Source organism: Marmota flaviventris, chromosome 19 (assembly GCF_047511675.1).
Source record: "Marmota flaviventris isolate mMarFla1 chromosome 19, mMarFla1.hap1, whole genome shotgun sequence".
NCBI classification, from domain to species: domain Eukaryota; kingdom Metazoa; phylum Chordata; class Mammalia; order Rodentia; family Sciuridae; genus Marmota; species Marmota flaviventris.
Genome location: NC_092516.1, coordinates 13,121,905 through 13,263,897, shown reverse-complemented (window position 1 = coordinate 13,263,897; position 141,993 = coordinate 13,121,905). Strand labels below are relative to the sequence as shown.

The 141,993-nt window shown below is 50.5% G+C and overlaps 3 protein-coding genes across 5 annotated transcripts; all 3 read left to right on the top strand.

Moving 5' to 3' along the window:
* Nucleotides 1–15,962: 15,962 nt before the first annotated feature.
* Nucleotides 15,963–22,656, top strand: Itpripl2 (ITPRIP like 2). Its single transcript, XM_027940895.2, has one exon. It carries the CDS (start codon nt 16,410–16,412, stop codon nt 18,015–18,017), a length of 1,608 nt encoding a protein of 535 aa, XP_027796696.2. The 5' UTR covers nt 15,963–16,409; the 3' UTR covers nt 18,018–22,656.
* A 32,990-nt stretch (nt 22,657–55,646) lies between these two features.
* Syt17 (synaptotagmin 17) lies at nt 55,647–115,751 on the top strand. 3 transcript variants are annotated; one of them, XM_071605269.1, is made up of 8 exons: nt 55,647–55,874; nt 59,413–59,430; nt 60,115–60,225; nt 65,989–66,137; nt 69,687–70,306; nt 89,721–89,841; nt 91,344–91,499; nt 114,396–115,751. In XM_071605269.1, exons 4-8 carry the CDS (start codon nt 65,990–65,992, stop codon nt 114,590–114,592), a joined length of 1,242 nt encoding a protein of 413 aa, XP_071461370.1. In that variant the 5' UTR covers nt 55,647–55,874; nt 59,413–59,430; nt 60,115–60,225; nt 65,989; the 3' UTR covers nt 114,593–115,751. The 3 variants fall into 3 exon arrangements, with proteins under 3 accessions (XP_071461370.1, XP_027796684.1, XP_071461369.1); XM_027940883.2 differs by having other exon boundaries at nt 60,077–60,225; XM_071605268.1 differs by lacking the exon at nt 55,647–55,874 and having other exon boundaries at nt 59,034–59,430; nt 60,077–60,225.
* Nucleotides 115,752–123,186: 7,435 nt separating this feature from the next.
* Nucleotides 123,187–141,793, top strand: Clec19a (C-type lectin domain containing 19A). The gene is made up of 5 exons (XM_027940494.2): nt 123,187–123,274; nt 133,648–133,813; nt 137,966–138,059; nt 140,402–140,534; nt 141,714–141,793. The coding sequence occupies exons 1-5, from the start codon at nt 123,187–123,189 to the stop codon at nt 141,791–141,793; spliced, it is 561 nt and encodes a 186-aa protein (XP_027796295.2).
* The last annotated feature ends 200 nt before the right edge of the window (nt 141,794–141,993 follow it).

Here is a 141,993-nt window from a genome sequence, read left to right as displayed (position 1 = left end):
ATAGAAAAATTCTGAGTCCCTCGTGACCATGGCACCAGTCCACCAGTCTCTGACTTGTTTAAGGTGCTGTTTGTCTGGTCTCTCTTACTAGCAGCCAACGGTATCAGTCCAGGTTTATATATTTGATTACATGATGTCAAATCTCAGGGTAGACTTCATTTTCTCTAAGAGGCTTTCTCCCATCTCAACTCCGTGATGCCCAGATATTCCATATCACAAACCTGATCACATTGCACAGCAATGACCTGCCCCCTGCCTCCATACCCTGGGGACACACAGCCTCCCTGGGAGGTCAGACCTGTCTGACCTGTTTATCAGCCTAGCCCCTTCCGGGCACTTAATAAACATCTGCTGGATGAAGGAATGAATGAATCAATGCTAACGAAGACACTTTCTGCCCCCAGGAAGCTCCCCGTTTGGATCTCTGCTACAGAGGGGTAAGTATGGAGAAATGACTCCAAGACCCAGAAGGCAGAAATGACCCCAATATCCCAGCTCATTCCTGTCCTGCCACAGGCTCCTCCCCTTGGAGATTCACCACGTGGGCGCGGTGTCCACCTGCGCAGAGGACCAGGGTGCAGCATGGACAAAGGAAGGGTCTGCAGGTCTCCCTAAGTGGCTGGGGCTGGCCTTGAACTTGCGAACCTCCTGCCTCAGCCTCCCAAGCTCCTGGGATGACAGGCGTGAGGCCCGCAGGTTAAATCCAGGTGGCCTGCTTTTATAAATAAAGTGTTGTTGGAACCTGGCTGAGCCCATTTCTTCACACACGTATGGAAGCTTTCCTGCTGCAACGGCAGAGTCCCATGACTGTGGCCCATGGGGCCTAAAATATTCGCTCTCTGCCCTTCACACAAAACACGGACACCCCTGGTCTAAGCCTTGCCCTCCTTATCTCTACAATGGGCCATAAAAACACGACTTGCTTTGTAGCAAACCTAAGCAGGACCAAACCCTCCAGAAACATCAAAATTATTATGATTTTCCTCACGAATCTCATTCCCCTTTTCCTCCACTAGAAACTTTCCTGAGTCCTGCTAGCCACTGCGAGTCTTCTGCAAACCAAGTAAATTGCTTCAGATACTGAAGATTGGCTCCAAATCTAAGTAAATCGACAGGGTGGGGGGGCACATTAATATTCATTAAGCGCCTACTAGGTGCCAAGTATGGGGACAGATGTCTTTCATATATTATCTCCTCACTTAATCCTTATTACCAGGGGAGCTGAAGACTGGAGAGAAGGCATGAGTAGCTCTCGGCCCCCGTTAGCCCGCAGCGGAGCTGGAATTCAGGCCCAGCTCTGCTCAACTCCAAAACGTGTGCTCATTCCACTCCACAAGCGCCCACCGGCCTGCGTCCACTACACAGCGAGCTCTCGGACCTGGCATGTGCACCCACCCTGTGGTTTGCCCAGATGGTCCTGGTCTACGCCTGTTGTCCCCACTCGACTCTCCCAGGCATCTCTCGCTCTCGGTGTCTGCGTTTGGGCGAGATGGTAGGATTCCCACCTGTCACTCAAAGGCTGCACCTGAGAGCTGAGAGCGTTCTGTGTCTCCCAAGTGTATTCCAAGTGTCCAGAGCAGAGCATGGCGTGTAGTAGGTGGGCATGCCAGATGAACGCTAGGGTGGGCATCTTTTAAGGTTTGGGTAGGTGTCCCCAAAGTCCATGTGTTAGACTGAGTCTCCAGCCTGTGACACTTTGGAAAGTTCTGGAACATTTAGAAGGTGAGGCCTAATGGGAAGTCTTTCAGTAGTCGAGGCCGTGCCCTTGCAAACAATATTGGAACCACATTCCCTTCCTCCTGCTCTCTTTGGCTTCTTGGCCCTGAGGTAAATGGTTTCATTCCATACTCCCTGTCCCCACCCCACTCTTCATCATGCTTTACTGACTCACCACAGGGCCAAAAGGAATGGGGCCACTGACCAAGAACTCAAACCTCAAAACTGTGAGCCAAAATTAACCTTTTGACTTTATAAGTTTATTATCTCAGGTATTTTGTTACAGTAATTGAAAGCTGACTAACATTGCCTCTGAAAGGAGGCTGGGTATTGCAGCTGTCCTTCACACAGGGTCAGAAATGAAACCCATCAAATCAAACCCCAGGTGGCTTTGCCCAAGAAAAAGGAGATACATTATGTGCCTGGCGCAGCTCTGATGCAAGAGCAGGGCTGCTAATCTATCCCTTTTATGCACACAGTGTGTCATGGGCCACTTACAGCTGCAAAAGAAAGCCTGACCTTTGGTGAGGGCTTTCAAAGGAGAGCCAAATTCACTTCTTCTTTCCTCACAATGTGCCGTCAACAAAGGAGGAAAACTGAAGGACTTTTGTGTTCAAGTGCAAACTATACAAAGGAGACTTGGCATTTGTCAGGCTGATGGTCAGAGCACAGAGAGACAAATCAGATGCTTAGACCCGGGGCAGGTAAGAAGCTGACAGTGTGGCTGTCAGCAGAGGGTCACCTTGTTCACACTGACCCTGCAGGATCATCAGGGAGGTGGTCTCTAAAGCCCAAGGGCTCTGGGAGTGAGGAGTCCAGGATCATGGGTGACTTTAGCTTTGGAGGATTAGGAAATCACATCTAGATCTGTGAAAGGCCCCCGTGGTTAAAGGGTGTTACACTCTGCAACAGGAGCCTTCGAAATTCTGTTTGACTCAAAGGAAACTGGAGGCTTCAGAGTGAGAGAGAGACCTGCTCATTCTGTCCATGTCTCTCAGTGTGGGCATGGGGTAGAGCACACCTGTCATCCCAGCCGCTTGGGAGGCTGAGGCAGGAGGATCACGAGTTCAAAGCCAGCCTCAGTAAAATCGAGGTACTAAGCAACTCAGTGAGACCCTGTCTCTAAATAAAATACAAAATAGGGCTGGGGATGGGGCTCAGTGGTTGAGTGCCCCTGTTTCAATCCCCAGTACCCCAACCAGAAAAAAGAGAGGGAGACTCGAAGTTGGCAAGTATGGTAAAAACCACATATTGTCAAAGATGTGCTTCAAATGACCCCTTAAGTTCCCTAGGAAGTCCCCAGCTGTGCTGCCTCTCAGGAGCACCTAGCTTGCTTACTCCCAGGGCTGGAACACATCACTAAATTTCTCTAGTTGAGCTCTGAGGACCCTGTTGAAGGAAAATAGAAATCTCTAAACAGTAGTCACTGCATTGGTCAGCTTTCCATTACATAACCAAATGCCTGAGATAATCAGCTTAGAAAGACAAAAGGTTTATTTAGCTCATAGCTTTCTCTCCATGATTGATTGGCCCCGTTGCTTTGGGCCTATGATGGCATATCATGACCAGAGCAGGCCAGGAAGCGAAAAATTAATTCATTAGTTATTAAAAGAGAGGGAGAGAATGAGACAGACGCTCTCTGACTTAACAATGGTCTGACTTATCACGGTTTAACATTATAATGGTGTAAAAGCAACACGCCTTCAGTGGAAACAGTACTCAGAGTTTTGAATGCTGATCTTTTCCTGGACTTTTAATAGGAGACAACGACCAAGACTCTACCGTGTGCGGTGCAGAATCAATAAATTACCCGAGAGCATCAACACTTCGTTATAAAATACGATTTGCCGTAGAGGATTTGGCCCAACTGAAGGCCGACGTAATGCTAAGCACTTTTAAGGTAGGCAAGGCCATGCTCTGGTGTTGGTAGGTTAGGTGGATCAAATGTGTTTTTGGCTTATAATATTTTCCATTTTTCAGGACATACCCCACTGTAAGCTGCGGAACATCTGTATCCCAGACCCTCACAGCTTCCTCCCGTTTCCATATGCTCTGTTTTCCTTTCTAACACTTTCTCCTGAAAGGTGTGGGAGGTACACATACTTGCAAACTTTGCGGCTAGAATTGGGGCCGAGGCATCTCTGTTTGATCCTAACAGGAAAACTGCAAATGGCCGAGACCTGGAGAGATTAAGACAACCCCCTCCCCCCCAATAAATGATGAATATTCCTACCCCAGGCACCCTTTCCAGGCCAGAGGATTCCAATAGACCTATTTCTTCTTCTTCTTTATTCTCATTATTTTGTAGTGCTGGGATCAAGTCCAGGCCCTTGAACATACGAGGCAAGCGTTCTACCCACTAGCCTCGCCCAGCCCAATCCGTTCATTATTAACTCTGCAGGTTCCTGGTGTCTTTTCTGAGTTGCTGCAGCCTTAGTCCATCTCTGTCCAGGTCAAAGCGGACGCTCTTGTGAAGCTGGGCATGAGTGCTGTCTTCCTCACCAACCCACTCCTCACTCTCCTCTCCCACTTATTTCTGTGGGACAGTAAGAGGTAGGCCCAAGAGTTCAATGACATTCCAAGGACATTGTCCAGTTATGGAGATCAGCTGTTGCAACTAATCCAGGGCTGGGTTTGGGGTGCTCTGGGAATCTGATGAAGGGGCCCCAAAAGAAGAGGGGCCCCAGTCTTCTGAAGGCTCAGCTGGGGTGGAGCAGCTGTTTCAGGTGGCTCACCACACCCCAGGCAGCTGAGCACTGGCCACTGGCAGGAGGCCTCAGATCCTCACCTGGGTCTCTCCTCGGGCTGCTTGAGTGTCCTTCCAACATGGCCGCTGGCTGCTCCCAGAGTGATTTCCTAATGACTGTGGTAAAATCACATCAGATGCTAATTTATTTATCTTTTTATTTATTTATTTACTTTTTTTTTTTTTTTTTTTTTTTTGGTGATGCTGGGACTGAACCCAGGGCTCACGTCTGTTAGGCAAGTGCTCTACCACTGAGTCCCAACTCCAGCCCCATAGATTTAAGTCATAGTCATGCATAGCTTAATGACGGAGATATATTTTGAAAAATGCAAAGTCAGATGACAATGTCATTGTGTGAATCTCACAGAATGTACTTACACAAACTGAGACAGCTATGATGCCACCAGGTGATGTGAACTTACAGGACCACTGTCAGGTATGCAGTTCCTCATTTACCAAGACCTCATCACTTGGCCCATACCGTGTTGGAATTCAGCCTTGGGGTGAGGAGAGAGTGCTATGAACAGGCTGGGTGGTCTCATTCGTCCCTTAATTCAATGAGGTGGCCTGCATTGTCACACACGGTGAGCATCTTGATATAGATATAATTTTCATCTGTATTGTGTTGCTGTCATAAAACACCTGATGCTGGAAAATATATAAAGATAATAGGTTTATTTAGCTCCCAGTTGTGGAAATCTAAGAGCATGGTGACAGCATCTGCTTGGCCTCAGTGAGGGCCTGATGACCGATGGACTCATAAGCTGGAAGCGCATGCAGAAGAGAGGGGACAGGTCACACAGGAAGACAGGAAGCCAGAGCCGGGGAAGGGGCAGGCTTGCTCTCTTTTTATAGCAGTCTCCTCTCAAGGGAAGTAATCCTCTCCTACCACACCGACCCATCCCGAGAGACAAGCACTCATCCATTCCCAAGGCTGGAGCCGGGACTTAATTATCATCCTCTAGGCCCCGCCTTTTAAAGGTCCCACCACCTCACAATGCTGCAGTAGAGGCCCAGCCTCTGGCACATAACCCGTGGGGCCCACAGTCAAACTGGACCTAACCCCCACAGGTCGGTGCCAACCCCACAGCTTGGCTCCTGGGCTTCACCAGATGCCCAAACAATGAAACTTGGGTTTTAATGCTGGGGAAAAACATGCCTGCCACAGTCCGTGAGACAGAATCCCAGTTTCCAGCACCTTTCTTGGAGCAGGTTAGGTGTATTTGTTTTTCCCTTCTGACATCACATTTAAATCCCCCCCAAACATATAGAGAAATTGAAAATATCGTAAAGGAAGCACAGGTTACCCACTGCCTAGGTTTCACCACTCGGGTTTCACTTAACTGACTTCATCTTATATCACCCTGTCTCTCTCTCTCTCTCTCCACTCTTCATCCATCTATTTTTTTTTTTTTTTTTACTGTAATTCAAAACCGACTGCCGAGGTCAGGGCGCTTCACCCCTAAACACTTCAGCAAGCGCATCGCTCACTAGAATTCAATATGTGTTTATGGGTTTTTGAGGTATAATTCAGACACAGCAAAGTGCACAATCTGAAGTCAAAAGGTTTGAAGAATGTGTGATCCAGACTCCCGGGACGACACAGTGAGGGTCACTGGAGCCGAATATGATTTTCTTTTTTACTAAGCGCTGGCTTTGAGATGTCCCTACCCTATAAGATGAGACGGTGAATTGAGCTTTATGAAAAATTATTTCCGTGTGTCTTATGTTTCCTTTTATTTTATTTATTTATTTATTTTTTGCCCCAGACAGTAGAATACACCATCACACAGGAGCCCAGAAATTTGGAAAACTGACCTGAAGCAGAGCCAGGGGTGGTTGAAGTGATCAGCCTGCGAGGCAGGGGTTCGAATCCCAGCTCGGCAACCATCTGGTTATTTGATCTCAGGCAAAAACAGAGCCCGTCGGCCTCAGTTTCCCTATCTGTAAAATAGGAACAAAGCCAGGATGTTCTTCAGAAGTCGGTCTGTGCTGTGAGGGTTGAACCAGTTAAATTATATGAAGCGCCTAATTAGAACATCGCCCGTCCCTGAGTAAGTGCTCAGGATGACTGGCCCTTGTGTCCCCCCACGAGGCCACCAGGGGACACAGAAGAGGGGTCCTGGTATCTGACACACCAACTCTGTAGACCTGGTTTTCTGGACTCTGTGATTTTAGGTCCCACTCACTCCCGAGCCTCTTTGGCCCTATCCAGCTTCTAGCTAGAAACTTAATGTCGGTCAGAATTCTCCCCATGACATCACCAGACAATGTCAGCAGGAAGTCAGCGTCCAGAAAATGACTCAAACTAGCAGGACCAGAGCAGGTGGGGGATTGGGTCCTTCGTCTCTAATTGCACTGAGGTTTGTACTGTAGCTCTCACGGCCTTGCACTGAAGATCACACCATCCTCTTGGCACTCGATTTCATTACAGCCTCATGACCTCTCTCCGGGTCCTTCATCTTTGCCAGAACAAAGCCTGCCTTTGACTGATGTTGGTTTCATTTTTCACGACTCTTATAAAGACAGTGTCCCCTAAGAGTGAAGCATTTTCCAGGGAAAGACTCTTTAATCAACCCGGGGACGCTTCGGGGGAATTCTGAAATAAGGTTGATTCATTCTTTCACTCAGTCGATCACTTGAGGATTAGCAATTCAGTGTCTATAAGACAGACATGGTCCCGACTCTCAAAAAAACCTTACAGTATCTTTGGAAAGACAAGCATTTAATTAGTAATTGCACAAATAGTTACAACTAGTATAAGACTGGTCTGATAACAGCCCACAGAGCAGATACGGTTGGTCACTTGCTATGGTCAAGGTTGATAATTGTTTCTCAATATTCATTCTCTTTCCTTTTAATGATAATAAAGCCCATTATCATTATACTTGGAATGTAGGGTGATTACTAATTTCCCAACCTCCTTTTCTGTTACTTGTAGCCATGTGACTACATGATGGGATTTATGAAAAGATTTCCTTGCTCTGAAATAGAGACCCAAAGGACAGACAGCCACAGCTCTACAGTACCAAGTCTGGTGCCAGGTACATATTCTGATGGATTTTTCGGTGCCTGGATGCAATGCCTGGAACCATGGCAGCCATTGTACAACCAGGTGGATGGTAGAGCAGAAAGATGGAAGGAACCAGATGCCACGCTTGAGCCATTAGATCAAGCAAGCCTGGGACCAAATGGACCTGCAGGCTTCCTTTCATGTGAAGTTGTAACACTCCCTCGTTGTTTAAATTAGGTGATCCCAGGTGTTCCGAGACTTGCAGTCAAGAACATCTAACCAAACAGCGTGGTGCATCTGTCGGTGGTGACCTGGCTCGTGATTAGCTCTCTAGCCTCATCTCTCAACATTTCTCCAGGAAATTTCTCTCTTTAATTTCTCCAGGATCTACCCATGAAGGGACTTCTGCATAGGGTGCCCTTCTCCATCCCCTTTTATCTGGAAAATATCAGTTTATCCTCCAAGATCAGCGTAGGGGACACCTCCTCCAGGAAACTTTGGGTTTCAGACCAGCTTAGAGGTTACCCTGAGTCCATTTGGCTCCACGTTTGTCCTGGGCCTTGGTTACTTGCCTGCTCCTCCACCAGACTACCCCTGGTGACAGCTCACTCTTGTTTGCACATTGAAAAGATCCCGCTCCAACCATCCCTGCCACAGACCAAGAAGGAGTTCCCCTGCAAGGTGCCAACTGGTCAGGAGTCTCCCCACACGTGTGCAGACTGGGCTGGACGTGCAGGAACTCTGGTTTCTCCACAGTGCCCTGTGGGCAAATCAGAACTATGAATGACAGGAGATGGAAAGGGGCCATCAGTTAAATGGGCATATCAGACCTATGAATGACAAGAGATGGGAAGGAGCCATCAGTTAAATTGTGGGTCCCTTTTCTTCTTTGTTTAGAATTTCAGCCTCTTGGAGACAGAGGAACCAGCCCTGTTTGCTGCAAAACTTCTTTGGCTTGTCCCGTAGTCCAAGTTGACACTGGGGTTCTGTTTCCTAGGGAACCAGACAGGCCTGCCTACCTCGTGCCACTCGCCACTCCCACCCCTGAGTCTGAGTTGCAAGGAAGAGACAGATTCATATGACCTCAGACCCAGCAGGAGGATCACGGGAACACAGGCAGCAGCTGCTCACTCGGCCCGGGAGACTGGGAAGGGCGACAGGCACCACAGGAGCTTTGGTGCCTGCACATCGCGCGGAGGACTTGTTCTTCTTCCTTCTTCCTCCTCTCCCCTGCCCTGTCTCCATTTCTCTTGTCTCAGAGCTTTTGCCCACTCCAGAAATTTCTCCCTATTCATGACCTCGGCTTCATTCCAAATTCTGCTTCCTCGGGTCTCCTGGATCCCATTCAGATTCCCCAGGAGAGAAGATTGGCCTGGGTCACTTAGTTGTCACCCACTGTTGGGTGGCACGGGGGGGGGTAGAGTGACATGCAGGCAATTTTGTAACTGGCTTCTCTGGCCCGGCCACTCGAGAGTGTTTAGAAACCTCTGCATCAGCGTTGACATTGCTGTGACATCCATAAAAATGTGATGGATGGGTTTGTCTCTCTGAATAGAGGAGAGACCCATGTGGGCAGCGGGAGCCCATGAGACACGAACTGAATAATCATCTCACAAAAACCAAAGTCCAGCACCAGGCCACTTATCGCAGAGAGTTTGAGAATCTCTGGGGAGTCTGGAGGAAAGGACACCAGGGGACCTTCTGCACAACGGAGCCCGGCCACCAGGAGAGCTGCTGCCTCAGTCCCCACCGTGGGGCTGCTGTGGCCTCAGAGGCACCCCTGCATCTGTCGCCAGCCACACTAGCAAAGCGGGTCCCCCGGCGGCTCCTGTCCCTGGAACAGGAAACGGGCGACTGCGCGTCTTGCTCTCCAGCCCCAGAGGCAGAGAAGGGCTCCTGGGACAAGGCTGGAATGAAGGGCCAGGGAGTGGGCCACCGTGTCCTGTCACAGACTCAAGACTTCTGCGGTCCGGTCCCAGGGCCAGCATCCTCTTGCCCCCGCTGGTCACATGGTCCTGGGCCACAGCATCGTGCATATTTAGTTTCCATCCCCCGGAATGGCCTGCCTGGGTCTCTGCTGGTCACACTCCCCTTTGTTTATTCACCCTCTGGACCAACCTCTAGCAAGGACCAGGCAGGGCACAGGCTGCTGGGGACACCAAGATGCCTTTGAGCCCCTCGCCCCATGGCAGGCAAGAGGGACAGGAACAGAAAGTCCCCTGCCCTCCCAGAAAGCTCCCTCGCTGTCCTCTGGAAGTCCTCCAAGGTGAAGGAAGGGGGGTGGGGCCCAGGGGCTCAGGGCCTAGCTCTGGAGTCGGGCTCACCAGTCGCGGGACTTTGAATTTGCTTCTTAACTTCTCTCCGTGAACTGGCATCAATGACAGCACCTCCTTCTTGGGCTGGTCCTGAGCATCCCATGCTGCGTGGGAAGACCCGTCTCCAGGACGGTCCATGACATATGCAAACACAGTGTCATTTCAGCCCCGATCCTAAGTCACCTCCCGTGAGCCTCCTCTGGCTGCCCAGCGGGAAATGAGTCACTTCTCTCTCTCTCTTCCCCTCCCCAGTGTTCCAATTCTCCTTCCACGGGACACGCCTCCGGGATATCAGAAATGCTGGGAGGGGTGGGTGGATCTGTGTGCATGTAGTTGCTGAGCGATTAAAACCTAGGAGAGGCCCTGGCAAATATTAGACAGTAAAGATTTTTCATTCTTTCTTTCTTTCTTTTGAACTGGGCAGTGAACCCAGGGGTCTTGCTGAGTTGCTTAGGGCCTCGCTAAGTTGCTGAGGCTGGCTTTGAACTTGTGATCCTCCTGCCTCAGCCTCCCGAGCCACTGGGGATTACAGGCGAGCGGCCCCGCGCCTGGCCAGTAGTTTTCAATGAAATAATGATTAGAAGTGGGAGAAGCAGTGGCTGCCTTCCGCATCCACCCACACGCCCTGAACCTTTCTACTCTATAAACTCAGGGCGCCCTATTTTCTTTTCCCTTCCCCTCTGCCTGGGACACAGTAAGAACCCACAGATGTGGGGAGTAAAGGAATTTCTGTTTGCTCCGGCGCATTCAGTAGATGCTTCCAGCCCAAAGTTCTAAGCTTGTACCTTGAGCCCTTTGGAGGAGGAAGTGAGCTATGGAAACCGATGACAGGAGGCAAAATCAGTAACACATCCGTCACTCAGTGGAGGGACATGAATTGTGTCCCCTTAGGAAAGAAGTGTCCACATCCTGTGAGCGGGCCCTGAGCATAACCTTGTTTGGAAAGGGGTCTTTGCAGACGTAATTAAATGAAGGATCTTTGAGTTAAGAATTCTTACATTACAGATCTCTAGATGAGACCCCTGGGATTACCCAAGGGGACCCCAAATCTGATCCTTATAAGGGACAGCAAAAGAGACCTAGTCTCAGGAGAAGGCTTGTGTGGACCCAAGCAGAGACAGGAGCGAGACAGCTCCAAGGCAGGGACACTGGGGCCACCAGACCACGGTAGAGGCCAGGAAGGATCCTCCCCTGGAACCTTCAGGGGGGCTCAGCCCTGTAGAGCTCTGGACTTCAGATTTCTGTTCTTGAGACTGTGAATGAAGACACTCCTGCTGTGTCAAGCCCCCGGGGTGTGGCCACTGATCACTCCCTCCACAGGCAACCGATTCACTCAGCAAGTACAGCCACGGGCTGCCTCAGTTATTGTCCCCAGTGGGCTGCATACACCGTGGTGGTCCTGTGAGATTATCTCGCCTAGTGCTGCGGTAGCCCTCTGCTGGGTAAGTACCACCTCCCACGATGCGCTCCCAACAGTGAAATTGCTTAACGAGGCATCTCTGAGAGCGTAACCCTGTCATTCAGCAAATGCACGGCTCTGGTTACCAAGAATGACTACGTCCCGGGTGCTGTTTCAGGAGCTGTGGGTGCGCTGGAGACTAGGAAAATAGATAACCAACAGCTTTCATGCACTTATATTCCAGAGAAGGATAACAAAGAAGTAAATGTACAGATCGCAGATACACAGTCGTCCCAGGATTCCAAGGGGGATTGGCTCAAGGATCCCTGCGGATGCTGATATTGGAGGATGTTCAGGCCCCTGCCGTGGAGACCCTCCACTCCCCTCCCACACCTCGAGGTCACTCCTAATTCCTAACACAATGTAAACTCTGTGCCCATGGTTGGTCTGCACTATTCTGGGAACAATAGCAAGAAGAGCTTGCATGTGTTCAGTACAGGGGCAGCTGCTTATTTTTCGACCGATTTTCAGCGCAAGGTTGTTGAACTTGTGGATAAGGAGGGACAACGGTACCATGTAGCAGAAGGTGAAAGACGCAAGAAAAATAAAGCAGGGCGAAGGAGCAGGGTATCGGGATGCTGTTTTATGGCAGAGAAGGGCTGTTGGATAAGCTGCTTTTGTGGAGAGACATGAGGAAGTAAAGGGGTGGACCATGAGTCCATGGGGGTCGGGGCTATGGGCAAAGGGTCCAGCAAGGGGACAGGCAGTTGAGAGCATGGGGTCCTGAGGTCACAGGGAGGCTGTGGCAGAGAGGGAGGGGGGAGGGCGTAGGAGAAGAGGGCCATTTTATGCAGGGCCTTAAGCAGCCACGGGGAGACCCGTGGATTTTGCTCAGAGCTAATGGCAAGTGTGGCAGGTTTTTGAACAGAGAAGCTGCACAATTCCATGTAGGTTTTACAAAGACCCCTCTGGCTGCTGTGTAAAGAAGAGGCTAGCCCAGTGTGGTGGTGCACGCCTGTAATCCCAGTGGCTGGGGAGGCTGAGGCAGGAGGATCACAAGCTCGAGGCCAACCTCAGCAATTTAGAGAGGCCCTAATCAACTCAGTGAGGCCCTGACTTAAAAAAATAAAAAGGGCTGGGGATGTAGCTCAGTGGTAAAGTAAATCTGGGTTTAATCCCTAGTACAAAAGAAAAAAAAAATGAAGAAGAGACTCTGGGGGTCAAGAGTGAGCAGAGAGATCACAGAGAAGACTGTTGTAACAGGCAGGTGAGGGATGAGGTTGGCTTGCACTGCAGGCGTGGGAAATGGCCCCATTGAAAGGTGTAACCAAGATTCCCTAAAGTGGCAACTTGGAAGCTGCTAAGACTAGCTCATTTGATCTTCCCACACATTGATTCTTCTAACAAGAATTACTTGATTTTAGATGCATTATTGTTTTCCTTATTTATTTATTATTTTAGCCTGAACAAAGGAGAAGTCTATTTCTCACATCTGGGTTTGGGCTGGTGGTCCACTGTGATCTGTCAGCTCGAAGGTGCTGGGGGTTCAAGTTCCCGCTATACCGCTCTTGTCCCCTGTTCTAGGGCAGGAGTTGGAATCTATGGACGACAGGCAAAAATCTGGTGTCTGTGTTTGTACGACTCTTAATCTGAAAATGGTTTTTATACTTTGTATTATTTATTTGCTTGTTTGTTTATTCTAACTAGGTCTATGTGACAGTTGAATGCATTTTGATTCATTGCACACAAACAGAGCACAAGTTTTCTTTTCTCTGGTGTACACGATGTGGAGTCGCGCAGTATGTGCAGTCCTACATGTACCTAGGGTAACGATGTTCGTCTCATTCCACCATCTTTCCTGCCCCCTGCCCCCTCCCCTCCTGTTTGCCCAATCAAAGCTCCCCCATTCTTCCCATGCCACCCCCCATTATGGATCAGCACCCACTTATCAGAGAACATTCAGCCTTTGGTTTGGGGGGATTGGCTTACTCTGCTGAGCATGATAAAAGAAGTATATTCCATGACACATGAAAATGTTATGGAATTCAAATTGCAATGTCCGTGAATTTTATCGGAACAGCCCTGACGCTCATTTATGTATTATCTGTAGTCACGATAATGGGTTGAATTGTGTCCCCCCCCCAAAATATGCTCAAGTTCTGACTCCTGGTGTTCATGCCTGTGACCTTATTTGGAAATAGGGTCTTTGCAGAGGTGACCAAGTTAAGGTGAAGTCATATTGGATTAGGGTGGGCCCTAAATTTAATGACTGGAGTTATGGATTAGATATGAGGTATCCCCCCCAAAACTCATGCGTGAGGCAGTGCAAGAACGTTGGGAGGTGAGATGATTAGATTATGAGAGCTGTCACAATCCGTGGATTAATCCACCAAGTAGGCAGGTAGGGTGTGGCTAGAGGAGGTGGGTCACTGGAAGTGTGACTTTGTGGGCCACCCAAGCAGACGGGAGGATTCGTAATGAGCGCATCTGTCCCATAAACCTAAAATATTTATCCTGTGGCTCTTTATAAAAAAGTGTCTACCGGCCTCTGATCTAGAGTCTTGCCCTTATTTGTACAGTTGGAGGTGGCCTGCCACCTTATCTGCAAAGGAAAAAAATTAATCACTGCTAGTGTCACACCCACTTTATAGATGGGGGGATCAGAGCAAAGAAAGGTTAGGGCTTAACCAAATGAGGTGGTCCTGTTCTCTTCACAATGCCCCCAAATCCTACCCTCCTCCTCCCAACCTCAGCACCACGACTCTCTTTGGGGGACACCCTTCTCCAAAGTCCCCACCCACAGTGTAGGCAGGGCTGACCCCATGTCCTGGTTCCAGGGTTTGGTACCCAACTGCATTAGTTAGCTCAGGTTGTCATAACAAATATCACAGACCGAGTGGCTTACACATCAGAAACTTATCTCCTCACAGCTCTTGGAGGCTGGGAAATCCAAGGTCAAGGTCTGGTTCGGTTTGGCTTGGGGGAAAGTTCATTTCCTGGTCTGTAGGTGACCAGGTCTTGCTATGCCCTCTCACCTTTCCTTGGTGAGTGAATATGCAGAGAGATCAGTCCCTCCTTATTCTTTTAAGGCCACCAATCTTAGCAGATTTGGAATCTGTTTAACCTCATTTAAACAAAATTAACTCCTAAAAGCCCTGTCTCCAAATACAGTCACCTTGGGGGTTAGGGCTTCTGCATAGAATTTGAAAGGGCAGAGACACAAGGCAGGCAAGGGAAATCAGTGCATTTTCTTGCTTGGTTGCTTTTCACATGATCTGAGGCGATTATGCTAAGGCATGGCACTTGCTATAATTTTCAGGAAAGCATAGGTCTGGTTTCCTCTGCACTAAGAAGAATGTGAGAGTAGAGTAGCAGAGCATCTGGAGAGGAACTGCCAGAGAGTACAATCCACGTAGAAGAAACAGAGCTAAGTGGTGGAGAGAAAACAAGAACTTAGAACATTGCAGCAACTAGATCAACCTATACCTGAAAGAGATTCCCTGTGGACTTATCCATTAGCATGATGCTTTTTCCCCCCACTTAAGCCAGTTCTGTTTCTGTACTTGCAACCTCATGAATTCTGGCTAATGAACAATGGTCTCATAGCTAAGAGTAGTGAAGAAGAAATTTGAAAGCAGATCTGCTCAGCATTAAGTGGCTCAACACAGAATTTCTTGGGCTTAATCCCAGAGCCACCCTTCCAGATCATGGCTGGGTTCTGGTATTCTTTAATGCATTTACCCTCACTCTCCTTGGGGCGGGGTTAGGAAGGCACAATGAATATGATTAAATAAAGATGATTATTCAAATAAATCCGAGTTACTGCTGGGAGTACCCCCTGCAGTGAAGTAACACAGGCTTCCCAGAAGTCAGGTTGCAGTGTAGGCCCTCACAAAGGTCTCAGATGAAGTCCCAGCAGATGGAGAAGGGACATTCCCTGCTGGAACCAAATTGCTTGGGTTCCAGACACAGCTCTGCAAAGGCTGTGTGACCTTGGGCAAGCAGCTGAATCAGGCTGAGCCCAGTTTCCTCATCTGAAACATGGGAAGAATAATAATACCCATTTCTTAGCATTATAGGGAGCTGGGTGAACGCGACTATAGCACACAGTAAGCCCTTTGCATAAACTATGATTATTATTCCAGACTCTTTACTGTCTCAGACCCAACGCCAGCCTCGGGTTTCTTAAAGGATCATCACCACCTCCTCCCCCTCTCTTACACTTTTCTTTCTTTGAGAGCATTTTCTGGCTGTAGGAGCCTGTCTTTTCTGATCCCCTCTTTTAGCAGGGGAAGGGCAGAAGCCTCCTCTGTCAACCGCTCTTTCCCCAGGACCTCCTCTCCGCCTGGCACACAGTAGGTGTTCAGTGAATACCAGTTTGAAAAAAAGGGCAGCCGCACAAGGCAGGGACCACTTCCGTCCCCGGGCCTGCCACGCCACCACTGGGAGAGCTGGGGGTGGGGTGCTGGTGGGAGGACCCGCAGTCTGGCTGCGAGCGCTTCTCTCCCTTTCAACTTCCCGGTCCCAGAGCCTGACAGCACGACTCCGGAGGCTCCTCGGGCGAGGCCACCGCCCCGGAATCAGGGCCTTCCCAGTCCTGCCTTCGCGGAGGGAGGACCGGGTTGGCCCGCGGGAGGCCAGTTCCCAGCGCGTCCAGAAGTCCCTCCCGCCGCCCGGCGTCGCTCGAAGGCGGAGGCCCGGGAGGGGGCCGACCCCGCCCGCCGCGCGCTCGGCTGGCTGCCCACTTCGGCATTTCCTCCCGCCCCTGGCGCGGCCTGGCCTCGCTCCCCTCGGAAGAGGAAGCTCCCGCGGCCCGAGTAACGGGCGCCGGCGCCGAGGGCAGCGGCCGGAGAACCCGGAGGGCCACCCGCGGTAGGACCGAGCCAGGCCGGGCCAGAAGCTGGCCGAGGGCGGCGCGCCGGGGCGCCGGGCGGGCAGGGCCGCCGGGCCGGACGCAGCGCGCAGGGCGCGGCCGGGAGCCGGGGCGTGCAGGGCGGGCCGCAGCTGGAAGGAAAACTTGAGCTGGGAGAGGAGGCCGAGCTGCAGGGCGGCGGCCCCCCGCCGGCGGACGGGGGAGCCGCCGCGGAAGCCGAGGAGACGGGCGCCGCGGGGCCGCCGGGTGGCCGCGCGCATGCTGGGCCCGGGGCGCCGGCTGGGCTCGGGGCGCCTCCTGGGCGCGCGCCCTGGGCTGCTCGGCCGCCGCGGCCCCGCGCGCCCGGCATGTCGGTGCACTACACCCTCAACCTGCGCGTCTTCTGGCCGCTGGTGACCGGCCTGTGCACCGCCCTCGTGTGCCTCTACCATGTCCTGCGGGGAAGCGCGGGCGCCCCGGCCGAGCCCCCCGACGGCACGGACAGCGGCTTCCCGCTGCTCAAAGTGGCCATCCTGCTCCTGCTCGGCTACGTCCTCCTGCGCTGTCGCCACTTGGTGCGGCAGCGCTTCCTGCCCGGCTCTTCTCGCCTGGCGGGCCACTCGCCTTTCTCTCCTAGACACTTGCGAGAGCCCGGCCTGAGCATCCTGCTGGAGAGTTACTACGAGCATGAGGTGCGCCTGTCCCCGCATGTGCTGGGCCACAGCAAGGCGCACGTGAGCCGGATCGTGGGCGAGCTGGTGAGGGCTGGCCGTGCGCGGGGCTCCCCGGGTCCCATCCCTGGAGGAGCGCTGGCCTTGGCCTTCCGCGGAGACTTCATCCAAGTGGGCAGCTCCTACGAGCAGCATAAAATCCGCCGCCCTGACAGCTTCGACGTGCTGGTGCCCCTGCGCCTCCCTCCACCGGTGGCGCTGGAGCCGCGGAGCCTGGGCACGGAGCCCGCGCTGGCCCCTGCTTTCGGCAGCTGCTTCGTGTGCGCCCTCAAGGCGCCGCCCTCGCTGTCGGGGACCTCCGGGGGCCAGTGGCTTCGGGACTGCAAACCCTTCGCGGACGGCTTCTGCGTGGATGTGCGCGGGCGGCGCCATCTCTCTGCCGCGTCGGTGCTGCGTTGGTTCCAGTCGCACCTGCAGCGCTCCCTGGCTACCGTGCGCTACAGCTTGGAGGGGCGCTGTCGGGTCAGCCTGACCCCCGGCGGCCTGGAGCAGCCTCCCACCCTCCACATCCTGCCCTGCCGCACCGACTACGGTTGCTGCCGCCTTTCCATGGCTGTGCGTCTCATCCCCGCCGTCCATCTGGGCGACGGTGTCTTCCTTGTGGCACCGCCACCGCCACCTTCGCCCGTCGGGCCCCTGTTGGAGCTCCCCGGAGGCCTGCGCACTGAGGCGCTGTGGGGTGTGAACACAGCTCGTCAGGAGCAGAAGCTCCTGGGGTGGCTGCAGGAACGGGCCCCTCCAGGTGCCTGCTACCTCAAGTGCCTGCAGTTGCTTAAGGCTCTGCGAGACCTGGGCGCCCGCGGGCTGGACCCGGTGGCTGCCACCCAGTGGGGACGCATCCTGTCGTCGTATGTGCTCAAGACGGTGCTGCTGACGGTGCTGCTGCGCGATGGGGTCCCTGCCCACGGCTGGGAGGAGGCGCACCTGAGCGAGTGCTTGGAAGAGTTGGTGCAGTTCCTTCGGGGCTGTCTGCTGAGACGGCACACGCTCTTCCACTGTGTACTGGGCCCCGGAGGGGCGGCCACCGAAGTGGGCCCGCTGCCCAAGGTACTGCGTGAAGCCGCCCCGGTTGACCTTCTGGCCGCCTTCGACCCACACGCCCGCGAACTCACAGCGGCGAGGCTGCTGTCCACGTGGCGAAGGCTGCCGCAGCTTCTCCAGGCCTACGGGGGTCCCCGCTACCTTGCCAGGTGCCCCCCACCCAGGAGTCAGCGCACACAGGGGTTCCCTGAAGATGAACCCTAAACCTTGACAGCAGTTGCACCTGACCAAATGCTCCTAAAACCTTTCCCTTCGGGTGACTGTAGGGATGAAGCCAAAGGCAAGATGACTGTGTTGGACAATTTGGAGGATGCCACAGGCTTTGGTGGCTTAGATGTCACCCCTGGCTCCACAACCGAATATATAGTTACTGCATCTTCTTAACATCCACAGGACGGTTCTGAACAAACTGGCATAATGCCCAGCTGCAGCTGTTGAGATTTGGCCACAAGGGTGATCTGTGTGGAATCTTGCAGAGAGATCTGTTCCCAGGGAAATCTAAAAGAGAAAGCAAAAACTAGCTACAAAGCAAGTTCCCTCGGTCAGTTTCTAGACACAGACCTCAGTGCACCCAGATTTTTTAAAATTAACGAATGTTTATGACAGACCTATTTGCTAGAAAGTAGGTTCCCAACTGAATTGAAAAAAAAAAAAAGAAAGAAAGAAAAAGGAAGAAAACTCTCTGAATCTTTAGGGACAATTGAAGTTCTAGTGCAGCATTTAGTATTCCGAGGAACATTGTTTCTCTATTCAAATTAATATCAATGTATTTTATGGTGCAATCACAGATGTTTGATAGGATGCTCAAGAGCAAGTAGCACTTTATGCTGATCACTTTTCTTGTTTTGTGGTGGGAGCACCAAGCCTTGCAGCTGAAAGGAAGGCCGGTTACTTTTATTATGAAGACATGTGCAGCTTTGAAAAGCAGCCAGGAGTTGCTTCACATGCCCCCAGGCTACGAGCTGCACTGGGTACCAGTCAGTCAACACCAGTTTGTTGAGCGCCTACTGTGAGCCAGCACAAGGCAGAGCAGCAACAAAATACATAATTGACACTGGTGCAGGCATGAAACATGTTGGATCTTGAGAAAGAGACTGTTCGGTCTTTTGCCTATAAAGATGTCTGGCCAGCCTTTGCTTCTGGCTGAACACAGAACCCTTTTTGGTTTTAAGGCTTTTGAAGCAAACTCCTCCGCAAGGGTGTCTTTCTGAGTAGCTAGAGGCTGAAAGTTTCTTCTTGCTTGCCCGGGGAAGCCCAAATGGTCCCAAAGGGCCAGCTTTGAGAGGCTCTTGATTCAGCTTGGGTTTTGCAAAACAGTCACATACAGATCAGTACCTCGGGATCTGTCCTAGAGATCAGTGACTCCGGATCCCAGGGCAGAGCCCTAAGTTAGAGGAAGAGCAGGAGAGACAGCAGCAGTCTGCTCTTTTTTTCTCTTTGGGTGCAGATATCACAGGGTTGGGTGAATGGTGCAGCTAGGGATTTGAGAGCTGGGTTTGAGATTTTCCTTTTTCTCCCAAATGCAGTTCAAGCTTAGAGTGGTGTAAGAAGCACTGATTGGAAATGCAGCCAGTCTCAGCCTTATAGTTGGGATTTAAAAAAAAAAAAAAAAAAAGACATGTACTTCCTTAGATTCTTAAAGGCAAAAGTTTGCAAGACAGAAATAGTTACATGAATAGGATCATTGTTTAATTTCTGAGCTATTTTGGGGGAGTTGCATAAGCTGCCTTTCTTTAGGGGATCCACTTGACCTCCGTGGGAAATCCTTGTGGATAAATGATTTACAGGGCATCCTTCTCAGACCTACATAGGGTTCTTTTATCCTTTTCAACCTTGGACTGAAAGAGAAACAGCCTCAAATAGTGCGCTGTCTCTTCAAGGTTGTTCTGGGGACCACTCTCTTTGATACCCCAAGGGTTCTTTCTAGCTTTTGAGGCGAATGTCAATTCATGAGGTACTACATTGAGCAAAGAAATGAATTACAGCTTTCTGCAAAGATATAAACTGCACAGTGTTTTTTAAAAAATTTACTTTTTAAAATAAATGCCAAGAGTAGATCTTATCTATATATCTATGTATTTATATAAACATAATTTCCATACTCAGCCCGAACTTCCCCTGTAGTCATTAAGTCTACTGGAGTGGGGAAAAATGGGCTATTGGGTGGATTATAAACCTTTAAAAACTAAATTTTCCAGATATTTCTAGCTGAGTCGGTAGCTTTTTTTTTTTTTTTTTAATCTTAATAGTATTTTAAAGTATAAACCTGGTAATGTAGTATTATTGTAGTTTTTTATATTATTATTATTATTATTTCAGGTAAATTACCCCAAACCTCATCCATCCTCAAGGTTTTTAAATTTTAGTTTTTTAAATTAATGGGCATTGTATTTGTGACTTTAAAAATATTAATGTTTTATTTAAATGCCATATGCTGAGCAATTATTCTCTGTACATGGTAACCAAAACTTAAAGAGATTTCGATCAATTTTGATCAATTTTAGTGATCCAAAACATGTACTGTGTACAAATGAAATAAGATGGCATATTAGCTAGGTGTGATGGTGGCCCAAGGCATTTACATTAAATTCAATTCTGGATTTTATTAGGGCTCCATCATATCCCTCATCTGAAATATACACATTTTTGGTGTATGCTTGGTACTGGAGATTTATATATCAATATTCTCATACAAGAAGGCTCTACAGAAATAGGGAGAAAACTGTTTAGCCAGTGCCCCAAGAAAATGTTTTGGGGTAATCCCAGTGGCTCGGGAGGCTGAGGCAGGAGGATTACGAGTTCAAAGCCAGCCTCAGTGACTTAGTGAGGCCCTAAGCAACTCAGTGAGACCTTGTCTCTAAATAAAATATTAAAAAGGGCTGGGATGTGGCTCCGTGGTCGAGCACCCGAGTTCAATCCCTGGTACTACCCAAAAAAAAAAAAAAAAGTTTTGGGGAAGATCTCTGGGCCATTTTGTGAGACACCCTTCAGTAACTCCCACTGACCCGGCGCAGAGCCTTCCTGGAATATTTGTGGACCAAGAAAAGATGGTTTTTGCAAGAAAAGAATCTGGAGCTGCAGGATGGGAGAATGTGAGTGAGCAGAGAGAAATCTGGAGAATTCAGGAAGGCAGGCTCAAGGTGGAAGTGAGAGAGAGAGCGGGCAGAAGGGAGAAGAGGACCACCAGAGGGTGCGGGAGAGGTTTGGGTTAGGTAGGAAACACATTTTTAGGGGTATGCTCTTTCCAACTGGGGTTCGCAAACTCAGCAGCCTGCGGGAACAAGGGAGGGAAGTAAATAAGGAAGGGCAGGGGCTGTGCCCACCTTCGAAGGGGGCAGCCGTGGCTCAGCTCTATGCTGGAAAAGGGAGGGAGAAATCGGGAGGATTTTTTTTGGCTAAGTTTTTTTTTTTAACTTATGATTATTTAAATCAATGTTTTTAAATGTCCAAAACATTTAGTTGAGCCTGAGGGCCATCAGTTTGCGACCCTTGTCTTAACACAGTCACTCCCCCCAAGTATGTATAAGTTTCTATTCTTTGTTATGGACATGGTAGTATTATATATAGTTGGGGGTCCGATATTTCAGTTCTTCTCTATCTCTCAGAGTTAAGCTTTATTGTAAAAAAAAAAAAAAAATTAACATGGCCACAGATAACACTTAACTTTCAGTTTCCTGAAGGAACTTTGAAGTAAAGCCATTTTTTTTTTTTTTAAACCAGATCCTCTGTCAAACCACTTGGCACTTTTTTCCTGAGGACTTGTGGTAAACCTCTTTTGCCCCTGGAGTTTACAGATGAGTAATCAGGAAGGATTGCAGAAGAACTTGTTTTCTTGTATCTGGTTGTTGGATTAAAATTATTCTTAATATTTTTGTTTGTGGGATCCTAGCCTGTCCCTTTAGAGTCGTGGTCGGTGACCATGAACAGTGCTGGGTCTCAGGGCCAGACATCTTAGGCTTGTACCATTCCCACTGCGGAGGATGCTGGTCTGGTCAGTCTTGACTCCAGGGCTCCCACCAAAGTTAACATTTTTTTGCACTTGGAGGGGATGAACATGCTTCCAAAGCATCTCCTGGCACCTCTCAGAAGAGGTTCTTTGGTAACATGTGACTTTGATCTTGATGAAAATGCTTCCTCATCTCTAGCCACTTGGATAACAATTTTCTCCGGTGGTGGAGCGAATGAACCTCATCCACATTCCCAGTGTCCCTCAGGAGGAAACCAAGTTCAATGTTATCATTGTGGTGTTAGTTTTTTTTTTTTTTTTTTAATCACTTGTCTGTGACTTAGACATGTCTGTTTATAATTTTATATCTACATAGCAAATGAGTGGGTGGGAAATGCAAATATAGGTTGGGAGAAGGTAGAGAGGATGCTATCATATTACAGAGAAAATAGACTCAAATGTGCAGCTAAATTATATATATATAATCTGTTTTTTTGAAGTATCAGGTATTCAGGAATATTTTAGCACCTTTTGCTTTAATTAAAAAGAAAAGTGCCTTGATTCAGTCACCTGACTTAAAACATTCCTCTGTTCTATTGTTAATTAATTACGCGTCTTCTGATGCCAAACTGTATTATGATGCGGTCTTGGGGCTGCAGAAGTTGTGTTCCAATAACAGAGACCAAAGAGTTAACCAGATCTCTCTCGGCTGCTATTATTGTGTGATTAGAAAGCATTTTAATCACGCCAAATTTCCATGGCCCAAATGGCTCATGCCTGGCCTGTTATTTGTTTTTGAGTTCAAGTTGGAGTAAATTTGCACTTTCCATCATCTAGGTCATTCGAGGACCTTGTTCTTTTCCGTCTTGCTGTATTAATAAAGAAATTTGTAGAAACCTCTAGACTGCGTGTCACCTTCGGGGTGGGCTTTCCTCTTCCTGGCTCACGGTTCTTGGCAGAAGCCTCAGCGACCTTTATGAAAAGCTTTTCCACGCAGGGAAGTTGGAGAGAATTATTTGTACAGAATAGGCTCCGTGTACAGGTGGGGAAAGACGCCTCTGTTCATAACCCAGCAGGGGTGTTACCTGGGATTCTCTCTTCAAGTCTTGAATTTTTTTTTTCATTTTTTTGTAGGAGGGATTGAACCGACGGGTGCCTAACCACTGGGCAACACCGCCAGCCCTCTCCCTCCAAGTCTTTCCCTACCTAGAACTCTCTGCCCTTCCCCCATCCCTCTTCCTTACCCCCCACCCACTAACCTCACACATGGTTCAAGTCTTAGCCTGTGGCTAATTCAGAGCTCAAGAATTTTGTCCAGAAATCTCTCGGGCCCTGGTAATCTCTCGGGCACCCAAATGGTAAACACGGGCTGATAGAAAAGAAAAAAAAAATCACCAGGTTTAGCCTGAGATGGAATCTTGGAGGCTCTGTGGACAGTTCAGAGCCTGAGAGGGAAACCTGTCACCGCAGGCTGAGTAGCGGGTAGGGGGAACTCGGTGGGTGTGCTTTGTAATACTGTCCCAGGGTGTTGAGGACACACACACACACACACACACACACACACACACACACACGGGCCTACACAGACCAGCCTCTCCCAAGTCTTTGCAAACAGGGAGGCAGGCCATTAAAGGAGTCATTTTTGTACAGTGTGTGGGGGGTGCTGGGCAGAGGACAGTCATGGAAATAGAAGGGAGGCACTTTTTCTGGTGGGGGTTCTAGGGTCAGATCCTCTGAGTCGAGATCCAAGGATGGACAGGAATGGACCAAGCAGAGGGAGCTGGGCTGGAGAAGAAGAGGTCAAACGCCCAGGTGCTTTCTAGTTCACCTGGCAGTGGTGGGTGGGGGAGGGGTGGAGAAGGATTCATGAGCAAAGGACATGATGGGAAGGCAGAGGGGAGAAGGGACCAGGACATGGGGGTGTGGACACCTAGCTGCTCAGGCTGCAGTGTGAATCCAAGAGTTCAAGTCCGATTTAGCAGGTCTGGGCTGGATCTGGGCTCTACCTTTCTAGCAAGCTCCCAGATGATGGTGACCCCACTGGTCCAGGGACCTCACACACCTCCAGGGCTGCAGACCACAGTCAGATCCTGGGGGCGCTGCAGAGTCTCTTTAGGCCAGGAAGGTCACATTGGAGCCAGTTTCCCTCTGGCTGGTCCTGGAAGATGAATGAAGCAGGAGCCAGCAGGCTGAGGCCTCCGTATTTACGGGTGTCAATAAGGTCTGATGGGCACATAGCCTCGCCCCTTTATCAGTCTGCTCCTTGGGCCTGCTCTTACACCACCCCCATAGAGTTGAGTAATTGTCACGGAGGTCAAATGGCCTGAAAAGCTGAAACCATTTACTCTCTGGCCCTTTATAGAAAAAGTGGCCAGTCCCTGGGGTAAGGCTAGAAGTAATCAGATGCCGCAGTGGTTCAAGCCTGGGCAGAGGGGCCAGAGGTGGAAGAGAGACATGGTAGAACATGGCACGCCGCCAAGACCTGTCTTCCAATCTTTCATCCTATGCTTCCTGTCCGTAAGGAACTTTCTCTGCCAGTTCCCAAATTCTCTTTGAACCTCAGTTGATCTGTCTGTAAAATAGGCTTAATGATGGAACCTTGCTCATAGGAGTCATTGAGGATGACGGGAGATTTTTGCAGTCACATCCATAGACACCTAGTTCGACTCAATATAGAAGTAGTTACTTGGGGCTGGGAGTGGAGCTGTAGCCGTGGAGGGCTTGTCTGGCGTGCGTGAGGCCCTGGGTTCCATCCCCAGCTCTGCAAGGGCTTTCCTCCGTGTTTACAGGAATCATCTAATTCTCCCTCTACCCAAGTGACTCTGCAATCTCTCCCATCAGGATTTCTCCTCCCCTTGGAAACCGGAATGGCACTGTGACCTTCCTTTAGTCGGTACGATGTGGCTGAAGGGACCTGAGGACTGACCAATGGAAATACTTGAGCAAGCCCAGCTAAGATTAGCCAAGCCTGACCCAGACCAGCAGAACCACCCATCTGCCCACAGATGGAGCAATCCTGGATATTTTCTGTTTTAAGCCATGGAATTAGGGGACGTTTGTTGCTTGACAAAAACTGGCTTGAATGTGCTATGGTCTGAGTGTGTCCTCCAAGTTCATCCCAAGGCAACAGTGTTGTGTGACGGTACCTTTAAGATGTGGGCAGGTCAGGAGCTCTCTGCCTTCATGGACGGGTTAGTGATGCTGGGTGGAGGCAGGAGCTAGTTATCACAGAAGTGGGGCTCTGATGAAAGGATGGGTTCAGCCCCCTCGCCGCTCTCTCTCTTGCCTGTTCTTTAGCCCTTCTGCCTTTGACCTTGGGGCAATGCAGCAAGAAGGCTCTTGGCAGAGGTGGATCCCTTAACCTTGAACTTTCCAGCCTCCAGAACAGTAAGAAGTAAATCTCCAGTTTCTCAAATAAATTCCTCTGCTGACAGTGTGCTCAGCTGCAAAAGGAAAAAAAAAAAAACAAAAAACTATGAGGGTGTATTAGACAGGTTTCTATTGCTGTCACAAAATACCTGAGAAAAATCAACTTAAAAGGAGAAAGGATTATTTGGACTCCTGGTTTCAGTCTGTGGTCACTTGGCTGAGTTTCTTTGGGCTTGTGGTGGGACAGGACTTCATGGCAGAAGCACGTGATGGAGGAGGACTGTTCACCTAATGGTATCCAGAAAGGAGAGAGAGAGAGAGAGAGAGAGAGAGAGAGAGAGAGGAGCCAGGGTCCCAGTATCCCTGAAGGCATGCCCTCCGTGTCCTGATTTCCTTCCACTAGGCCTTGCCTCCTGAAGGGTCTTACCACCTCCCAGTAACCCCAGAGACTGATGACCAAGCCTTTTTCCAAAGAAGTGAGAACTAATTATGGAACTTCTCATTCCATGATTATAATTCATACTTGCCTAAGTCCTAGATATAGTAAGTGTTCTATGTTAGGAGTGAAGCCTCCGGTGGATCCTCACTGGATGTATTCTTTTAATCAGTTAATATATCTGAACATCAATCCCCTCATTTGTAAAATGGGAGTGATACTCCCTCCTTCACTGGGAGAGTGCAAGAGTAATACATAGAGAAAAACATCACCGCTAAGCAAGTGGAGGCTTCTTTTTTACTTAATATTTAATTGTTTATGTATTCTAATTTGTTATACATGACAGCAGAAGGCATTTCAATTCACAGTGCATATAGAGCACAATTTTTTATGGCTCTGGTTGTTCACAAAGTAGATTCACACCATTGGTGTCTTCACACATGTACTTAGGGTAATGATGTCCATCTCCTTCCACCATGTTTCCTACCCCCATGCCCCCTCCCTTCACCTCCCTCCCCTTTGCTCTATCTAAATTTTCTCCATTCCTCCCATGCTCCTCCCTATCCCCAATATGGATGAGCACCCACATATCAGAGAAAACATTCGGCATTTGGTTTTTTGGGATTGGCTTATTTCACTTAGCATTATTTTCTCCAATTCCATCCATGTACCTGAAAATGCCATGATTTTATTCTCTTTTAATGCTGAGTAATATTCCATTGTGTATATATACCACGTTTTCTTTATCCATCCATCTACTGAAAGGCACCTAGGTTGGTTCCACAACTTAGCTGTTGTGAATTGTGCTGCTATAAACATTGATATGGCTGTGTCCCTGTAATATGCTGTTTTTAAGTCCTCTGGGTATAAATTGAGGAGTGGGATAGTTAGGTCAAATGGTGGTTCCATTCCAAGTTTTCCAAGGAATCTCCGTACTGCTTTCCAGATCGGTTGCACCAATCTGCAGTCCCACCAGCCATGTATGAATGTGCCTTTCCCCCCACATCCTCGCCAACACTTATTGTTGTTTGAATTCTTAATAGTTGCCATTCTGACTGGGGTGTGATGAAATCTTAGAGTGATTTTGATTTGCATTTCTCTAATTGATAGAGATGTTGAACATTTTTTCATATATTTGTTGATTGATTATATATTATCTTCTGAGAAGTGTCTGTTCAGTTCCTTGACCCATTTATTGATTGGGTTATTTGGGTTTTTTTTTTGGGGGGGGTTAGATTTTTTTAGTTCTTTACATATTCTAGAGATTAGTGCTCTATCTGGTGTACATGTGGTAAAAAATTTTCTCCCACTCTGTAGGCTCTCTATTTACCTCCTTGATTTTTTCTTTTGCTGAGAAGAAGCTTTATAGTTTGAATCCATCCTATTTATTGATTCTTGATTTTATTTCTTGCGCTATAGGAGTCTTATTAAGGAAGTCAGGGCCTAATCCTGCACAAGGCAGATTTGGGCCCATTTTTTTCTCCTATTAGGTGCAGGATCTCTGGTTTAATTCCTGGGAGCTTGATCCACTTTGCGTTGAGTTTTAGCACATGGAGGCTTTGATTCCACTGGCCAGGCCTCATTTCTCCAATGCCAGGAAGCTTATATACTATTAAGAATAGAATCATCAAGGTCCTTATCAAACTTCTTCACAAAGAAAAGCCTCTAGATCCAGAGGGACACTGCCCTCCTTCTTTATGTCTTCTAGCCTGGAAAGAGCATCCATCAGACGCTGTGTCTGTCAGCTTTCCCTCACTGTGACAAAGTACCTGAGATAATCAGCTTGTAAGGAGGAAAGGTTTCTTTTGTCTCATGATTTTAGAAACTTCAGGCCATCATCAGATGGCTTTGTTGCTTTGGGGCCTGTGGCAGGGCAGCACGTCATGGTGGAGAGGATGCGGTAGAGGAACGCTGTTCACCTCATGGCGGCAGGAAGTGAAGACAGAGGAAGAGGTGGAGTCAGGACCCCAATGTCCCCTTCAAGGGCATGCCCCAGTGACCTAACTTCCTTCCAGGAAGCCCCACTTCCTACAGGTTCCTCCATCTCCCCAGGGCACCACAGATTGGGGACAAAACCTTCAACACAAAGAGCGTTGAAGGACATTCACGACCTACAGCAGAAACAGCCTGTCTTCCCCCAATTCCAGCTCTTTCCATGAGGATTCAAAGGTTTTGTTCACCTTTTGTCCCAGTGTCCCTCCCCCATTCATCTGTGACTGAGCTGGCACTAAAGACAAGTTCAAGTCCACCTACTCACCCTCCAGAGAAACCAGAAAAACCGACCAACCAACAAAGACCCAGGAGACCCACTGCCTGCCGGCCTCGAGCTAAAAGCTTTTAGGGACTTTCTCTCCCCAAAGATTTTTTTTCTTCATGGTTTATTTATTTTTTTAAAAAAATATTTTTAAAACTGTAGGTGGACACAATACCTTTATTTTACTTATTTCTTTTTATGTGGCACTGAGGATCGAATCCAGTGCCTCACACGTGCTAGGCAAGCACTCCACCACGCACGGAGCCGCGTCGTGGTTTGTTTTTAATCCCTGGTCTCCTTGAATTCCGAGCTGTGCCTCTGGACTGGCGACTGTTGATCTTTATCAAAATGAAAACACATTTTGACCATGGAGACAAACGGCATTTGGAGATGAGGAGCCATCCAGGTCTTGCATGTCAAGAAACGGCAGGTGGAAGGCACTGCTCCGTATTTTAAGCAAAGGCCCGTGATGATTATTTATCTCTGATAAATACAGTCCACGTCCCAAATCTAGGGCTTCCCACCTGTGAATTCACCCAACCGCAGACAGAAAATATTTGAAAAGATCGTGTCTGTACTGAACAGGGACAGACCTTTTTCTTACCACCATTCCCTAAACAACGTGTGTAACAACTGTTTACATGGCTGCATTCGCTATGATCAGTCATCTAGAGATGATTTAAAGCATAATTTAAATGATGTGCATTGGCTATCTGCAAATACCCTGCCCTTTTATATAAAGGACTTGAGCGTCCACCATGTTGGTATCTGTGGGGGGTCTTGGAGCCAGACTCCCATGGATCCTGGAGTATGATTATATCTGGTTTTCAAAAGCGGTCTAATTAGTAGGGATCTTCACTCTCCAACTCTTCAAAGTGCATTCGGGCTTCCTCTTGCTAAACCCAGACACAGGAGACCAACCACAGAGTCTGAGCCCTCCCACACAGGGTGGGAACACTTCTGCATGCTGAGATGCACGATCCTCTGTCTCCCTGCCCCCCTGCAGTTAGGCAGGGTCACATGTTGGGCTCTGATTGATGGGCAAGAAGCCTAAGGGACATGCATGTGATCCCGGAGGGCACTAAAGGCTTTGTATTATGATGGCAGCACCATAAGATGAAACTGTCACTGGGACGAGAATGATGGCCTTTAAGAGTCACTTGATTCATACTGAAATTCACATGCGTTCTTGTTACCACAGCACAACCTTGCTTAATCTAACTAATGCCCCAGGATGCTGAAAAGGGTTCCTGTAACAACTTCGTATAGATCGAGGACCCTCTTGAGAGCCAGGAAATAATCATGGAGTATTTTTGCGGCTGACCTTGTGCTGACGGGGTATATTGAGTGGTTAGCAAAACAAACACCACCTCATTTGCCTGCGGCTGACAGTCGGCTAGAGGAGACAGGTACTGATCAAATCAACACGTGGATGAGTGTGGAATGAGCAGAGGTGAATGGTCTGAGGCACAGAAACCGGTTTCTATGACACTGCAAATGACAAGTGACCTGGCCCAGACTTGGAGATCAGATTGCTGCAATCTGGGAGCCCAGCACACTGTCCAGGGGAGGTCTGCGTAGCCCTGGCCAGAGCTTACTGAGCACAAAGCTCTCTGCCAAATGTTTGCGGGTCCCAAGAGCCCGCCGTAGCAGCCCCATTTTACAGACGCAGGATGAGGTCATGTGGCACAGGGCCCTTTAGTAAGGAAGTGCAAACAGGAGTTTGAACCCATCTCTGGCTCTAAAGGGAACTCTCAGGACACATTGCAATCCCGGCCCTCACCAACCCAGCCAAGGCCATTAGTCATACAGGAAGTGGCCCTCGGAGTCCCAGAGGGAAGATCAAAACGAAACAAGCAAGCAGATGTTTACAAGTGGCCTGGAAAAGCCACCACGCAGGAGGGGGACGATTTCCCCACCCCCACCCCTTCCTAGAAGCTGCAGGGTTCTTCTTTCATTTTTACAGGGTCCCCTCCTCACCCCCTACCCCAGGGGGACTGCGTCCTGCTTCCAACAGACAGGGGCTTAGCCCAGAGGAAACCGGTGACGAGGACACACAGCTCCTTCTCCTCCACTTTTTCTGCTGCTTCCCTTTCTGCAGAACAGACAAGGAAGTGCTGGATGGCCGGGCCACACGTCACCAAGATAAGCTTGTCACCTTGTCTTTGCAGAAGGACCAAAGAGAATCCACACACAGGCACACACTCCTTCACACACACGTGCACAGGGACACACGCACACTGGGGAACCCACACGCATTCACGGTGGCTCACGCTCCCCTCGCTGTTCTAGGCTGTGTTCTAGGTCAGGGCAAACTGTGGCCTGTGAGCCAGATCCAGATGGCCTCTGGTTTGTGTCAATAAAGTTTTATTGGCACATGGCCCCCATTCATTCCTTCACAGAGTCTCTGTGGTAGCTTTTGGGATAGGAGGGCAAAGTCATGTGACAACAGCCTTGGGACCTGCAAAACCTAAAATATTTACTCTCTGGCTCTTTACAGAACACTAAACCCTTTTCTTGCCAACTTCTGTTTATGTGCTTAAAAATTCTCTGAGATACCCATTACCTATTGCTCTGTCACAACTAAAACTTAAGTAACAAGCACTGCCATTGTTATGTTCATGGTTCTGGGCATCGGCCAGGCATGGTGACACAGTTCTGCTCTTCAGGCTAGACTTGAGACCCAGGCACCTCTTTCCTGTTAGATGTGGAGAGAATCACGGGGTCACAAAGGAGTTTCAAGCAGAGCAGCCACTGAGTTGGTGGGGACTGCGACCCCCCAGCCTTTGGGGACCAGGTCCTAGGAACTCCCTGGTGCTCCATCATGAATGATTGGTGTTGCCTCTTCAGGATTCATCCCTATCAGAGGCTATAAAAGCAGGTGGAATAGAAATGTTCTCTAAAGCTCACAAGTCGACCCCTGATGGCATTAGTGGTTTTGTAAGGAAAGGAAGAGACCCACACCGGCCCCCTTGTTCTGTTTACCATTCGGTGCCTTCACCATGTTATGATGCAGCAAGAAGACCCTCACCAGATACCAGCACCATGCTTTTGGACTTCCAGCCTCCAGAACCGTGAACAACGAAACTCGATATTCTTCATAAATTATCGTATCACTGGTATTTTGTTATAGCAACAGAACACAGACTGAGTGTTTTTTTTTTGTTTTTTTCTTAAATGCTGATACCTGAGATCTACCCCTGCAGAGAGTAGGATTCAATAAATCTGGGCGGGGCCTGAGCATCAGGATTTGTTCAAGCTCTAAGATGGTTCTAAGGTACATCTGCGGTGGAGAACCACTGGTTCACAGAGACCCTTCCATAGGAAGATGACCGTGAAGGTGACGTTGGTCTGCTGGAAGTTCAAAACAGGTGGGTCTGCTTTATTTGTTGTTTATTTCAACAGAATCCCAAGATCCCTGACAGGAAATGCACTCTACCTGCCCTTAAACGCCATCTCCCATTGCCTCCCGCCCCCACTCCGCGCAGTTAGTACCACCTGGCACTCAGCATCCAGCTGGAACTGGCTTTGGCCGAGCCTAAGCATCTCAGTCTGCCCAGGATGTTCCAGAGTCCCAGGTCCTTGGAAGGCCCTCAGCGCCCAGCAAGCTGGACACTTGATCACCCCACTTTGGCTATTCTTGTAAGAAGGTTGGGACAGGCTCATAACTAACTCTGACCCTGTTCTCCACCATGGCTGCTCGCTGGAACCCCCTGGGGAGCATTCACAACTAGAACACATTATACCTTCACCACAACCCCAAGTTTCTAGGCCACCCCCAGAGGTTCTGACGTAACTGATTGGGGTGCACCTGGGCATCCAGCATTTTCAAAGCTCCCCAGGGGTCCCAAGGCAAAGTGCCCTCAGCGAGCAAAGAGAGAATGTGAAAAAGGAGGGGGGAGACAGCTCTGGGAAGGAGCAGGTGGGTGACGCTGGTGACAGCAGACCAAGTTTAGGCTGGGGGATCAGGCAGAAGCTGATGTGGCTGGACTTTAGAACCTTGGGAATTTCCTTTACCTCTCTGAGCCTCAGTTTCCCTGTCTGTGAAATGTAAGTGGTAACAGAACCTCCCTCTTGGGTCACCGATGGATTAAAGAAAAGAAAGGATGCGAGGTATCAGGCTGAGAGCAGGATTAGTGCTGGTTAATAATAATAAAGGGATGGTTCAGGGTGGGTGCCCTTCATTCTTGACATTGTCTCGAGTACTTTGTGGTCTGTGGTTTGTTTGGCAGAGGGGGCCGGGTTGCTAGCTCGTCGTCATAGAGTCAGAGGGTCACAGGTGAAGGAACCGCAGGGGAGCCTCCTGGTTCTGCTAGATGATGTTCAGAGATCCAGGGAGAGGAACCAGTGACCCAGAGAAGTATCTAGAAGCACATGAGCCAGCCCTGGATTCACTTTTCAAAATGGAAACAACATTTTCCTTTGAGATCCCCGATGCCATCAGATGCTCACGGCCACAGGTTCAGACAAGGCAGAGTGTCTGGCAAGGATGGAAAGATCTTGGTGCCCAAAGCCTCAGGCCACAGCTTCCCCCTTTGGGGTGGGACTGCCCTTCCCCTCCAGCCCCCCCACTTCAGGACAAAGTCATCAGTTTCCATGACATCATCCCCCAATGTTGGGGACAATGGCAGGATGCAGACTTCCAATTCAGCACACTGACATCAGCCTCGGTGGAAGGACTTGGCCTAGAGCCAGACTGACCCTGATGGAGGAACCTCCATGTCCAGAGCCCAGCGCCCGAGTGGCTGATCACTGTCATGTGGGCGGGGCACGCAGTATCCAGCAGGCAGCACTCCAGAGTCCGGTGGCCTCTGGCTCGCAGGTGCTGCTGTGTCTTGGATCTGGAATGTTCCCCAAACACCCTGTATTAAAGCTCACTCCCCAGGGACATGCAATTGGGGTCGGTAACACTGCTAAGAGGTGGGCCCTCGTGGGAGTCTTGTGGTCACTCCGGACAAGCCCTTGAAGGAGATAGTAGGCTCATCTCTTTCCTCTTCCAACCATGTGCCAGCAGTTTTGCTCTGCCACCCCCTCCCCCACCAAGATGTGCTGCCCCACTACAGACCACAGAGCAATGGGGTCCCCCAATCACGGACTGAAACCTCCACTGTGAACCAAAGCAAACCTTTCCTCGTTATAAGTTGATTAACTCAGATATTTGTTACAGTTCCGGAAAGCTGACTGACACAGATACCATTATGTTTTTCTTATAGAAGAGAGAGTAGGCTCAGAGAGGTGAGTAACTTGTCCAAAGTCACACACCTGGTGAGCAGCAGAGCCAGGACCGGAGCCCTGGTGGTTTGATGCGAGTGCTCTTCATTCATTGCAAGGCTGATATGCTGGTGGATTTAGAATACATAGTTGGGAAAATAAGCTGTTGAGGGGTTGACAAGTCTAGAGACCAGTACAAGAGAGGATCTGGCGTGCTCCACCATGTCCTGAGAATTGAGGAGAGAGGCCTGTGCCCAGGGGATGAGCTGAATGGCCTGGAGAAACCCCTCCTACCCCCCATACCTGGTTGAGGACTCAACCCTGGTGAAGTACAGAGGATGTGGTCTTTGGGGTGCCAGGTTGCTGGCTATTTCATTCCTCACCGTGCCACCCCACCCTGCCACCAGTACATCAGGCCCTGGAGGTAGCAAGCCTACAGTATGGTGGTTACGAGGTCAAGCTTTGGGTTTAAACTGACAGGGATCAGACCTTAGTTTTTCAATTTGCAAGCTGTGTGATCTTCAGCAAGTTTCTTAACCTCTCTGAGCCTCCATCCTTTATTCCCGCAACATATCTCCTTTGGCAACTGGGAGGAGCTTCTCTGGGATACATTTCTGGGGGGGAAGAATGTGCTGAGTCGGACGATCCATGTCACTTCAGTACTGTCCCCGAAGGCCAGTCGTGCTCTGCAGTGATTGACAATTGACACTCCCAACAGCAAGCCGCCCAGATACCCCCACCTGCCAATCTCCTGCGTGTCCTTTTCAAACACCAGCCATCATGATGGGAGCATCCTTCATCCTGCCTCTTCCTCCACTGACGGTATGTATTAGAGACCTTTCCATACCGACCCCTCTAGACAGGCCCCATTTGTAAACATTTTGTTGAATTATAACATAATTGCAGAACAGCGTTCAGGCAGAGCCGAAAAACATTTGAACAGTTGCAACTTTAACCCACAAAAGCCTTAGCCTCATTCCAGAAGCCCCTCCCGCTGCCAAATGGCTTTTTAAATAATGTATCCCCTGTGCGCAGGTGAGGGCGTGGGGGGGGGTCCGTGGGCTAAACGTTGTCTTGGTGAGATTTCTCCATGTCATTGCACTGAGTGACATTGGGCAGTGCCTGGAGGCATGGTGGGTTGATGTAATTTGCAGAGGGGGTGGAGGCTGGGACTCAGAGCTGCATCCTGCCCTGCATAGACGCCACCCCCACCCCCGGCCCAATAAAGAATGGTTTGGTCCTACGCGTCCCCAGTGGCCAGGTTCAGAGAATATTTGGATTTTATTGTGAGAGAGGAGGAGAAACATCAGCCGTCGGGTCTCCTGGACGGCACTGCACGCTGACAAGCCCCTTCCAAGGGGGCTGTGTCCTGGGTCTCAGCTGGGGCCTTGCTCCTTTCCCACTCCATGGGTGTGCCACTGAACCAGCCTCCCTGATGGCCTCTTTCCAGTCTTCCAGTCTTTGGGCCGTGACACCATGGACACCTGCGCATTCTGACACACATTCTTTCTGGAGACCCCAAACGATGGGGACGCGATGGAGGTTTAATTTAAATGTAAATTCCCTGCACTCTCCACGTGTTTAACATCCAGTTGGCTTATGGAAACATCTCCCACTGTTTTGGCCTCTTACACGTGTGGACGCCCAGGCTGGAAAGATAAACAGGAAATCCGGCCCTGCATGGGAAAACGGGGCCGGCCTCTGTCCCTGGGAGAGCTGGGACTCGGAAAAGCCAAGTGTCAGCCTGGAGGGACCCGGGAGAGCCCGGTGCTGACCTCCCCGCCTGCAAACAGGGCCTGCGGCTGGCCTGGGGAGGAATCGCCTTTGATTTCCCCTGAGATGAGTCTCTTGGACTAATTCGTCTTTGAAATTAATCTCGGTCCCTTTGGTCACTGTCTAATATTCAAGTTTGGGGAGTGTTTGGGCTCCAGATATACTTCTTTAAACGGGAGCCGTATGAGATGGCACGGATGGTTTTGATGTCGCTGACTTCTCAGGTGGCTGGATGAAACGATTTCTTTAGAGTGAACGCTGAATGTCACCCAAGCGATCAAATCAATGGAACAGAAACCTAAAGGCACATAACTCATCAAGCCAGGCTAAACCCAGGTGCAGTTACTGTTAATGAGGGTCAGATTCAGCCCTGAACTTGCTGGCAGAACAGTGAGGGAAATACAACGGAGCCCACAGTCTCTTATTCTCTAGTCGAAGAAGACCTGCACGTCTTTAGCCGAGATGGTTATTTCCTTGATCCCCAGTTCTGAGAGGAGCCCGATGTGAACGGCCTAAATGACTTCTCCAGCCTGTGTTACTGTCTGCTGTTCCTGCCCACCTCGGACGGAGTGGAGGTGGCACTGCCGGGGACCAGGCCGCGTGCTTCACAGACACCGTGATCATTGGATCCATTTTACAGACAAGGGAACCAGGGCTCAGAGAGGTTGGGTAACGGCCCCCACTCACATGGGGAGAATGGAGGAGTTGACGGGGCAGGGGTTACTGACCTCCCAGAAGGTAAATAACGGATCCAAGTTCACGCAGCCGGCTGAGGCCAGAGCTGAGGTTTAAGTTAGAGCATTTAGAGCCCCTAAGTGTCTTGAGCGTCTATTAAGTCCCAGGCACACCTTAGGACATTTTAAGGAATCATAAGGTGTAGAGTTCAAGGTGAGGAGAGTAGTTGTCAGACTTGCCTACCCCCCCCCCGCCCCTTTTCAGTGTTGGGGAGCAAATCCAAGGCCTTCTGCACGGTGGGCAAGTGCTCTGCCACCGAGCTCTACCCCAGAGCCCTTCCTGGCTCTTAACTGCCACATGACCCTGGGAAAGTGCTTCATTCCATGGGCCTCAGTTTCTTCACCTGCAAAATGGGCAGATCATAGCCCCAACTTCAAAGTGTTGGGAGAATTCAGTGAGTGGACACCTGGAGAGCTCAGCACAGAGCCTGGAAGGTGGGCGGTCATCAATGTCAGTTCCCATCAAGGACAACGCCAGGCACCCATCGGCGTCTTCAGAGATCCCTGATGAGCCAGGAACGGGCTCTACCACTGAGCTATATCCCCAGTCCTTTTTATTTTATTTTGAGACAGGGCCTCACTAAGCTGTCCAGGCTGGCCTTGAATTTGTGATCCTCCTGCCTCGGCCTCCCAAGTAGCTGGGATTATAGACCTACCTTCTTCTTTTCTATACCTTTCTTCTTGAAACTCTCTGATTGCCCCAGGGCTGAAAGGAATCAATCAGGGCAGTTGCTAGAATGTAATAAACAAGCTCTCTTAGTAATGGCTGGAAGCCCCTAGCCCCCATCTGTCTGCAGTATTTTGCACAGTAACACCTTACGATTTTATTTATATTACATTTCTCTCTTGGCAAAGCCCTCATCTTCTTGCCAATCACCTCACTGAGCTTTTCCAGGAGTTTCGTGAAGGAGCAGAGATTCTCATCTCCATTTTTGCAGATGAAGAAAAGAGAGCTCAGAGAGGTTATGTGACTTCTCCAAGGTCACCCAGCAGAGCAGAACCCAGTTCTTTGGGCTCCAAGCTCAGCCCTCTCTCTACTGCATCCTGTTGCTGGCCGGCAGTTTATAAAACCGTTTCCAGAAATAGTTAAGAGCCAGAGCTGGGAAAACATTTTGAATTGAGCAAGAAAAATTGAAAAACAACACAGATCTGGTTCCGGGCTTTTCTCCTCGTCCCTCATCCCCTGTTCCTTGGGGCCTGCGTTTCTCTGACCGCCTTACCCTCCCTTCCTCTCTCACTCATCCACTGACAGGGACTGAATTCATACGTTGTAGTCCTAACGTCCCCGAGTCTCAGGATGCGACCACATTTGCAAATAAGGCCTTTGAGAGGCCACATGGGTGGGAGCTAGTCCAACAGGACAAGTATCTTCATAGGAAGAGCCCTGACCACCCAGCCCAGGTGAGGCCATGTGGGGACACAGAGGGAAGGCAGCGTCTGCCAGCCGAGGAGAGAGACCACGCCTGCAGGCCCTTGACCTTGGACTTGCAGCCCGGGAACCCTGGGTCCCAGGTTTCTCTTGGTCACTCCGCCCGTCTGTGGCCTTCTGTTAGGAGCCCGAGTGAACTCGGCCACGTCCTTTGGCCACAGGTTTTTCAGGCTTGCTCATGCAGGTTTGTGCCCAGCTGTCTGTCACCCTGGGAGGCTGCCCCGCCCACCCCCTTTAAAATCGCGGCCCACAGGTTTGCTTATGTCCCGTGTCCGTCCCTCTGAGCTCCCACACTGGCGTGTCCCTGTGACGATGGCAGGGCCTGTTTGTTTGTGGTCTGTTTTGCTCACGGCTACACCTGAGGAGCCTGGGACCGATCCTTGCTCACAGTAGGCGCCCCATAAGTGTCTCTTGAATGCTGGTCGTCTCTTGCCCACAGGCATCCAACCCACAAATAGGAGCCAAGTTAGGAGGTCATAGTGTCAGGCCCTGTGCGGGGACCGAGATGTCCCTGGAGACTCAGGGATGGGTCTCTCGTACTGAACAGAGCAGGGCTGGATGTCCAGACCACATCCTGGCCACGCCTGTCCCAGCCCTGGCCTGGGGGGACACCCATGGAGCTTAGTGAATGCCTAGGTGCTAACAGAAGGGACCTGACGGAGCCCGACACCTTGGATTTGGGGACGGGTTGGTCTCACCCCCTGAGTAGGTCATGAAGTGGTGCATAATTGTTATCTACTCAAAGTAGCAAAGCCTTGGGACCTGGGGAGAGAGGAAGTGCGTCTCGTTTCCTTTAAAAATTAATTGTTAACTTTACTGTTCAGTGGATTCACAAACCCTGTTCACATCAACGAGGTGCCACGTGGTGTTTCCTCCCATAAATCCATCGTCGATGTCCACATCAGGGTGACGGATCCGTTCCCTTAAATACTTTTTACTTCCTTATGTTGACAACACTCAGAATGCTTTCTTCTAGCTTTTTCCAAGGGGGCAGTAGGTCACTGTTCTCCGTAGTCACCCTCCTGCGCAGAGGCCCATAGACCTTTGAGCTGCCCTCTGACGGTGGGGTGGTACCCACCCACCAGCCTCTCTCCATCACTTCCTCCCCACCCGCCCCCAGTCCCCAGTAACCACCATTCTGCTCTCAATTTCTGAGATAAGCTTCCTCTCTTTCTCCTGGGCCTTTTCCTCCTGAGGTGAGGATCTGCAGGTCCAGGTGACGACTTTCAGGCAGAGAGCTGCCCCAGGACCTCTGCGGACTGGAACGAGAGACGGAAAAATCGATGAGTGATCACCTTCCTTTTCGCTTGGCCTTAGGCTGCGCTCGCTCTGAGTCATCTTCAATTCCCTTGTTCCCAGGCTGAACTCTTTAAAAGATCCTAATTAGATTCTTAGAAGAAATAATGGCCATCAGACGAGCAGATGACAGGAGGTTGCCTGTGGAGCTCAACTCCAGGCTGGGAAAATGTAATAAGAGGACCTGTCCCTCCAGGGACGAGACAGATAAGGGGGGAAAGGTCACGTCAACTCACGGCGGGCACGCTGCCCAAGAACGGTGTCCTTCAGGGACAGCGCCCTGCTTGCCATTAGTCTGATGAGGGATTGGGGGGGGGATGCTTTTATGCTACTACAGGACTTTGTTGCTGAGGAAACCGAGCCTCCGAATGTTCTAGACTTTTGGTGAGGGTGTGTTATAACCAAAAAAGTTGAATTATGGGGACTATTTTAGAATATTTTAGAACTATATCTGAGTTGCACCTGGGAAAGTAGCAGGATTTCCTTAGGAACCTTGTTTAGGCTCTTGACGATCAATTATTGTCCTGTGAATACACATGGTTTGTCACAGTATTTTATAAGAGCTCTCAAGGCACCTTGGGATCATTCTAGAATAATCAGCTCCATATTCAGATGAGGAGATCAAGGACCAGGCAGGTTAAACTCAATGTGAATCCATATCTATGGGCTGAGCGGGTTGTAAACAAAGGTGATGTATAATCGGTGCCTCAGGAAGTGACACAGCTTGTTGGTCCTGTGTCACATTCTGTTGTGAAGAAGGAATGATCCCACACTGATGTTAAAAAAAAAAAAATGAGCTCTTTCATCTTGAAAAAAGATGTGTGTAGATTTCAAGTATGAGTCAACTGAGATGATTTAGAAAACAGTAGCATAATTTTACTGTGTCATTTTCAAATTCTTTTTTTGCAGTGCTGAGGATCAACCCCAGGGCCTCACACATGCTAGGCGAGTGCTTTACCACTGAGCCACAGCCCCAGCCCCTCAAACTCTTGAAGAGCTCCCCCGTTTGGTCTTCTCTCTGAAAGTCAGGGTGCCTTTGCAGGTAAAGGCTGACTCTGGAATCAAGCAGAGATGTGATGGGACCATTAATTAGCTGTGACCTTGGGCAAATCACTTTAGCTCTCCAACAGCAGTACGTTCATTAGTAATAGGAACATAATATTATCACTGGGTTGGATAATGATACCTAAAGTTACCCACCCCCCACTTCTTTCTCTACTCTGAACTTATCAGACTGTGGATCATGTAAGCCAACCGACCTCAGGATCCTGTTCCTTGCTTTCTCAGTGTCCCCCCCACACACCCAGCCAGGGCTGACCATGCGGTCCTACTTTGACCAATGAGGATGCTGCTTTCATTTCCAGGAGGCTCCATTCCACTGAAGTTCATTTCATCCATTTACAGTTGACTCGACCTTGAAGGCGAGGTCCAAGTGGAAAGAACTTCCATCCACCAAGCTCCAGACCAGAAACCGGAAGCGTGGGTTCTCATTCCTGCTGTGCCAGTGCTCCTACTGGGCGAACACATTTCCATTGTGAATCTTGGCTTTCTCATCGGTGCATTGAGTGGGGACTGGATAGTTATTCACTTGTAAGAGACAGAGAGGACTTGGCAGACTGCATGCCTGGCCACCTCTGCCCATCACCCTTCAGCTCCTCTCCAAGGGGAGGGTACCCACGGGCTCCTCTGGAGTGTTGGACACCCCCTGGGCCATGCGCCCTAGCGGGAGGGATCAGTGTGCAACAAAGTCCACAGCTCCTGCTCGGCCTCATCTAAAGTCCTGCCTGAGTTCTCGAATGTTCCCTCACATAATGGTCATTGGCTTGGTCCTGGATGGAGTTGGATTTTGATTCATGGAAGCTCGTTTTAGAATAGAGCTTAAACTAAGTGCTCTGATCTAATTCTTTTCTTTTCTTTTTTCTTTTTGCAGGAGAGTTCTACATTGGTGATTATTAGGTTCAACTACTAGTAAAGAAGGGTTTCATTCTGAGATAAACGCTACCCCTTTGATATGGCTCCCTAAGGAACTTGGGGATGGGGGGATGGGAAAGGAATGTGTAAAGAGATGGTCCGTCAGGGACAGGATCCAGGTGTTCCTGCACCTCTGGTCTCCACAGCATCAAAAAGATGGACAAAGTTCCAACCCATGCTAATTCCTACTTAACGTTAAACAAATCTTTTGAAAATCTCCATCTTTGTCCATGGGTGGGGCAGCCTGCTCTGATGTTCTAAGATCCTGAAAATCCCCTATCTCGGTTGGAACCAACATTGGGTCCACAATTCCCATCCTCTCCATAGCTCATGGTTTCCTCTCCCGAGATGTGACTACCAGGGGTGGCTCCACGGGGACAGCCCACTGGGGGGACTTCAGCCTCTACCATCTCCCAATTTCCATCAGCTCACCCATTCTTTAATATGGGCACTGGACACAATCATCTCCAAGTCCTCCCTCCTACCAGAGTCCCATCTCCAACTTCCTCCTGGGTGAAAACTCTGGAACTCCCTCTGCTGAGTAGCATGAACACTTCCTAAAATAGCTGAACGGGTTTGATTTGGAGAGAGCCCTTTCCTGAAAAGCACAAGGGCCACTTCCACCCTGGCCCCGGCTCCTGGTTGCTTTTGCAGGGGGTGGGGGTGGGGTAGCTCTGTAATTGGTGCGGTTTATCTCAGGCCCAGGAGCCCCAGGGCACTGTCAGGCCGTGTACTTTTAGAGTGGAACAGGCTATTGTCAGGACACAGGCAGATGTTTGATTTAATCGGCCATCCTTGATGTGCTCTGATTCTCTTCCCAGGCAGGACTGCAAAGAAAAAGAAAAGAAAGGAAGTGGGTGGTTTGCAGAAACTCCAATGGGTGGAGGAGATAAGAAGAACCTGGTGAAAAGACTTGGGCAACTCTGTGCCACACTCTGTCCTAGGTGTTCACGAAACAGGAAAATGTAGACTCCTTGCCCTTGCAGGGCTGGTGAGCTCAGGAGGAAACAGAAACAGACATACAAGCCAGTGCAAGGGCTAGCCCTGGCCAGACTGACGTAATTCAATATTCCCACGAACGTCTGGGATCTTGTTAACACGCAGATTCTGACTCCGCGGACTTGGGATGGAACCTGAGATTCTGCATCTCGCTCATGTTTTCAGGTGATGTTGATGCTGCTCTCCAAGGAGCCCTACTTTGATTAGCCAGGAGTCAGGCATTAACATCAGGGACCCTGGAGCCTGACAACCCCAGGCTCCAACCCTGGCTCCTCCACTTTCTGGCTGAGTGAGCTTGGGGAACCCCTCGGACCTCTCGAAGCCTGTTTCCACCTCTGTATAAGGAGGAGTCTGATTCCGATTTCATTGTGTTGTGCACAAGGTGTCCAATGAGACAATTCAGGTTTAGCCCTGAGCCTAATGCCCAGCACATAGTAAGTGCTCAACAAAAGGCAAAAACGGGTCTTGGTCTGGGCTCTTAAGAATTATTTGAGAATTCTGAAGCTAGTGCTATGGACATTCAAAGAAGGCTTCCCAGAGGTGGTGACCTGTGTGCTGAGCGATGCGGGACAGGAAGCATGCAGGGCAAGAGGACAGCGTGAGCAGATGTCTTACACCTGGCAGCATGCTGGGTATAATTGTTCTTGGGTGAAGCCTTGGCGTGACGTGGGCTTGGCAGAGGCTCAGCTCTAATGCTCCTCCTGTTTCTTACTCTCTCCTGCTGTCACTGTTGCCTGGAAGGGACATGTGCAGGAAAGTGCATGGAGCTGTTCTCTCCGATGTGGTAGCCACAGGTGGCCCACATGTGGAAACAATGATATTTTGGATATACTGGGTTAAAGAAAATACCTGGTAAAATAAAATATGCAAAAAGATTTAGTATTAAAATCGATTTCACTGTTCCTTTTTACTCTAATGGAAAAAATTTTAAAAGGAATATGCAGCTTGCATTATGATTCTGTTGTACAGCTCTTGTTTGGAGCACCTTTCTGCCCCTGATTGATTGCCTTGCTGGAGGTGGGGGCAGGGTCAGTGCTAAGGTCCCTTGAGGGCCCATGTCAGGCTGTGCTACCAGTAGCCAGAGTAGCCTGAGAGCAGCAAAGAGAACTGAGCATTGAGTTTGAGCAAGTACCACCAGATGGCCATTCAGATACTGGGTCAGTTAGCTACTGCTGCATAACAAATGATCCCATCCCCCAACTGCCTAAAATAGTAGCCACTCTTATTACTTATGTGCTTGCAAGATACCTGGATAGTTCTGCTGATCTAGAACTGGTCAGGATGATTTTGTTTTTAAATATATTTTTTGTTGTAGATGGACACACTACCTTTGTTTAATTTCTTTATTTTTATGCAGTGCTGAGAATTCGAACCCAGCGCCTCACACATGCCAGGCAAGTGGTTCACCACTGAGCTACAACCCCAGACCCCAGGCAGAGTTTGACTGGGCCGCTAATTTGATTGGTGTGTGACGGGGGCTTAGAAGTCAGCAATTTTTAAAAGCTCCCCAGGTGTCAGGATGGAGAATCATTGATTCAGGTCCTAGAACAGTGGTTCTCAAACTTGGGCATGTATCAGATCCCCTGAAGGCCTTAGGATGATAATACAGATTCCTGGGCTTCACCACCAGCAATCTGTATTATCATCCTAAGAGTTTCTGATTCAGAAAGATTGGTTTGGGTCCGAGAAATTTGCGGGTTTTTTTTTGTTTTTGTTTTTTTACAAGTTCCAAGGTGATGTTCCTGGCCTGGGGACACCCTTTGAGCCTCTTCTGTTAGTTTTGTTTCCTGGAGAAAGACACCTTTCAGTTGGAGGTGACGGAGTTGACACATTAACGAGGACGTTTCCTAAACCAGGGAGGGAAATTTCAGACCCAGATGAGAAGAATCACAAAGCACTCGGCTGGCTCAGCCCATCCACGTCCTTGATTCCAGCTTGACAGATTCAACCCAAGTCAGATCAAATATGTTGGGGGGAGTGGGATTGCATCTGACCTGAACATGCACAGATTTTTCTCCTTGTCAGTATTCCCCAAACAACACCGTCTAGCAGCGATCTACACAGCATTCCTATTGTATCAGGTGGCATAAGTCACCCAGAGATGATTTAAAATGTCCAGGAGAGTGTGCATAAGTAATGTGTCAACGCTATGGCATTTTAGACGAGGGACTTCATGATTCTTGAATTCTAGTATCTGTGGGAGTCCTGGAGCCAATCCCCCACGGATACTGAGGGACAACTACACATAAGGCCAAGTGGCTGTATAAGTGCTCCTGGAAATTTCACAGTTGTCATAAATTACACTGAACGGTCTTGGGGAACGCAGGTAACCTGTCCGAGCAAGAAAGAGTTTGAGCTCTCTAAGTCTTGGGTGGGGGGCTTGGCCGGAGGCTCAGATCTGGCAGATAAGGATCCCATTTAACGCTACATGGCAGGAAGTCAACTGCGGCTGTCCCTGAGAAGCTGGCTGAAGCTCGAGGAGGCCAGACCCATTCAGTAATGTCATGGGCACTCACTGAAGCAGCTTCTTTGGAGAAGGAGGGGGGCTCAGGGGAAGGGACAGTCTCTCTGTGGGCCATGTCACATCTATGGGAAAAACCTAGTGCCGCAGTCTGGCTGGGCACAATTCCCGAGCGGCTTGTCAAGCAGGAAGGAACTTTTAGAACGCACACCGCACCACAAGAGCTCTCCAGGAATTCCCTCAGAGCCCAGCTACCACCACCGGCTCTTCCAGCGAACACCTCAACCGGCACTCTGTCCGCTCTTGAGGCCGATTGGCTGGGTCGTGTGGGCGGAGCCAAAAGAGTCCCCCAATGAGCAGCTCCATGGTCTGAAAGGGCGGGGAAACAGCCCAATGAGCGTCACCGCAGAGGAGCCAATCCGCTGGAAGTTTGCTGGGGCCTCGGTGAGCCAATCAGCTGGAGGTTTGCTGGGGCCGCTTCCGCGGAGGCTCTTAACCTAGAGTTATTGGTTACACTTTCCCCAGTAGGAGAGGGGTCGAGGGGCCTGTGTTTGACTTCTGGATACCATCCCGTCTGAGATGGTGGTAGGGGGCCAGAACCCTTCTCCAGGGACGTCTGGTGGCCAGGGAAGCAAAACATGGCCTCCTAGTGAAGCCAACCCAGCCCCAGAGAGAACTCACTGTTAACTCAGGGTACCACCAGGAGGTGAGTCAGCTTTATAACAACTTGGAGGAGGAAATGGTCATTGGGGCTCATGGTTTCAGAGGTTCAGTCCATGGTGGGCTGGTCCCGCTCGTGGCAGAAGGCCACGGTGAAGGAAAGCAGCTCAGCTCCTGGTGGCCAGGAGGCAGAGAGAGAGGGAGAAAGGGGCTGCAGGGAAGATGCACCCTTCCAGGGCCCACCCCAGTGACCCATCTCCTCCAGCCATGCCCCACCCACTCACAGTTACCTCCCAACAAGTCTATTCAAACATGGCTGCCAAGGTTCCAGCTCTCACAACCCAATCCTTTCACCTCTGAACATTCCTGCATTGACACAGGAGCTTTGGGGGCAACACCTGGCATCCAAACCATAGCAACAGCTCTTCCCACCTCCCTCTCAGCTCTCTTCCTAACACCTGCTCTCCCTATTGCGATCCATTCCCTTCTCCAGCATTCAATGCATTCCCTGTGAAGTGACGCTGGGTCACCCAAAGCCCCGGCTGCTGGGCCAAGGGATGGGTATGTATCCTGTAGGCTTTGGGAGCCGTGGAAACATCTGCACTGAGCATTGCCATGACATGCATTCCTCGGACCCCAGACCCATAGAAACTTGTGCTCCATGCGCCTCACACAATAATTGATCCAATCAATGTTTTAGAAAGATCTGAAAAGTTTACCTTGTCTTTTCCAGTGCTCCGAAATCATCTCCAGCCTGTCCTATCTCTGCAGAATGGTCGACTCTTACCCTTACGGTTAGTGGCTCAGGTTTCCTTAATCTTAACTTGGAACCCACAGATACCTGTCAAGCAGGATTTGACACTGACTTACCAAAAGTATGTTGATTGGCCTACATTTTTTTTTTCCCGAATGATGACCTTCGAGGTTGATTAATTTAAGAGAATTTGAACATTGCATTGCAAGATACAGCTCAAGATAAAAATGTCTTTATCTGCCCTGTGTCTGGTATCCAGGACTCTGTGGGGTTAGGGATCAAGCATTGCTTCCTGTAGCAGAAACGGGGGACTCTACTCTGTCAGATCCGGATTCAGATCCTAGCCTTGCCACTGATTAGCTGTCTGATGTATTAACATCCCAGTTTTTTTTTTTTTCTTGAAGAATGGGGTAGCAATTCATTCCTGCCCCTGTGCCTCGCTTACAGGGTGCTTGTGAGAACCGGAAGGCATCTGTGCATATAAAACGGTAAGAGTCAAATAGTAAGGATCAATACATGGATATGGTTATTATTAAACTCCATCAAGTGGGGACAATCCTGGTGATGGGGACTCCATCACAGAAGCTACTCTCTTCATGGTCTTCAACCCCAGTCCCAGGAAGAATCCTGGGGCTGTTTCTGGGAAAGAGAAGCATAAATACCCATCATGAAGGAGACACGCTTTATGTATACAACTCTTCAAAAGGGCTTTGCAGAGCCCTCTAGCTGCAGAGATGTTTGGGTTTGAGTCTGTAGAGTGTGTGGGGTGGTGTGTGTGTGGGTGGGTTTTGTACTGTGGGATACTGGGTAACGGGGGCTGAGGGAGTGGAGCAAGAAAGGAGGGGACTGGATTCCACACTCAGAAAAGGACCTTACACTTGGTTTAAGTTGCTGCCTTCATTTTCTCAAAATTCTTAAATTTCATTTTGTACTGAATCCTGAACTTCTCAAGTACCTAGTCTTGTGAAAGGGGTTCAGCTGCTGTTCTGTCCACGTAGACCATAAAGTGACCACTTTTCCTCCCAGAATTCTTAGCACTTGTATGTCCCCTTGAGTTCAGAGAGCATTAAGCTGTGTATGGGGCTGGCTTTAAGAAGGGATCTGAATAAATAGTAGGCATATTCCCATGAGTGCCTGGGAAACGGTCACGTATGACCTGGGCTGCCCTTCCTAAGACATTTGGACTCATAATGGCTTTTCTGCACATGGGAATAATATAAAAAAAAAAAAACCCTGACGTGTCTGTCTCATCACCTTATTTCCTTTATGGGAACTGCCCTTCTCTTGTTCCATATGTTTCTAGTGGGGCTGCAAATCACGGAGCACTGCACCCCCAGCTGTAGGCATGTGACCCAGGCTAGGCCAATCATAGTGCTCCATCCCCCTCCATCCTTGCACCTGCCATTGACTAGAGTGGGGGATTATGTGACCTCTGATCACCTTTGATTGCATCCAAATGGAAATTGCAGGCCACCAAAGAGACAGGCTAATCAGAGAATTTCACTCTGCCTCCATCTGCCGAAGTGACAATATAAGATTTTACCGCCTGCTCCTGTTCCCTCTGTGAGTGTGGCTTTGGTTAGTTGCTCTGTTGGGCGGTGATCCCTAGAGCTGGTGCATTTTTCAGGGACAAGGTCAGACAACAAAGGCTTTGTGGTCTTGACCAAAAAAAACCATCTCAAAGGATCAGAACATCACGATCCCTTTTACTGGCTTACACAGGTCAAAAATCAGACCAATCTAATGTATGAATTCATTTGGTATAAACTTGATTTATATTATTTTGGAACACTGATAGGTGCTTCTTGTTGATCTTTTATAGAAACACCTGTAAAAACAGGAATCATGATTTTCCCAACAGAATTTGATGGCAGAACCTTTAGACATGGAGAAAAAAAAATTAGCAAGGGATTTTAATTTTATTTCTTTTTTAAAACAACTTTGTTGACGTATGATTTACAAATCATCAAAATAATCAATTTTAATTATGCAACTCGATGATTCCTAGTAATTCACTGAGTCATGAAACCCTGGTCACAACACAGCTTCTGGACATGTCTTGTCACTTTCCAAAATCTACATTGATTGCCCATTCCCTCCCCTGGCCCAGGAAACCACTGATCTATTCTGTGTCTCTCTGGCTTTTCCTATTCTGGATGCTTCACATAAATGGAGTCATATAATATGAGTTTTTTCCTTTCTCACTTCTTTCACTTAATGTTTTGGAGGTTATGCATGGTGCAGCTTGTATCAGTGTTTGTTCATTTTTGGTGCAGAGACGTAGTCTATTGTATGGCTGTACTGCATTCGTTTATCCATTCTTCCACTGATGGATATTTGGACTGTATCCACTTTTTGGTAATGATGAATAATGAACATTTGCAAAGAATCTTCCTGCAACTCTTTAGACAGCGCAGACTTCTTCTCGACAACAGAGAAACTGACTCTTTCTTGGACTAAAACTTAGGCCTTGGTGAGCTTACCCTGAAAACAAGAGATAATGTGTTAACACTCAGCTCCATTTCCTGAGAAGGCAAAATGGTTATGGGGAGGTCAGACAGTCTCAGGCTCTACTCTAGACTTCCCAGATTTCCCTTCACAAGGAGCCACGACACCCAAGTGGGGTTAGTGGGTCCTTCCTTGGACGGATGTATATGGATGTCTGGGAAAATCCCTCTTCTCGTTGGGATTACTGTGCTGAGGAGATGTAACATTGACACACTGTGGTGCCACTGTCTACTTCTGTGGAGGGAGACTGTCAGCCCCATTTATTCCTTCTACCCTATTACTGAGGCTTTCTGTAATCTGGGCACTGTCCTAGGAGTTAAGGGACACAGTCTTGACATAAACAGACAAAACACTTGTACACTCACGGAGCTTATCCTAGTTGGGGAGATAGACCATGGATAATACGAAAAAAAAAAGATATATTTCATGGTACTATGTATTATAGAGACAAATTAAGCAAGGAAAGGCAGTAGGGATACCCTGAGAAAGGACAGAATAGGTATTCTAAAGAGAAAGAGAAGAACAGATTGGGAAGGTGACATTTGAGCAAACCAGAAAGACAAATAGTGTATCCCTTATCTGAAATGCTTACAACCAGAAATGTTCTGGGTTCCAGATTGTCCTGGGTTTGGAATATTTGTATATATCTCTGTATATAATGATAGATCTTGGGGATGGGATTCAAGTCCAAATGTGCAATTCATTTGTTTGCTACACACCTTAACCATACAAATAGCCCAAAGATAATTTCATGTATTTTTAGCGCACTTGTGTTTTGATTGTGACCTCTCACAGGGGAGTGTGGATTTTCAGGAGTGGAATTTTCCACTTGTGCTATCACACTGGTGCTCAAAAAGTTTCAGATTTTGGAACATTTCAGATTTTAGATTTTTTTAAAAATAGTTTTTAGTTGTCCATGGACACAATACCTTTATTTATTTATCTTTCCGTGGTGCTGAGGATCGAACTAGTGCCTCCCCCATGCTAGTTGAGTGATCTACCACTGAGAACAGCATCTGTTATCTCATAACTTCTGGGAGTCGAGAATTGGGGTGTGGCTGAGGCAGATCCTCTCTCTGCCCTGATCCTTTGTGTGCTTCCTATGGAAGTGGGATGAGCCCTGTGGTGTGTGTGCAGGGGTAAATGTCTGCATTCTAGATTTTTTTTTTTTTTAATTTTCAAATGGTGGTGACCTGTTTGTGGACCAGCTACATTGGTATCTGGGTTAGTCAGCTATAACTGTAACAAAGTACCTGAGATAATGAACTTAAAAAGACAAAAACTTGGGGCTGGGGTCGTGGCTCACACGTGCCAGGCAAGCACTCTACCACTGAGCCATGACCCCAGCCCCAAGTTTTTGTCTTTTTAAGTTCAGCATAACATGGCAGAAGTACATGTCATGGCCAACGAGGCAAGAAAAGGAAGAGAAAGAGGTCCCATAATCTGCCCAAGGACCTAAGGACCTCCCACTAGAGCAGCCCTCTTAAAGGTCCTACTACATTTCAGTAGCGCCACCCTAGGAACAAAGCCTGGAATGCACAGATCTTTGAGGACATTCAGCATCCAAAGTGGAGCAGCATCGCTTACAGCTTGTTAGAAATTCAGGCTCTCAGGCCCTGCCTGGGAGACCTGCTCAGTCAGAAACTGGCATTGACCAAGATCCCAGGTGAGGAATACACAGTGCTTCTCACACATCAGTTAGCATCAGAATCTTCTGGAGGGCTTGCTGAAACACAGCTTGCTGGTCCCCACCCCCAGAGTTTCTGATTCAGTCAGTGTGGGTGGGATCTGCGACTGCATTTCCAACAAGGTCCCAGAAGTTGCAGCAGCTGCTGGTCCAGGGACCATACTTTGAGAACCACTGGTCCACAGTGCACCAGGTGCTGGGGATCGGCATGAGTAAGATGACATCCCTTCTCAAAGATGCTCCCAGCCTCAGGTCCTCCTCTCTGCCTCTGGGGAAGATGACACATCAGATCCAAAGCTGCTTTTCTTGTCATAAATCCTAGGAAAGCAGATTTTATATGCTACCCCTTGAAACTACATCAGTGCTGTCATGTTTATGCCTAACCTGGCACGGGCTCCTCTTTCTGCAGTAAAACCCATCTCTGTTCCTCTTAGCGATAGCCGAGAGAGGGGGAACAGGTGGTCACCAGCTTCCTGCTAATAACCCTTCATGTTTGCAGCCTGTTATTAAAATCGCCCTCAGATTTTCCTTCTTGAAGACTACATAATTAGCTACCCTTTTCTGAATCATGGGGTGGAGAGGCTTTGGCTGGCTGTAGCTACCAGCCTCAGTCAAGGGCATATGGAGTGGAAATTCCTGAACCAGTGTGGGGGCTGGAGGGAGCATGGGGTGGGGGAGTCAGAGCTAGACTGTCAGCCTTCTGCATCTAAGCAAGAGCCTCAGGAGTGAAGCCAGCAGACAGCATGCAAGATGAACAGCCGTCTGAGAGGATGCAGGCACCAGCTGGAAGTCGAGCCGCACGGGTGAGTGGAGCATCTTCAGGACCCATGGGTACCAATAGGCCCATCCCCACCCCCCCTGCCATTTCCCACCCTGACGCCCTGAAGCCAGTGGAACACCACCATGGGGCAGCCTGGCTGGCAGTGAGCATCCTCCTAGGTAGAAAGTGTGTGAACATCACAGAGATGATATCGAAAAGGCAAAGGTCAAGGTTAAACTTCAGACCACCTGCACGGGCATCTCCTGGGAAGCAGATCCTCAGGCTCCGCCCCTCAATCTGTTGCATCAGAATCTCTGGGTAAGGAATCTGAGAATAGGGAGTTGAACAGGTCATTTGTCTCCTCCCCTCCCCCCTCCCCCTTCTATGCACAATCTTGTCTGTGTGTTTGACGTGGCTCTCTCTTCTCAATCTTATCCATGCACAAAGAAGGAACGGAGCTCAGGGTAAACGAAGAACTTAGCACAGTGACAAGTCATCCTACCAACTTGTCTGTGTCATGCGTACATGTTTTGAAACTAAAAAAAAAATAGTAACAGCTTACATTTATCGAGCATCTCCTTGGTGGTGGTCCCAGTGCTAGGGGCACTAAGTATAGATTGGCTGTATACATTTATCCAGTGGACCCCTCAATTCTACAAAAGAGTGGCTGTTGCCAACCCATTTCCTGGGGAGCAAGGTGAGGCTCATGGAAGGAGAAATACGTCAGAGGTCCCACCGCTGGCAAGTGGCGGGCAGCCAGACTTGGACCCATGTCACCTCCATGTCACCCCTTCTTCCTCCATGACATGCTTTTCCCCTTCCAACTATAAAATAAAGCAGATTAAATGTTATGCATTCGGGGAAAGAGACAGAGAACCACAGAGAAATGCTGGCGTGACAGCATTTCAAAGGCAATCTTCTCATCTGCTGTACCTCCCACCCCAGCCCTGGTAGGAGAACATTAGATCCATTCTGCAGATGAGGAAAACCGAGGCTCACAGAGGTGACCTGGTTTGCTGGAGGTCACAGGTGGGTGGAGGTCACAGGCTAGATCTATTGCTATCCAACCAGGCCACCCCTGGTGAGGATGGAGATGAAAGGCCCTGACACCCACACAGGGCAGCCTGGGCTCCAGGGCTCATACTTAACTGGGGGCCGCCCTTTCTATTTCAGACTAGCTATTTAATTACTCTGGAGCCCTCCTACTTCCCTGACAGCCAGAAACACTGCCCAGGGTTATGGGAACAGCTAAAACAGGACCTGGATGGCACGTTTGGGAATCTTATAATTAAAACTGACTTCAAAGACAAGTGCCGTTAAGCCCGGATGGCAGAAATAGAAAGTCACCTAACCAGAATCTGCGTGACCCAAATGGATGCCAGTGATTGGTTTTTACCAGTTTGGGGCCCTTCTTAATTACAGTAGGTATTCTGAAGTCCGCAGTTTCCATTCCCACCTCTGACCACTTTCTGAAGAGTCTTAAAGAGAAGACCATTATTAGGAGCCGGTGTCTCCCACATCCAGGGCTGGGTGCTCAAGAGGAAAAGCGAGAAGGCGGGTTGGTTTTAGCAGCTGAAGATGGATGAGTCCAGAAGTGCCCACCGGAGGGCACTGGTGGAGAAGCCACCAGTGCAGGTGATTGACAGGGTTAGGGTTCGGGTTCGGGTTGGGGTTAGCTCTGAGTGTCCTTCTGTGCTGGGAAGGGGTGAATTCCAGAACCATCTATTTTGCCCACTGGACACTGCCCAGGTGTTCCACGGTTGCCTCATCGTGGGCACAATGTTTCCATCTCCCAGCATCGTTTCTTAGAGAGCCAGCCGCTCCCGGCCTCTGCACGGTCCTTGCAGGATTGCGGCTTACTGTGCCCACGTATCTCTGGTCACCTGTCTGGGCTCCTGCAGAGTACAGGGTCTTCTGGACACAGCAGGCATGTGACCTGAGCAGGACCAGAAGTTCTCCGTAAGAGATGATGTCAAATCTCTCTTCCTCTGGAGCACAAACTATAAAAATATAAACTTAAGACCATTTTTTTCAGCCATGGGAAGCAAATCTACTCTAGGAAAAAAAAAATTTAACATTTACGAGGAGGCAGTGAAGAGATGAGATCTACCTAGAAAGAGCCTTATGACTTTGACAGCATCCCTAATTCCAGCTGTGCCTGGAGGATTTGCCCTTTGGATTTCCCAGTTAATGAGCCCATAGATTATTATTTTTGCTCAAGCTGGGTCAATTGGGTTTCTCTAAGGAACTCTAGAAAATATCTGAGACTCAAAATATCCAATAGGAAAGCTCTCGTCCCTCTCCCCTCCACCCTGGCCTGCCGTCCACCCCTCCCCAGGTCACCTCATTACTGCCATGGGTTCATGGCCATTGTCTTTGTTCAGCCCACCTCGCTTCTTCTCTGAATTGTTAAAACAGCCTCCCACCGGCCTCCCTGACTCTGGGCTTTTCTCCTGCAGCAAAAAGACAGCCAGGTAGACATGCATACCCCTGCCCCCAATCTTTCCAATCACGTTCCTCCTCTACATACAGTTCCATGGGGTACCGGAACCACCCCAGCCAGAGAAGGACTTGCAGTTCCCAGTCTCCCCTGGAAGATTTTAGGAGCTCTTAACCCTTTCTGTGCCATGGGACCCTTGGCAGATAGTGGAAGCCTGTAAATTGCATCTCCCAATAATTTTTCAAAGCATAGACTACATAGGATGATAATGAAATTAGTTGCACATACAGTTGTCAAAGTATCTAAACAATTTTAAATATGGTACTATATGAGCTTTTTTTTTTTTTTCTTTTTTTGGTATGAGGGATTGAACCCAGAGGCACTTAACCACTGAGCCACATCGCCAGCCCTTTTTATTTCTTATTTTGAGATAGGGTCTTGCTAAGTTGCTGAGGCTGGCTTTGAACTTGCAATCTTCCTCTCTTGGCCTCCCAACTCACTGGGATTACAGGCGTGTGCCACCGCGCCCAGCTATATGTGTTTTTTGTTGTTGTTGTTGTTAACACATTAAATAGAAAGCCCTAGTGGTGAGACTAATAACTATTGTAATTTTCAAACAGGAAAGAAAGCCCTAGTGGTGAGACTAATAACTATTGTAATTTTCAAACAGGAAAGGGTATAAATGAAATTTCAAGTTATTTGTAACAACTTTTAATGTCGATGTGAACATACATGATTTTTGTGGGTGACAAAGTCCCAGCTAAGGGCTCACATTGTTTTAATTTGTTGCTGGCATTTGTAAGGGAAAGAAATATTAAGTTTCAAGTAGAGGTTGGTGGCACTGGAGATATGATTGGGATTCTTTCTAAGTTCAGGGACCCTGAAGAGATATTTCCACAAACCCCCTCCCCCAATTAAGCACCACTAAGCTCTAGAATAATCTCATCTTCAGTTCTTTGGGACTCAATTGAATGCCATCCCTTTAAGAAGCCTTATGACCCTCATCAAACTAGGTTGGGTCCCTCCTATGTAAAAGTCCCCTGGGCCTCTCTTTATCACACCACGTGTTGCGTGTAATTCTGTGCATTTGTCAATACCTGCACTGGGGGCTTCTCCACCAACATTTGCATAGCTCTTCCCTTAGGGGAGGGGAGCTTGGTTTTCCCATTTTCAGATCTTAAGAGATTAAGGTATTAAATTAACTCTAAGTGTTCTCACCCTTCCCCCAAGGTCAGGTGTTATGAGACAGCAGGATGCAGAGAATGGGGGACAAACTCAAGTACACCCTATCTGGATTTGAACCCCAGGCCCTGGACGCTGTTATACACCCTGGGAAGGTCACTTCACCTCTTTGCCCCTCCTTTTTTTTTGCGATCATTTGAAGAGTGGGATGGTAAGGGCACCTACCTCCTGCTAATCAGAGAATTAAGATAGAATTTGTGGGAAAAGCTGGAAACAGTGCCTGGCATTGTTCAAAGGCTAGCTGGCAACTCCTCCACCTCCTTGGTGTCCCCACAAGGCACACCAGTCCCCTAGGCATCCTTCTTTGGCTCAGTCCACCCCCCAAACACTTCATTACCTCCGCGTTCGCTCCATCAGTGCTGGGGAAACATGGCCAGGTGGCTAAGAACAGTGTGAAAGACCAGGGCCTACAACACCAGCTGTCAGGCCCCCGGTGAGCAGCTTTACTTCTCTGTCCCTCAGTCTCCCCCATCTGTAATTTGGGGATCATTGCAGCACCCGTTCCAGAAGCAATGTCAGCAGCAATAGCAAAACTTGGGGCTGGGGAAATAGCTCAGTTGGTAGACTGCTAGAGTGTCTCGCATGCCCAAGGCCCTGGGTTCCATCCAGCAACACCCCCCCCCCCAAAAAAAAAAAAAAAAAAAAAAAAACCAACAACCTCAAAAAACCTCGCTCTCTACTTACTACACTCAGGCTTGTGCTAGAGGAACTCAGGTGAGCAAAGGTGCTCGAGGATGACATAGAAATGCCCAGGAAGCGTTGGCTTTATGCCCGCCGGATTAGGAGCGCACAGCATGTTCCATGTGCTGTGCTACAAACTAAACATATCATGCTCAAAATCCACACCAGCTGGCTTTTTACACAAAATAAATACACATATGTGTATTGCATGCTTCATTACTTCCGCGTTCACTTTCTCACTTACTCCCACAAAACAGTCCTGGAGGACAAGCAGGACAGAGATTTTATCCCCAGAGGCGCTGGGAGATTAAAATTAAAAGGCTGAAAAGCTGGAGACCAGCAACAGGAGACAGCTGGTCCTTTAAAGAGGCGAACCAGCGGAGGGCTATGTTTCGATTCAAATTCCTCGATGCAGAGCCACACCGAGCTCTGTGGCCTTGGGCTGGGGGGGGCACCTTGGGCCGGGAGATTAGCTGAGGCCTTCGGGTCCAGGCGCCTCAGCCACGATCTCGGGCGGTGGACACGCCCCGGGGCGCACGCTGGCGGGCTCGGTTTGCGGGCGGGCTGAAGCGCGCAGGAGCCGGGCACGACGCTGGGTGGCGCTGCTGTGCCGCCCCGCGCTAGACCTGTTGCGTCCAGGGCGCGACTCGGGCAGGTTTAGGTACCGGGGCGCTCCGCTCTCTCCGCGCGCCCCCTGGAGCCCCGGCCACGGCACCGCCCTTGGGGCTCCCTGCGCCCACCTTTAGCTCAGGGCTCCCACTCATTTAGCCTCTGCCTGTTTCGCCGTAACCGTTCTAGGCGCGTCGGGTGGGGAGGGAATAAAGTTTTTCCAAGCGGGTTTGGGGAGAGGGCTGGATGGAGGACCCTCCCAGCTCCGGAACCCAGGGCGGGCTAGGCTGTACACTCCGACCTTCGCGGCCACCCCCGGAGCGCCGCTTACGGGTGGTGCCAACGCTGGGGCCCGCCGGATGGGCTGACCTGGGCGCCGCCCCCGCCACCCCCTTCCCCAGCCCGGTCCCCTCCCCCGCCTCCCGCGAGCTCCGGCCCCGGCGTCTCCGGCCCCGCCCGCGCCGGGGTCGCTGCAGTCCCCGCGGCTGCCCCGGGCTCCCTCCCAGGCGGCCCGGCCTTACTCCAGCCTGGGAGCGCCTCGGGGGGAGCGCGGGACAGCCAGGGAGGCCGCGGCGGGGGCCCCGGGTGCCGAGCTCTGCGATCCGGGGAGGCGGCCCGACTCCGAGAGCCGGAACGCAGGGGAGGCAAGGACGGGGCGGCCGGCGGAGGGGCGGGCGTCGCTCATCAGCCACGCCAGTCACGTCTGGGGCCACCGGCTGCCTTCTCCTTCCTTTCCCCCTTGCTTTCTCCCCCCGCCCCTGTCGGCGAGGGCAAAGTGGCGGTGGCGGCGCCATGCCCGGGCCGGAGTGAGTGCGCGCGGGCGAAGATGGCGTACATCCAGGTAGGGCTGAGGCGGGGGCGCGGGCCGCCGGGGGCAGCGCCCTCCGGCTGGGCGCGCGCCGAGGGGAGGGCACGCGGCCAGGCTCCCACAAACTTGCCTCGAGAAAAAAGGGTGCCCGAGCGCAGGCGACCCGTGCGGCAGCGGCGGTGCGCCCCGGGAAAAGAACAGGGGACCCCGGGACCCCGGGATGGAGGGCCCTCGTGGGCTCTGCCTGCGCGCCCTCGCCTCCCCGGGAGGGAATGGGGGTGGGGCGGACCCCCCCCCGCCCGCCTGTCCTCCCCCTGGCACCCCACCCCAGGGGAGGGGCCGCGGAGAGGGCGGCCCGGGGCGCGCCAGCCACCCGGCCCGCCAGCTGCCGTTGCCGTGGTGACGGCTCCGGCTAATTGGCCGGCGGAGCGAGCTTGAGGCAGCTGTTCCGGCCAGGAGGGACAAGGACGTCGTCTCTCCCGGGCACTGAGTACTGAGGGGTGGGGGACATAGAGGCCAGAGCGCATTGGCGAAGGTGAAGGAGCTGGGCACTTTAGCTCGTTGCATTGGGGTCTGGGAGTTTGGACCCTCCCCCCTTCACCTTGAAGAAGCTCCCCCAGGAGCCCATGGGGTGAAATAATCTCCAAGCACCTTTTTGGCAGGTGGGGTGGGGATGAGCTGGGCTGAGAGACGTTTCTCCTCTGCAAAGAGAGAAGTGGCGACAGGTCAATGCCAAGGTCACACAGTCAGACTGGCTGTCAGACCCATGGAGCTGCTGCCTTCGGGAGCTGGCTCCTCCGCCTGAGCCTGGCAGTAAAGCCAACGCTTACCCCTCCCCGGGCCTCATCTTATCCCCTCAGCCCAGGCTGGGGGCTGCTGGCTCACGCATTCCTTCTTCTTGTCCCCAGACCCAAGGACTCTGTGGTCTGTCACCTGGCAGAGACTCCCCACTCCTTTTTGAGGCTAAGAATCCCTGGATTGGCTTCCTTTTCGTGGAATCCCTAGGTCCTCATTTCAAGTTCAACGAAGGTCATATTTACTATGTGCTGAATGTTGTCCGGAGACTGTTCACTCGTCACTGGACAAATGCTTGGGTGACCACCCCCTGTGCTGAGGACACAGCAGCACAGTCCCTGCCCCTCTGGATGCACAATCTACTGAAAAATGAACCTTAAAACAAGCCTTTGGGGGCTTTTAATGACTACCTGCAGCCCAGAAATTAATGCTTGCCCAAGGCCACCCAGCTGCTCAGGGGTCCAGGTGGGATCTAAAATGCCCATTGGGGATAGTATGGGAGGTAACCTTCAGCATCTCACGTGAGGGCTCCTGATACCGACTTTTCCTTACAGAACAAGTTGGTGAACTTCTGTGAAGTGCCAGAAAGTTAATATTTTTTTTTCTTGGAGGCTCACATGCTCCTTGTCAAAGCTCTTCAAGTCTGTCTGGGTAAAGCAGCCACCGCAGTCCTTGAGTGGGCGTGGCTGTGTTCCAATAAAACTAATTGTTTGGGACATTGAAATTTAAATTTCAGACATTTTGCACAAGTCCATAAGGAGTAACCTACTTTGGACTCCCCCCCCCCCCCAGCCATTTAAAATATACCAATCCATTTTAGCTGGAGGGCTGTAGAGAGAAGCAGGCTCTGTGGCCAGCGCTGACCTTGGAGTCTTACCTGCCCGCCTCTGTTTAGACTAGCTGGGTTCTCCTTCCCTTACCTTCTGGTCTCAATCAGTTCTCCATTGCTGACCACCCATGAGCCCAGGGCCCCCAGTGTGAGGAAGAGTCAGCAATCCAGAGGACCTCTCCTCCCTTGACCCTTTCATGGTTCTTTTTGCTCCACGGCACTCATCTTGCTCCTGGGCTTTGATAAAACTGTGCATCCTCAGCAGGGGCACACAGTGGCCTTGGGTCTGGTCATCATGGTTTTATAGATGGTTCCCTCTTGACCAGCCTATGCCCAGGGAACGAGAGAATGGACATGGGACTTTGTAAATAAACATCACTTTATTCCAAACAAAGTTGAAGCACTTTCACCTGTAAACCCTGCCAGGTGATAGATTCCTGCTGATCCGTGTACTTCTGTGTATGTGCCAGGACAATACCTGGGGCCTGGGCAATCAATCACCTTGTTCTCATAAGACACAGAAAGAGTGCATTTTATTTTGCAGCCAGGCAGTACCCAAGCTTTTTCAAAGTCCATGTCCCATCTCAACAGCACCCCTTTAAGTAGGGAGTGGCCTTTCTACTAAACAAAAGAAGCAACAGGTTCAGAGAGGCTCCCTGCCTTGCTCAAGTCACATGGCCAGTCAGTGGGGCAGGGCCAGGATTGGTACTCCCCCACCCGGCTCCTTTGGGTGCACCTTCAGATATTGTTCTGTGTGTGGTTTGAGTTTGGGGTTTGGGGGAGTATGTTGGAGTCTTTCCCAAGCTGCAGTTCATCTCTGGCAGCTTCAAGGATTCTGAACTTTTCATGAGCCATGTATGACCTATACTGTTATTAATTGTTTTTTCTATAAATGGACTTTTTTTAACTTCAAAAAATCATGTGAAGAGGAAACTTTATGTCAAGTACCCTAATAGGAAACCGGGATCACGTGGTGGTGGATGCAGAAAGTAACTGGAAAGCGACTCTGTATCATTCCCTGCTAGCGGGGTAGGTGGACCTGGGGCTCAGAGCTGGGCTCACCTTCCTTTGTTTCAGAGGGAAGGTGGGTGTGATCCAGGGTCAGAAAGATGTTAATATGTCCATGGGAGAAACGGAGACCTTCTCCCTGCTTGCAAGAGACCCCCCCCAAAAGATGATAACATCTCCCTCTTGATTTCAAAGTTCTGAGCTGGGCACCCCAGTGCATCTCGGGAGGCATCCTGGGCTGGGCTGCAGGCCCCTGAGCTTCCTGGTTTACTCGGCCCATTTGAAAGTCATTAGCAAGAGGGTGGGGGAGTCTGCGCCTTGAGAACCTGTGAGAAGAAGACGGGGTGTGTGTGGGGGGGCCACCCCCACCCCCCGCCTCCTGAGGACCTGATTGCAGCTTCCTGTCCAACTCCCCCAATTAGTGGGTGGTCATATAAAACTCTGCACATCACTATTGGAGCAGAATTGGAAGGTAGGGCCTCCGGCAGGGCGTGGGCTCCAAGTGACATCCATTCGGTGCCTGCCTGCACGCTAGCTCATCATGTCCTTTTGGGGTGGCTTCGTGGCTATTTCTGTATAGGAAGGTTTGCGAGTCCCCTGGAGTCTGGCTGTGCTGGATAGCATGACTCTCTATCCACCCGCTCTGATTCATAACAGCATACGGTGCAAACCCAATCGAAATGCTCAAGTTGCCCATTCATTCGGTGTTGGCTAATCAGGAGGCTACCAGCAGTCCTGAGCATAGCAACACCTTGTTAGAAACTCCTCTCCCTTCCCAGGATGGTAAGTGGAAGATGCAGGGTGCCTTCCAGGTGACGTGCTTCTCTCTCTCTCTCTCTCTTTTTTTTTTGGAATATGGCTAAACTGGTCTCTCTCTCTCTCTTCCAACCCTCACCTCCTCCCGCCCCTGGGCTTCGGTGTGGATCTCTAAAAGGGCAGCTGGAACCACTGAACGAGGTGGGTTAATTCGATGATGTGTTGGGTCTGGTTTTCTCATCAAGAAGGGCTTGTCTCTCGTTTTGGAGTGTCATGTGGGGCTTCGGGGACGTTGACGATTCAGTAATAACTGGCTGTGGACCAGGGGCACCCCGTTTCCCCCGCCTTTTGACTGAAAGGCAATCCCCGTGTCAGAGGAAGCACTAATAGCAAGACAGATGTCCCTCCCTACCCCGGCTCATTCCGCTTGACTCTCCCGGTTCACTTTCGAGATCATTGGGGGAAAAAAAGAAAACAATTTTTTTTGCTTCTTTGCTTTGCAAGAAGAGAGTAAGACTCATCGGTGTTGGGAGAACCTATTGTCTAGCCCTCACGGGGTTCTAGAAAACACTCAAAGGCCAACCAAGAAAGATGCTCCCAGACACTAGGAAAGAAATACCTGCAAATGTGTGTGGCTGGCTGTCAGCGCCTTGGGCGCGCGGATGTTGGCCGTCTCTGTGCCGCGGTGGGTAAACAGAGATGGAAAACATCTTGCTCTCCGGGCTCCGCTTCCGAGTCATGCTCCTGTCTTTGTTTCCCGCCGGGGATCGGCTGCTTGTAATTTTGGGTGTTGTTTCTCCCCTCCCTCTCCCCCCTCGCCCGCTGCCCACCTCCCCCGGGGCCTCAGGGTTTTCTTTCTAGAATCTCTGATCTGCTGATGTGTAGATGGAGCTGCCGGCACTGCTGTCAGAAGTGCTACGAGTCCAGCTGCTGCCAGTCAAGTGAGGATGAAGTGGAAATCCTGGGGCCTTTCCCAGCGCAGACTCCTCCCTGGCTGTAAGTACCACCTGAGAGTCGGGTCCGGGCCACCGGAGAGAGATTGATTCTGGGGTGTGAGGCTCCGTGGGGCATCTCGGCTGCTGGTGGGGATGTGTCCTGAACCCCTTGTTTTGTTTGGCAAGCTGGGTCCCGCCGGCTGGCCCGTGGGGTAGCTGTAGTTCCGCTGGTTTCACACGGGGCTTCTGAGATGGGTGATGGCCTCCCAGTGCTGATGGTGGGGCACTTTGGATCCCGGGGAGTGATATTCCGAGAGGAACAGAGATCTGTGCACGTTGGCATGCTTCAAAGGGTGACCGCAGTCTAAGGGTCTGCATCCCAGACAAGTTGTCCTGACTCTCTGCACTTTAGTACATGCTCAATAAATATTTTTTGCACAAAGGGGTAGATGGATGAATAAGCAATTGCCTTTTTTTTTTCTTTGCTGGTCCAAACCAGAATTTCAGAAACAAGGAAGCAGGAAAGTACCTCCGGCTCCATCCAGTCCTCCAACGCTGTTTATGTTCTCGCTAGCTATCTTTCATTTTATTTCTAATTCGCTTTCCTCCCGCGCCTGCATACAACATCTCCATCTGCCAGTCGCTCAGATATTTTGGGAACGCAGTTTTGAAGCTTCTCAGCCACGTGTCTGGTCCCACCCCTGGGGCTGGGAGAGGGACATGGTCAGAGAGTCTGGGTAAAGGCCAGGAGGAAGGGCCTGCAAATCATCAAGTGCAGCTCCTCGGGCCGGGGAGGAGCCCCAGAAAAGAGAGAGAGGTGGTACCAGTCCCCACAGCCCTGGGGCATGTACCCTGTACTGTCCGAGCTGAGTCCCTGGGCTGAGATTCCAGAAGCTTCTGATGCCCGGCTTTCCCTGCAAGATGGGGATCATGCCTCAGTCTTCTCATTTTCTCTCCTTAGAAGCAAACTTTAGCCAGGTGCAGTGGCCCACACCTGTAATCCCAGAGACTCGGGAGGCTGAGGCAGGAGGATCGCAAGTTTGAGGCCAGCCTCAGCAACTTAGTGAGACCCTGTCTCAAGATTAAAAAAAACAAAAAGGACTGAGGAGGTGGCTCAGTGGTTATGCGCCCCTGAGTTCAATCCTGGGTACCAAAAACAAAAACAGAAAAGCAAGTACCAGATCTTTCCACAGCAGAGTGGCTCTCTGTCAGACTGTGTGAGTTCAAATCCTATTTCTACAGTCATTTTCTAGTACTGTGAATTGGGCAAGTTACTTAAAAAAAAAATCACTCTGTGCCTCAGTTTCCCATCTGTAAAACAGGATGATAAGATAGAGGCATCTCCTAGTGCTGAGATTAATTGCAGGAATAAATGAATTCCCGTATGGAAAAGTACTTGATGCCTGGCCACACCTTGTAGATCAGGAATGGGATTCTTTTTACTGTACTTTGGTCTTGGTTTCCTCCTCTGGAAAGTGGAATAGTAAAAGAATTTACAGGATTGTGACCGAGGGTAAGTGAGAGGTGCATACCGCACGCTCAGCACCGTAGTATGAGCTCTGTAAGAACTGGCTTCTGCCATTACTAGCTGTGGATAGAGAGCCTTGACACTGGGGTCAAGGTGCTGAGGATCTCTTCCATTATCTGTGGGCAGCCCGAGTCCTCTGAGTGTGTCTGAAGTTGAGACGTTGGTGAAAGCAACTCATTCATCGAGAAGTAATTCCCACCTTGCGGCAGCTTCTGTGGCAGACACTGGCTCAGCCCATCTGGTCTCATTAAAACTCTGCTTGCAAGAGGGCGGACACTGGCAAGACAGGGAATTGTGCCTGTCTTGTCCATTTAAAAAAAAAAAAAAAACCAGTTTAACCTACAGGTGGAAAAGGAATCCCGGAAGTGCCAGCCATCCATTTGAAAAGTGACTGTCAGTTTTTTGGTAGTTACTTCCTGAGTACACACAGAGCTGGGGTCCTGTTATCATGCTGGGGGATTTTGGATTTCATAGAGGACCTAAGTCAGGTGGGGAAGTCCAGTTGCCCCCATGCGTTGTGCATTCACACCCTGCACACCGTATGGGACAGCCCCGCAGAGGGTCTTGTTATGGATAGTCTGTGGATGAGGGCTTCAGGCATGGCTGGATCCAGTAGCTCACGTGATATCGTTTCTTTCTTCTGTTTCTTTTTTGAATGGGCCTGCTCTCCCCACATGCTAGCACTAGACTTACCTTCTATTGTCTTTGTAGCAAGAAAAAAAAAATACAAAGAAACCCAAACTAGGAGAGACTCACTGGCCTGGCTTATGTCCTGGGTCAGTCACTTGACCTAGCCCTTCCCTTGGAGGAATGATGCTTTAGAATCATTCTGGGTCGCCTGCCCACCCCAGAGCCACCATCACACAGGAGCTAAGCTGGGGCATCGAGGACTGGCGACTGTTTCCCGTCAGGAGCCGGAGGGTGAATATTTAACCGAGGGGCCATATGGCAACCTCTTCCCTCTCCTGCAGCTGTGTGATAGCAGCCTTGATAAGACAGAACTGAGGGACATGGCTGCAATCCAGTGACACACCATTCCAAGGTCGGGCGGGGGTCTGGCTCTGCGGTTTGCTGACTCCAGAGAGGAGGGAATGGGCCCCGGGTGGGCAGATACCACAAGTAGACCCATGTCCTTTGGTTTTGCCGCAAGCCGAGAGATGGAAGAAGGGGACCGGAACTTTCCCTCTGGGGTCAGCACACCACGCACACTCCAGATGGCATCCTTCACAATGTGGTCTGGCTGAATGGCACCATCTAGAGTTGTGCAGTCTGCAGCGTGAACAGCCATGCATGAGCTTCACGCTTCCCAGGATGAACCAGGTCTCCTCCCCTCGACCCTGAGCAGCGCTTAACCCACTTTTGGGCACTCGACCGAATGCGACAGGGCATGCGAAATCTGTGCCAGGGAGGCAGGGTACGTCGTTCAGAAAGCGAATTTACAGCTTGTGTTCGCCCCAGATTTATTTACCAAGTGGGCAGTTGAATGTTATCGAACAGGCAGGGAGGAGAGATGTCACTAGCGCCGGCTTGGCGGAGCTGCTCCTACAGTGACATGGGAGCTGGGAGCCACTGGGCGCGCCTCTGTGTAGCGGCACGTGGCAGAGGAGCTGGCCCTTTGCCTGTGCTCTGCAGGTGATCTCGGGGGACACCTTATTGTCACTTGCTCATTGTCACCAGCTTTCTTCAGCTGGGTGGGGCTGGGCTGGTAAGGGTCCGAAAAACCATGATCTGATTGGCTGCTGTGGGGTCACGTCAGAGCATCCCTTGTTGAGGAGTAACAATCAAATAATGGTGCTTATTTATTTGTCCTTGGCGCATACCTTAAGTGTCTAGCGTGTGCACAGTGGGGACCGGTCCCACAGGGGATGCCCCACTTGCAGACCTCAACATTATACTGGGCTCAGTTGGGGCCCTGCTCATCACGGTTGTGCCTGTTCCCTATCCCTCTGTCCCCCACGTGTGGCCCTGGGGCTTCGATTTCAGGACCCCTGAGGGAGGGGACGGGGTTCACCCTGACCCCTGGTTGCATGAAAGGTGAAGTGAAGTGGTGCGTTTGTGCACGTCCTGGCACGCCACAGGTGCTTGGCGCCTGGAATCTTTCATTACCATGAGCACAGACCCCCCCCATTCAGCAGCGTAACCCCGTGTGAGAGGGGAGAGAGGGGACAAGGGACATTCACTCAGAGACCTGTGACCTGAGACTCAGATAAGGACCCCGGGAAAGGCGTGTTCATTCATTCATTGAAAAGAGAAATGTGGGGCATCTCAGTGTGCCAGGCACCGCGTGAGGCCAGGTGGGTGGGCACAGTCCCCCACAGGGAGCTGCCGTGTGGTGCCAGAGGCAGAGGAGGAGCCCTCAGGGAGTACAGCAGGGGGGAGAAAAGGAGCAGGGATATGGTGGGCGGGAGGTGACCAGCACAGGATGGGGACCCTCGGCAACCTAAACATTAAGAAGGAACTGGAGCCGGGCGCCATGGCACACACCTGCCATCTCAGCGGTTCGGGAGGCTGAGGCAGGAGGATCTCGAGTTCAGAGCCAGCCTCAGCAATAGCGAGGCCCTAAGCAACTCAGTGAGACCCTGTCTCTAAATAAAATACAAAATAGGGCTGCGGATGGGGCTCAGGGGTCAGGTGCTCCTACGTTCAATCCCTGGTACAAAAAAAAAAAAAAAGAGAGAGAGAGAGAGAGAGAAAAGACGCTGGTCCAGGGGACTTGAAGGACATTCTGGGCAGGGAGAACAGCATGGCTGGGCCTGATGGAGGGACGGCAGGGGCCTGGTGGCGGCAGAGGCCGGCGATTGTGTCTGGGAGGCTTTGGGGTGGTGACATTCAAGTCCTGGCAGGAGGACAGGTGCCCCAGGCGCCCCGGGTGGAGACCCTCAGGTCCTTCCTTCCCTGGAGGAGGAGGCTGCTTCCATTAAAGGAGACAGACAGGGCGGCTTCAGCTTGTCCCCACGCCCCTGCCCCACCCTCATCTGCTATTGCGCCTTTCACTGACCCGCGGCAGGGAGTGAGCACACCCCTCTCGCTCTTCTCTCTCAGCACCCGGGCCTGGGGTCCTGCCTGTCCCCCTCCCCTGCCGTCGGAGGCACCTGGCGCAGTCTCAGCTCTGCCTGTGGAGACTTCCTGGAAATCACCTGGGGGAGTGGCCTGGAGGGTGGACCGCAGCCCTGGTGACTCAGGGCCCTTAGGAGCTGCAGATTCCCCGTCCGCATTGCCAGCTTTCCCTGCCCCCTGCCCTCCCCAGCCTCCCCAGCCTCCTCAGCAGCCTAGTGGGTTTTCAGGAGACCCTGAAACCACACCTGTTGTCATGACATCACTGACGTGCACCGAGCGCCTGCCCACTGCATACCAAACATTGTTCTAGCATCTTCTATGTGTTAATGTGTCCAGCAGGTACGGCAGCCACACAAGGCAGCACTGTGGGGAAATGGAGGCTCAGAAAGGGGCAGGAACTTGCCCCTATCACCCAGCCAGGGCGCAGAGTGACCACCTCCTATCACTTCTTCCCTGCTCGCCCCCCATCTCCTCGTCCCCCCACCCAGAACCTTATGTGTCCCTTCTTGTGGGGGGAGGGCACTTGGAGGCATGGATGTTGGTGCTGCTGCAAATTCATGGCTGTTTCTTCCCATCGAATTTCTGTTCTTAAATCATTGATTCTCCGGGCTGTTTTGCAGCGGATGCCCTGCCACTCAGAGAACCCTTGAGTGACATTGTTATGGGAAATTTTTGAAGGATGTTAAATTATAGACGCAGGGACTGTTGAAATAGTAGGACTCTTGTCACCAGAAGCCACTTGCACAAATTTGGATGCCTATAAACAACCACGAGGTACCCTTTTGGACCCAAGATGGACAGGTCTCCTTGACCAGTCTCTGTCTTCACTTAGCCAAAGTGGCGCCCCCACGTGGCAACAGCCTGAATTTACACATCCCCCTCCCCACCCAACTCCAGCTTTGAAATAATGCAAATCCCTGACAGATTGGTCTACACTGGGGATTATTCCTGGACATCACGTCACATTTTGTACAAAAAACAAGATGCTACGGAGAGTCTAAGGTGACCACACTATAACCTGTGTTATTCCAAGTTGCATCAAGTGCATGGAACGGATCTGAGAGTCACTTCCCTGGGGGTGTCTCTCATCCCGTGCCAGGGTCTGCCCTCAGCCATTGGAGATGCGCTTGCTTCCTGCTCCTGGTGCATAAAAGGTGCAGGCAGCCAATGAAATTGGGGGTCGGGGGGCACATCCCCGGGGATTGCTCGACAACCCGCGGCCCCTCTTCCCCGCCATAGGATGGCCAGCCGGAGCAGCGAGAAGGATGGTGACTCCGTCCACACAGCCAGCGACGTCCCCCTCACTCCCCGGACCAACTCCCCAGATGGGAGACGCTCGTCCTCAGACACATCCAAGTCCACATACAGCCTGACGCGGAGGATTTCCAGTAAGTGTCCCTGCTGGGACCCTTGGGGGTCCTGGCTGGTTTTCCCAGGCACTCAGCAGTGTCCCCAAGGAGAGAGGGGGAAGGGCATCATTGCTGGGGGGAGGAGGTGGAGTGGGTGACAGTCTAAGAGACAAGGTGACACAGATGATGATGTGAAAGAGGAGTAGGTCACACCTCCCTGATTTCTGCTGAGCTCGGTCAAGAGTGATCATTTTGATTGATTTTTGCTCTTATTGATCACCCGTTTGATTGACTCTGCTCAGTTGATTGACATTCTCCCATGTATCATTTTAGATCCTAAAAGGAGAGTGTTGCCCCGTTTGTAGCCCAGGGCTTGCTAATTCAGGTGACTTTGGGGTTGTGCCAGAGGGTTGGTTAGAGACAGACCTTTCCCTCATGTAGAGACGAGTGGCAGCTGATGCTCTGGTGTAGAATTCTAGGGCAGAGTGGGGACTGTGGCCAACTAGAAAGCTCACGTCTCATTGAAAGGGCCCTGGTGGCTGCTGCTCAGGTCTCAAAACTCAAGGCCTTGGTCCCAGTGTGGCCTGATCTTTCTTAAGAGAAGCTGGCCACCTGGGGTTGTGTATGAAATTTTCTTACTTTTGAACCTAAAAAAAAAAAATGCATATTCGGGTCAGTTTGACCACCCATTTTGTCCACTCTGCTGTGTACCTTGTGCATTTGACCAGATGGAAAGATTTGGGTTGAAAAGAGGAGGAAGAAGAAGAAAGTCCAAAGACTCCCACCTCCTATCACTCCCCCAAACTATCTTGATCTTATTTAGTTGATGTCCAAGATTTTCTTTTATGGGTCCAGGAGAACTGGGGATTGAACCTAGGGGTGCTTAGCCACTGAGCCCCATCCTCAGCCCTTTTCTTTTGTATGTTTCTTTAGAGACAGGGTCTCACTGAGTTGCTTAGGGCCTTGCTAAGTTGCTGAGGCTGGCTTTCAACTTAGAATCCTCCTGCCTCAGCCTCCTGAGCTGCTGAGATTACAGGCGCATGCCCCCATGCCTGGCTCCAAGATTCTTTTAATGGAAAGAAAAAATCTTAAAATTCAAAAGTGACAAATCCATTCAGGTGGAGGTAATTGGCTTCTATTGCTGGGAGCAGATGAGAAAGGAAATAGGGGGGAAAAGTTCAGGTCTTGAATCAGGGGGACTGAGGGCATTTTAAGCTTCTTAAGCCTCCTGAGCTCTAGACGTTGCTGTCTGGTGCAACAGCCACCAGCCACACCTTGTTGTTGGGCACAGAAGTGGCACTGGGCCAGGTTGGGAGGGGTAAAAACGTAAAACACACTCTAGACTTTGAAGATGGTATGAAAAAGAGAATTTAAAATATGCTAAACACTTTAAACTAAAATGTTTTTGTATTAATTACATGTCAGAATTTTACACATTTTAAACGGAAATGTTTTTGTATGAGTCACATGTCAGAATGCTATTTTGGATATACAGATTGGGTGTCCCTCATCTGAAATGCTTGGGGTCGGTAGCGTTTCAGATTTCAGATTTTAGAATATTTGCAGAGACATCAGGAAATATCTTGAGGGTAGGACCCACGTCAAAACGTGAAATTCATTTATGCTTCATATACATCTTCCATGCAGAGTCTGAAGGTAATTTCATACTGTATTTTTAGTGTGCCTAGTGTTTTGACAGCCACCTGTCACATGAGGTCAGGCGTGGCATTTTCCACCCTTGGCATCATGTTGGTGCTCAAAAATTTGGATTCTGGCCAGGCAGAGTGACACATGTCTGTAATCCCAGTGGCTTGGGAGGCTGAGGCAGGAGGATTGCAAGTTCAAAGCCAGCCTCAGCAACTTATCGAGGCCCTAGGCAACTCAGTGAGACTCTGTCTCAATATGCTGGGGATGTGGCTCTGGTGTCGAGCACCCCTGGGTTCAATCCCTGATACCCCCGTCTCTTCCCCCAAAATTTTGGATTTTGGAATATTTCAGATTTTGAGTTTTGAGATGAGTGATGCTCAACTAGTAGGTCAAATAATAAATTGTGAAAATTCATTTCACCTGTTTCTCTGCATGTTTTAAAAGTTGTGGCGGCTAGATCATTTTAAGTCACTCTCACGGCTTGCGCTCCTGGCTGTCATTGTATTTCTGTGGACAGTGCTGGTCTCCATGATTCCTAAGTCTCACTCCCAGCTCTGAATATGGGGGATTTTGTTCTCACAGTTATCCGCAGACCTCCTGTGCCTCAGGCAGGAGTCTGATGATGTTTGCTGGCAAAACAGATGTTCGGGCAATTAATTAAGAATGCTGTGCTGAGTGAGATGGTGGATGCCTGTAATCCCAGCAACTCAGGAGGCTGAGACAGGAGGATTGCAAGTTCAAAGCCAGCCTCAGCAACTTAGCGGGACCCTGTTTCAAAATAAAAAGGGCTGGGGATGTGGCTCAGTGGTAAAGCACCCCTGGTTCAATCCCTGGTACCAAATAAAAAGAGAGAGAGAGAGAGGGAGAGAGAGAGAATGCGATGAGGTCATCTTTAGAACAGAGGGAGGAGCAAAGATTAGAGTGACAGATGTGGGGGCCTTGACCTCTGCAGGTTCATGGTGGGGGGGAGGCACCTGTGCCACCATCTTTGATGTAGGAGCCGGCACTGACTCAAATTTACAGATGGGAAAACTGAGCCCCAGAGAATCTATAATAAAGTGCCCCGAGTCCCAGCGCTCAGGAGTAAGTAGACAAGTGGAGTCTGAGCCAGGCACGCTGGCTCTTACAGGAGGGGCAGCCCAGGGTCCTGACCAGAGCCAGATGGGCCAGGCTCGTCACCTGGTTCCTCCACCTAGAAGCCTGTGACCTTTGGGACGTTCCTTAAAGTTTCTGCTTCCTCGTCTGTAAAGCAGGGACGAGAGTGAAACTAATAATTCAAGGGGCTGAAAAGATCAGGTGACCTGGACAGGCGGTCCGTCTAGAAGGTACCTGGCCCTTGGCTGCTGTGAGGGTGGCGATGGTGTGATCTTGGTGTAAATGGAGAGTCCACTCGGCCCTGTGTCACACGTCTGTACTCCCAGTGGCTTGGAAGGCTGAGGCAGGAGGATTCCGAGTTCAAAGCCAGCCTCAGCAACTTAGCAAGGCCCTAAGCAACTTAGCAAGACTCTGTCTCAATATAAAAAGGGTTTTGTGTTCCACCAGCTGTGGATCAGAAATACTCAGAGAAAGAAGAAAGCGTCTGCATGGGACATGTACAGACCTGGTCTTATCCCTCAACCACACAGTAGGACAGTTATTTCCATAGGACTTGGCACTGAGAGGGGACTGGGGGTTATAGATAACCTGGAAAGGGACAAGCGGATGTGCCCCTGTTCTGTGCCCCAAACACCACCCCAGTTTAATACCAGGGACTTGAACCCCCACCTATTTTTGGTATCTCGGGGGATCCTAGGACCAGTCCCCCGCACAGATGGAGGGACAGCCGTTTTTCCAAGTGTGCAGAGAAGAGCATTCAGAGCAGAGTGGACACTGAGAACCTGTCGGCTGCTGCCGATGTCCTCCAGGCGGCGGTACTCACTGTCATTTCTTGGGGCCGTGTAGGTCTGGAGTCGCGGCGCCCCAGCTCCCCGCTCATCGACATCAAACCCATTGAGTTTGGCGTCCTCAGCGCCAAGAAGGAGCCCATCCAGCCGTCGGTGCTGCGCCGGACCTACACCCCCGACGACTACTTCAGGAAGTTCGAGCCCCGCCTCTACTCCCTGGACTCGAGCAGCGACGACGTGGACTCGCTGACGGACGAGGAGATCCTGTCCAGGTACCAGCTGGGCATGCTGCACTTCAGCACGCAGTACGACCTGCTGCACAACCACCTGACGGTGCGCGTGATCGAGGCCCGGGACCTGCCGCCCCCCATCTCCCACGACGGCGCGCGCCAGGACCTGGCGCACTCCAACCCCTACGTCAAGATCTGCCTGCTGCCCGACCAGAAGAACTCCAAGCAGACCGCGGTCAAGCGCAAGACCCAGAAGCCCGTGTTCGAGGAGCGCTACACCTTCGAGATCCCCTTCCTCGAGGCCCAGAGGAGGACCCTGCTCCTGACCGTGGTGGACTTTGATAAGTTCTCCCGCCACTGCGTCATTGGGAAAGTGTCCGTGCCCCTGTGCGAGGTGGACCTGGTGAAGGGCGGGCACTGGTGGAAGGCGCTGATCCCCAGCTCTCAGGTAAGGGTGCGCTTCCTCGGCAGCTTTGAGAAAAAAGCATCATTTTAATTTGATTTTATTATTTAATTTTTTCTTGGGATGGAGGGACTGGGGATCGAACTCAGGGGCACTCCACCACGGAGCCCCATCCCCAGCCCTATTTTGTATTTTATTTAGAGACAGGGTCTCACTGAGTTGCTTAGTGCCTCGCTTTGGCTGAGGCTGGCTTTGAACTCGGGATCCTCCTGCCTCAGCCTCCTGAGCTGCTGGGATGACAGGCATGTTTCATGCACCCAGATATTATTTAAAAATTTTTGACATGATTTTTGACTCCAAAGAGGTTGAGGAAAGCGCGTGCAGTTCCTGTGTCCTCTGTCCCCCAAGGACAGCATTTCAATGTACCCCAAAGTACATTAGCCACATCAAGAAATGGATAATGGTGATTAGCCTAGGCCTGGCTCAGATGTCCCTGTTTTTTTTTTTTTTTTTTTTGCACAGGTGTGTGTGTTGGGGGCGGGGCGCGTTTGTGTGTGTGGTTCTGTGAAATCTCACCACATATGTAGGTTCATGTAACCAGCACCACTCTGGGACTTGTTCTGTTATTGATGTTGAGTTATTTAATCAGGAGAATGATTGTCTGGGGTATAAAGCTATCCGTCATTCTGACTTCCAGAAATTGATTTGGGGAAAAAAAAAAAGTGAGCAGGAGAATTGGCTGATGCATGGATATTTTTCAGGCAAATTGTTAGATTGGCTTCCTGTCCCCCCACCCCCACCCCCGCAGCGGGGGACCTGTGATTGGCTGCTGCTGGGAGGCCACCCAGGGCTGGGTAGGAGGATCTGGACCCCCCCCCCCAGGCAAGAGGAAGACCCAACCAGTACGAGGCCCATCCAGCTGTCACACGGGTGACCACAGTCCACCCCTGCGGCAGGATCGTTTTACATGAACACGCCAGGTGCACCTCAAAGCTGTGCTCTCTTGGCCAAAGGTTTGATGACCCTGCTCCACATCTAGGGGTGCAGCTTTTGCTGGGTACAGGGGACCAAACCCAGGACCTCATGCATGCTGTGCACACACTGTGTACCTGAGCTTCACCCCCAACCCTCAGGTGCAGGTTCTAAACACGAGGACAAAAGAGACTGTTCCACTATCAGTGTGTGAGTGTGTGTGTATGTGTGTGTTCAATGGTAAAGATTGATCCCTCCCTTAGTTTGGATTCCTCGAGAAGACCCTGAGGGAGGGGACATCAGGAGGTGACAGGTGACATCTAGCTGGCTGTCCCAGGAGGTGACTGGTTCCTCCCCCTGCTGTGGAAACTGGGTGCTCATGTGGATCACGCCGCAGAGGGGCGAGGTGCCGGGTGTTTGTCCACCAGCTTCTGCTAGGCTGGTCACTGATGGAGGGCTGCTGGGAATCGGGAGGTCCATTCCCTGACACCCCGGGTCTGTGGCACTGGCAGGCCAGGAGACCTCTGACCTCTGCACGTGTCCACGAGTGCAGCTGGTGGCATCTGGCTGGCAGGCGGGCTGTGCTGAGGTGCTGAGGGTGGGGAGAGGGTGGGCAAGGTGTTGGCTGGTCTGCTGTCACCCCAGCCCAGCACCTGGCCGTTCCTCTGGGCGGATCTTCCCTCCTGGGACTACCAGCGGGGTGGGTAGGGTGCTTCCTGTGTGTCTCCCGTGATGCTTGACATCTGGTGACTTACGGAAACTTAACTTGTGGATGGCAGCAGCAGACACAGGGCTGGGAGATGGACCCAGGGAGGGGAACTGGGCCATCCTCAGTCTGGTAAGCGTGAAGGAGGTGACCGGTGCTCATCCTCCCCGCCACGTCCTGGCTGTGCGAGGGTCCCCGTGCTGTCTCACGGGTGGAGTGGAGGGAGGGACACCACCGTGCAGGTGTGAGCTCGGAGTTAAGGGGTCTCCTGGGTAAAGGAGCTGGTGGGTGGTTAGCCCACCCCAGGGGCCAGCTCCTGTCAGGACACAGGCATGACACCTGCGTGGGCGTCGTGGGGAAGGCCAGGGGGGGAGAGGCTGTCTGCCCACTCCCCACCTCGTGGCTTCTTAAAGCAGGGCAGCTGCCATTTCAGAAGCCGAGTGACTCTAAGGACGGCTGTCTGCCTTCCTCCTAAAGAGGGACAGCAGGGCCTGGCTTCTGTCATTGTGGAAGCAGGTTTGTCCCTGGTGACAGGCCGGCTCCCTGTCCTCGGCATGAGCTGCAGGCCGGGCCTTAGTTTCACTGAGGACCTCTGGGGACCTCCGGGGACCTCCGTGAGCTCCAAGTGTGTAAGACTGAGATCTCTCAAGCGTGGGAACAGCTCGGATTGCTCATCTGCGCTCTGTGATGTCACATCGGGGCTTCAGAGCTTGCTACCGTGCTGTTGGCAGGCGGATGGTGGCTGTTCCTTCCTGTCACTGTGGGTTTGGCCCTGAAGTCCTGGCCGAGGACTCCTCTTGTGCCCCTTTTATGATTAAGAGAACTTTATTTATTTATTTTTTTTACAACTGCTTAGAGCAGTGTTGGGAGAATCATCTAGACCCTTTGGATAGATTTTTCTGTCTCTTTCCCCCTTATTACCCTTTGTTCTTTCTTCTTTTCTAGTTTGCTCAGTTTTTTTTTCTCCTATTTTTCTTAAGGTCCTATTAGGTGCCAGAGATCTTTAGTTGGATCAACAAAATAAATATCATACAGGGAACTCTCCACTAGCAGAGGACACAGACTTGCAAATGGCAGTTCTTAGTATATAGTGTGCCTTGTGCAGGGACCAAGGTGCCTGCTTCATTGAGCGTGGTCACATCTGCCCTTGAAAAAACCCTTTGGAAGGCACCGTCTTCCCCTGATTCCAACACAGGAGGTCCAGCTTGCAGTTGGGGAATCAGTGGATCTTTTTTTTTTAATATTTATTTTTTAGGTGTAGATGGACACAACACAATGCCTTTATTTTTATGTGGTGCTGGGGATTGAACCCGGGTCCCGCCCGTGCTAGGGGAGCGCTCTACCGCTGAGCCACAACCCCAGCCGAATCTGTGGATCTTAACTGAGAGTTTTCATGTTAGTAACACTGACTTGGGGGAATCGTGCTGCATGGATTTCTTTTTGAATGCCAGAGCCATACTTTCTGAGAGACAAGGAGCTCATGCTGACTTGCAGGGAAGAGTGTCCTGCTCACCTGGGGCTCCGCGCTCTCTGGGCGGAAAGACCAGTTGGTTATGTTGGGTTCTCTGGAAGCACAGCCTATGACAGGGATGGGGACGTGGGTTAGTTTCCTGGGCACGAATCCGTGTCTCTTAACACTCCAGAAATGTATTGTCTTGGAGTCCTGGAGGCTCAGCCTCCAAGATGGAGGCACTGGTACAGCCAGGCTCCCTCACAGCTTCCGCGGTCTTTCCCCCTGGCTCCCTCCTGGCTCTGGCTTGCGGGTGCTTCTCAACCTTTCCTGGCTCCCAGCTGCATTTGTCTGCTCTCTGTCTTGGCTGTCGATGGCCAGCTTCTCCCCGGGTGTGTCTCCCAGGACACCTGTCATGTGGATTAGGACCGGCTCCGCTCCAGTGTGACCTCATCCTAGATAAAATCATCATAGGTGCTCCTGGACTTAAGACAGGGTCACATCCCAGCTAGCCCATCCTGAGTCCCAAGTGCAGTTCATGCCCCTGGATCTGCTGCACACGAGTTTGGCTCGGCCGGGTTTAAATGCCCGCAGAACGCTTGGATCAGCCTACGCGGGGCCAGACCGTCTAGCGCAAGTTCTGCTTTACAACCAAGTGTTGCCTAAGGTGTTGAACTCTGCTGAGAATGGAAACCGGTGTTTTTATGGGCTCCCTTTCATGCCATAATAAAGTCAAAACATTGTAAGTCAAGCCACTGTGAGTTGGGGGCCTTCTATATGTCGGCAATGCCCTTAGGTCACATTCTGAGGTACTGGCAGTTAGGACTTCAGAATGTCTTTTCAGGGGACATAATTCATTCCATAAATAGGGTGCTTGAGAAAGTCCTTCTAGATAAGGGTTAATCGCCAAGCACTGCGTGGTCTCCTGCCAAACCCAGAGCCGGGCTGGCCCATAGCGGGGAGGGGACTCTCCATCATAAGCTCATCATAAACTCACTCTGCACAGTTGCTCCCTCTCTAGGGACAGCTAGAGCCAGGGAGCTGGCCTTTCACACCCCAGTATCAGCCAGTCATTGGCTATGAGCCAGACTGGGAAACTTGATTCTTGCCAAAGCTCTGGAACAGCGATTCTGAGCCAGGGACAACTTGGGGAACATTTTGGGTCTGGTGGGTGGGAGGTGCTACTGGCATCTCGTGCATAGAGACCAGGGATGCCGCAGAGTTGCCCAGGACGGTCCCCACGGCAGAGTTGTCCAGCCAGTACCGACAGGAGTGCTGCAGACTGCCATGCGGGAGGGCAGAGAGCATGCTGGAGCCGGGTCCTAGCCCGCACTTGGAGTGGAGGGAGAATCCTGGAGCAGAGGGTACAAGGACCCAGTTCCTGGTGCTGGTTTGTCTTTCACACCGTACAATGGAAAAGGAGAGACTGGCCCCAGACAAAAAACTCCATTGAGCAAAACAGGCCTGCAGTGTAGACGAGAAACAAAATCCCCGCACAGCGCGTGAAGGCCACGACTGTGAATGGAGTTTCTGGTTCTCACTGGAGGCCAGCATCTGCCTTCACCCGATTGCTCATGGTCAGTTCAACGGGAAGGGAGGACATAGCTGTGTCACAAGGTGTAATCAGAGCCACTTGATCCCTTGGTAATGGTGTACAGCATCAGAGTAACTCTAAGGGTCCTGCCATCTCTGCCCTGGGGAATCCACATGGAGGACCAGCAGGGGACTCGCTGGCTGGTGTGTAGGCATTCTCCAGCTCATGGCAGAATGGCCTGTGAGCGTTGTGGCTTTGGTCTTGGCATTCAGGAACTAGGCAGCGAATGGGCCTGTCACGTATTTGTGGTCTGACTGATTAGATGTGGTCAAAAGATCATGGAAAATAAGGACCCAGAGATACAAAACCTGAGGGTGAGCACCACACAGTTACCCTGACTGTGAAGGGGGACTCCGCTCCTCCAAGCGGATTGAAGGCCATTTACCAGTGGAATCTGTGTCGGTTCAACTCTTTCTTTAAAAATTACTAGTTAGGGGCTGGGGTGGTGGCTCGGTGGTGGAGCACTTGCCTAGCATGTGTGAGGCCTTGGGTTCGATTCTCAGCACCACATATAAACAAATAAATAAATAAAGGTCCATCAATACCTAATAAAAATTTTTTTAAAAATTACTAGTTAGTTTTAATTGTGGTGCAAAAACGTAATCTAAAATTTATCACCTGTCTTAGCTTTCCAGGACTATAATGAAATGCGTGAGAGAATGAACTCATGAGAGAAAAGGTTTCTTTTGGCTCATAGATTGGAGGTTCCAATTCCAAGGTCAGGGTAACTTTGTGATGCATCTGATGAGACCATAGGTCATGAGCAGGATGGAGTAAAACCACCGACATCACAACCCGTGGAGTGGTGGAGGAAGAGGAGGGCCGGGCTCCCAACCATTCCCTTCAAGGGCTGCCTTCATTGACTAAGGACCTTCCAATAGGCCCCGCCTTTTAAAGGTCCCACCACCTCCCAGGACTGCCAACATGGGAACGGAGGCTTCACCACGTGGGCCTGTGGGGGGCTCGTGAGATCCAAGCCAGACGTGGAATGGACTATGGCCTCAGCTGCTCTGAAGCCTGAGGCAGGAGGAGAGTGTGAGCCTAGGATTTCAAGGCCAATTGGGGCAACAGAGTGAGAACCTGCATCTTGAAAAAGAAAAACAGATCCACACATGGCCTCATCTTCGCCATCTCTGAGCATCCAGTTCATTGGCCCTCAGCACACGGATGAGGACGGTCGACCTTCACCACTGTCCATCTCCAGAACTGTCTTCATGCTGCGGAATGGAAACTCTGTGCCGTTAAACAGTGATCCCCCTTTCCCCTTGTTATGGGCTGGACCTCGAATGTCCCCAAAGCTCAGGCGTTGGAGACTTGGTCCCAGGGCAGCGGTGGCCAGAGATGAGGCTCTGGGGGCGTGTTTGGATTGTGAGGGCTCCAGCCTCATCGATGGGATGATCCATTTGATGGATTAGTGATTTGAATGCACATCTGGGTAGGTGGGGCGTGGGTGGAGGAGCTCCGTCACTGGGTGTGCCCTTGGGGACTATATCTCGTCCCTGGCCCCTTCCTTCCCAGCTCCTTCCTAGCTGCTGTGAGCTGGGTAGCTTTCCTCAGCCACAGGGTTCTCCCCAACCTCAGGCCCAGAACAGCGGAGCCCACCACCGAGGACTGAAACTCCTAAAACCGCGAGTCCAAATGATCCCTCCTTCCTTCATTGGTCTCCTCAGATATTTTGGTTACAGCAACAAAAAAACAGCCCTCCTCCCTTGCCCCTGCCAACCACCATTCTGCTTGGCATCTTGGTGGGTTTGACTACTCCAGGGACCTCACAGAAGTGGAGACGGACAGTATTTATCTTGTCATTGGCTTATTTCGCTTCACATAATGTCCTTATGGTTTGTTCACGTTGTGGCATCTGAAAAGAATCTTCTTCCTTTTAAATGCTGGGTAATATTCCTGTGTGTGTATGTGCGTTTGTGTGTGTGGGGGGGGGGCGGATTTGTTCATTCATTCGTCTATTGGTATATCACTTGGGTTGCGTCCATCTTTTGGCTCTTGGGAATGATGCTGTGCTGCTTTGGAACACATTGGGTGTGCAGACATCTCTGATCGGCCCTTTTCTTTTCTTGAGCTGTATACATATCCAGGGTGTTTCCAGTTCATTCCTCTTGAGGGCACATGGCTTTGGAAAGGAAGGGCAAAGGTGCTGGCGTCCCCGGGATCCTGGCAGAACCTCCCAGAGCAGTTGGGAGGATACACAGGTGTGTGCCTTTAGGGGGCACACCAAGCCTGACTCTTAAGATTTGCACATTTCACTATATATAAATTTAACATAAAAATCTTAAAGCAGACGAATACCCAACCATAGGCAAACATTAAACTCTGATGAATGACATCCCTGCCGACACGTTTAAGGATACTGTGGTCTAGGTGTCCGTGTCCCTCCCCCACACATATATGTTGAAATCCTCACCCCCAAGCTGAGGCACGAGGAGGCAGGGCTTTGGGGAGGTGGCTAGACCTGAGGTCAGCACTCTCCTGATGGGACCACTGACTCTACAAGAGGCCAGAGAGGGCTTGTCCTTCCTCCATGTGAGGGTGAGGTGAGGACGTGCCATCTAAGGAGCAGACCCTCCCGGGCACCAAGTCTGCCCGCACCTTGATCTTGGACCTCTCAGCCTGCAGAACCGTGAGCAGCACATTTCTTTCTTTCTTTTGGTTGTAGGACACAATATCTTTACTTATTTATTTTTATGTGGTGCTGAGGATCGAACCCAGGGCCTCACCTGTTCGAGGCAAGCGCCTGAGCAGCACATTTCCGTGGTTCACCAGCTGCCCAGCTTCTGATGCATTTGTGGCAGCAGCTCAAGTGCACCAAGGCCCGGGGGAAGTGTTCTCGTGTCTGCAGCTTACTTTGAAATGCATTCACAGCAGTGATGGATACACAGAGATGCAGTAAAGCAAATATGTTTAAAAATAATAACAGAATCGTTAATTTTAATAGCTGTTCCTCATGGAACCCAGCAAGGTACCTAATGGCGTTAGGAGTTTTGCTGGCTGTGGATGAAAGATGGGGACACTCTGGACTCTATGGAAGGTGGAGGTGGCAAGTGGTCAGCTTTGGGTTGCAGTTGGAGGCAGAGTCTTGAGGCCCGAGTCCAGCTCTCAGACACTGAAGTCCAGCTGCCAGCAAGGCTGTGCACAGGGCCTTGACACAGAGCGGGCTGTCCACTACCTCTTGACCAAGCATTAGCATTTCCCAGAGCAGAGACGGAGGAGGTTCCCAGACCTCAGCCTTATTGATTCTGATTTCCTAATTCTTGGATGTGCTGCCCACAGATCTGCATTCTAGCCAATGTGCTAGAAGATTCTAATGCAGGTGAGCTCTGGACTTCATTCAGAGCATGCTGGGTGGTGGTGGAGGGTGGAAAGAGTTTGGCCATTAGAGCAGAATAGAACAGGGCAGAGTGTTAAGCCTGGCTCTGCCACTTACTGGTTGGATGGGAGGTGGTTTAGTGAAATGGCCTAGCTGGTACCATGCCCATGCCATGCCGGTGCCTGGTGTACAGAGCACAGCCAAGATACGGCTGCCATTTTGGTGGTGTTCCACGGAACCCTTCTGGAAGACAGCAGACTCAAGTTAGAGTGCACTTAGAAGTTCATGGCGGGTGATTCTTGAGTCTTGTCCGGGTCTAGTATCTTGTGTTACAAAAACAGAATTGCCTGCTGAGGAGGAATGTTTCATTTGGTCCCAGAAGAAGAAAAATGTGTTTAGTGGAAAATGATATTTGCCAATGGGAGTGCTGGGTATTTATGTTTCTGCAAATTGCATTCACCTGAGATTTGCCCTGTCCAGAATAGACTCTGGTAGACCTTTGCTGCCTAGGATTCTGGACCCTGTGGGCTTGGGAGTTGGAGCATCGAATCACTCATAGTTTCAGATTATGGATTTGGATTTTCCAATGTATTACCTATAATCAGCATCCTGTTTCATAGCATGGAACATTCTGTTTGATAGAAATGTAATGTGAGGGGCTGGGGCTGGGGCTCAGTGGTAGAGCGTGCTTGCCTCACATGCATGAGGCCCTGGGTTCGATCCTCAGCACCACATTAGAAAATAAATAAATAAAAATATTGTGTCCATCTACAACTAAAAAAAAAAAAGAAAGAAAGAAATGCAATGTGAGGCCCACATGTAACTTTGAATTTCCTAAAGCCTCGTTAAAAGAAAAAAAAAACAACTAAATTTATTTGAACACTTTTAATTGAATCCAGTATAGCTAAAACGTCATCCTTTCCACATGTAACCTATAAAAAATTATCAATCTGAGCTTCGGCATTGCCTTATCATACTAAAGTGTCAAACCCATTGTCTCTGTTACGCTTTGAGCATGTCTTGATTCTTGTTGAGGAGGGTCATAGGTCCTCCCCACAGGGTCCACGTGAGGATTAGTCAGGGAAATAAAGGCAAGTGCTGAGAACTCTGCCTGGTGCACCTGTGTGCTCAGGTGGGCAGCAGTGTCAGCCCAGGGTCCTTCTGAGAACTGGATGAGCTAATGCACGCGACACGCTCAGAAAGTGTTTGCTGCTGTGGTCACAGTGCATTGGTCTCACGAGCATGTTAGGGGGTTCCTCGTGTCAACTCCAGTGTGGGTCCTGGAGGTAGGGCGGGCAGTGAGGGCTTGGTGTCTAGCCCAAGGTGACGTTTAGAACCCGGAGTCTGGAGACCTGTCCTCTGTGGGCGCTCCCTGGACATTCATGGCTCTGCGCCTGGTGCCACCCCAGCACCTGGCTTCACGTGGGGTTTCTGTTCATGGAATGAGTGGCCAAGAAGAGCTCATCCTAAGAGGTAAGGAGCATATGGAAAGGCCACAGGCCACCATGGATGGACAGAGAGTGGGAGGAGTTTGGTCTGGAATGTTCCATCTGCCTGGTGCATCATTTGAGAATGGCGTAAGGCCAGATGGAAGGCAGCTGGGGTGGGACGAGCCTCCTAGACCAGGTCACGGATCTTACCTCTTATTCTGAGGGGAACTGGAGCCATTTAAAGATTAAAAAAAATACAGGCGAGACCCCCGGTCAGGTTGGACTTTGTATGAGGTGGTTTTACAGGTGGGGTCTTCCCATGGTGCTCGTGGCGTCCTGGGCTGGGTCGTTGTGTTGTGGCGGTGTCCCACGATGGCAGGACATTGGACAGCACCCTTGGCCTCCACCTGTAAATGGCTCCCTCTCCCGGAGTTGCCAGAGGCAGGGTGACTCCTGATAGGGTGCGAGATGTGTCCAGGTGTGACACTGAGTGGCTGTGGTGGGCTCCCAGTTGGTGATTTCGGGAGTTGGAAAGGACATTGAGGGAGGAGGGTTGTGGGGTCCTAGGGCCCTCGGTCAGCTGGCTCAGGTCTCCCAGGAGCGGGAGGGGCTGGTGAGGATGGGTGGGTGGCCATTATTAGTTCAGCTTGGGGTGCGGGATGTCGAAGGTCATAGTGGAGCACCCTGGGGGAGATTTCCAGGGACCTGAAGGTCCCTCCAGAGTCCCACTCGATCCCCTGACAGTATCAGTATTTCTAAGGCACATGTAACAAACACCAGTTCCCAGGCTTTGCCCTGACGGATGACTGAACGGGTTCCCGGAGGTCCCAGGAGTCTGCCTTTTACAAGGTCCCTGGAGGACTGTCACATTGAGGGCAGTTTGGAAACAGGAACCTTGGTCCCCTGCTTGGTCGGCTGGGGTCATCTCACTCTTCACCTGAAGGGTCACCTGTTGGCTTCTCCCCAAGTTCCTCCCCGACGGGCGTTGCTGGAGGGCACCGTCCACCCCAGACCTGGGGGCCACATCCCATACCCAGGGGCAAATCACATCACTTCCCAGCCACCTCAGATCCCTTCCACTCCAGCCAGGCCCAGGCCACTGTCACCTCCCACCTGGAACTCTGTGACGCTGTCCTCAGGGGCTCGCCTTTGTTGACCCCTGTACTTCCCAACACAGCAGCCAGGGAGGTGCCCAGCCGCTGTCTTTCCTGCTTCCCACCTTCCAGCGGCTTCCTGTGTCATTCAGCATCAGCTCTGAGATGCCGCCTCCTCCCACCTCATTTCCCTTGTTAGTGGCCTCCCCTAGTTTCCCATCTCCCCACCATCACTGATCCATATTAGGCTTCTCAGTTGATCATTGGCCTTGCTTCTTGGCCCTTGTATCAGTCAACTTTCTGTTACTATAACAAACAACAACAACAAAAAAAAAAAAAAAAAAAAAAAAAAAAACCCTGAGAAAATCAACTTAAAAAGAGAAAAGGTTTATTTTGTTTTTAGAGGTTTCCGGCCATGATTGCACTATGGATTTGTGGGTGTGGTGGCACATCATGGCAGAAAAAAAACCTGCTCTTCTCCTGGCCAGGGAACAAAAGAGAAAGAGACCATGTTCCCACAATGCCTTTCAAAGACACACCCCTAATGACCCAATGACCTCCCGCTAAGCCCTACCTGTTAAAATGTCCAGCACCTCCCAATAGTGTCAAGCTGGAGACCGAGACTTGAACATTCCAGATCCAAACTGGAGCCTCCTGGAGCCGCAGCTCTGCCTTTCTACCTCAGTACCATTTCCTCCAGGGAGGCTCCCACGCAGCCCTTACTCATGACACACACCACCGTGCTAATTAAACAACTGCATAATTAATGCGGCCTGATAGTTAATCAGGAAAGCATTGTGTACTCTCAGGACCTCTGTTCCATGGCTCCCGCCTGTCTTGGTCACTGCTGCATGCTTTGTCCTGCCTTAGCCACCTGGTCAGTGGACAAGCATTGAGTGCCTACTGTGTGCTCGCTGTGTGCCTGGCTAGTTCTCTGTAAGTAGCTGGGCTGGACATGCTCTGTTAAAGAGGTCTTGATGAGTAAGAGCCTGGTCTCACTGGGAAACCCAAGTTCAGATAGCATTGGGCTCTGTCTCTGCAGGTGCTGGAGTGGCTGCTGAGCCCACAGCAGAGACTCCCAGAGGCCAAAGGGTGACCTGCCCTCCAGCTTTCCTGGAAGATTTGGCTTCACATATGAAGTATAACTAGACAGACGTCCATGCACCCACAGTTGGCGAAGGTCTATTCTAGCAGAGGGGCTGGGAAGATGGAGGGGAAATAACACTGAGCCTGACCTCACACCGTCCACCAAAAGCCAAGCCCATGCAATCAAGAACTTGGAGTTTCAAGTCCAGATTTTCAGTTTTAGAAAGAAAGAAAGAATACCTTTATGACCTTCGTGTAGCTAAGTGTCTGTTTAGGTGATCATAAGGTCCAAACCACAGAGGAAAACCGTGGACACACGTATTGTGTTAACATTATGAACTTCTGTCCACCAGAAACCATGGTAAAGAAACTCAAAAGGCCAGCCACGCGGGGAGAAGACGTTTGCCCTGCGCAGGGTTAGTTGGCCAGGGCTGTCGGTCACCTCTGCTGTGATCCTATTTCCAACACGGTCCCATTCTGCATGGAGGGGGATACATAACTCATCCCATAACTACACATAGCTGCTGAATAATTGGTGTCCGCAATACTTAAAGCCCAATTGTAAATTAATAAGAGAAAACACATACCTAATAGACAAATGAGCCAAAAGAATTGGAGGGGATTTTCGCAGAAGGGAAAGGGTGGATAACTGACAAACATGGGCAGGGGCTCGCCCTCCTTAGGAGGATTTTGCATTTTTAAACTAAACCCACAATCAGGTATCCTTAGAACAAGGAAAACCTAAAAGCCGGCTAATAACAGACAAATATAATCCAGTGTGAAATTGATTGTCTCCTCGGCCACGCCGTGGCCACCCAGAGGACTCTGAACTTACCCAGAGAGTCAGACAATCACGGTTCCTGAGCAAAAAAGGAAATACTCTTGTCCCCCTTGATCGAGTTTCGCTTTCCTTGATTGAAGTCAACAGGGTCTACCATGGTCAGAATCTATGTGAAATGGAAAATTCTAGAAAGAATTCATAAATGTTAAATAACTTTAATTACAATGAATTGTTATAATTGTTCTGTTTTATGATCATCATGATGGATCCCTTGCTGTGCCTAATGTAGAAATCAAACTACAGCATAAGTATGAATATATAGGCCCAGACGGTATACACGAGGCCTTACAGTATCTGTGACCTGGAGGGTCTTGGAATACACCCCTCAGATAAGGGGAAAAGGGGGCTCCTGCTCAGTTAACTCCAAACCTGCCCAGATTTTCTATCTGAGAAATGCAACCAAAGCATGTGGTAGCATTTTGCAGCTGTATATTTTATCAGGGACACGGATCCTGCATGCATTTGCTAAAATGTGAGTAGTCAGTGCTGGTCACCGGGTGGGGAGACTTCTGTGCTCCCCTCTGCTAGTGTTTAAAGGTCAGCCGTTTTCTAGCAATCAGGCAATTCACATCAAGTGGCAGGGAAAAAGATCTTGATTTTTCCTTGAGCCAGTGATCCCATGCTTGGATTTTATGAGGATGTGACCTAGAAGAAAGAAAATGCCTACGTGTCCAGTTGAAGTCATTAAAAACAGCCAGGCACAGTGGCGCACGCCTGTAATCCTAGAGGCTCAGGAGGCTGAGACAGGAGGATTGCGAGTTCAAAGCCAGCCTCAGCAACTTAGCAAGGCGCTAAGCAACTCAATGAGACCCTGTCTCTAAATAAAATACAAAATAGGGCTGGGGATGGGGCTCAGTGGTGGAGTGTCCCTGGGTTCAATCCTGGTATCAAAAAAAATAAAGAAATAAATAACCCCAGTGTCTAGCCATAGGAAAGTGGTTACCATCTGTTACAGTAATTCAGCTTCATGGAATGTTACGTGTGGACATTAAAAATGACACCTTATCGTGTCTCTGTCGTCAGATGCCAAGTGGGGCTATATGTTTAAGTTTTTAAGGTAGGGAATTGAAGAATTTGCCTGTGTTATGGAGGCAGCATTGACAGTGGCAGGGGGCGGGGGACTTTTAGAGAGGGGGAACAGAAAGAAAAGAGAGCATTTGGTGGAATGTGTAAAATGCTGGGATTGTGGTTGGATTTTGCTTTTAAGAAAGATCCATTCTTACGTAAGGTTGTCTGTGCAGTAAATTAAGAGACAAAAGACGAACCAGGTGGCGGTGGGGCGGGCGCAGCTGAGTTTGGGCTGCTTAGAAGTTGTGTGCACACAGATAAAGCCCTCTGCCAGGTAAGGGCCAGCCAAAGGGCCATTTAGAAGCACTTCAGAGAGAGCCGTCAGGAGGAGAGCCGGGCTCTTGTCTTCCCCAGAGAATGTCTTTTGTCCCAGATGGTTTTCTTTGATTTCCTTTTTATTGATGAGAGCCTGTGCATTTAGAGGCTGCAGGGAGAGAGGCTTTTTGTCTGCAGCGCTTGCTGGGGAGCTTTCTGGGAGGCTTCGGGCCTATTTTGGTTCTCCCCAGCCCACCCCACGTGCTTTGACCAAATTCAGCTCATCAGACTCTTACAAGAAAGGAAAGGAGCTATGTTCATGTGTGACATTGCCTCAAAAAGAGAAGAGGTAGAAGTGACATCAGTCACCCAGTCCCTTCTCCTATCTCAGGTTCGACTGTCTTGAACTCAGAGCAGGTGACAGGATGTCTCGCTGAGGTCCCCTCTAGGACCGTGGTATGGCAACAGATCGGCCTCCATGTTGCGGCCCCCTGAGCTGGTGCTCGGGGTCATCTGGATTGACGTGGTTCCGGGTGCTGTAAATGCAGGTACCCCTTGACTTGCGATGGAGTCACATTTCCATAAACCCATCGTAAACTGAAAATATTCTAAGTCAAAAATGGTGGCGCACACCTGCAACCCCAGAGGCTTGGGAGGCTGAGGCAGGAGGATGGCGAGTTCAAAGCCAGCCTCAGCAACAGCGAGGCACTAAGCAACTCAGTGAGATCCTGCCTCTAAATAAAATATAAAATAGGGCTTTGAACATGGCTCAGTGGGCGAGTGCCCCTGAGTTCAATCCCAGTTAAAAAAAAAAAAAAAAAAAGATTTATTCTGTCTTCTATAATTGGGATCTTAAGTGTCTCCAAAGGTCCATGTAATGAAGACTTGTTCCCCTGAGTGGCACTGTTGGGGAATGGCAGAGCCTTTAAGAGCTGGGGACTAGGAAGTCTTCAGGTCATTGGAGGTGTGCCATTGAAAGGGAGAATGAGACCCTAACCCCTTCCTCTTCCTCTCCTTCACCTCCTGGCCATGAAGTGAATGGGTTTGCTCCACCATGCACTCCCACCATGATGTGCTGCCTCACCACAGCCCCAAAGCAAAGGAGCCAACAGATCATGGACTGAAAGTTCTGAAACTGTGAACCAAAATAAACCTTTCTTCTTTATAAGCTGATTATCTCAGGTATGTTGTTACAGTGAGGGAAAGCTGACCATTGCACCACTTAACCTGCCAAACATCCCAATTCAGCAACACAGCACACTCCTCGTTTCTCCTTTGATCATGTGACTTATTGGGAGCTGAGCTGTCTGTCACGGCCCGAGCATTGCAAGACCACATATCACTAGGCCAGGGAAAGATCAAAAGTCAAAGGATGGTTTCTACTGAGTGGCGATTCCTTTCATGTCACTGTAAAGTGGAAATAGATCATAAGTCGAACCATCACAAGTTGGATCATCTACAGTAGCAGGCAGATGGGTGCCGTCCTGGCCTTTAGGGAGAGCAAGAAAATATCAGGAAAGAACAAAGTATCATGAAGGAAATAAAGTGGTGTGATAGACCCAGGGGGCTGTTTGTAGTGGGATGGCCACGGAAAGTTTAGATGAGAAGGTGACATTTGACCTGAGATTCCCAGGAAGCAGCAGGAGCAAGCCTTGGAGTAATCTTGTGTTTTCAAAAAACAGAAGGAAAACGTGGTTGGTGGATGGGTTCTGCCAACTCGTTTAGGTCCTTCTGATGGGTAGTTCTCAGCGGGGTGATTTTGCCCTCAGGGGACATTGCAATGCCCGAGACATTTGGTGTTGTCACAGGAGTGGGGAGGGGATGCCACTGGCTTCTAGCTGGTGGAGGCTGGGGACCTATTTAATGTCCTTCAGTGCACAGGACAGCCCTCCACGGTGAAGAAGGACGCCTTGCAAGTGTCAGAAGTGCCGAGGGGGCAGATCCCGCTGCAGACCAGGCCGAGAGTTCTAGATTTTAAGAGCGATGGAGGATTTTAAAGAGGGAGAAGAGCGAATGGCATGGTTCTGTTTTCTTTTATAGAGTGTGCCGCTGAATCATTTCAGCTCCGGCATCCAACATTATTGTACTAAGTTTGGTTAAGGGGAGGGGGACTTGAGGAACGAGATCCTTCCAGAACAAGCATCCACTCTCCTTGGGACGGCGTGGCCACTTCCTGGGAGGATTATCCTATGGGAAGGAAGCGGAAGGAGGGGAACCTTAGCTCAGCCTTTCGAGATTCTGGCTGGGAGCTGGTGCTTTGGCCTCTTGGGGTCTGAAGAAGGTTCAGAACAAGTTCCACTGAGGCAGGGAACGGTCTTTTCTGAAATTGATTGCAGAAGAGTTCAAGTCTGGTTCCTGTTAACAATTGGCTTGGCCAGAGTTGTGTCCAAGAGAGAAACCTGAAGGAGCCCAGGATTCATGGGTTTGGTTCAGGATTTCTCAACCCAGGCCCTACGAATATTTGCGGTCAGATCATTCTTCATTGAAGCAAGAGGGAGCTGTCTGCACCTTGTAGGATGTGTAGCAGTATCCTTGACGTCTTCCCACCAGACCAGATGCCAGTGGCATCCTTATCCCAAGTTGTGACCATCAAAACTGTGGTGACATTGTCAAACATCCCTGAAGGAGATGCGGAAAGGGCAAAATCACCCCAAGTTGGTGCAGTTTTATCCACCAGTACTTTATGGGCATCTGGTTTATCCACGATCTGTCTTGGGGGCAACGGGTTGGGGAGCGTCTGGATGAGGTGGCCCTGCTTTCAGTTCCCACATTTGAAGTTCTTTATCCACTGGCTACTGGTCAGCTTTTAAATGTAGTATCAGATACTTCCGCAGGGGAAGAGGAATTAAGAAAGACTCTGGCTCCAGGAAACCTTGGGGGGACATTTTTGCCTTCTGGTTTTTAGAACTGCAGTTGGTTTTGGCTTTTGGTTTTGTTTCTAAGGTGCCGGGGAAGGAACCCAGGGCCTCAAGCGTGCTAGGCATGAGCTACAGTTTCTGATGCCCACGTGGGCTGCTGCTGATCCTCTGTGCTGCACCTTCTGGGGCAGATGTTAAAGTGGGGGACTCTGCACTTTCTCCAGGTCTGGGTTAAAATAAAGACCTTGAGGCCCCAATTCCTACCTTATGCCATTCAAAATAGTAACAGTTCTAACTGTCAGTCTCAGCAAGGTCCTCGTGTCTCAATGATTCCTCATTGTTATTACTGAAATATCCACTGTTTTCCCTCTCAAATATATTTCTGATATTTGAAGTGGAGGTGGAGGACCTTACCTGCTTCTGGGGGGTCCAGAGCACACACCTGTTCTGCCTAAGGGGAAGCCAGCATTCTTTCCCGCTTACCCACACAAACCGGGAATGCAAAGTGGGGTGATGTTATTTGTAAGGAGATTCCTAATTTATCTTAAAATCTTAAGTTATCAAGCATTGTTGGCTACTTTATTATAAATACAAGTCACTTGGGGTTTTATGTGGTGAGATCGGGAAGTTCAGGAGCAGAATTTGCATGGATGGCCTTTGCTGTAACATTTCTCAGCAATAGAATAAACCGGATCAAATCCTATGTACCTTTCAAGGCCTAGCCCAAGTGTCTCCTTCTGCATGAAGCCCTTTCTGTCCCCGCCCCTGCGGGGAATAGGCTGTACTTCAGTCTTCCTGGGTCTGGTTCCTATGGCCTGTTAACACATAAGCCCTATAATTTTTTTTTAAATTGAGGTGAAATTCATATAAACATAAATTCAGCCATTTCAAAGTATGTGATTCAGCGACATTGAGTCCACACCCAGTGGTGTGCCGCCATCACCTCAAATTCCAGAACATTCTATCACCAAAGGAGACCCTGTGCCCGTGAAGCAGTCACACTGCCGTGCCCACTGCTCCCAGGTCCCAGCAGCTGCTCAGTCTGCTTCCTGTCCCTGTGGGTTTCACGGTCTGGATGGAGTCCTACCAAATGTGATCTTTTGTGTCTGGCTTCTTGGACTGAGCATGATCTCGAGGTTCACCCACATTGTAGCACCTGTCAGCGCATCGTCCCTTGTCGTATCTGAAGAGCACCCGTCACCTGGATGGACCATAAGTTGTTTTTCCCGATGGTGGACACTGGGCCTCTCCCCCTTGGGGCTGTTGTGAATGTTGGGGAGCAGGTTTTGGTGTGGCTGTGTGTTTTCTGCTCTGGGAGGGGGGGATTACCTGTGAGTAGAATCGCTGGCCCGCATGGGAGCTCTGTGTGCAACCCTTGCGGGAGCTGCCACAGTGGCTGACCACAGTGGCCGCACCGTGTCGCATTGTCACCAGCAGAGTTACAACCTTGCCCACACCTGCCACTTTCTGCTTTTGTGTAATTATTGATTTGTTTGTTGTGGCCTTTCTAATGGGGGTGCCACCTCTGGAACTTTGGCTGTTTCCCATGTTCCCCGCACTCGCCCCAGGGGCCACGTCTTGTCGACCTAGGTTATGGAATGAATGTTGGTCACACGGATCAGCAAACCCTCTGACGGGGCTCAGTGAGCGCCCTCTCTATTTTCCACAGCTGTCCCCTGACTCCAAACATCGGTTTTGTGCAAATTGATGGCTCCCATCCCGCAGGAGAGAGAGGATCAAGGCCGACGCTTGGCCAGAAGACACGCCATCCCGTGCTCGGGGTGGGGACAGCATGGGTGAAGCTTGTGTCCTGCGGGGGAAGGAGGAAGGAAAGGGCTTCGATAGAAAGATTTGAAACTCTTTCTAGGAGATTAGTGGCTGCCAGAGACCCTGGGGACGCGTGGGCAGCTGCCTTGCTGATGGGGTGTTCGGGCCCCAGGAAGGAGAGCCGCCCGGTCCATCCAGGAAAGGCCTGTAGGTGCTGAGGGCCTAGGAGATGGCCTCTCCTCCTCCTCCTGAGTCCTGTGAGGGTGGCCAGGCCCCCATGGGGACAGCGCTGGGCAGCTTGCTCTGGCTCCGATGGACGTCTCTCGCATCAGCTCTTCCTGGCCTTTCCTCTGTCCCTTAAACACACCAAGTTCATTCCTTCCTCCGCCACCGGCCCTGACACTTGCTGTTCCCTCTGCTTGGTGAGCTCCCTCCCTGCCTCCCGAGTCTCAGTCCTTCATGACATTTGGGGCCGTCCCCCAGCCTCACCTCTCAGAGAGAGTTGGTCTCCCTGCCAAAATGGCAGCCTTCGCCTGTGCCCCACCATCCCGCAGCTTCCTTGGGTCTAAAGGCCAGTTCTACCACTTTCGTGCTGTGTGGCCTTGGACATGTTACTTAACCCCTCTGAGCCTCCATTTCTTCATCTCTTCAGTCAGTAAATAAACTAACTCCTCGGGGACTCATTATGAAGATTAAATTTGCTATGACATATAGAGAGCACTTAGCCTAATACGTGACATCTTGCATTTTTTAAACTATCCAAACTTTTGTTGTTAAAATTGTGGTTGCTGCTGTTAAGGGCTCTAAGGGCAGAAGAAAACATTCTGTGATGGATTGAAGAAAATAATTGGAGGCAGAATCTAAAAGAAGTCAACGAAACAGGCACCCACTGTCAACGGATCCACCCACAGCTACTCATTTAGAAGCTGCTGGAATCCGTCTCTTGCATGGTGGGTGCAAACGGAATGAGAGAGGAAAAGAAAAAAAAGCGACTTTCTCACCATTTTCTTTCTCTGCAGAATGAAGTGGAGCTGGGGGAGCTGCTCCTGTCTCTGAATTACCTCCCGAGTGCCGGGAGACTGAATGTGGACATCATTCGAGCCAAGCAGCTTCTTCAGACCGATGTGAGCCAAGGCTCAGGTACACTCAGATCCCTTCCTCCCCCAAATTCTTTAAGGGGACATCTGTGTTTGTTTGGGGGAACCTGATTTTTCTGCATCCTGTGTTCTTTTGATAAGGCTTTGGGAGAGCAGATAGCATTCAGAATTAGGATGCTAGTTCAAGAAGGAAAATAAATGATCAAACATCTCTTAGGATGAAGCAGGTACTTGATACCATCTTGGGAGCCCTGTTTGAACTGGGAAGTGGACTGTGACCAGGTGTGATCACTCTTGAAAAATCTAGATTTTCTTTGAACACATGGAAGCCCCGAGGAGGTTGCTCACCTTCACAAAACTGTGCCTGCAATAGAGACACCATGCTCTAGGTGGCGGTAGTGTGTAATGACTTTGTATTCCAATCCACCAGCATGGTGGGCACAGCCTGGTAGTTTCTTTTTTCACCCCCAGCTCATTCCATGTGTAGCATAAATCTTTATGAACCCCAGCTTTGAAAGGCATATGTGTTAATTGAAAGGACTACGTGTTAAGTGTCTATAGCAAAACCAACTCAAACATGACTTTTAATGAACTAGAACAGGTTCTGTGACATTTGTATGTAGCTTCTCCCATGACAGCAAAAGGTATTCTTGTGAAAATAGCCACAGTCCCTGGCATCTCTTAAATTCAATGGTGGAAATATTGTTTTCTCTAAATGCAATAAACAAAATAAATTATATTTGCAATAAGGTAACAACCGAGTCTAGAAGACACATTGCATGCTCAAAAGACACATTGTAAAACAGGGGGTTTCAAGGGAACTGGTGGAAGAATTGGTGTGAGGTTTGGAGAGTTTCAGACTCATCCCAGTGGGAGAGAGACGGTGTGATGAATGAGTAAAAAGGTTCAGGAGTCAAACTTCCTGGAACCAAATCGCAGTTCCGCTGTGTACAGATGATGTGGTCTTGGGGGAAGTTATTTAACCTCTCTAAATGCCTCGATGTCTCCATCTCAAAAGTTGGCATAATAACAGTATTCATCTCACTGCATTGACATCTTAAATAAATGTTGAATTAGTTAATGTACATGAGTCCCCTTTCTAAACTATAAAATGATCGAAGGATGATATTTATAATTCGTTAATCTCTTTTCTCCTGTGGATGGGCTGTGAGCTCCCTGATGTGATAAATTTGTCAGCAGACAAAGATCCAGGGTAACCTCTGAGCCTGGTTTTAACTCTACTGGTCTGAGCTTGAGCAAGTCATTTGTTCTGCTGAGTCCTCAGTTTTCTTACCTTAAAATGAGCTCCGTGACTGAAACCTGGGGGAGGTTGGTAAATATTAGATAACTGGGGATGAAGGACAAGGATGAGCAGATAAGGAGTGGTTGGGGAAATGGTGCGTGGATGATAGAAGAGATGGGTGGACGGGAGATTAATCAATGAAAGAGAGGTCTGGACTGGTGGAGGGGGTGGTCCTAGTGGAGGGGTGAGTGGATTCGTTTCCATGGTCTTCAACATTCTCTGGTGCTGTGTCCAAATCTCAGACCCATTTGTGAAAATCCAGCTGGTGCACGGACTCAAGCTCGTGAAAACCAAGAAGACATCCTTCTTAAGAGGCACCATTGATCCTTTCTACAATGAGTCCTTTAGCTTCAAGGTTCCCCAAGAAGAACTGGAAAATGCCAGCCTCGTGTTCACAGGTGGGTAGCCCCCTAGACCTCGAGGAAGCCCAGGTGAGGCACGTTCAACCCCTTCCTGTCCCAGAGTCGAAAGGCATCTGGAGCGAGTTGTGTTTAGGAACGTCATGCCGGATGTTCAGCCAGCTGAGTTTGAATCCACTTACCGTCTGTGAACTTGGGCAAGACCGTGGAGCCGTGTAACAAAATCGTTCTGTGTTACGAATCTGACTCTGGAGCTAGATTTCCCGGAACTGCCACATGATAACTCAGATCTTTGACCGGTCACTTGACTCCTCTGAGCTTCCGTTTTCTCACTGGGGACAGTAATGGTGCTTGTATCATAAGATTCTTGTGATGAATAGGTATCTAATGACCACAGAACAGCACCTGGTACATAATAAGTGCTCACTGTGTGGAATCTTTGATGATGATGATGTTGATGATGATGATGATGATGATGATGATGATTCAAGTTCCTTAGTCTAATAGGGGGACATATAAGAAAATAGAGTCAATAACTCAGAGATGAGGACTTTGAAAGGGTTCCCAGAGGATAGAGTGTTTAAGTAAAGGCATCATCTGCCACTGTCCTGTAGAGTTCAGTCTGCTTTTTTCCAGGGTGTGATTTAGTCTTGTTTCCAGGGTGCAGTAGTCACACTGTAGCTTAAATCAACAATCACAGTTCCTGTGCTTGGGAGCGTAGTCAGATTCTTGCTGAGTGGCTCTGAGTGAGCATCTCTGACAAGGCGGCAGTCAGGGAGTTGGCTGGGGCTGCAGGCTCATCTGAAGGCCCAACCAGGGAAGCTCTGTTGTCTTTTTTATTGTTGTTATTTGTTTATGTATTTATTGGTGCAGCATAATCATATGTGTGGTTGGATTCATCGTGAGGGTCTGTGCTCGAGCGCTCTCTTGTAGTGGTTGGCAGGACTCAGTTCCCTGCAGGCTGTTGGATTGGGGGACTCGGTCCCTTCCCGGTGGTTGGCCGGTGATCTTCCTCGATTCCTTGCCGCATGGGCGGCTCCATGGGGCAGTTCACGGCATGGCAGACGGCTTCCATTGTGGTGGTCACGTGAAGGAGCGACAGAGGGAAAGGAGGAATCTTTTGTCATCTGATACTGGAAGTAACATACTATCACTCTCGCCCAGTTCTATTCATGAGAGCAACTCGCTGGGTCCAGCCCACATTCAAGAGGAAGGGATTTCACAAGAGTAAAAATGGTGTGAGGTAGGGGTCAGTGGGAGCTGTCTCAGAAACCGTGCGCATGTGGGATCGGAGTCAGTGAAAGTCACAGTATCATTCCATGTGTCCTTATCACAGTAGGTACTTCCCTATATCATGGCTGATATTCACCATGACCCGCCCTGTCAGTCAGTCACTATTATCGTCCTCAGGTTACAGGTCTAGTGACTCAGGCTACGCAGCCCTTCCAAGCTCTCAAGTGAAGAAAGAGAGAGAGGATTCAAGCTCTGGTCTTGCCAGCTCGACAGGTCAAAGGTCTGCATTTCCTCCAGCACCTGGTAGGGCTGGCATTGGGGACCCAATGTCACCCCTTCAGGAGTCCTTCTCGGGGCACATGGAAGCTCTCTGCTTAGATCTAGTCTAGAATCCTTGGCCCCAGGTCTCCCATGAGCTCAGGGCTGAAGAACCCTCGTGCAAGGCTCCCTCTGCACAAGCTGGTTACACTTCCTGTATTGCACGTGTCCATCCTCAGAGGCCCCCCATGGGCCCGTTGGTTTTGGACCATCTCAGGGCCTGTGGCTTGGAGTCTGTGTCTAATGAAGCGCTGCCTGCCCTGTGCAGATCTCACGATCCTCACTGGTGCAGCCTGTGACAGCTGCTGTTACAGACCAGGGCCGCCCCCTCCAAGGTGTCAGGCCCCGACAGATCAGTGACTGTCCAGTCCCTGAGTGGCAGGCGAGCAGGCCGAGGTTGAACCAAATGCAGATCAAGGCGTGAATATCTATTCCCAACCTGGACTGGTATAAAAGACTTCCTGTGGCCTGCTTGGACGAAGAGGGGACCTCAGAGGACCCTGGGAGCCCCAACACTTCCATATTTCACCTAAAATTTTACGACAAAAGCAGCACATGCTTGTTAGATTGAGTGACATGACAGAAAGGTGTACAAGGCCCAAGGACCAGAAGGTCAGGGGTTGAGTGCACAGGCTGGAGATCCAGCCTGGGTCCCAACTTTGCCACTCAGTCACCTTGGTGGCCCTCGGCTAGTCTGTGTGCTTAGGTTTTTCTCATCTGTGAAACGGGAATAACAAGGACCCCTCTAAGGAACACTAGGTAGATCCACAAGATCAGCACACACACAGTGCAGGGCGCTGTCCCTAGCACAGAGTGAGCACTCTCACAACTTTTCTGTGGGGGACTGGAGATTGAACTGAGGGGCGCTTAACCACTGAGCCACATCCTGGTCCTTTTTTATATTTTATTTTGAAACAGGGCCTCACTAAGTTGCTGAGGCTGGCTTTGCAATCCTCCTGCCTCAGCCTCCTGAGGGACAGAGTCTCACTGAGTTGCTCAGGGCCTCACTAAGTTGCCGAGGCTGGCTTTGAACTCGCCATCCTCCTGCCTCAGCCTCCTGAGCTGCTGGGATGACAGGTGTGCAACACTGTGCCCGACATATGTAAATGTATTTTTAAGGCACCCAGATATTTCTGATGTTCAGTCAGGGTTCAGAGCCACCGTGTGAGTAGGAATCACGGCTGGCTGGCATTTTATATACAGGCCACTGGCTGGGATAATAGAGGAAATGGGGATGCAGCCTGTAGAAATCCAGGCAAAGCTGCCGCTCTCCTGAATGCAAATCCACAAGATTCTAACTTGCTTTATTTGTCAGCAGAGAAAGCGGCACTGTCACCTCCAGGCTGAGGATCTCAAACCCAGCCCCCTTGTGTGTTTCCAAACACTTCATCACAAAAGTCAGGTTGATCTGCAATTTAAGCATTTGCCAAGAATCCCCAATACAAACCGGCAATTAGCTGCTAGGCTGGGCTTTCTGAATAGTTCCCTTTTCCCTGTGGGGAGGAGGGTTCTTCTCCTGCAACTTTCAATTAGGTGATTTCTGCAACTGAGGGTTGTTTTTTTTTTTTTTTAAAGGAAGACAGAAAAGAAAAGAAAGGGGAGTATTTACTTTTTGACTCCTGAGATAGCAACGTGTGGTCCAGAGTCCTTCTGGGAAATGCAGGAAGGTTTACAGAACCCAAGGAAAGTGGAGCTGGCCCCGGAGGTCTTTGGGCCACTTTGGAAGGAAGAAAGGGAGGGAGGGAAGGAAGGAGAAGGAGGAAAGAAAGAAACTGAATGGCGATACTTCAAAATATTAGAAATGGAATTGTCATATGATGTAGCGATTCTGTGTCTAGGTATATGTGCAAAGGAATTCAAAGCACGGACAGATATTTGTACACCAATGTTCACAGCAGCATTATTCACAATAACTAAATGGGGCAAAATACCCAAGTGTCCAAGCAGGAATGAATGGAAAAAGAAACTGTGGTCTGTCCATACAGTGGAATATTACTCAGCCTTAAAAAAGAAGGAAAATCCATCACCTGCCTCAATATGGAAAAACATTGAAGATGGGAGGTCATTAAAGGACTCACAGTGCATGATTTCATCTATTTGAAGTATGCAGAGTAGTCACAATCATAGAGAATAGAATGAAGGTCCTTAGGGGATGGGAGGGGAGGCATAGGGAGTTATTGCTTATTGGGTATACAGTTTCAGTTTGGAAAGATCAAAAAAACCCAGGTAGGAGCCAAATGAACCTTTCTTCTTAATAAATTTCCCAGCCTCAGGTATTTTATTATAGCAACAGAAAATGGGACAAAGACTTTTTAAAAATCCTGATGACCAAGCTCCAGCCCATAGTAACAGAACCAGCCTGGGTCTCTGCTTTTGTTTTGCTCTTTGGGGAGCATCTGTATTTGTCAGAGCTGGCCAGATAGCTCGCTTATGCAGGCTGGGCTGGCCAGCCTTGGCCTAGATGGCTCTGCCTCCCTCCCAGCTTGCTGTCTGTTTGGAGGCCTCCCAGGCCCCACTGTGAGAGCAAGTTCCAAGGCACCTGGTCTGTTTTCCATAATTACTTGGCTTTCTGCAGCTGGAGCATCAAATTGGTTAATTGAATCTGCTGGGGCAATGAGATGGGTGGGGAGACGCGGCAGGAACAGCTGAGAGGCCTGGAAGGCAGGGCTGACCCCGGTCCAGTGGGCACCGGAGGACACGTTTGAAAAGCAGGACCCTGGAGAAGCTGAGGATACGCAGCAGGGAGACAGGATATCCTGTCTGAGGGGCCCAGCCTGTCTGAGGTGGAGGCCGTGGGCTTGTTCTAAGACACAGATGTCCCTCACAGTCCTGGTCCTGCCTCGGCCCAGCCGCCACCTCCTCCCAGCCCTCTTCCCCTGACTCTGTGGGCACCAGCCCAGCTCTGCCTCCTCGAGAGAGGGTTGCAGGCCCATCAGTATCTCAGCAGGTTATGATTGGGTTCAGATTTCGCCTCCCACCTGGCAAGCCCTTGACATTGGGTAAATGATACCCCTTTGGGGAGCCCCAAGTTCTTCCTCTGTCATGAGCGTCCAGCCTCAGTCCTTCATAGCATAAGCTTTAGATCGCGCCCTGTACAGAGTTAGTGCTCCATAACTAGCAGACGGGATGCTCCTGATGCTGCTGGGAATAGATGGACCCTACCCAGAGGGACGGCCCCTGGAGTTGCGCAGACCTGGGTTTGGATCTGGGCCCCCCTGTCAACCAGCCAGGTGACCTCAAGCAAGTGACTCCACCTTTCTGAGTGCCAGCTTCCTCTTGTATCCAATATAGCAAATCGTGCCTCTTATGGGAATTAGAGACAAGTCAGCATATGGGCCCATCCAGTCCAGAAATGGACGCTTGGAAAATCCTGTCTGCCGTTTTAATCATCACAGTGTGAGAGAGTCGGAATGCTGGCACCCGGGTGGTGGACAGCTCGGCCCAGCTGCCTGTGCCCGTCTCTCCAGCGTCTCCCTCACCTAATCGCCAGCGTCCCCAAAGCTGCCAGCTGGTGCCGTGTCCATCAGCCAGGGACGGATGCTAGATCTGTGCCAACCCGGCCGCAGGACCAGGCCAGTTTGTGCTTCCTGCTGTTCCCTGGGATTGGCAGATGGGAGACAGGTCACAGCAAGAGCTGGCCTTGCCGCTGAGCTCCAGACCTGGTCACGGGGAGTGAGTGGAGGAAGACTAAAGGCCATGCTCTCTAACCAGAGGCCATGAAGGTGTACCCCTGGGAGCCAGAGTGTGGGGACGATCACAAAGCGGGGAGATTGAGAAGGGACCACAGACTTGTGCATGAACTTCAAGCTGCTCACAAGCTGATCTCACCCCAGATGGTATCACGTGGGCTTTCAGAACTGAGCTACAGGGTAGTCCCTAACCCAGGTCCTAAACTGGGCCCTAGGGGACACCTCAGAGGGGCCGACGTGAGCAGCACTGCCTAGGCTTGGCAAACAGGGTTGACATTGCAGTCACAGTCTGCAGATGGCAGATGAGAACCTGTGGTCAGGACCTACCCTGGTCAGCTGCTGACACATCGATGCATGCTGCAGGATTTAAACAAGACACTGAAGTCTCATAATGTTCAAAATGACGAGGATACGATTTGAAATGACTTGATTTATGAGGACTGGGGAAATCTGACAAATTCTTAGAGAAATTAGGATGGACAGATACCAACTGCAAGGTGGCCTAGATATGGGAACAATCAGATTTTAAAGCATCGATGATAACCATGCTCCAAAAGGTACGGCAAACCCTCTTGAGAACAATAGTAAATGGGGAATTTCAGCACAGAGTAGTAGTTTAGTTAGTTTTTTTTTTTTTAAGACCAAATGGAATTTTTTTTCCCCAATTGGAAATTTTATAACGGAAGAAGCACAATAACTGAAATAAAATACTCACTGGGTGGGCCGAATGACAGAATGATGACGATAAAGGGAAAAGGGAGTGAGCTGGAAGAGAGATCGAGAGAAATTATGCAGCTTGGGCCACAGAGAAAAGAAAACTGGGACCCAGGAAGAGGGATCCAGAGGTCTAACTTCCACCATGTGAATCTTGGAAGGAGAGAAGAGAACAGAAGTGGACGAGGGCAACTTACCCTGGAGGAGCTCAGGCAGGTTCTTACCAGGTTGCTGGGACCCCATCTCAGCCACACCACCCCAGTTCTTCCCTTCCCAGAAGGCATTAGCAACCCCTGGGGACACTGTATGGCCCTGTGGCCAATGTCGGCCAGACGTGGCTTCTGTGTGTCAATGAAGACATTGCTTTACCTCTCTGATCTTCCATTTTCTTATCCAAACAGTGGCAACAGTGGTACTTATGTCCACCGTAAACCTCCTGTGCCCTCATTATCCTCATTTAGCAAACATATAAGGGACAATCTGTGTTATGGCCATTTTTCAGTTGGAGAAACTGAAGCTCAGAGAGGGAAAATGCGATGGGTTCAGCCCCGACAGAGTCGGAGACAGCAGTGCCCACGAGACTTTTCCTCATTTCAGGTACGAGCCACAGGTTCAAGTTCAGGGGGTCCATAGGACCGTCTCCATCAGCCGAGGGAGGAGGGCAAGTCCCTGGTGGATTTATTACTGTCACCTCCTCCTGGCCACCCCGTGTGACCATACAGAGCACAGCTCACTGAGTCTTGGTGTCTGGCCCTTTACGTGGTCCAGTCACACTCTGTCCAAGTGTCTTTCCTTCCACCTCCAGCCCCGCCTCCAGAGGTCTCATAATATCTTTAGTCATCAGTGTCTCTAGACTTAGAACTAATGCCATGTGGCTCTAGAGTCCCATCATATGTCACATTGCCAGGATGACCTGCCACCAAAGCCCTGAAGCACGCAGGCTCTCCTCTGAGGCAGGACATTCCAGGGGTGAGGGGTCACTCTCAGGAGCCCAGGACAGAGGCCAGACCTCTCTTGGGGCAAGGAGAATTCCTCATTATGCAGGAATTTATTAAACTGGTGACTTACCAAAGTCACTCAGCTGGCCAGTGGTTGAGTGGTCAACTAACGCTGGTTGGTTCCTAAGCTCCTCTCTCTGAACCTCTACGCCGTGGGTGACGTGCGTGAGCATCCCCTGGGGATCTGGTTAAGAGGCAGATACTGGCCCTGTAAGTCAGGAATGGCCCCTCAACATCTGACAGAAAGACCCAGAGGAACACATTTTGAACAGCAAGGAGACCCTCTCTCTGTTTCTCCCAGGGGACCCCCAAATGGCCAGAGCAGGGAGACCACGTGAGTTTGCAGAATTAGCAGGGGCAGGTCCAGCAGATCCTGAGGGAAAAGAGTTTTGTGGGTTTTCCCCTCAGTTCACTGAGGAGCCTTTGTAGCGGTTTGACCAGGGAATGAACATGATCTTGAGTTTGAAAAGCATCATCCCTGCTGTTAGCCAGGGCTTGCAGGAGAGCAAGGGAGGAAGGTGGCGAAGGATTCTTCCGGAAAGCGACTGCGTTGGGCCAGGAGAGAGGTGATGGTGGCTTGGACCAGGCAGGCGGCAGAAGGGGTTCAGAGAAGCAGCTGAGTGGACTGTAATTTTGGAGGTGGAGCCGGTGGAACATGTGGGTGGGGTAGACGGGGAGGGCCATTCCCTGGGCCAAGCCACTGAGCTGGGCCCAGTCTGGGCTTCCTGTCTAGATCCTGGCTCCCGCCCTGCAGGCTGTAGTGGGGACAACAGGGAAGGATGTGTGTGCTCTTCTCAGCCCGGCGCTGGGTGTATCTGAGGGCGTCGATCCTACAAGTGGGCAGAGGCCAGAACTCCTGCCAGCAGTCAGCAGATGGAAGTGCAAACCTGTCACCCTGGGGGCTCTCCTGGCACAGCCCTGAACCCTGGTGGCACCTGCCTCTCAGCTTCTCCTTGAGGCTGCCCAAGTTGGCCCAGGTGGTGAGACTTGGCTGGATCTTAGGCATTCATCTGGGAGCCCGAGGCAGCCTCTGAAGACCAGGCTGGCTGCCAGAGCCCCTGGGGTTTTGTGTCCCACTCAAAGAAATGGCTGTTGAATGACTTGATGCCTTTGGATGGAGCCTTATTCCAGACGTATCCCTGTGGGGTGTGGGGGACCGAGGAGCAGAGGATTTATCCAACCACACGTGTCCCTGCAGGGCCCCAGCTGGGCCGGGTGGGCAGGAAGCCAGCAGAGACCAGGCTTCCTCCCTGTGGGCAAGCGACAGCTCGGGCTCGGCCAGCGCCCGGGTAAGGCTTGTGTGGGGGATGACGTCAGACACCCAGAGCATGTTTCTAGACGTCCCCGGCCGTCACCTGGTCCTGACTTCAGCCACCCAGCCAGTGCTGTCGTCAGCAGCTTGACCTTTCCAAGCGCAGGGCCTGCAGGGTGCCAGCCGCAGCGTGAGCTGACATTTCAAGGAAACCTTTTGCTCTAGCGAAACTGGCTTTGGCTTAGAAATCAGAAAACTGGATCCCCAGAGCTTTGCAGCTGCCTCATTTTGAATAAGACCTTTTCATGCCTTTAACTCTATTCTTCATCTATCAGACGCGAATAAAAATCCCTCTCAGGGTTGTTCGTGCCATATTTGACCATAATAATAGCAAACTCGCATCTAGTGCTTCCTACGGAGCCAGGCACCGCTCCAAGTGTCGGGCACGAAATAGCTCATCTCGTCCTCATGGCAACACTGTAACGCTGAGACCATGTTTGTTACCAGTTTGTGGGTGAAGAGACCGGGCAATGAGAGCCTCCAGAGTGCCTTGTCCCAGTTCCTGAAGGCAGGATTCAAACCCAGGTCATCTGGACCAGAATCTGGCCACCCAGCTCCAGGTTCTACTCCCTCAAACACGTGGACAGCCCTTTGACCCTGAAGAGCTGCATTTGTTATTGAAGCAAGAGCAGAAAGATAGAAATAATACATCCTTTCTTGGCGCTGGCATTCAGGTTGTGGTAAGACAATTGATAACCACGTTATTAATCCTAGAGTAAGGGCATCAGAGAGGGCCTGGAGAATGACTTTAAATTGCATAATATGAGCTGAGAAAGGGCCAGCTATGCAAAAATAAGGGGAAAGAACATCTAAGTAGAGGAAATGGGAAGTGCAAAGGCCCTGGGGCAGAATAGGCTGGTTTTGGTGAAAGAAGAGGAAGAAGGTCAGACTGGCCAGAAGGTAGTTGAAGAAGAGAGTAAACTGTGCAATGAGGTCAGAGCCTCAGGTCAGGGCCATGGTAAGGGGGGTAGGTGGTAGAGTTTATCAGACACCTACTGTATGCCCAAGGCTGTGAGGCACTGGGGAACAGATGTGGCTCTTGGCTCTGTGAAGGACGGGGTAAGATGACATGCGTGCAGGGACTTAGCACATAGCAGATGCTCCGTGGGTGTAATTTTCTCTCTTTTCCAGTTTATAAGTCATTATGAAAACTTCTCTGGGTTTCTGCCTCCCCCTTATTAGAGCAGCACAGAATGTGGTTGGCTTATCATAATAAGCTGGAAAATCGTAATTAGAGCGAGCTTGAAGCGAGGGCCCGACTAAGCAGGCAGGTGGGCAGAGTCAGCAGAGCCGGCGGCCGGTGAGAGAGCACAGCCTCCCTCCGCCTTCCTGAGCAGGCGCGCCCCACTTCCAGGGTACAGGCTTTGGAGCCTAACTGTTGGTCACCCCTTTTAAGATCCCGGGTTACAGACCAGGCCCATGACCAGGACAGTGTCTTCTGACTTGGTGACCAAAGTGGACATTCATGTTCTGCTGTGGGGGTCCCTTCTGCTGGACCTATTGGGGCTGCGAAGGCAGCTGGTGGGTGAAGTGGAGGGTGGGTTCATCTTCTGTCTTGGTTCAAGGTCACCCTTGGCCTCTTGGTGGCCTCTTTGGTAATGAGGGGACCAGGACATTTAACATATGCCAGGATTGCCTTTGATAAAAGGAGAGCCCCCAGCCTCGTTATGAGAAGTGTCCCCAAGCCCAGTGAGTCCCAAGGGCGTCGGAGGGCCGTGGCAGACCATGCTTTCTAAGTTGTCCAGTGTGGCTTGGAGAAGGAAGCCCAGCAGGGTCGCGGGAAAGGCCTGACTTGGAGGCAAGGAGTTCGTCGGTAGCTCTTTGTCCCCACAAATCGTAAGCACCAGCCTCTGTGAAAGGTTTACTATCCTCCAGTCACTGTCCCAAGGCCTGTGGGAGCACTAATGACCAACCAAGTAGGTCCCGTGGCCTTCCCCTGCCCACCCTAAGGGCAACCCTGTAACACTGGAGGCACTTTGTTACCATTTTGCACAGGAGAAATCCAGGCAGCGAGAGGGGCGGGCCTTGTCCAAGGTCCTGAAGGCAGGACTCAAACCCAGGATTCCTCCCCATTTTACAGGGGAAGAAACTAGCAGAGGGGGCTCGAAGGACGGCTGGGAACTGAGAGAGAGTTGCTGTGTTAGTCAAGGGAAGGCCACGGGGGTTTGGTGGTGGGCACCACAGACACCTGCTGCTTCCCGGGTAGTCTGTGGCTTCCCTTCAGGGTGACCCTCCCTGCCAGGATTCAGCCAACCAGGCTCCTTCCGTTCCTTGGCTCTGCTCTCTTCTGAGGCCCTGGAAGGTTTTGCCTCTAGCCAATGATGGGACAGGGAGAGGGGGAGTAGTGAGGGTTGCACGGGAAGATGTTTGGGGCCAGGCCTGGGAGTCATGTCAATCACTGCAGTGGCTGCTGGGAAATGTAGTCCTACCTTGAGTCCATGGAGCCTGGTGAGCAGTCGCTGGGGACCACACAGAGCCCGACCTTGCCCTTAGCAAGCTTGCTGTGGCACCTCCCTGTGCACCGTTCGCCGCTGAGTGCATCCTCAGGTCAACACTGAGGGACTCCCATGTCTCCAGATCCCAGGCTGGCAGTCACCTGGGCCACCTTGTGCCCAGCAAGCCCCAGGCACCTGCTGATTTATGAAAGCAGTTAGACCCAGGTTCTCCACGGGGATGGCACGGTGCCCCGGGGATCACAGCAGTGCCTGGAGGCCCTTTAGCTGCACAACTTGGCCTCCTCCCAGGATCTAGTGGGGAGAGGCCAGCTGTGCTGCTGCATGCCCCCCAGTGCACAGCCGCCCCCCACAGCAGAGGAGGAGCAGCACAAAGGTCATCGGCACCCAGGCTGAGGCACCCCTAGGTCGAATGGTGGGATTCTATGGTCTCCTGGAGCGTGGGGGACCATGACGTCCCTGGGGAACTAAGAAGGGCAGGTCAGGTTGGGCACGGAGCCTGCTGGCCCCTTTCCTGCACCTGTCTGGGGTTCATGTACCCTCCACATGGTACTGTCACCTCCCTGCGTTCCCAGTGGGCCCTCTTCAGCAGCCTCAGTGGGACAGATGAAGGGTAGAGCATGCGGGGTCCCTTCCAGGCGGATCTTCATGGCTTCCCCATCTCCAGCCGTGAAGATGGGTGCGAGCAGAGACAGCGTGTTCTGCAGACGGGAAGGTGAGCGGGGGTTTTCAAAATCAGGCCTCTGCCCTCCCCCACCCAGTGGCTTACGGGTGCTTGTCATGTGCACATAGTGACCTGAAGGGGCCGCATGGGCAGGAGGAGCCCTGGCAGCTCTTTAATCCTATTCTAAAAGATGCATTTTTCACATACTATATCATACTCCACTAAGTCAATGAGACGAGGAATAATTTATGTCATCAGTCCCGTTGCTGAATAGCGAGTGGATTCTGGGGTGTGTGTGTGTGTGTGTGTGTGTGTGTAGAGACACTGTTGGATTGAACCTCCTGGCACATATTTCTTGCCCAGTGTGTCCAAATGGTCCTGGAGCTAAAATCCCAGCAGTGGATAATTAAATCCCTGGGTTGTGTCAGGTCTATGTATCTTTCCGTTTCATTGTCCATTTGCAATCCAAAAAAAAAAAATGTGCATAAATTTTCACCAGATTAAGAAGCAGAACATTCCCAGAAATTCCCTCCCATCCCCTTTCCTTGGCCACTCCTTCCCCTGGGATAACCGTCCTGAGTCTTCTCACCTAACACCCAGGCGCCTCTTTTCAATCTCTCTGTAAATGGAATCATGCCTCCTCTTCCACCCAACATAGTGGTGACATGTATTTCTAGCACCTAGCACCTACAACTCCTGCTCTTGGGGTCGTGTTTCGGTTTGTGACTATGCCAGGCTGTTCATCCAACAAAGCACACACAGAACACCCCGGCAAAGGTGTCTGTATCCATCCTAAGAGTAGGGTGATTTGTAAACACACTAGAATGTGCCTGTCAACAGCAGCATCATTTCTATCAAGGAGTCGTTGGGGATGCCGCGTGAGCCAAGCAGCCAGGTTGGGAGCAGGGACTTAGGACATGAAGTCATCAGGACCCAAGTTCAGACCCCAGCTTTACCACCAGGCCATGGCTGGGTCCCAGCCTCGCCTCCACCTCTCACTCTGATCTGACACCTTGCCTTGCACCAGGCTTCAGGACAGACACCGCAGTGACCCACACCATAGATTGAGGAGTAGACTCCACTTGGGAACAAGGAACAATGACCGAGGACAGGCCTTAGCAAGAAAGGCAGAGGCTTGACTTCCACCTGCCATCCCTCGAGAGCTGTGACCCAGCCAGGCACTGTGACCCAGGACTTTGTGTCTGTCCTGCCGCCACTTTATGGGCAGGCAGCCTGTTGGTGGGACACCTCCAGCCTGGGTGGGATGCCAGAAACCAGAGACACAGGGGATTATGCTCATCTTTCTCCAGTGGAGGAAGCCCCGCCCCCCAGAGGCCAGGGGCACTGGTCCTAGACAGACCATGGTCCAGCACTCCTTCCTGAGCTTCAGGGGTCACTTTTGAACAGTTCTGCTCATTGCACTTACACCCTGAGCCTCAGTCTCCTTATCTCAAAAATGGGAGACCATTCAAACCCTGGCAGGTGGCCTTGAGGGTGAGACAAGATCTTGCGTACACAGGGCACAGGGGTCAGAGGACTGCTACTGTTCTTTAAGCAATGTCACTGTTATTCAGAACAAGTCTCTTTTGAAACTACCCCAGAGTATGCCCCACATTAAAAGAAAACATAAGTAGCAGAATTTTTCATCCTTGGAAGTGAGTGACATGTTTTGTAATGGTTTGGGTCTTGGAAAGCTAAGTGAGTCCACAGATGGAGCTCAGGAATGCCTCCCTCCCCCTTAATCAGAAATAAGGCATCATTCTAAAGAAATAAGGCTGTTTTCTCTGGGTATTTTTAAGGGGGTTCTATTCCCCATCTAAATGTTTGCATGAGGGGCCTTACCTTAGACCAGGAGATCTGAAATCTGGCTGTGTGTTAGGGCCAACCCAGCAGAACTTTCTAAAAAATACTGATGCCTGAATACCACCTCCAGAGATCACCACAGTGGGCCATGGATATCCCTTTCTCCACCATAATGTTTAAAAAACTCCCCCGTGACTATAGTGTATGCTTGAGATACGAATCGATGTCAGAGGTTGGCTGGAGCAGATTGCGGAATCTCCTCCCCACAGTATCCGATTGAGCAGGTCTGGGTAGGCCTGAGAATTTGCATTTCTAACAGGTCCCTGGGTGCTGCTGATGCTGCAGGTCTGAGAGCCCACTTTGAGAACCTATATCAAGCTACAGCTTATAGGCCAAATCTGGCCCACTCCCTGTTGTATAAATAAAGTTTTATTGGATCGTAGCCACACCTGTTCATAGACATACTGTCTGTAGCTGCCTTCTGTTACAACAGCCAATTTGAGAACTTGCAACAGAGACCTTAGGTGCTCCTCAGGGCCTCAGATACTTGGTATCTGTCCTTTGATGGAAAAAGTGTGTCCACTCTGGCCTAAAGTAGCACCTCAGCACTCTTTGGATCCTTTATCCCCTCCACCCAGGGGAGAATTGCCTTCTCTGATTGGGAAGAGGGTGTGCGCCTATGTAGAGGTCCCTGGTCCTCTGCTGGGTGGGGTTGCAGTGTTAAAAGTCCCCACCTGTCACAGGCAGCATTTTCTGTCACTGTTAGGGCTCCACCCTACAGGGACAAGATCTGCACCATAGCATTCAGAGAAGTTTAATCCAACAGAAGAGCAGATGTCAGGGTCCTTGTTTGTAGAAGGAACAAGGCTAGGCCATCAGGTCAGCTGACAGTCCTGCTCTTGCATCTAACTTGTATGGCTGCACCTGGGAGCATTTTTAAAACACCTGGCACAAGTCCCCCATTCCTAAACCAACCAACCGGACCTTTGGAGCTAGCTGGGGGGGTAAAGCCGGGCACTGAGGAGAGATGATTCAGAGCTTCAACAGGTATCTTGTAACTAGCTCTGGAGACATTTGCAGGGAACAGTTCCCCCGGTGCCACCGTTCCAGCAGATCTGAAACAAATGTGCAAAGACGGTCCCCATTCGGATGTTTAAATTGTGGCTGTTCATGTAAAAACAAGCACATGGCTTTACAGTCGCACCTTTAAATGCTTCCCCTCACGATGGTGTGATTCACACCCAGAGCCGAACGCCATTCTTCAACCATATTCCTCCTGACGAACGCAGGAGCCACGCGGCTCAGTCTCCACCGAGGAATAGAGGAGTGGTCCGGCAGCCCCAAAGGAGTCGGAAAGAACTGTCCATCTTGACTTCAGCTCCTAAAGAAGGCGGAAGAGCTCCTCGTCATTCCTAAGTCCCCTCCAGTTCAGAAGGGCTCCTGAGCCATTTCTCAGAGGCCTCCCTCAGCCTCCGCCTCTTCTCCCCTGATTTGGTCTGAAGCCTCTTCTCATTGCCCCTTCCTCAGACCTGGGGCTCCTCTTCTCTTGGTCTGCATAGCTCCCTGGATATCAGCAGCTTTCCTTGAGGGGCTGAGGCGAGGGGGGATTTGGTGTTAATGAAAACACATCTCATCTTTCATGCTTTTTCCCTAAGGCAGAGGTTGGAAAATCGAGGCGCTAGTTGACATTTGGAGCTGGACGATTCTTGGGTGCCAGGGGACTGTCCTGTACCTTTAGAACGTTGAGCAGCACCCTTGGGCTGGACCTACTGGATGTCACTGATGCCCGCCTCTCCACTGAAAACAGGGTGATAGATATCTCCAGACATGGCCAGACTGAGAGGGCAAAATCGGTCCCAATTGTATGAAAGAATTCAACAACTCAGCGCTGCTTACAGGGCTCAGGAAGTGGGGCTCCAACTTTGGGGCTTGTGCTTTCAATGGGTTGAGGGGTCCCAAGGCGAGGAGTCCACAGAGGGAGGAGCCCAGGGCTCCAGGGAGCCACATCTTGCTTTCTGGTCACCTGGGCATGCGGAGCTCCCAGATCTCCCCACCCAAACAGCCCACCCCTGTTTCCAGGGCCTGCCCCGTGCTCTTCAGGCCCAACCCAGGGAAAGGGGGCCCGCCCTGCCAGTGTGTGCCCTCCAGGCACAGGGAATGGAGATAATAGTAGCACTTACCGCCCAGGACTATCGTGGGGGCTGAACATTTTATTGGCAGTCCACACAGCAGGGCTGGCCCGCGGTTGGCACTGTGTAACTGTTAGACGCTGTTGTGTTGGTTTCCCTACCCGTCGTTCCTGGGCACCTTTGACAGTTTGTTTCTCCTGCTGCCGGGCCAAAAAGCAGCCACCCTTCAGATGCTGGAGACAAATGTGCTGGTCCCTAGAGACGTGGGGGCAAGGTCCCTTTGAGAGGAATCATCATGGGATTTTCCAAGGCCATTCTGACCCCTGGCACCCCTCACCTCGCATGCTGCGTTGGGGACCTGACTCCTTTTCAAACACACATGCGCACACACTACAGAGGATCCCCGGTTGACAGCAGTTTGACTTAACAATCCTTTGAGTTTACGATGATGTGAAAGGAAACTCAGACGACCATTCTGGGGATTTTCGGGGTGGGGAAGTGATTTGTTTTGTTTTGTTGAGTACCAGGGATTGAACTCAGGGCCACTCGACCACTGAGCCACACCTCCAGCCGTATTTGGTATTTTATTTAGAGACAGGGTCTCACTGAGCTGCTTAGAGCCTTGCTTTTGCTGAGGCTGGCTTTGAACTCGCGATCCTCCTGCCTCAGCCTCCCGAGCCTCTAGGATGACAGGCATGTGCTACCGTACCTGGCCAGCCATTCTGTTTTTTAAGTGCAGTTACATGAAATATCCAACAAGTGACATGAGATGTCCAATGCTTTCTTATCAAACTGACTTCTGTGAGATGGTTTTGCCGGGCTGTAGGCCAATGTGAGCGTCCTAAGCCTCTGGGAGGCCAGCTGGGCTGGGCTGTGGTGTCTGGTAGGTGGCGGGTATTAAGTGCTTGTTTTAACCTGATATTTTCAGTGTATTAGAAAGGTTCTATGGGATGTAGCTCTATCCTAAATGGTGTTATTTTTTTTCTCCGTGTATCTTTTCTTCTGATCTTGTCCTTGTGACATGGGAGGTTCGAGGAAAGTGGGGAATGGGTGAGATTTTCTTTCTGAGATAAGAAAGAGAGAAATGAAGCTTAGAGTTTCAATTTCTACTGGACCACGTGGTGGCTGGGCGACTCTGGACACTCTGAACCTCTGAACCTCAAATTTCCCATCTGCAAAATAGGGGTATAAACAGTACCTCCCCTAGACAGGTTGCAATGCGGATTAAATTTTATAAATGTACATAAAGTGCTTTGCTCAGTGCCCAGTACAAAAAGCTCAGTATTCGGTGTGGTCGATTTTTAATTATTATGATGTGGTTATCTAAATTGTCAGTTACTGTCGGAAGGAAAAACAAGAAGAAAGTTCTGTCTGAGCAGCTGCCATGAATCACAAAATGAGCCAAGAAAGCTCGGAAAACATCACCCTGAAGTCATGGATGAAACTTCTTAGAACAACAACAAAAGTCAGAGCTAAAGGTCGGGACTGGAGACGTGCATCTGGCAACTGGTGGTATAAATGGAGAAACTGGTGGTATAAAAGGCAAAGATCTACCTTGTTTGGAAGAAAAATCTGAAAGGAGCTTTTATGTTCCAGAAAGAAGAAAAAGAGGGAGTGCTGTAGTTTTGGGGAGTTTTGCAGAAGTTGCAAAGGGAACGGGGGTCATTGGGTTGGGACGCACCTACGGGAAGGGAGGAAGCAGGTGAGGCTCTGCAGGTGTCCTTTAGCAGTCAGCTCTGCACACCCTGAGAAGTGGGGGGACCCTTTTAAGGAAGGCCTGGGAAGCAGACCAAGGTGCATCTTGCCGGCTTAGCACATTTTTTTCCCAGAAATCCAGGAGCAATTTACCCGGCACCCACTGCTGCATCACAGGGTACAGTGTTGAGGTGTTGGGGTTCTGGCCACAATCTGCAGGTGTCCCCACCCTGTGCTGTCAGGCTCAGAGTTGCATGAAAGGGCAGCCAGAGCCCGGGCCCCAGAGGAGAGCCCACTGTTACCTTGCGAACCCAGCTTGCAAGATGAAGACCTGTCGCATCTGCTCCCGTTGGTGGAATTGAGATGTTTTTTCTTTCTTTTCTTTTAATTTGCAGTGTTTATCACACCCACATTCCAAGTCATCCAGCTTCCCTTCCAGAACCGTCTGCCTTGGCAAACGAAATTAGCAACCAAAAGAGTTTAGCTCCCACGGAGAAGAACAAATTCATTTTTACTGCAAATATCAACATGCGAGAGCCCCAACTTGCCCCTGACTCATTCAGGGCACCGGGATTTTTGACTGGAGCAGTGGGTGGTCTGCCTTCACCTGTCTGGACCTCAGTCTTCCCAGCTATAAAAGGGGCCAGCGAGAGCAGCTGCCTTGGAGAGGTGGTTCTCAGCAGGATTGGCACTGTCAGGAGAAGATACTCTTGCTTGTTACAGTGTAGGGCTGTGTGTACTGGCACGGGTTACTGACACTTGGCATCCAGTGGCCAGAAGTGCCACTGACCATGTTTAGGACTGCCCATCATAGCACAGAGTGAATCGACCCAAAATGTGCACAGTGCTGAGAATGAGAAACCTGCTTTAGAGGGCGTGGTGTGGATTCCATGCATTAATCTATGAAACGTGCTTAACACATAGTAGGTGCTCAGTAAATCAGTATTGCTTCTTGGGCTCCTCCAGAGCCTGCCCTTGGGACCCAGTGGTTCCCTGACCTGGGTGGCTATGGTGATCGGCACCACAGAGGTAGACAGATCTGTCAATAACTCTTAAGTTAAAAATTCATTTCAAATCTGCAATGATTTTGCTGTAAAATACAGTAAATAGATTCTTACAGAAAGCCTGAGAATTCCTCCCCATGAATTTTGTGCACCAGCTGTGTGTCATCTGTTCTAATGCATGTTTGGGGTGGAGGGTTTGCTTGTTAGTTTTTTTTTTTTTTTCCTGCTATAATCTGGGTTGTTCAGGTTGTTGGGAAATGGGTTCCTGATGACCAGGGGGCACTTGGAGTCAATCCATTATCCAGTAATACATTCATGTCTACATTCCAATATGGCCCCGGTAACAGTGAGTAGGAGAAATGGGGTAGGGAGGTGCTTAGAACAAAAATTGTAGTTCTGAATATTTCTAAAGAGAGGAAATTTAGGGCCCTAGTTATAAGGAATTGGCTTCTTTTGCATGTTGGTTGCTTCAAACGCTGCTAGCTGTTTGACTCGGTTTCCTTAGCCATTAAGGGAGGGGGCAGGGGTCTCTGTCTCATTGTCTCTCATCCCTGTTTTGGATTCTAGATGTCAAATCTTAATACTCTGTTCTCTCCAGCAACACACTCCAGCCAGGGAGGGCGAATCTTGGTATTCTCCCAAGAGACTAGAAGTCATTAGTTCTACATCAGCTTCAGCTTATAAATTTGCATTTTAAATTTTGAATTTTTTTTTTCAAAAATGTTCCGGGTGCCCTCACTCTACCAAGTGATCTGCAAAGGCTGATGCCTGCCAGTCAACTCAGATGGCCGGGACAGCGCTGCCCTCCCCTGGGGAGGGCTGCGTCCCTCCAGCGTGCCCACCTCGCCTCCCCAGAGCCAAGTGATTCACCAGCCAAGTTACTTTGCAAATTGGGATAAGACGCGTAGGCTATTAGACTTCCTTTTCGTTTTCTTCCCTTCTGGCGATTTAGATGTGAATTCTCTAAGAGCCACTTATTTTTTTTTTTCTTTGTTTTCTTTCCAGAATATGTACTGGTGATAAGAAGTTCAAACTGTACATACTTACGTAATACAGAAATTATAGCGATTTCGCTCTAGAGAAAGTTGCTCTCCACCGCTGGGTGAACTGACACTCTTCTATACAGAGTTTTCTTCACATGTAAATCTCTGCTTTATCAAAAAGAGGTTGTATTTACATGTACAGTTTTGCAACCCCCTTTTGTCTCCCAGCAATGTCGTAGAGACTTTTCCATCTCATGTACTTGGGTATGTCTCATTTTTAACAGTAATGTGGATTTCCATGCTATTATTACATGAGATTCTTAGCGCTCCTCAGGGTCAGTGTAGGCACCTCCCAAAGTGGATTCTCGGATGATCACTTGCCCCACAGAAAGTAGCACTAAGGGAGTGGGGAGATGAGATAAGAAAGGATTGTGAGGGTCGGGGTTGTGGCTTAGGGGTCGAACACTTGCCTAGCATGTGTGAGGCACTGGGTTCGAATCTCAGCACTGCATAGAAACCAGCAAATAAGTGATTGAATAAATAAATAAATAAAATCTATTTTTTTAAAAAAGGAAGGATTGTGAGTTCAAAGCCAGCCTCAGCAACTTAGAAGTAACTTAGTGAGACCCTGTCCCAAAATATAATAAAATAAAAAGGGCTGTGGATGTGGCTCAGTGGTTAAGAGCCCCTGGGTTCAATTCCTGGTGCCCTCACCCCCCCACACACAAAAAAAAGAAAGGGGGGCAAACCAGTTGGGGACATTTGATGAGCGAGGGGTCTACAGTCTACAAGGTCTTCAAAACCACCCTCTGGTTCACTAGAGGGACTCACAGAATGGAACAAAGCCATTGTGTTCATGGTGACAGTTGATTATAGCAAAAGGATTCAGACAGAATTCAGACATGAGTCCAGTTCATGTTGGATTGCAATCCCCAATGTGATGTCAAGAGCCAGGCCTGGGGGTGGCCATTAGGTCCTGAGACCCACGCTCCCAAAAGGAACCAGTGTCCTTACAAAAGACACCAGGGAGCTGGCTTGTCCCTTCTACCATATTGGAAAGTGGTGAGAAGACACCATGAGGAAAAGGGCCCTCACCAGAGTCCAAATTCGCCAGCTCCTTGATCTTCTCAGCCTCCGGAACTATAAGAAATAAATTTTCTTTCTTTCTTCCTCTCTTCCTTCCCTTCCTCCCTTCCTTTCTTTATTATTATTATCTTTTTGGTACCAAGGATTGAATCCAGGGGTGCTTTACACTGGTAAAGAGCCACATCCCCAGTCACCCCCGCCCCTTTTTTAAAAATATTTTTTAGTTGTTGATGGACCTTTGTTTTATTCACTTATTTATCTGCGGTGCTGAGAATCGAACCCAGTGCTCACACACACTAGGCAAGTGCTCTGCCACTCAGTTGCCTAGGCCCTTGCTAAGTTACTGAGGCTGGCTTTGAACTCACAGTCCTCCTGCCTCAGCCTCCCGAGCCACGGGGGAGAAATAAATATTCTGTTGTTTATAAGCCACTCAGTTTTTGGCATTTTGTGATAGCACCCTGAACAGAATGACATCATTCCTGCTCTGTAGCCGAAAAGCGACATTATGTTAAAAAAAAAAAAAAATACATGAGCAAATGGGTTTGGCAGTGTTCCAATAAAACTTTATTTACAAAAACAGGTGGTGGACCGGATCCAGCTTGGAGACTCTACTTTGCCAAACCCGTCTGTGTAAAATATACTTGTATGTGCATTTGTGCAGAAAATTCTGTGGGATAACAGTCCTCTAAGGGAGTGTGTTGGGATTCAAGTTAGGACACTTTTATTTTGAACAGATACTCCAAAAGTCGAACCAACTTGCTCTTCCAGCAAGAGCACATGAGAGTCCTTAAGATTTCCTTTCTTAAAGCCCTTTTCCCCCCCAGGTTTGGTGGCGCATGCCTGTCATCCCAGCGGCTTGGGAGGCTGAGGCCGGAGGATGGCGAATTCAAAGCCAGCCTCAGCAAGGTGCTAAGCAACTTAGTGAGACCCTGTCTCTAAATAAAATACAGAATAGGGCTGGGGATGTGGTTCAGTGGGCGAGTGCCCCTGAATTAAAAAAAAAAAACAAAGCCCTTTCCCAAGGACATAAAACCCATACCCATTTAGGTATGTTATTCATTGATATCCTCAAGCTTTGGACACAGGGAGAAGGAGAGAATGTTTTGCCCCTGGAAGAAAAAAACAAATGAAGCCTAAAACAGTCTCATAATTGTATTCTGTTAGATCTGAGGCCCTCAGGGAAGGGGAGTCTGGAATTCATTCTTGTTTGGTGACCTCCAACCTGTATCCCCCACTAAGCATGTTTCAGAGAAGTCCTGAGTGCTCCCTGTTTTTAAAATTGTTTTTCAAGTGCGTCAAAGAGCCTTAATCCTTTATTAAACAAAGATTCTATTCCTGACATTTCCCTTCTTTTGTAAGGGATTTTCATGTAAATGAAGTCCACCTGTGTGTACTGGGCACATTACCAAATGTACAAAAAACATACATGGTCCATTTTTTCCCCCACAGAGCTGACCCGGCACAGGACCCCAGGAGGGACGTGGCTTTGCGTTTGACTGATCCTACGTCATTAGGTCTTCTTGGTTATTAGATATTGGATGGGGGCGAGAGGGTCTTGTCTTTATTTTTCCACTCCTCTTTTTTTCCCCCCCATTTTTATCATTTGAAATGCTTGGCATGAGCCCCACGGGGGAGAACGGGGCTCGTTAGTGTTCAAGCTCTGTTTGGGGCTGCATATTTTAGCTGTTTTATCTGATAATCGGCCTCCCTCCTGGGATCCCGCCTGCCTTGGCTCGGCTCACGCTGGGTGAGTGTGTGATCTTTCCCCCTCTGCGGCCCTTCATTTATGAGCGACACAGCCTGCTCCCCCATTAGCGGGCTGCTATGCTTCAGCTACCCACATGCACGTAAAGAATTAGACAGAACTTGGCCGGGAAGATAAATCAAGCGAACCATCTCATTAGGGCTTAAAAGACATAAATGAAGCTTGTGCTGGGAATTTACAAAGAAGCCTTCCAAGGAGACGGGCCTCACCCAGGTGGCAGAAGTTGCCCCGGCCGCTTCTCTCAGCAAAGTCGCCTTCTTCCTGGGACAGAAGTTCAGGACCCAATGGCGGTGCAGTCGTTATTGAGCACTTGCTATGAAACCACTTGCTAGGGACCCGGTGATGGGAGCTGGGAGCTTTCCACACACGATGTCCTTGGAACCTCACCTCGACCTGTGAGATGACGTCCTACTAGGAATCCTCTTGCACCAAAGAAGAATCTGAGGTTCAGAGAGATTACCTTCCTCGCCTCACAGTCACAGGGCTCTGTCAAAGGACAGAGCTGGGTTTCACCCCAGAGCTTAACCCTGGTGGTTCTCATGGGGATGAATGACTGTCTCCCCACCTTCGGGAGACTTTTAGGGTGAGGGCTGCTCTTAACATCTAGTTGCTAGACCCCAGAGATGCGGCTACGTTTCTTACAATGCACAGCAAAAGGTCATCCAGCCCACAGCGCCAACAGGGCCAGCACTGAGCAGCTCAGGGGTGCCCACTCAGCTGGACTGCAGCGGCTCACGGGAACAGCTTCTAGAACCATCCACTGCTCTGAGGCAGCCTGGCGAGGCAGGGGACCCTAAGTGCGTAGTGACAGGAATTGCAGCTACCTGGCTGAAAGGGGAGCCAGGGAAAGACTGGGCGGTGGGAGCAGGGCCTGTGTGGTCAGGGACAACAGGACACCCCATGTGGCTTTTGCAGAGAGACTCGCGGGAAGAGGAGGGGAGGGAATCGGGGAACTCTGTCCACGAAAGAAACAGACCCCGACCCCAGAGCAGCGAGCCCATACGCAGAGGCGCAGTGTGGCGGCTAACGGTCTCTGTCTTGTCCCTGCTCTCTGTCCCGTCCCCCCTTCTCTCCCCTCCTGCGCCCTAGTGTTCGGCCACAACATGAAGAGCAGCAACGACTTCATCGGGAGGATTGTCATCGGCCAGTACTCCTCGGGACCCTCCGAGTCCAACCACTGGCGACGGATGCTCAACACCCACCGCACGGCCGTGGAGCAGTGGCACAGCCTGAGGTCACGGGCGGAGTGTGACCGCGTGTCCCCTGCCTCCCTGGAGGTGACCTGAGGGCCGCAGGGGCCACGGCTTTCAATTGCTTAAAGAAAAAAAAAAAGACAGAAAAAATGTGTCACCTCCCTATTCCATCCACACCTGCTCACACTCCTCCGCACAGACACACACACACACACACACACACACACGCTCACCTACGACCTCTCAGAACCGAGAGGAAGCAGATTATTGACCACACAACGGCCGCCCTCACTGAGGGAGGCCTGAGAACTTTCTAGAAGCCCCGTGACATCTCGAGCGCTGAGTGGGCCAAGGGACTTACTGCCAGCGCTGCTCCTGTTGATGCCCTTGTCCCCAAATGCACTTTGTACCCCGAGGGGAGAAAGGGCCTCCTGAGTGAGCCAATCTCCAAGACTAAGTTGAGCGAGAGTTTGGCCAGCAGGTGGGAGCCCTGATCCCCCCCGTCCTGAAACCCATCCCTGGACAGGCGGCCGTTCCCTGGGGCTCTCCAAACCCAATACCTCTCTCCAAAGGTGTAAGTATCGTCGTCTCCTCCCTAGTGACTGTCACATAGAGATTAGACTATTTGGAGAAACCAAATAGCCACACACACGCAGAACTACCCCAAGCGTGAGAACCCTCTCCTGGCTGAACTGAACCTGTCCTTGTGTCAGCTTACCCCAGGGGACTGACTCCCCAGGGGCCTGTGCGTGTCTCTGTGTGCATGTGCCCCTCCGCTGAACACTTCTGTGCCTACGTGTCCTGGAGAGCAGGTACCGGCCAGGACCCCCGCCCTGAGCATGCCCTTCTGTCCACCTCCCGCACCCTGTGAGATTTCACCCAGTCCCCGTGTCCTCTGTCTGTCGAAGACCCCTCCCCCTCCGGATGTGTGTGTGTGTCGAGTCACTAGGACGTGATAGGGAAAAGCTGACGTTTTCTGACCGAATCCTGGCGATGAAGACCCACCAGGGACTCCCGTGGAGTCACGTGGCCACACACCCCATCCATGATCACCTCCTTCTTAACCACACTCGGAGGAGCTTGGTGTGTCCGTGTGTGGACCGAGTCCCCTCTCACGTGCTGAGGAATTAGTGTAGAATTAGCACAGGTCTCTCCCTCTCCCTGTTGGATGCTTCTGTGTCTTTCCCCCCAGTGTACCGTCTAGCGTGATGAGGAGCTGTTTATTGAAATTAAAGATTATTTATTTGTGCCATGTATTGGTGTTTTTTTTTTTTTTTCCTTCGTGAACGTGGGATAGAAAGGATGGAGGGGCTGGGGTGGTGGCTCAGTGGTAGAGCACTGGCGTACAGCCTGCCATAGTGGGATCCGACAGCCAGTCATGCTGGACCTTGTGGGTAACATTAGCGTGGGGTCCTGGAAGGAAGAACAGCTAAAACATCAAAGTGTATTGATCCGAAGACTGAGAGGAGAATCTGCCAAAAGAGAAGACAAGTGCCCGGAAATTAATCCCAAGTAGTTGAAGCAACAGGGGAAGTTCTGGCTTCAGGCATAGCTGGATCCAGGAGATCACGTGAGGCTTCTGTTTTCTCACTCCATCTCTGGACCGACTCTTCCCATTTATATGAGCATCATGGTTGTCATGGGGATTAAGCCCAGGGCTTGATGCATGCTAAGCAACAGCTCCTGTTCTTAAGGCCCAGGTTAAATTGTCCCTCCCTTATTTCCAAGACTGAAATAAGCGCTCCTTCCTGACCTCCGCATGACAAAGGCTTGTGTGCCTATTTAACCCTTTGTACTAACATCTCCCACTTATTGGTGGCCGTCCATGAGCCACGCAGTGTGCTAACCCAGTACAGGTGCTATCTCATTTAATCCTTATCGCAGCCTTTTGAAACCGAAGCTTTAGGACATTAGGTGGCACACTTCATGTCACCCCAATGCTGACAAATAGGAATACAGACTATTTCCCCATGGCTCACACACTGGCACTGGGACTCTTTGCTCCAAAACTGCTTGACTTGACCCAGGTAAATGCCACGTGGACTGAGATGTGTCACCCCCTCCTGGCCACATTGGGTATTGCAGGAAGGGACCTGGGGGGTCTCCGGTGACTCCTGCTCTGAAGTGATTTGGGGTCAGTTATGTCCTCAGGAGAGGACGGGAGGGACGGCTTCCTTGCTGTGGTGGAACAGAGGTCAAAAGCATGAGTGGATCGAGGGAGGACAGGGGTACGGTGGCGTTCAGGACAAGAGATGGGGTGCTCGTCAATGGGGCCGGGGCTCTAGTGCCAAAAGAACCCTGGTTCCAGTCCTGCGCCCACCACTCCTTCCCTGCGTCCCTTGCACAAATCCCAAACACCTACCAACAGGTTCCTTTTTGTCCTGAATTCCTCAAAAACCAACCCCAGGGGAAGGACTTGGGTGCAGATAGTGCCCTGGGGGGGACCGAGAAAAGACCAGGAGAAGAAAAGCAGCTGCGCTCATCAGCAGGGGGCCGGGCCGGGGCTCAGTTGTGCCGCCCGTGGATACGCTTGTGGGGAAGGTGGAGGACTTACCTGCTGACCCTTGTCCCTCGGGCTTGAGGTTTGCCCCTAGAGGGACTCATATTTGGCCTGTGGCCTGCGGGCTGAGCAAGGCCAGCCCTGGATAGAGAGGTGGGCGCCCTTGACCTTCATGGCCCAGGTCCCTGCAGGCCCCACCCAGGGGAACCGAGGGACACTGGGATAGTGGCAGATGGGCACCTGCTACCCTCTAGGAATCACAAGGGGATTGACGAGGCACCGTGGGAAGTGCCACCTCACTTGCCCCCCCCCACACTGCAGCTTCCAGGGGACCTGGTCATCTGCTTCACCCTAGGGGAAGCCGGGGTTTACTGGGGTAAGTCGGGAGCAAGCCGTGGTGGGGCTTGAAGACCAGCCAGGCCTCCCCGACCAGAGCCTGGTGTGGTTTGAACCGTGTCCCCCCAAAAGACGTACTGGAACCCTCACCCCCAGGACTTCAGAACGTGGCCTTGTTTACGGACAGGGTCTTACAAAGCTAATGGAGAGGAAGTGAGGCCGCTGGGGCCATCCCTGACATTGTGGCTGGTGTCCTCATGCAAGGCGGGATTCAGACACAGACGGACACACGGGGAAGATGGTGTAAAGACAGGGAGACAGGCCACGTGCCTGCTGAGGAGAGGAAACAGATTCTCACCGGGCCCCAGAGGAACCCACCCTTGCCTATACCTGGACCTCAGGCTTCCGGCCTCCAGAACGGAGACTGTGAGCCCGCCAGTGTGGGGCACTGTGTCCAGGCAGCCCGTGCACACTAGTTGGCCTCAGGAACCTCTGATTCAACCAACCAATGATCAAAAAAAAAAAAATGTTTTAATTGCATCTGTATTACACACGCACAGACTTTCCATCTGTGCTCAGTCCCTAAACAATGCACATAACGGCTATTCACATAACGTTGGCCTCGTATTGAGGATCGCATGTAATCCAGAGATGGCTCCGGGTGTGAGGGAAAGACCACAGCATTCTGTGGAAGGGACTGGTGCACCTGCAGATTTGGGTATCTGCGGGGCAACCTGGAACCAGGTCCCCTCCAACACCTAGGATTCAGAGAGGGTGTGGCCAACGACTGCTGGAAAACAGGGCGTCCAGCGCACGGGGCTGATGGGCAGGTTTGCTGGGTACCTGGTGGTCCTCGTCACCGGGCACACCTCTGGCTGCGTTTGCTGGTTGACTGGAAGGAACAGTGTTAGGACAGACCAGAGCCACGTCTCCAGGAATAGAGTTTGTCAGGAGATGAGAGAGTGTTGGAAGGGGACAGGGGATGGAGTTTCTATAGAAACCAGGGCCCGAGGTGCTCTGTTGTGGGCTACCCACCGGTTTTAATTAGCATCCTCCTCCCCCTCAGGTAGGAGGTGGGAAGAGAGAGACACGGGTCACTCAGACACCCTCTTTGAGGTGTGGGGACCTGAGTTCAAAACAGCAGTGGTGGGCGGGAGCAGCCGTGGAGAGTTAAAGTCACCTTTTATGCTCTGTCTCCTGGATCAAAAGGCATGGGCCTCCTCCTTCCTCCTCGTAGCAACTCTGAGCTCAGGCCCCAGCCCAGGGCGCCTCAGGAATTCGGTCCCACACACCCTGGGACCTGACAGAAGTCGCCGACTCCTGCCCAGCCCTGCTCAGAGGGTTCAGATCCTGGAGAACCAGGAACAGCTATATTCGGGCACTGGTGTTTCTCTCCCAGCAAGCTCTCTGTTCCTGTCTGCTTCTCTTCCACTGCTAGTGGGATAGCTCTCCTTTTTCAGTGTTCAAAAATACTATTTAGAAATAACTTCAGAATGATTAGAAGGTAAAAACTGATACCTAGAAAGAAGAACGAAGGGCAGGTTGGCTCCCCCGTTATCGTTTGGGCACTGTGTTAGATTTCCATCATTATAACGAAATGCCTGAGGCAGGATACTTATGAAGAAAAGAGGTTTATCACAGTTTTTGAGGATCAAAGATCAAGATCAGGTAACCCTGTTGGCTTGGCCTCTGCTGAGGGCAGCGGATGGTGTCACATCATGCGAGAGTGTATGTAGGAGCAAGATGTCGCTTTTCAAACCAGGAAGGGGGGCGGGGGGCTGGCTTGCTGCTTCAAAACCTTAAGGGGTTGCAGGAGAGCTATCTTAATCCCTTTTGTGATAGTCAGCTTTTTGTCACTGGAATCAAAATACCCCACCAGAGCAGTTTGGAGGAGGAAAGGTGTATTTTGGCTCCTGGTTTCAGGGGTTCAGTTCATGGAGGTCTGGCTTCATTGTTCTGGGCCCAAGAGGAAACAGGGTGTCATGGTGGAAGGGTGTGGCCGAGGAGAGACCTCCGCTCATGGTGGCCAGGAAGCAGAGAGAGGGAGAGAGACCACAGGGAAGATGCGCCCTCCCAGGACACGACCCCAGTGACCCCCCCCTCCAGCCACCCACCTGCCTACAGTCACCCCCAGTCAGTCCATTCAAACGAGGTTACGGTTCTCAAAATTAATCACTTCCCCTCTGAATATTTCTGCATTAACACGGAAGTTTGGGGGGACACCACATATCCAAACCGTATCTCCTTCAAAGGAAAGTCCTCACAAGGACACGAGGACCTCCCCTTCCCGATACTGCCACCCTGAGTGCCAAGCTCCCAACATAGGGACCCTTGGGGGCACCCCAACCACATCCAAACCACAGGAGGTAGTTATGTTATTGCCCGGTTCTACACCTTCCTGTCCAGTATTTTCCTGAGTGACCTAATGTCACCGACATACAGAGCATTTATCAGGTGCCAAGCGTTTTTCTGAGCCCTTGTACGAGGGAGGTATCGACTTGTTCCCATTTTGCAGATGAGAAGACAGAGGCCGAGGGGGATTAAATAATCAGTGCCTAGTCACACAGCAGCAGGTCTAGAATCCAAGCATGGGCACTTCTGAATTGAAAGCCGCGAGATGCGTCGGCATCATCACACCTTGTACAGTGGCGGTGAAGGGACGGGGCTGTAGGTAAACCACGATTCTTAAACGCTTTTTTCAGGCTAAGAAATTAAGATAGATATAGAGATGGATGGTATAGTTGGACATGATTGATAAAGAGATGAGAGTGGTGAAAAACAGATGATAAATGATGGAAATGATTGTTAATTATAGAGATATACAGATGACAGAAAGAGGTGAGAGATGACAGAGATGATTGATAGATGCAGAGCTATATAGGTGAGAGCGATGATCAATCAATTGATCCATCAATAGATGGATCTTCACTGAATTCCTCAGGCTGCCACAAACACAATGTCTGTGTGTGTGTGTGTGTGTGTGTGTGTGTGTGTGTGTGGAGGGACATAGTACCTCTCATTAATTACAATTTTAAGAAGCCAGAGAATATAGATTGTGTACAAAAGATCCTTTCTACCCCCAAATGACAGTAAAGATCATCTGGTTAAAGGAAGTAAGATTGAAGCCTAGAGCAAGGCAAACCATGGCCCATGGACTGAGTCTGGCCCCCTGTCTGTTTTTGTAAATAAAGTTTTATTGGAACACAGCCAGGCCCATTCCTGTGTCTCTGGCAGAGTTAAAGTCGTGAGAGAGACTACATGCCCCCCCCAAGCCTAAAGTATTTACTGTCTGGCTGTTTAAAAAGTTTCCCTACCCCTGTCTAGAGCAATGTTTCAGAAACTACTATGCACACAACCCCCTGGGGACAAATCAAAATGCAGATTCTGACTCCACCAGTCTGGGCGGGGCTGGATTTTCTACTGCTCAAGAGCTCTAGGACCACACTTGGGTTTGTGCAAGGAATAAATGTTTTGTGGGTTTCTATCCAGAGAGGAGACGTGAACTGACTCACCCAAACCTCCAGACATCACATTAGTTTTCAAATCAAAGGTTCTCCCTGTGCGGAAGGCTTTCCAGGGGCCTGTGTGGACCCCACTCCTCCATACCTGGAATGTTCATGTGCACGGGCACACTGCTCCCATTTGAATGTCTGTCCCCTCTCAACTCACACTGAAATGCGGTTGTCACTGTGATGCCATTGGGAGGGTGCTCGTCCCTCTGCTCTCTCCAGCTCCTCATGAACTGGTGCAGCAGGCAGCTGTGAGACCTTGACATTGAACTTTCCAGCCTGAGAACAGTGAGCCAGTAGCTTCTGCTTATTATAAATCAGCCAGCCTCAGGGGCTGGGGCTGGGGCTCAGCGGTAGAGCGCCGGTCTCGCATGGGGGAGGCACTGGCTTCGAATCTCAGCACGACATAAAAATAAATGAATAAAATTTTAAAAAGATCCATCAACATCTTAAAAAAATTTTTTTAAAAATTAGCCAGTCTCAAATATTCTGTTAGAGCAGCACAAAATGTACTCAGCCAGCTGTGTGTGATTGACAGGCAGCCCCAGGAACGTGACAGCAGGGACCTGCGAACCAGCTCACAGGCTGAGAGTCCATGAGGATAAAATAGCCCAACTTTCTCCTGTCGGGTATTTATATCGTGTACCAACCTTTAATAAGTCAGCTTGGGGGTTGTGTTTATAACAGGCACAATATATTAGTATGGTCAGCAATGCTTAGACAATAGGTGTGTCCTACCTAGGAATAAACACACACACACACACACACACACACAGGGGTGTGCATTTGTACAACCGATTGGAGGCAACTGGTCTACCCAGGGCACACCGCAGATTGGAATGGGGCTGAATTGAGCCATATCCTGAGTCAGACCAAGGCAGACTTTCAGCTCCGGTGCCGGCTGTGTGGGCACAAGTTATTCCTCACAGGCACAGCAGTGGGTGTTTCAGAGAGAAAAATGAGTGACTTGGAAACCAAATTGACACATTCCAGTCCTGCCCGTGGATGCCAGCTACCTGACGGAGCATTTTTGGAAGAAAAAAAAGTGACTGCGGCCAGGAAAAGTCTTGCACCAGATCAAGAAAAATGATGACAAAATAAGCCCTCATTTAAGGAGCACCTACTCCTTGCCAGCATCTGTGCCAAATAGTATAAATAAATTATTTCATTTAATCTTTGTGAGGTCTGCACTTTTTTACCCCCCATTTTATAGAGGAAGAAACTGAGGTTCAGAGAGGCCAGACAACTTGTCTAAGGACACACAGAATAGGAGAGAGATTTTTATTTTTATTTATTTTATTTATTATTTTTATTGTTGTTGCTGTTATTTGGTGCTAGCGTTGAACCCAGAGGGACTTTACCACTGAGCTACATCCCCAGCCCTTTTTATTTTTTTTCTTCTGAGACGGGGTCTCACTAAATTGTTTAGGGCCTCACTAAGCTGCCGAAGCTGGCCTTGAACTTGCAGTCCTTCCTCCTCAGCCTCCCAAGTCACGGGATTACAGGCGTGCACCACCAAGCCTGGCAAGATTCTGATTCTGAGGCAATATTAATTCTCCATAACTGCAATGAGATCCAAGTGGATTTCAAACATTTGCGTATGAATAAATCACACAGCAGAGCTGGGTACAAAGGCCGGCATTGGCTCTTTGTTGAGCGCACACCCCTGTAACCCTGTTGAACCTTCTACAGGTTGAACCTTGAACCTGGAGGCCCCTGGACAGATCCAGGTGCCTTCAGGGTAGACCAGTGGGTGGGACCTCAGTGTCCCCAAGCTCATGGACCCTGCCCGATGCGGCACGTTTCTCAGCCCCAGGCAATTGATTGTTCTCCCTTGGAAATGATGACTAAGTCTTTTCCAATATTCAGACTTTTAACAGGAGGCAGAAATATGCAATTCTACTGAAAATCTCCTAATTTTATGTCCTGACTTTTTTTTTAAATTTTAAAACACTGTATGAACCAAACAAATCCCACCCATGACTCAGGAGACCTCCACACTCGACATTCCCCTGTATTTCTACCTTCTGACACTTCTTCTCTCCAAGGGCGAGAGATGCTTTATGTCCTGGGGGAGGCTGGACGGGAGACTCCTGACCGCCCTTACCCAGGAGGAAACTGAGAGAACACAGGCCCCAGGCCACACGGTGGCTCCCAGCACGGTTCTGAGGGAGGCTGGCCCTGGGCTGCTGGCTCTCTGGGGTCACTCAGAGTTCCCTCCAGCGGTGCAGAAAGGAGGGAGGAGGGGGGAGGAGGGGACTGGGGTCCACCCTGCCCGCCTAGGACAGCCCTGAGGAGCTCTGCTGTTCCACTCCAGCGGAAGCAGCTTGCTGGGGCTCAGGATGCAGAGGTGGGGGCTGTGGGCCGCAGCCTCTCTGAGCCTCCTCTGTGCCCAGGCCTTTCCACAGACAGACATCAACGTCAGCCCAGGTGAGCCCAGGGCAAGGGAGGGAGCAGGGGCCGAGGGGGACACTCAGAGGGATTTCAAGGTCCACCGTGGAGGCCAGGCTGCAGGCCGGCCTGGCCAGAGGAATGGCTGGGGGTGGGGTGGGGGGTGGGCCGAGCCTCGGGAGAGCTCCCCTCCCCCTCCAGGGCCATTCTGCCAGCCCAGACCTCTGCATTCCTCGGTTTAAATCCACTTTTGCAGTTTACAGACCCTGCGACCCGGGCGAGCTTCTCAATCTCTCCAAGCCTCAGTTTGTTCTAGAAAGTGGGGATGGCACGGGGACCGACTCAGGGCATTTTTGTTAGGGATTCAGCATCGGGGTCCCCCACCCCCATCATGATTGTGACGGCCATTCCCAGGGAGCACTCGGACCCGCTGCTTTTTGCCACCACTGAGGTTGGACAGGCAGATTGGACATGGTTGTCCCTCTGGTGTCCCTCTAGCAGCCCCTTAGCACCCAGCTCTGTAGGTTTTGTGGCATGTCCCCGGGTATCAGGACCCACCAGCCTCAACTATGTGGCCTCCCAGTGAGTGTCCCATGAAGGGCCTCCGTGAGCCGGATTTCTCCCACTTTGCAAAAGCGAGGCCGGAGAGCCGACTCTGGGGACCCCCGTCCGCAGAAAAAGGGTCCCGTCTTCTACAGTCTCCCCCGGCTGGGCCTTTCTTTGCCTGACACCTCTCCAGCTTCTCTCCCAACATTCTTTAAAAGATACAATAATATCGATAACAGCGATGAAGATTCACACAGCCCTTTCTCTGTGCCAGAGACAGTTCTGAGCACTTTTTACATACGAATTTGTTGTATTCATTTATTTATTTAACCCACACCCTATGGCGGGCGGAGATACTACATTTTCTTTCTTAACCTTCATTAAAGTGAAACTCGTAATGAAATCCCTACGAGGAGATCCTCATCAGGCCAATTATTGGGCTGTTTGAATAGGGGTGCTAGGGTTGTTAGATAAAATACCAGTAGGTTTCTTCTTTTTATTAGTTATAAGTATATCCTAAATATTGCATGGGACACACTTATAAGAAAAATCCGTGGTTGTTGATCTGAAATCCACATCTAAGTAAGTACCCCCCTTTTTTTCTGTTTTGCTTTTGTTTCAAATCTGGTGACCCTCCTGGTAAGAACGAGGGGTCCTCGTGGTTTTGCAGGCAAACCTCGAGGGGCTTCCGTTCTGCCCAAACCCGCTGGGTGTATTAGTGGGCTCCAGCTGGCCCAGGAAGACATCCCAGACTGGGATCTGAGACAGCAGACACTATTTCTCACGGTCTGGAGACGGAAGGTCCAAGATCAAGGTCCTGGTGGATTTGGCTCTTATAATGCCACCACAGAGTGCCCCACTCTTGTGACTTCAACTACCCGAACCACATCCCAAAGACCCCACCTCCCAGTGCCACCACATCATCACGCGGAGGTCAGGGAGTCCATGTGAATGGGGTTGGGCACAAATATTCTGTCCACAGCAGCGTTTTTCCAACCCTGACCTTGGGTCTTGATGGCTCACCTGTATGATGGGCAAGGAGGACAGATGCTGGACAGGATATCCTGGAGGGGCCCCTGGTCTATCCCAGAGGGTCTGGGTTTCTTCCTCTTGGGTACACCGCCCATCATTCAGTGCAGAACAGGTGTCCGTCACTCATCCCCGGCTTCACTCCCCACCCTGAACACTCGGCTCCCAGGTTTTCTTTGGGGAAGAGCCTCAGGCACCTCTTGGGAGGACTGATCCAGACTACACGCTTCCCCCAAGCCTTTCCTCCCAACTTGCTTCGGATGACATTGTTGAAGTGGGTTAATGAATATGAAGTGCTTTTAGGAGGGTCTGACACCCAGGGACAGCCACGCAAATATCTGCTATTATGATTCTTCAAACCAGAAAAAAAAAAATGTCCTTTCCCTGGCCCCTGGGCCCAAGAACTCTCCATGACACAGGAAATGAGAGCAAAGCGTTTGGGAACTCACTCGGGACCTGCTCTTGCAGGGTTTCTGGGACGCAGATGGGAATTAGTCATTAGTAGCCTCTTCCTCTCCCAGGAACCTGCATCGCACGTCGGCTCTGGGGAGGTTCTGGGACCTGAGCTGCTTCTGCTGTAACAATACCTAGTGTTTACTAGAATACCCACCAGGAGTCAGACACTGTGAGGGTGTGGATGTGAGCTGTCCCCAAAAGCTCACGGGTGAGTCAATACAAGGTGGAGAGGAGAAACGATGGGTCATAGCCTTAACCTGATCAGTGGATTAGTCCCTGGTGGGGCTACCTGAGTGGTGACAGGAGGCAGGGGGGTGTGGCTGGAGGAGGTGGGCATTGGGGGCGTGGCCTTGGGGTCTATATTTGTATCTGGAGAGTGGAGTCTCTCTCTGTCTGCTCCCTGATCCCCATGTGAGCTGCTTCCCTCTGCCACACTCTTCCCCCATGATGTCCAGCCTCACCTTGAGCCCTGAGGAATGGAGTCCGCTGTCTATGGATTGAGATCTCTGAAAATGTGAGCCCCCAAAGAAAGTATTCCTTCCCTACAGTTGTTCTGGCCAGGCCTTAAAGTCATCGCAGTGAAAAAGCTGACTAAAACAGACACTCTCTCCACTGGGACGTAGGCACTATTGTACCACCATGCCCATTTTACAGATGAAGAAACTGAGGGGCGAAAAGCCAAGTTTTCAGTGAGGCTCATCTAACTCCAGAGTCTCAGCTCTTAAACTGGAGCACAGAGTGCCAGAAGCTGGCTGTACCTCTCTCCTAGAGTAGACCGGATCCTGGAGTGTACCTTGGACACTCTGGCCCATTCCACTCCTCCTCTATGGTCCCAGGTACTCTACATATTTGTAGAATACTTAGTATATGATGATTTTTTTTGCCCCGTATGTTCCTCCCTGTGAGCAACTCAGAGGCACACATTTCAAGTCATATGGGCACCCAGGAAATGTGGATTTATTTGCTTAATTAAATAATTGTTAAATTTGGTGTTTGATTCATGGTCATCTCTTAGCCATGGTAGAAAATGGATTCCAGGACCCCCATGGGGCCCCAAAATCCTGGCATGCTTGGTTCCCTTACATGAAATAGCATAATATTTTGCATATAACCTAAGCACAGTCTTCTCTTCATTTTCAATTATCTCTAGATTATTCATGATGCCCAGGCCTGTGTAAATGCTCTGTAAAAGGTGATGTTGAATTGTTTACAGAATAGCAAGAAAAAAAATGTCTGTGCATGCAGAACCAACACAAGGTTTCTTCCCCACATACTTTTTATCCACAATTGATTAAGTCCATGCATGCAGAACCTACAAATGTGGACGGTCCGCTGTATTGATTTTCTAAATGAGAACACCGAGGCCAAGAAAAAGAACCTTCTAGAAGTGCAACAGCCCCCAGAAGTGTCTGAATCTATCAGACCGAGTCTCAACCCTGGGCATCTCACCACTTGTCAGCCCACGGAGCAAGTGACAACCTCTCTGAGCCTCAGTATCCTCCACTGTAAAATGGAAATGACAGGGTTGGTGTCAAGGAGCGAGCACCCTGACAATAGTTAGAGACGTGGGGGACTGTGCAGTCCTTGCTCCCTGTGCCTGGTCCTCCAGAGCAGCCCAGAGAGGGGAGGGGTCTGCAGGGCAGCCAGCCAGCAGCAGGACAGCACAAGGACTCTGGGCCCTCCAGCACCACCTTCCTGGAGTCTGGGGGCCTCTAAGTGGATGGGGCAGGCAAATGTGGCCCCAGAACCTCCCCGCCTCCTTTCCTGGCTGGGCCCCAGGGCCGATCTGGGCTGGAGGCAGCAGAGTGGTGCGTTTGTGGGCGGCTGGACGGGGGCCAGGGGAGCCGGCAGCCAGATTGAGTGGGAAAGTGACAATTTATTCTTTTAAAAAGAGAGAGGGGGTGGGGGGAAGAGCCCCAGATTGCACTGTGTGTTTTCTTTCCATAACAAGCTCAGAGTCCCCCAAGGCTTTGACGCCCACCCCAAAGGGGAGACCTTGGGGCCTCTGGTGCTACTAATGGAAGGAAAAGACCATGCCATTCGGCCTCTTGGTTTCCAAAGCAACAAGCTTCTTGGGGCATCCCTCGCTGCCTCCTACCCCCAAACTCGCCCCCGTCCTCCCCAGCCTCCTCTCTGACCTCCTTGCCTCTCATGTTCCCAGCCAGAAAAAACCACTTCAGTTCTCCAAGCGCCCATCGCCCCCGCACCTCCAGCCCCTCGAGCATGGCATGCTCTCCCCCCGAACACTCTTTCTCTGACTCTTACCCTCTTTCAAATCTTGGTGGAGACAACACTTCCTCCAGGAAGCCTCCCACATGGCCCAAATCCAATCTATGTGCCACTTTTAGGTGCTCCTGTGACAGTCCCCTGGATTTCCCCCACCCAGCAAGGTGGTGCCCTGTCCCTAATCACCTGTAGGCTCTTTGACAACAGGTGCAAGGCAGCCACCAGTTCTGATCAGGAAAGGGACCAATAACGGGTTTCCGATAGGGGCTGCTCCCTCAAGGTTTTGCCCATGTGACACACATCTGCCGGTTACCTTTGAATGACATCTTTATTTCTACATTCATTTTTCTTGATCTTGGTCTCCATAGACTGTGGGACCTATGAGGTCAGAAGCCACACCAGCTTGTAGCCAGCTGCCTGCGACCAAGTAGATGCTCAAAAGCACTTGATGAATGAATGAAGGAATGAATGGAGGCCCAGATCATCCGTATGGAAGCAAAAGGAAATGGATTGAAATGCAGCAGACATAGCCTGACTTTAAAATAGCAATTCTGCCAATTAGGAGCTGTGTGACGGTAGGCAAGTTAGTCAGCCTCTCTGTGCTTTTTGGTTTCTTGGAGTGATCGTGGCACCTACCTGGTAGGATGTGTGACGATGAAATGACCTGATAGACGTGAAAGCACAGTGCCTGGCACTTGGTAAATGCTCAGCCAGGTTGGCCCCGGACATTGTATCTCCATCACTGCCTGGAGGTCAAGCGATAAAGCTAAGGACATCCCTTCCCAAGACAGATAGCAGAGCCTGATCTGGAAACAGGTTCAAGAAAGACCTGTCGCGGTTTCTAAATTGCCAGAAGTCAAGGGGGACAGGGACACCAGGCAGACAACGGTTAATTTTTATTCCAGCGCAGCCCCGGGCTCCTTTTTGCCTGCCAATTAAAGGCCCTTGCCTGCCCAGGTGGAAAGGGGAGGATTTGAGCAGTGACCTGTCGCAGCCCCATTTTCTGGTAGGTTTCACCCCAGGAATCCAGGACCCTCATTTGCTTCTGGAGAAAAATCAAAAGGAACAGAAACGCGCGGAGGCGGGCAGCGGGGTCAAGGGTGCTCCACGCTGGGGGCGGGGCTTCCTTTTGATGCAACCCCCATCCCTCCCCCTCCCCATCCCCCTTTCCCCCTCCCCCACCCCCCCCATCCCCAATTTCCTCCATCCCCCATCCCCCTATACCCCAGGCTCTCAGATCCAGGACCCTTCCCTCCCCCTCTTCCCAGCCAGCCCCCTTCCTCCCATCAATCATTCATTCCCCTTTGCCGAGCCCTGTTCAGGGAGTGAGTGAAGGGAGGGAGGGAGGGAGGGCCAGGTGAGCAGGTCACCTGGAGCATCTTGCTCACCTGCGACCTCTGCGACCCGCGCCTGAGAGCCCGCGCTGCCAGTGAGCTCCGGGTGGTGCGGGTGGTGCTGAGGCTGCAGGCGGCCGCCGTGCGCCAGGAACAGGAGGTGGCAGAGCCAGGCCCGGGGCGTGTGCGCAGGTCTGGCCAAGCAAGAGGGTCGCAAGGGGCCCTTCCCACGGGCGGAGCGGCGCCTGGAGGGTTTAGTTGAGGGTGAAGCTGTCCCCAGGGCTGGATCTGGCAGCTGAGCCAGGAGGGGAGAACCAGGAGGCGGTTGAGCAGGGCTTGGTGAGGGAGAGGAGGCACGAGGAAGGAGAGAGGAGAAGGGGCAGGCTAGAGGGGCGTTGGGATGGGATGGAGCAGACCCCAAGGCCAACTGGACGCCAGGGAGTGAAGAGGGGTTAAGGGTGACCCCAGCAAATACCCGGCAATGCTAGACACTGACCCGTTCCAACCGAGTCTTGCTGATTTTGTCTTGATTTTCAATTGATTCCCATTCAATCCTCGCAGTGGTGTTTAATGCCCAGTGAAACTCATAGGTAGGTGATGAATGGGGTGTCCTGGCTTGGATCTGGGCACAGAAAAAAAGAAGAAGAAACTAGTGAAATCTGAATAAAGTCTGTGGTTGAGATAATGATATGGCACCGTGTTAATTTCTTAGTCTTGACCACCGTCATGTGAGAGTTTAACATGGGGACACTGTTGAAGGGCATTTGGGAATGCCCCACACCATCTTCGCAACTTTTCTGACGACCTGTTTATTCCAAAATTTTAAAAGTTTATTTTTCAAAATGTTAAGGAGGAAAAAAAGTAAAAAAAAGACAAAAATGATGGAGACTTCCGGCTCACACAAGAGAGTGAATTGGAGAACGCTAAAGCTTTCCTCTGCGGCCACGCAGAAATGTCCTGTGAATTTTTACAAACACCCTTTTAAAGTTAGGCTGGGCCAGGTGTGGGGGTGCACACCCGGAATCCCAGCGACTCGGGAGGCTGAGGCAGGAGGATCACAAGTTGAAGGCCAGCCTGGGCAATTTAGTGAGACCCAGTCTCGAAATAAAAAATAAAAAGGGCTGGGTAGAGCACCCTGTGTTGCAAACCTGTACTGCAGAAATAAAAATAAATGTAAAGACAATAAAGTTAGGTTGGGTATCTAAGAAAAGAGGGGGTGTTTGGGGGTCAGAGACAACGAGATGAAGAGGAAGCAGTGGCCATCTGCCCTGAGTGGCACCGTCTCCATAATTCAGGGGCTCCACACACAGGGAGGGGTCAAGACCTAAGAAGAAACAGAGAGAGATACTCCAAAGAGAATCTCTTGGAAGTTTGGAAATGGTGCCGCCTTGGGACTATTCATACCAGAGTCAGACAAGAATCCAAGGGGTTGAAGCAAAGAGGTCCAAAGGAACCCTGCAGAGGGTTACATAAATTACTTTGAAACAACAACCCTTGGCTATGAGGATTAGCAACAAGGGTGGCCTAGGATTGGACAGGCAGGTGCTGGGCAGGTATTTTTACCGTAAGGTTGTGGGGACCTTGGTGCAGAGCTGTGGTCCAGCGTCATCTTTAGAGATACATGCCTAAGCCACCCTCCTTGGTCACCTCCTGGCAGCTTCTCAATCTCAGTTCTATGGACCGTTGGGGTCAGATTATCCCAATGTGGGGAGCTGTTCGCTGTAGGTGTCTAGCAGCACCCCTGGCCTCTACCCCTTAGGGGCCAGTAGGGCCACCTCCCCCCAGCTGTGACAACCAACCATGTTTCTGGGCATTGTCTTCTGGGGGTTGAAATATCCCCTAGTTGAGAATCACTGCACAAGGGTGGTCGACCTTTCCAGTTTGCTGGGGCTTGCAGGGGTACCTGGGATCGGTGACTTTTGGCTTTAAAATTGGGACAGTCCTGGGCATAGTGGAATGGGTGGGCCACCCTATTTCCAACTCTACTATAGAATGACACCAACTTTTTGTTGTGGTCCTGGAAATTGAACCCAGGGCCTCAGGCATGGTAGGTAAGTGCTCTGCCAGTGAGCTTCACCCCAAGCCTGATAATCTGGGTATTTAAGATTCCCAGGTACCTTCAGATGGGTGGGACTGGGGAACCAGTGGTTTGATGTTGTACTTCGCATTGATCATTCCAACCAACCCGGACAAACCTGGTCAAGTTCTCACCACTGAGTGTCCTTGCCTATGAGTGACAGGTGGAAGGAGAATGGGAATGATCTTCAGCTTCTTGTTCATGTTATGGGGAGAAGCCGCTCCCTAAGTAGACCCCAGGGAGGGAGTCTGTTGAGTCTGTGCAGTAGGCAGTGCCCCGAAGTCCCCACAGGGAGCTCTTCCACACCCAGCATTACAAGAGTCCTTAACCCTCTCAGCATATGCCACTAGGAGGTGAAGTCCTCCTAGTCCATTGAGAGAAGAGGAGACGGAGACCCAGAGACAGGGAGAGACAGCTGAAGACTCTGGCCATGCTAAGCAGAGTTCTGGCCCCCTTTGCTCTGCAGAAAAAGGATCAAGAGCAAATTCCAAAATCACCTGGTTCCAGTTTTGATCCTGACACGTGCAGAAAGACTATTGGCCAAGACTGACCAAGAGGGTGGGGTTCACCAGGACCAAGGGGCACAGCTGCTGGAGTGCAGGTTTGGGTCCAGTTTGGGTCCCTGAGAAAGCCCAGCATCTCTGACCAGTCCTGAGAAGGATGGCCTGGAACCTGCCTGCTTAGCTAGCCCTCTTGATTAAAGTGGCTGTCCCTTTCTGTCCCCAGAGAAAGCACCCAGAGGCACATACTCGCATAGACACACACGCTTTTGGTTTTGCATTTGATCTCAGCAATTTCCAAGAGCCTTGCAGCTAATCACTAATAATCATGCTATCAAGGAACAAGCTATGTATGCCAGCACCTCCACGAATTTATTTAGCCCAATAGATAGGCTCAATAAAATGAACCATTCTCAGCCCTGTTGATTTCCCACAGTGAAGCATGATACACACTTTTCAAACAAAGGCTTTGGAGTGGAGAGGGCAGAGTTCAAGTCCCTGCTCTGCCACTTAATTACAGGATGACTCCACTCTCGAGGCCCCCATTCCGTGTGTGTGTGTGTGTGTGTGTGTGTGTGTGTATGCTGAACACGTCATAGATGCTCAGTGAATGTCACCCACTGCTTTAGGACTCCATCAGCTTGGCTCGTCACTGTAGTGGCTTGCAGGCAGATTCCACATGGCTGGATAGGAGGGACCCCAGGGGTCATCTAGTTGGACAGCCGAGAAGAAAAGGAATGTTCCAGAATCTCACGGCAACTCAGGCATAGAGCTGGGGCTAGGACTCTGGTTGGGCAGCCCAGGCTAACAAATCCTCCCACTTGTCTGGGCTCCCTGCACGCCCTTGAAAATAGCCATCCATCCCAGTGTGGGGAAGATTCTCGACCTGTCTGCCTCTCCCAGTCAGTCCCCTTGAGTGGTGATTTCCAGGGAAAAAAAAAAAAAAAACCTCTCCTAAAAGCTTCCGAGGGGCTGAGACTTGAGAGAACGTTATTATCTCCAACATGGGTCCCTTATGCGTTGCTCTGCCGCGTTACCAGCAAATTCTGAAACCCCAGTCACTTAATGGGCAGAAGATATAAATAGCCCTTAGCTGTAGCTGTCAATAAACGCGGGGAGATGTGCACCCTCACCAGGGAACCCAGAACTGCAGATCGAAACAAGATACCATCTTTTTGCTTATAAAATTTGCAAAGATGGCCATGAAAATAATGACAATGGGCTCTGGTCGGGGCAGAGGGAGACGAGCCCTCGCAGACGTGGCCTGTGGTAGTAAGAATTGCTTTCAGGAGGCAATTTAGCAAATTGTATCAAAGCCTTCCAAATCTCTCAGAAAATCATCAGAAAGGCTGAAAAAGCTTTATGCACAAGGCTGCTCACCTTCATGATGTTGTAATCATTTTTTTTTTAAGGAAGAAATCTAATTATCCCCAAATGAGAGAATCATTAAATAAACTCTAGAAGGGCCACTCGGGAGAGCATCTAAGAGCTATTTAATGTTTACAAAAAGGTATCCTGATGGGGGAAATGCTGATACTCCTTAATTTTTAGAAAACAGAATCCTGTCCTATATCCATATGATCACAATTGCATTAAAAACTATCACTGTGTACGAACCCGACAGAATGGAAATGTGCCCAAGAATCCACTTTTTCCAAGTTTGAGAGTGATATGTTCCTTTAAATTTTTTTTTTTTAGCTGTAGATGGACACAGTACCTTTATTGTGTTTATTTATTTTTATGTGCTGTTGAGGCTAGAACTCGATGCCTCACACGTGCTAACCAAGAGCTCTACCACTGAGCCCCAGCCCCAGCCCCATAAGTTACTCTTATTATTTTGAAAAATTTAGGCACTCAGCTCGTAGCAGCCAGGAAGCAGCAAAAGAGCAGTAAGTTCTCCATCCCCAAGGGGACACTCCCAATGACCCACTTCCTCCAGCCATGCCCCACCTGCCTACAGGTACCACCCAGGAATCCATTCCAATTAATAATCCATCAAGTGGATTAATCCACTGATGAGGTTACAGATCTCATGGTCCAGTCATTTCCCTTCTGAGCATTCCTGCATTGCCTGACACATGAACTTCTGGGGGTACCTCATATCCAAACCATTACAGGCAGACACCCACATTTATCATGACAGGGCACCTGTTATTTCCATTCTTGAAAAAATACATAATAAATCATGGAAACAACTTGAGCACCACCAACCTTTCTTCTGGTCCATTTTCTCTCTGTCCCCAGCCCTGCCAGAGCTGCCTCAGACGTCCCTGTGTCCCCTGTTCTGGATGGAGTTCAAAGGCCACTGCTATCGATTCTTTCCTCTCAATAAGACCTGGGCCGAGGCTGACCTCCACTGTTCCGAGTTCTCCATCGGCAGGAAATCCGCCAAACTGGCCTCCATCCACAGGTGAGTGGACCCCCCCCCCGGCCCCGATCCGTCCTCCACGGTCCAGCCAAGGTCCCCCGTGGGAAAGAGAGTGGAGGATAGTGTCTCTCACCGACATTTCTCTTTGATCATTAAAGCTACTCTTTATCCAGCCCAATTTCTCACTGAATTCATCCTTGGCAGTCGAGGGCAAAGCATTTAGCAGCAGTAGCCAAGAGCACATTGGAAGACCTCTCTTTATAAATGCCCGTCTTGTCCACTCTGCTCTGCTGTGGATCACAGGCCCGTGACGCCACTGACATAATATACGTATAAAGAACACGATGCACGGACCACAGGGAATCAGAGCTGGATTTTATTGGATATGGGTAAATGTACCTCATCACGTAAGGACTCCCTGGTTTTAGGTAGATATTCTCATCTTACAGAAAAGGAACCCCAAAAGGTAACTGACTCGTGCAAAGTTGCAAAGCTATGAAGTGTGGAACTGGGTTCTCTTTTGTTTTTAGGGGGTTCGGGCTGCATTGCATCACTCACCCACCAAGGCCTCCCTCCCTGTGTCTCCCAAGCCCCAGACACACTGGCCACCTGGTCCTCCAGCCTGGTCCAGCCCTCCCAGTTCTCCTCGCCTTTGCACATTCTGTCTCCTCTGCTGGGGAGCCCTTCCCTCCCTACCTCCTCCTGCAGGTCACCCCTCCACCCCCAGGGTAGCTCCGGAAACACCCCTTCACGAGAGCCACCTCTGACTCCCCGGCCCCTAGTCCCATTCATTACCCACCCTCCCCCCAGAGCACGTCTCTCTGCACAGTTCAACAACAGCTTTCGGAGATGGCCTCTGGCAGATCTGTGAGTTTTTCGGAGCAGGTGCAACAGGTCCCCTTGGCTCTCAAACTACAAACTCTCCATCTGGCCTCTGTTCTTCGTGGATCTCAGAGACTTAAAGTTAGAGAGAGCGTTGGTGGGTTCCACTTAGACACTGTTGGTGGGACTGTAAATGAGTACAACCACTACGGAGAATGGAGGTTCCTCCAGAGACCCGGCCTGGGACCACCATGAGACCCAGCCACACCACTCCTTGCACTCTATCCAAAAGAAGTTAAGTCATCACACGATAGAGACGCACGCATGCCCGAGGTGACAGTAGCGCAATTCACAAAGCCAAGTTATGCCACCAGACGAGGCACCCACCAGCAGATCAATGGATAAAGGAAACCTAGACTGTAGACAAAAGGGAGTTTTACTTGACCATAAAGAAGAATGGAACTATGTGGTTTCAGTTCAATGAATGAAACTGGAAAACATCAGGTTAAGGGAAATAAATCAGACACATAAAGTCCAGGGTCACATATTTTCTCTCATATGTGGAAGCTAGAGAGGAAAAAGGGGAAAGGGGACCTCATGAAAATAGAAGGGAGACACAATAGAGGAAGAGGACTGGGGGGCAGGCAGGAGGGGTGGGAAGGGGAGATGCTGAGCAATGAAATTGACTAAATTATGAGCATGTATGAACATATCACAATGAATTCCACTATTTTGTACAATAATAATGTACCAAGAAAGGGCATTGTTTCCTTATGTCTTAGGGTCACTGTGTTTTGTTAATGGAGAAGCCATCCTTAGTTTCCAAATGACGCTTGAACCACTGTCTTAGTTCATGTTGTGCTGCTATGACAAAATACCTGAGCCTGGGTCATTTATAATGAACAGTTCTCACAGTCCTGGAGACTGTGAAGTCGGAAAGCAAGGCACCAGTGTCTGGTAAGTGCTCTTGTGCTAGGTCATCCCTGGGCAGATGTCAGAAGGGGAGGGAGTACAGAAGACACAAGAAATTAGGCCAATCAGCTTGGCTCTTCACTGTAGTGGCTTGCAGGCAGATTCCACACTGACCTTTAAAAGACGTGGGTCTCTAAAGTTGATACTCCATCTAAAGTTCTCACGCAGGGCTTGCCCAACTCACAGGCTCCATACAGGAAACTGCTGTCATTTTCATTTATGATCATTCTAGGGACCTCAGAGAGATTTTATCTCCTTAGCATTTCCATGTCAGGCCATCTTTCCAAGGGATGCAAGCGAGTCTTACCTCCCTCTCCTCTCCAGTTCAATAGTATCCACTAAGCAACTCTTGTACACGTGACTTCCTGGAGGGCCGTGTTCAGGATTCTGAGAGCTGCTAACCGAGAACGGATTAGCAATGACTTCCACAAGCACAGAACTAAAAAGAGGACACATGTGCACTTTTAGGTGTCACCCACGCCTCAAGCAAAAGGAAATATTTTCATGGTGGATGTTCTAGGCAAGATGGCCGCCTTTAGAGAGCTGTCACAACAACAAGGTCACTAACCAGAGCCCATAGACCTTGTTGCAACAGGGGGTCCCTCAACATAAACCTGTTTGAAGTGACTTATTGGTTACGTGTTAGCTCTATTTTATGATGACTTATTGGATGATAATGGGAATCGTTTATTCAGTCGGATCTGCCTGTCTGGGTCTGTAAACACTTTGAGTGACATGTACCGATACTCACCCACTTCTGCTCACATCCTTCGCCCACCCTTCTAACTTCTGCAAATGACCATTAATGGGCTCGCTGATATCCGGGGAACTGGCTGAGTTCCCAAATTTCATGTCCACACCTGGCTTCAACCCAAGGAGGAAGGGCGGTGGGGAAAACTGGGCCTCTCCCACACCTCCCTCCTTTCATTGATACCCTCTACGAACATTTCTATCCAAGTGGCCAAACTTGGCCCTGTGGCCATTGCTGGCTGCAAAGGAGGCTGGGAAAATAAAATGTGACTTCCTAAAGGGATTAGGAGTGACTGTGGGGTGTTCAGCCAGTGATGTCTGCCCCAGTTCCTGCCTTGTGCAGGGATTTGTATAAAACCAAGAGAGCAGTTGGCATGAATCAGCGCTCGAGTCTCTATGTGCCTGTTAGCTGTCTGTCCTTTCTATCTGTCCAGCCATCTATCCGTCCTTCCATCCTTCTACCTATCCATCCACCCACCCATGCTTCTGCCCACCCACCCATCTCTATTTCTTTTTTCTTCTTGGCATCAATTTCTTTTGGGGGCTGAACTATTTGGTAAGCCCTTTGAAGCAGGGACTGAGAAGGCCCCAAGGAGACACGGATGCCTTTAAAGGAAGTTGGGCTGTTTTCACTGCAGGGACTGGTTTTGCTGAGTGGGCTGTGCAGATTCTAGCCTGGAGATGAACTGCCCAGGTAAACAGAAAAGAATCTGGAGATGATATGTCAGAAAAAGAAATTATTTTTTCTGAGCCTGGGTCTCCCTGTGTTGCCCAGACTGGCCTCAAACGCTGGCCTCAAACGATCCATCCTCCTGCCTTAGCTTCTAGAATGAAAGCACATCTTGCTGCCCCTGGTTCAAGTGGGAATAGAGTAGAAGAGAGCGGGCGCTATACACACTGGCAGGGTAGGGACCGCCTTTGAGAGGGGACAAAAGTGGCCAGGGGAGATTTCAATAAGTTACTTTATGTGGACATGCAATCCCCGGGGATTGAACCCAGGGGCGCTCAACCACTGAGCCCCATCCCCAGCCCTTTTTTTATATTTTATTTAGAGACAGGGTCTCGCTGAGTTGCTTAGGGCTTCATTAAGTTGCTGAGGCTGGCTTTGAACTCGTGACGCTCCCGCCTCAGCCTCCTGATTGCTGGGATGACAGGCGTGCTCTACGCCCCCCCACACCTTCAATGTTGCTTTTAACATAACCCCCCCCCCACCGCTGTCTGCTAGCGTTTCTTAAATGGATTTAAATTTTTAGAAGAGAAGATGGGAGGGGAGGGGAGGGAGGGGGGATAGTAGAGGATAGGAAAGGTAGCAGAATACAACAGTTACTAATAGGGCATTATGTAAAAATGTGGATGTGTAACCGATGTGATTCTGCAATCTGTATTTGGGGTAAAATTGGGAGTTCATAACCCACTTGAATCTAATGTATGAAATATGATATGTCAAGAGCTTTATAATGTTTTGAACAACCAATAAAAAATAAATAAATAAATTTTTAGAAGAAAAGCAGGCCACATACGGGCGACCTAATTAAGAAAGCAGGCTTCTTTGGTGCAGAGAATCTAGCGAGCGCCGCCTTCGCTTTTCACCTCCACCCCCAGAGCCCAGGTAGGACTCACGCGCGCGCCCCTCGTTTCTTTCACTCACAGCTGGGAGGAGAACGTCTTTGTGTATGACCTGGCCAACAGCTGTGTGCCCGGCATCCCGACGGACATCTGGACGGGCCTTCACGATCATCGACAGGTGAGAGTGGGCCAGCGGGCTCCCGGGGGCTCTGACCAAGGCTCCTTTTTATTTAGCAAACCCTCCCCCGTGGGCCAGGCTCCTGCTGGGTGACACGGTGTAGAGAGAAACCAGACACCGCCAGGCCACAGATGGCCGAGGATCCATGTCACAGAAGGGGATATGACCGCACAGTCTGGTCAGAGAAGGCCTCTGAGTTCTTGGCACCAAGACATGAGAGGGTACAGAGATTGTGGAGGGAAGATGGGTGAGATATAAAGCAGGTGGCATAGGGGACAACACTGTGGACCTGAGACCCATGGATGCAGAGTGGAGGGGGAGGAGCTCCAGTGGGGAGTCCCCAACTGGGCCAGCTTTAGTCCCCCGGGTCTGCCCAGTCACTGCCTGGGAACAGCCTGGAGGAGTGTAGCCAGCAGAGGCAGAAGGCTGCAGCTGTCAATCATCTGCCCCCTACAGCTGGGCTTTCTGCTGTGCACAGCCCGGGGCCACAGCAGCCTCTGGGCAAGAAACATGCAGCCTGTGTTTAACAGATCAGTCGGAGCCAGCCAGAGACAGAGAATTCCAGGTAGGGGGGACAGCATGGGCCAAGGTCCTGAGGCAGGAGAGCTGAGCGCACCTTCAAGGTTGTTAAGGAAGATGAGTGTGGCTGGAGGGCGGCGTGGGGCGGGGTGGGCAGAGTGAAGGGGGAGGGGGAATAAGGCTAAGGCTGACGAGGTGACTCAGGCTGTATCCCCTGACTGGGATGGTCACCGCAGACCCCGCCTGAGATCCATCCCAGGCTTTCCCTGGGGATGGCAGGGGGCTGTTTTAATGGTCTTGCCCTGTCTTGGAGCTCAATAGGGAACCGAGTTCCGGGTCCAGCTCCTGACTTTTATTGTGGTGGGTAGATCTTCACCCACCTGAGATGGAACTTACTGGTGGTTAGGAGACACTGGACTTTTTAAATACTTCTCTTAGCCTCAGTTTTTCTGTCTGTGAAACGGAGATAATAGTGCCTTGTTTTATAAAGTAAAGGAGCTAATGCATGTGAAAGGCTTAGCATGGTATTTGGCACAGCACAGGAGCCCATGAAGGATGGTGGAAATTGCTGCTAAAATAGAGAAGACGCAGCGGGGCTGGAATTAGTATAAATATATATTTGGGGGATTACTGGGGATTGAACTCAGGGGCACTCGACCACTGAGCCCCATCCCCAGCCCTATTCTGTATTTTATTTAGAGACAGGGTCTCACTGAGTTGCTTAACACCTTGCTAAATTGTTGAGGCTGGCTTTGAACTTGAGATCCTCCTGCCTCAGCCTCCGGAGCTGCTGGTAATACAGGCATAAGCCACCACGTCCAACAGAATTAATCTGAATTAATCAGAATTAATCTGTCAGGAACCCATATAGAAGTTCTAACTTAAAAAAAAAAAAAACCTAAAATTCCTAATTTTGATAGCAACATTAAAGTTAGACAATAATTACATTAAATTGGAGTTTAAGGAACTTGTATTGTTAAGTCCTGATAATCATAACAAACAATACAGGATAAAGGATTGTGGGGTTTTGTTTTCTCTTTTCTTTTCATGGCTGTGTTAAGCTCTGTGTTAAGCCCTTCACATCCTTGAATCTATCCAACCCTCACAACCACTCTCTGGAGGTAGTAGCTCCATTATAAAGGTGCGGAAATGGAGACTCAGAGAGGTTGATTAACTTGTCCAGGTCACAGAGCTAGGAAGTGGATAGAGGAAACGCCAACTCCAGCTCAGTCTCAACCCCTCTCTCCCCCCGCACCACATCCCAGGAATAACACACAATTTCCATGACGTAAAAAAACGAGCTCCATGATCATCGGTGTTGGTGGGGGTTAGTTTTCTAAAAAGCTGAATGAATGGAGAAAGGGCTCCTGTTCTTACACACTGCAGAGAAGTCTTTCTTTCCACAGTTAATTTGCACATTTATTGTAGCATCAATCAAATTCCCAACAGGACTTTTCCTACAATTGGACAGAGTAGTTCCACACCAGGAAAAAATAATGATGCAGACTATCTGGACCCACAGAGACGCAGAGGGCCTGCCACACGCGAGTCCGTTGGGGTCCTGGGCACTGGAGCCGCGTGGGCAGAGCTGGGATTGAACCCCAGGGCTGCTGCCTCATTCCCTGTGGGCAGCAGGTGACCCCCGAGTCTCATTGCGCTAGCCACGGTGGCGGTGATCTACTGCAGGAGCACCCGATGAGAAGTGGGGGCGTCTCTGCAGAGGTGGAGGGGAGGAAGGTGCTAGAATGCTACCCCAGCTGGAGCTGCACAGACCCCTGACTGCCCTCTCCTTGCCTGGCTCCCTCCCTCCCTGTGGGCCCCAGGAAGGGCAGTTTGAGTGGACGGACAACTCCTCTTACGACTACAGCTACTGGGACGGCAGCCAGCCAGATGACGGGGTCCACGCGAGGCTGGAGGAGGAGGACTGTGTGCAGATGTGGTACCGGCCGGCCAGCGGTGGGTGTCCCCGAGACTCACAGAGGCGCTGGGGAGGGGCCCCGCAGCGGGAGGTGGGGGGGGGGGGCAGCTGGCAATTTTTCAGCACCTTGGAGAGCGACCAGAGGTCCCCGGGGGGCCAGGGGCAGGGCCACTCTCCCCAGTAGGCACAGTTAAAATGATATCTAAGGCTTCATCACTGGCAGCAGACCCTGGTGTGCCTGCAGAGACGTTAGGGAGAGGCACCCGGGAGAAGAGCTGCCCCAGCCCCGCCTGGCCCTTCTGAATATCAGCGCTGAGCGGCACCTGCTGCAGGCAGTGCAGAGCTGGGCTTGGACTTAGGCTCTGTCACCTTCTAGCTCTGTGTCCTCGCAGGGAATCACACACCTCTCTGCAACTGTTTCCTCCATCTTAAAGTGGACTTAATACATTCCTGTGTCCTGGACCCTTAAGGGGATTGAGGGAGGTACAGCTGGTACAGCTCAGGAGGCTGAGGCAAGAGGATGGCAAGTTCGAGGCCAGCCTCAGCAATTTAATGAAGCCCTAAACAACTTAGGGAGACCCTTTCTCAGTGGTTAAGCACCCCTGGGTTCAATCCCCAGGGACTAATGATACTTAACCAGGTTGACATGAAGAAACAGGAAGATGCTCTATGGAAGTGGCTGTCGGGGTTGGTGTGCACTGTTAGAAATTACCATCACCATCAACAACATCGTCACTCTCCACACCAATCTTAAGAAATGAAAACTGTTAATATTCTCACTTTGCAGATGAGGAAACTGGGGAGCAGAGAAGGTGAGCAACTTCTTTAAGGTCACACAGTAAGCAAGTCATGGAGCTAGATTTCAAGCCAAGATCTCCGGATCTCCAGACCCAAGCATTTAACCTTTCTCCCTTCTTTTCCTGACAAGAGGAGAGTAGGATGGAATAGCAATTATTATCCTGAGAGCCACTGGGTAACAGAGCTGGCCAAGGCTCTGAATGAAGTGTGTCCTGCCCGTCCATGGTGGCAATCCAAGACCAACCTTATGAGGGAATAAGATCAGACCGCAGCCTTCCTGAGCATCAGCAAGGAAGGGCCACCAGTGTAGACGCGAGGCCTACCAGAGAGGAGGGCTCTTACTCCAGTGGGGTGGTGAGGTGACTTTTATTGTGGTGGGTAGATCTTCACCCAGATGCTCTGCTTCTCCTCCATCACAGCTCTGAGGTCATGGAATGATAACGCCTGCAGCCGGAAGTTCCCTTTTGTCTGCAAGATCCCACCTCTGAGCGTTAACTGATGCACCGTTGGCCCCAGCATCACTGAGTAGCTGTACCTACTATAAAGCTGAAGCTGAATAGATGCAAAATGCCACCAGAGGTAAATCTTAACGAGATTTCAAACAAACAAGCCTTAATTATTCAGGGTGGCCACTTGGCCAAGTGACAGAGACCCAAATGGAACTAGCTCAATAAACAAAAAGCGGTGGTGGATGTACTG

Bases quoted from the DNA above. Each gene is read 5' to 3' on its own strand.
- Clec19a (XM_027940494.2), top strand. From the start codon at position 123,187: ATGCAGAGGTGGGGGCTGTGGGCCGCAGCCTCTCTGAGCCTCCTCTGT. The intron at 133,814-137,965 runs GTGAGTGGACCC...TTTCACTCACAG, and splicing joins AAACTGGCCTCCATCCACAG to CTGGGAGGAGAACGTCTTTG. The intron at 138,060-140,401 runs GTGAGAGTGGGC...TGTGGGCCCCAG, and splicing joins GCCTTCACGATCATCGACAG to GAAGGGCAGTTTGAGTGGAC.
- Syt17 (XM_071605268.1), top strand. From the start codon at position 59,329: ATGGCTAAACTGGTCTCTCTCTCTCTCTTCCAACCCTCACCTCCTCCC. The intron at 89,842-91,343 runs GTACACTCAGAT...TCCAAATCTCAG, and splicing joins CGATGTGAGCCAAGGCTCAG to ACCCATTTGTGAAAATCCAG. The intron at 91,500-114,395 runs GTGGGTAGCCCC...CCTGCGCCCTAG, and splicing joins TGCCAGCCTCGTGTTCACAG to TGTTCGGCCACAACATGAAG.
- Itpripl2 (XM_027940895.2), top strand. From the start codon at position 16,410: ATGTCGGTGCACTACACCCTCAACCTGCGCGTCTTCTGGCCGCTGGTG.